This window comes from Mesocricetus auratus, unplaced genomic scaffold (genome assembly GCF_017639785.1).
Source record: "Mesocricetus auratus isolate SY011 unplaced genomic scaffold, BCM_Maur_2.0 Super-Scaffold_100027, whole genome shotgun sequence".
NCBI classification, from domain to species: domain Eukaryota; kingdom Metazoa; phylum Chordata; class Mammalia; order Rodentia; family Cricetidae; genus Mesocricetus; species Mesocricetus auratus.
In genome coordinates, this window is record NW_024429208.1 from 8382674 (window position 1) to 8506005 (window position 123332).

A 123332-nucleotide genomic window follows, 5' to 3' on the forward strand; every position below is an offset into this window, starting at 1 on the left:
CTATGAGGGTTGATTTTGATTGCCACCTTGACAGGTTAAGAAACATCTAGGGGCCGGGCGTTGGTGGCGCTCGCCTTTAATCCCAGCACTCGGGAGGCAGAGGCAGGCGGATCTCTGTGAGTTCGAGGCCAGCCTGGTCTACAGAGCTAGTTCCAGGACAGCCTCCAAAACAATACAGAGAAACCCTGTCTCGAAAAACCAAAAAAAAAAAAAAAGAAAAAGAAAAAAAGAAACATCTAGGGGCTCTCTGTTCTCCCGGAAGACTCAATCCCTCAGGCTCATCCCTAGGGCCACAACAGAACACTAGTGCAGCCTGCCCACCCCCCATTCCACCTCCTGCGGATCCCAAAGACCATCCCCCTCTTGACCTCCCTGCCCTCACTCATTGCTGCATCCTTGTCTAGTCAAACTCAGAGAGGCTTCCTCCAGCACGAGATGGGAGTGGGTGGGGACACCCACAGCCAGGCATTGTTCGAGCTTGGGGAATCCCGAGGAAGAGAGGGCAAAACGATTGTAGGAGTGGGGGGGGGATGGGGGACACCAGAAGAACATGGCCACTTTCTCTATAGGGCTGAAAAGATGGCTCAGTGGTTAAACGTTCTGGCTGGGTTTGATTTCCAGCACCCACATGGTGGTTCATGACCATCTATAACGCTAGTCTCAGGGGATCCAGTGCCCTCTTCTGGCCTCTGTGGGCACCAGGCATGTGTGTGTTGCACAGATATACATGCAGGCTAAACACCCATACACCTAAGAATAAATAGTAAAGTGAGAATATTTTTGTTACCCTGCCGTCAGCCTTTCCTCGTGTATGTTAATTTAGTTCCCTGAATTTGTTTTCTAGTTGCCTTGGTCTTTGTAAAAAGACTCTCTGGGTCACGGTGGCTGCTCTCTGTTGAAGTTGTTGGTCTTCGCGGGGCCTCACACTTCCTGCTTCTGTCTAGTCATTTCTTGGTGCACATTAGACTTACAGAGTCTCCGGGTTTTCTTACCCTTAAGTCTTGTCTTCCATTCTAGTTCACAGCTCCCTCTGTCTTTCTCCTTGTGAGCTCCTGCAGCTTTGTTTGTGTTAAAGACTATTCCAGGTCCCCCCCCCCATCCCTCTAACTGGCAGGACTCCATGTCTAGACTTGATCCGATCATGTCAAGTCCTTGCTGTAGGCTTTATTGGAGGGCAGGGACTGATAAGTTCTGGCTTTGAGGCCAGATCTGGCCACAGCCTTTAATATAGAGTCCTTGAGCTAAGAATTGAGTTTAAGGCCGGCCGGTGGGTGGTGGTAGCGCACGTCTTTAGTCCCAGCACTTGGGAGGCAGAGGCAGGTGGATCTCTGTGATTTCGAGGACCAGTCTGGTCTACAAGAGCTAGTCCCAGGACAGCTTCCAAAGTCACAGAGAAACCCTGTCTCAAAAAACAAAAACAAACAAACAAACAAAAAAAGAAAGAAAGAAAAAAGAATTGAGTTTAAGTTGTTAAAGGGCTGCTAAAAACAAAAGGCTGGGTAAAAGACAAAAACTGTGGTGGCCTGTTAAATCAGAAGTCCTTCTGTCACTTTGCAGAGGAAGCCTGTGGTCTGTGACAGGGTCTTTAGTGTCTCAGCTGAATGTCCTGCTGCTTGGCCGTGAATGTTCCCTGTCGTTTCTGACAAGCCCCACGGGATCTCCTTCCTACGAACCAGAATTCCTGGAAAGGAGCTATGTGTGAGAAGACTCATTGACTAATTACAACTACAGTGACGGAGAGAGGCTGTAACATTGCAGGTCTAGAAGCTAATTATTTTATCGGAGTCTACCTTTAGGCCCCTACATTGCCATTCATTGCCCATGCCGGAACTAGCATCCTGTGACTAGTAGATAGAAACCTTTTGGAATCTATGAACTTAGCAGACCACTACCTTCCACAAACTTTAGAGCTAAGTGTCATTTGAGGCCAACAGGAGATATTCCTCCATCTTGCTGTAACTGCCTCTGATATACTCACCAATGTATTTTAAATTGTATTCTGACTTTCTATGTTCTGCTACTATAAAACTTCTCCAAACCGCCTTCATGGGGGAACATGAAGCCTGGGGTAGCCTGCTTGGGGCGCTTCAGAGCAGTCCACAAAACCCTTGTTTCCTAGGCGGTGGTCACTCAAATCTGGATTCAAAACAAACCATCTCTTATTCCATCTGAGGCCAGCGTTGTGCTTTTGCACTTAGCTGGATAGAGGCCAAAACCTCTGGAGCATGTGCAGAGTCTTTGAACCCCCACCTTTGCTCAGCTCTACTCTCTAGGCTATGCCTGACAGCCTCCACCAACTTCAGCTGCCCTACTCGGTTGCCCCCAAGCCCACACCAACACGCACCCAACACTTAAGCAATGCTCAGACATTCTATGTGCACTCTGGATTCTATTTGCGAAAGTGTCCACAGACTCGCTTAACTTGCACACGAAACTTGCATGCAGTTCAAAGTAAGATTTGATTTTGCGGCATTCCCAGTACACAACGGCTTCAAAACAGCACCAGCTACGAATAGCCAGTACTGGCGAAGGTGACGCGCAGGGAAGAGCATAGCCTACATTTCGGGGAGAAAAGGCAAGAGTGCCTGCTGAGTGTTGACTGCAGGTGAAAACAACGTGTGTGGTCGAGACCAGTGAAAACATCCAGAAAGGACAGTGGAAAGCTGGCCTGCAAGAGGGTGCACAGAGGACTCTGAGCTGTGGGGGGTCGGTGGGAGCGCTTTCGATCTTGCATTGCTTTGAGTTAGCACACTTGGCAAATCGGTGTTAACAAGCGAGCAGGGACTCAGCTTGGCACAGCGCAGCTGAGCTTGCCCGGAGGTAAAAACCGATCCAAGGTTTTGATGGATTTTTCTGAGGCATCCTGCAGAGGCCAGAAAGGAGGGAGCTCCCTTGGGGACAGCAGGAATCCCGCAAGGAGTGGCGGTGGAGGCGCACAGGTTGGAGCGAGGATGAGGGTCAGGGAGCAGGTGCGAGGCCGAGGATCACCCAGTTTAGGCAGGTACGACGAGGTCAAGGGTCCAAGGGTCACCGAGCTTGGGCCGGCGAGAAGCGCGGGTCACGGAGCGCAGGCAGGTGCATCACCCGCTGTTCCCCGCAACCCTCGGGAGTGCCCGAGCCTCGAGGCAGAGGCGCTTCCAGGCCCGAAACAGCTACAGCAGCCTCATCTCACCCCGCCCGCCCCGCACGGGGCCTTTTCCGTAGGAGGGCAGGCGGCGGCGGGGCCCGCCCCTTTAAGTCGCGCGCCCCGGAAGTGGTCACGCGGCGGCGCCGGGGCCGGAAGTGGACGCGGCCGGCGGCGGCGGGCGGCCGGCTTAGGAGCTGCCTGGGGCCGGCGGCGCGGAGGCGCGGGCTCAGCTGGCCCCGCGCGGCCTCGGGTGCCCATGGGGGCCGGGGGGCCGGGCCGGTGACGCCGGACGCCCATGGACGCCCCTGAGGAGCCGCAGCCGCCGGTGGTCTACACCATGGAGAACAAGCCCATCGTCACCTGTAAGTGCTGCCGACAGGGTCGGGGGGCGCGGCTGGGCGGGGCAGCTCCCACTTAGGCTGACACCGTCGGTCTCCGACCTTTCCTCGGGTGACTTTGGACCCGCTGTGCAACCGGTGCCGAGCTCTGGGTCCTGCCCGCGGCGGTCCGGACCAGCTCTCTCTGTGCTGTTAGAGCTGCTGGCCCGGGACCGGCCTTCCCCCGCGGGTCGGCTTCTTCTGCGGGCTGAGCTGCGCGCTGACCGGCCGCAGTCCCGTGGGCAGGCCCCGGCCCTCGGCTGAGCGCAGGTGCTCTTCCTCTAGTAACAGACAAGCCGGAGTGGCAGGTGGCCGGCCAAGCCGCTTAAGGACTAAGCTCTGTCAGGCCGGATCTTCCTGTGCCTGTAGGCTCTTTCCTGAGACGTACGGGCTGCTCTGCCTGCGAGTTCGCGCTTGGACAGCCTTCTTCTGCACATGTTCTTTCTCCCAACACACACACACACACACACACACACACACACACACACACACACACACACACACACACGGATTATTTCTCTGCTACAAAAAAGAAAAGTAATTTTTAAAGCATAACTTAAGAATCGAGTAGTTTTGCAAACCACGAACTCTTGGGAAGTGTTGACATGTTAGTTGACGGCTTGCGGCGCTATCTCTCAAAGTACGGGTGCAGGTAGAGTCTCTCAAATGTCACAGGTGTGATATTTGGCTTTTGATAATTCAGTATATGTATGTGACCTTATGAAGTTACCTTTTCTAAACAGGAAGCACTGTTTGCAAAACCTGGTGCTGGGTGCTAGGCCCCGGGATTCCCAGGGTCTACAGCACATCCTGCCCTGTGCTCTGCTTTGAGCCCTTGGATGAATGGGCATCCTCCCAGCCCCCTCCTGTAGCCGCCTAGGCATTTCATATTTAAAGGCTTTCGTTGCTTTGTCTTTAGATGGACTTTCTCAGGGAAGTGGCTGTGTCTCTCCTTAAAGTTGGGAGACTTGCATAGTTCAGCAGTAGCTCCCCCTCCCCCATGCTTGGCAACTGAAAGAAAACCTTACCAGACTTCACCTGCAGGCAGGTGAACAGATGTGGCAGAGCTGGTCTGGAGGCTGCCCCACCCTGCCCAGGTGCTCCCTGGTCCCCTCAGGAAAGTTGCACCCAATAATCATGTTTGGATCCAGTATGTTCCAGGTACTGAGAACTTTCCCCCAAGTACTATGCACAGTAGGAATTCTGGATGAGTATTTAGTACCTGTAGGGACATCTACTTACCTGATTATATTCCCTAGACCCTTAAATTTGAGCATAGACATTTTAACTTTCACAGGCATTTTATCAGTACCCTTCCGAAGATAAAGCTCCAAGCTCTGAGGCATCAGCTGTGACTAAAGGGAAAGGATGAGTTACTCTGGTAGTTAGTGCTTGGACATGTGTGATATTCCCTTTCTTACCGTCCTGTGGGCAGGGCAGCAGCAGGGTGCAGTGTGCCTTCTTGCAGGCCTGTTGGAGTTTGGGGTGTTGGTGGGGAATTCTCATGACTTTGAGGTAGCATCATAAGAAAATGTGCTGATGGTGTCCCAGACTCGGAAAGTACATCTCTTCTCGGAGTTTCAGAAAACAAAGTAATTTCAGAGAAAGGTAAAAGCAGTCTCTTTAAAATAAAATATTTCTTTTTCTTTTTCCCTTCCTCCCTCCCTCCCTCCCTCCCTCCCTCCCTCCCTCCCTCCCTCCCTCCCTCCCTCCCTCCCTCCCTCCCTCCCTCCCTCGGGAAGTCTGACTTGACTGTGCACTTGATGCCATTTTTATGTCCCTGGGGCTGAAGCTTTGGCATGCACTCCTCCCCGTTCCACCTCATTCCTCCTTCATCTTCTTATGTTTTGAAGGAGAAGCTAGTGAAAGCAGGTCAGAAACCCAGCCAAAGGCCAGCCCACTCTTAACAACACTTCAGTACTATGCGTTATAATTCTCTCAGTGTTTGCTCCCCAAACAATGCTTCCTCTTACTTATTTAAAAACTTCTTGCTTCAGATCTCCTCGAACACTTCCCTAGCCGCCAGTCTGCTCATTTTAAGATGAAAGCAGAGCCCGTGTTTGTCATTGTGTGTGTGTATGCTCGTGTATGTGCATGTTTGCTACCGGTGGAGATGAGTCTCAGGAGTCAGTCCACCAGAGCTGCCTACCTTGGCTTATTTTCATATAGGGTCTCTCACTGGGACCTGGGGCTTACCAGTTGGACTAGTGTGTCTAGCTAGTGAGCAATGCTATACTCACCTCCCCATTGCTGCTTTTCACATGGATCCTCCTCATGCTTCTCTGGCAAGCATTTTATGAGCCGAGTTATCTTTCTAGCCTCATTTTTCTTTGGACAGTGAATAGTGCTATACTGTGGACATATAAAGAATGCAGAGTTCTCAAAGGTTTGGAGGAAACAGAAGAGATGAGAGTTTGAAAATATTGCTGAGTTGTTTTAATAACATTTTGAGGCTACAGAGCCATTTTAGTAGGTTTTAACCATAATGGGAAGATTCTTAACGCCCTGCTTTGTGGACTGTGGTGGAGAGAGACCACCTCTGCAGAGGATCTGTCAGTACTTGAAGCCCTTGTGTGGAATGTGCACCGTGCCAGCTGGGCAGCTGGGGAAGCCTGCAGCAGTGGCTTAGGTGGTGAATCACCTAGTCAGAATAATTTGATGCTCACCATAAAAATGGTTAATCATGAAAAATGCTCAGTGATACTAAATCCAGCCCATCCATTTGTTTACGTCTTAAGTTTTAGCTTAGCCCCCACCCCCAGCAGATTTCTTTGTTTCAGAGAAAAAGATGGGCTCCTGACCCAAGATGTGTTAGGAGAGACAAGTTTCTCCTACTGTGTGCTCATTCAGCAGAGACAGTTCATGTCCACTGTCTGTAGCTTTCCTCTGTGAGATAGCACATGGTCACCAGGATATGGTGAAGCATCTACCATCTAAGAAGTAATGGTCCTTTTCAGGTGGTCAGTCACCTTTCACCGGGGACAGATCTTGTGTTATAAATTTTGAAAGAAGAAAGAAGACAGTAGAGCCAGCAACTCTGCAGTACCTGGTGGGTTTGCCCTGTAGGTGAGAGTTTATAGATTTGGATTTCCTACTCAGTCTGAAAGTACAAAAACAAAGTAACTGTGAAGTGTGTTTTCTTAAAACAAATGAACTTATGTGTAGGAGGGAGCAGGTAGTAGCCAGTGACTGAACAGTTGGAAGAGCTTGAGGGGGTTTGTGGCAGGACAGGCAAGAAGAGGAAACCTGTCTTGCCTCCCCATGGTGGGAATGGAACCCCGGCCCTTACAGGAGCCCAGCAAGTGCTCAGCTGTGGAGCTGTGTATCCAGCCCTGTCTTTACTTTTTGAGACTCACTAAGATGCCCAGGCTACACTTATATTTGGAGTTGTCCTGCCCCAGCCTTTAAAGTAACTGAGATTACAGGACTGCTTTAGCAAGTCTGGCTTTGTAGGTGTGCCTGCTGTTTCTGCCCATGCTGGTTAGGAGTACTTGTGTTTTCCAGGCCATTTGGCCATTTTTATTCTTGGGGGATCTCAGCTGTGAAATGGATAGTTAGGAAGTTACTAAGAAGATCTCCCTAAACTTTTTCTGATCTCAGGGCCGTGAATGGCACAGTTTTTCAAGGCACCCAGTTACTGCATTTAGCAAGCAAGCCCTTTGGTTTGTCCTAGCCGTCACAGAAGGGCTGTTGTATTAGGAAAGTTCTTTGTTGGCAGATGGTATCTTCATGTGAGTGACATGATTTAGTGTGAGTGTGAGATTTCATGAGGCATCACAGGCTGGTCGCCAACATCTTTTCTCTTACCTGCTGAGCTCTGTGCCCCACCTGCAAAGTGGGGGCAGGGTTGAGAGACTGCAGACCGAAGGTCTCCCTGGTATCTTTTTTTTCATAGTATGTAAATGTTTTATTTTCATGTCCAGAGTGTGGAATGAAGGGCTGGTGTCCCCTCCTGGCCTGTTCCACAGGTCCTCGATGGGCTGGCAAGGCCATTACGGGTACTTCTTGTCCAGCTTGGTTCCTGGGAGGACTTCATTCAAGTCTTCAATGGTCATCTGATAACGGGGATGATGCCCTTAACCTTCTCCAGCTGCTTCTCATCTTCTGCATCCTGACCTGCATCCAGACGAACGCAGCACAGTTCCTCACATCCCCCTTCCCTCATTGTCCACCAGGGCTGTGCACCTATCCTCAGGCACTGGAATCTTCAGGGCATTATACTTCTTTTCAGAATCATCCACCAAGCCACATTTGCCACATTGGCCTTGTAATAAGCCTGGTCAATCACTGGTGGTTTCTCAGGCAGATTAGCTAACCTGGTGTGGAGGGTCTCATTCCATGACTTTAGGGAGTTTGCAATTGTCTTTTAGTTTCGGGGTGTGATCTCCACAAAAGACACACAATCAATGTCTTTTAGAGCAAGTTTTTGCCCGGCCATCTTGGGATCCTTCACCGACCCCAGTGGAGCACCGTCTCCTCCCTGGCATCTTTCTGTGTCTGTTTACTTCCTGCCTCCTCTAAGTGTTCTTCTGTGTCTCACCTTTTCTTGCCTGTCCTACCCTGGTCACACCCTGTCTATGTCTGCTCACAATACAAGTAGTCACTCTAGTCACAGAACTTGGTCTAAGAGATTATTTGTTCTTAAGTTAACAGATGGATGGCTTTTGACTCTCCGCCCCCTCCCCCTATGACTGATTCAGTCTCAGCAAAAATTATTTTATTGGGTTTGAAATAAGTCTAGGATCTATTCGCCTTTCCTACCTTTATGGTGGTCCCCACATCACAGGCCCTTTTTCTGTCTGTGGGATTCCTGCAGTGGCCTCCATGTATACACCCAACCTTCCAGAGAAGGCATAACACACAACTCTCCAGCTCAGGCCCTTCTCAGAATAACTTTCCAAGGCTGAGGTGTGACTCAATGGTGCATGCTTGCTTAGTATGTGCAAGGCCCTGGGCTCTATCCTAGCACCAGGAAAACCAAAAGAAACAGAATAACCTTCAAAGGTTTCCCTAGAGTTCCACCCCCTCCAAATTAGGCTCTGACTGCCTGGACTGTAGAGCCTCCCTTGCTCCTGGCCTGGTGGTCCCTGTGGCACTCTCTGATTCTCTGCCTCCCTCTTCTTCCGGCTTCTGAGGACATGATGGTTCCCTGCCTGCCTCCTGGTACCTGTTCAAATGTCACTGAACCTGAGGCCTGCTTTGCCTCTCACACCTCACTTGTGTTTGGAATTCCACTGATTTCACCCATTTTTCTTGGCTCAGAACTCCTACCGTAAACATTTGCTTTGTCTTTGCTTATTGTTTCTCTTTGCACTGAATCCAGGCAGAGTGTAAAGCTTCATGACTAGGGCACTTGATCTGTTTCACTGCTGTGCTCTTGGCACCTTGAATAACATTTGGCAAGTACTGGGTGCTGAGTCTGTTTGTGGAATAGATTAAGTAAGCAAGTACGCATTCTCTGAAGGAACATCCTGCTGGGCATTTCTTAATGCTTCCATGGGTAGAAGCTTCTGATGCCACAATGTTCTTTTTCTCTGTACATTAGCTGTGTAGAAAACTCCTGGAGACTACTTGGCTTGTTCTTAGGTAAACTGAAGTTGCCCGTTCTGTTTGGACTTTTAAGCAGTAAAACAACAAATCTAACCGGTATGTCAGGGTCATATTTGAAAGTTAGTGGCGGCTACGTTTAGGTGAGTTGTCTTTACTGCCAGTCAGTGCACATCACAACCAAACCAAGGCCTGTTGCTCATGGGCTGGCCTTGTGCCAGGGAGGCCTGCCTGGCATCTAGATGAGGCCTCAGAAGATGCAGTGGCAACTCCGGTTATCTACAAGATCACATCACGTGGTCTGTGTGTGGAGTCTTGGGTAGACATTGTGCATTAGGTTATTCTTCCACCGACTGCTGAACAGAGAGCCACTGTGTGTAGTCTGCGTCCCGTTTATTTGGTCACTAGCTGGTAGACATTTGGATTGGGTCTACACTTTGGCTCTTGTAGTTCTGCTGCATGTCTGCGTGGACACGCATTTTTATTTCATAGAGAATTCTAGGAGAATGGCTGTGTCACATGGTGAGCTTATGTTTAGCTTTTTAGGAAAGTGCCAACTCTTCCCAAAGTGGTTATACTATTTAACATCCTTGGCAGTGTGCAGCTTCCCACATCCTCACTGACAGCCTGTTGTCTGCCTTTTCCTGTAGTGGAAGATTCCTCTCTCTCGTTTGTTTTGAGACACTCCTACTGTGTTACTGTGCAGTCCAGGTTGGCCTGTAGCTGGAGCTCTTCCTGCCTCAGTTTCCAGATGACGAGTGCCCCACATATTCAACCCTTAGTGAAATGTTTGTTGAAGTATTCGTTTTAAATTGTAATTCAATTCTGTTTTCCAGACAATACATCTTTTTATAGGTTACATATTTGAAGGTATTTTCTCTTAACGTCTTGTGTCTTTCCTTTTGTGTGTGTACATGTGTGTGTAGGAGAGAGATTGGTGTTGATACTGGGTGTCTTTTATACCTTGTCTTTTGAGAGAACGTCTCTTGCGGAACCTTGTACTCACTAATTGGCTAGGTGGACTGACAGATGTGTTCCAAGGATCTGTTTTTTCCCTGCCAATCTCCATCTCTCAGAGTTACAGACCCCACAACCAACCACAGCCACCATTGACTGTGCCAGCACAGTAGGCACTTTATCCACTGATCATCTCCCTGGCTCCTCTTTTGTTAGAACAAATCATGCTTATTTAGCATAGTAGTTCTCAACCTTCCTCATGCTGTGATCCTTTAATACAGTTCCTCATGTTGCAGTAAAATTATTTCATTGCTACTTCATAACTTTAATTTTGCTGCTGTTATGAATTGTGATGTAAATATCTGGTGTGCAGGATATCTGATATGACCCCCGAAGGGGTTGTGACCTACAGGCGAGAACCATTGACATAGCACATGCAGAGAGCAGGGGTGGGAGTAGAAGGACAACCTGTGTAAGGTGATGGGTTGTTGAGCCCTTGTTTAGTGAGGGTGAACTACATTTTGGTTAGACTGCAGTTTCTTGACATGTAATTCCCACATGTAAATGAGGATAGTCCTGATTGGTTGGTGTTTGATTAGGATGAACCACTGGGTATGAATTTTCCCCATGCAGATGGAGCAGCTCTCTCTAATGTGTTTGGTGAACCATTCTCTTTCTCAGTTTGGGTGGAATGGAGCTTGTGGACCAGGCTTGCATCGGGCACACATTCCCCCTTTTGATCTCTCCATTCCTGTTGCTACCCTCTGCCCCAGCAGAGCCATGAACCCAATCTTGGGGGGTTGTTTGGAAGTCTCTTCTTTAGTATCTTCTTTGAACTGAGCAAGGGAGATGCATGCTTGGTGCTGTCTGTAGTTGATTACTCTGGCAGGAGTTCCTGGCAGGCCACGAAAAGAGAACAATACTTGGAGTAATTTTGTAGAAGGTTTGCACTGTCTAGTCTGGGAGGCTTATGGGAATTGGGGCTTCCAGTGCCGGGGGTAAATATTGCCAAAGTCTCACATGGGCTAGTACTGTTGAACCCTAGAAGACACAAACTTTACAAGAGGTTAAAATACCGGAGTCCTGAACACGTACAACCAGGGAGTGATGGAGGCCAAGGTGCTTGTTCCCACCTGATGGATGGGGAAGTAGAGAGAAGCTTGGGCTCTCCAAAGGTGTGTATGATCTTCAGGATCACACAGTCATTCAGTAGTAGTCACAGGTGGAGGCCATGGCTGCCCCCCAAAGGAGTTAGGGTGACCTGTACAAGCAGGGCATTTAGAAGGAAGGGATCTGAGCAGGTTTTGGAGAGAAAGTGCAGTTCATTAGTTGAGTTCCACTTGGATAGGGCTGTCTTGCATCTCCTGTGTTTTGTGGGAGGTAGGATTTTACCCTGGACAGATGAACAGAGTCCTAACACATTGGCTAATGTGGCCACCTCAATGATTCCTATGTAAATCTTTAGACGACCCAGGCCCTGGATAACCCAGGTCAGGAGGACAATCTGGGCAGTGCTGGCAAAAATTTGTGTTGGGATGTTGGTAATTGTACTACTCTATGCTATGCTCTTCTGTTGGGTATTTAAGACCATGTTGGTGGCCCTAAATTAACCTGTTTGTTATGGTCAGTCAAGACTCCTTAGGAGTTATGCAGGAACTTAGGAGGAGTCCCTTGACTCTTTTTATTTGAGATGGGCTGGGGGTCTTGCTGATAACATGCTTACCTTAAAAGCAGCAAGGACCTTTTCCTCTGGAGTGACCTTCTTTGTAGAAGGTACACAGATCTGAGTCCAGCCTTTGGTCCCCACTTCTCTCTGATCAAGATGACAGTGACTTGTCAGAGCTGAAGACTGCTCAATGGATAAGAGAGGACCCAGGACCCAAGTTGGGCAGTTCACAACTCTCTATAACTCCATCTTGAGGGGGGGTCCCACACCTTTTTCTGGATTCCACAGACACGCCCCTCACGCATGCACAAAACACACACATAGTTTTAAAATAATAGTAAATCTCCAAAGATAAAAGCTTTTAAAAGCTTAAAAAGCATTAAAAAATATGAGATAGTGAATTTTAACTCAGTGTTTCTTTTTGAAACAGATGTTTGCTCTGTGGCCCAGACTGACTTCAAACTCGTGATCCTATGTCTCCAAGTGCTGGGATAGTAACAGTTACACTATCATACATGGCCTTCTGTGTGTCTTAACTATACTAATAGTTTGAATTAGTATTCAAATAAAGGTCTTTTTTAAAAGGTTAGTTTTTTATTTTGTGTGTATGAGTATTTTGCCTGGGTGTTATGTCTGTGTACTGCATTCAAGCAGTGCAGCAGAGGCCTGGAGAGGGCATCAGATCTCTTGGAACTGGAATTCCAGAAGATTATCTAGCTTTTATGGGTGCTGAGATATGAATGAACCCAGGTCCTATGAAAGAGCAAACAGTGCTTTTAAGTGCCAAGCATCTTCCAGCCTCCTAAATGAAGATTTTAAGTAAGCTAATTCTTAGAACCTCTGCTTCCCAGGTCCTTTGTCTTCCAGTGTTTTCAGCCCGTCTCAGCTGTCCTTTAGAGTTTTCACTATCTTAGCTAGGAACTAACATTTTATTCCTTTTTGTCTTGCTTGTGCAAGACTGTCTTGTTACTGGTGGTGTGTTCCTCCGTCAGCAGGTACACAATGTCTTATTGTCTTGCACTGTGCTGTACCTGGGGTGTGGGCCCAGCCTGAGGAGCTCCACTGTGCCCATGTCTGTCTTGTTCCTGGCCATGTCGGGTACTATGTAACATTGCTGTATTTGCCAGACTCTTCTCTTTCTTCATCATGCACTTTTGAAGCTGTTGAACCCCATTGAGAAGGTTGTTTTTTAACAAAGGCTTTAGGGTGAAAGAACCTGTTACTCCAAGGCAGGGCTCTCCCTAACATGCAACATTCACCCTTGCAGCCACAACGTTCTTGCTTGCTCTGACACAAAAACCTACCAACTAGCCGGGTGGTGGTGGTACATGACTTAATCCCAGCACTTGGAAGGCAGAGGCAGGCAGAGCTCTGTGAGTTCAGGGCCAGCCTGGTCTACAGAGTGAGTTCCCGGACAGCCAGGGATGCACAAGAAGCCCTGTCTGGAAAAAGCCAAACAATGAAAAACCGACTCCCTCAAGATGGCCCCTTGGCTAAAGCACTTACTGTGCTACTACGTAAGCCCGATGACATGAGTTCAGTTTCTAGAACCTGTTCATGGGAGAAGAGGAGAAAGTTGTCCTTTGACCTCTATGTGTACATTGTGGCAAATGTGCTCACATGCACACATAACACACACACAATAACAATAACTACAGCTTATGTTAAAAATTATCATTCATTGGGGCTTTTCATGATCTTATGTTGAGATGCAGTTATCCAATCTTTTCCTTTATAGATTCTTCAGTTTCCAGATTAACCTGGGCTCTGTAAGTTGTTGAAGGTGACTGCTCCTTAGTTAAATGGTGTTGGTGGGTATAGAAAAAGACCTTGGCATTTGGTGTCTTGGGGCTGGTATTTATGTGTCAGTTGCATTTCCTTTTCTGCAAATCTTCATAGCATTAAGTTTGTGACCCTAGGGCACCATACTGTGCTCCCTCTTATCACTCCTACTGAGGGAGGTGATTGTCACAGAGTAGGAACTGGGGGAAAGCATTTGTGTCAGGATGTGCATTCTTATGCCTGTGCGTGCACATGTGCACATATGTGCTATGCCTGTGTGATTGACAATTTGGAGGTGGAAATGCAGGGACCAGAGTAGGGCCCAGAAGGAAGGCTAGAAGGAGCAGGCTTTGTGACAGCCAGTGATGAAGGCACAGGGTCACTGAAGGACCACTGGGGGCTGGTTATATGTTTGATACTGGATTTCCCTGTGACAGCTCCCAGTGTGAGGTTTTTATTAGTGACTTCCTTATTATGGTGTTGACATTGTGTGTGTTACAGCAAATCCACTAGGAGTTGTTGAGCAGGCTGAGGTAACTTCTCAGCCTGTGTCCTTGGGTGTCGTGCTGTCCATTTGAAGGTCTGTCTTAGCAAATGCTGTTGAGGAGGGATTAATGTGTGTTGGCTGTCGGGTCAAGAGCATGCATGCTTCGGCTCAAAGACTGGCCCTCCAGAGAGGTGTTCCAGCCAGCGTGGGAGCTGTCTCTTTCTGGACTGCAGCTCTTGTTGGCTCTGTGACAGAAAACAGCTATTTCTGAAGACCTATAGACAGCAAGCATTAGTACAGTGTGCATTTTTGTTTTTACTCTTTTTTCAGAAATGGAACCCTAGGGCCTTTCTTGGGGGATCCTTAGTTTAGCCTCGTTCTCGTGTGCCCTTCCTTAGTGGCCAGGCTCTTTGGTAATCTGAGTCTTAGTCCTGGCTGGATGCCTCCAGCTGTACACGTTCGTCCCTCCCCATAACTTAGCTAGAGTCTGTCCCTGCTCCCCACTGTGAGTGCTGTGGAGCACAGTGGCCCCAGAGCACATCTGACCTTCAAAGTAAGACCTGGCTGGGGAGAGCGAGGACAATCCTCTCATAAACAAGTGAGCTTGGTGCCAGGCCTTTTTTGACTCTTTCTAGCTACCTGACCGTGGCCTGCAGGGAAGTACCCTCCTACCACCACCTCAGTTCCTGTCTGTGTAATGGCCCTCCTTCACAGGCTGGCTTGAAGTTTCGGGTATGCTGGGTCAGAATCCCTACAGAGGTTATTAGTGTTCTTGTCAAACAGCCCAAGAACTTCTCCCATCTCGCACCACTGGAGGACACTGAACAAGGAGGATTGGGAGCCCTTACCTAACAGTGCCTCTGTTCTTGGGCTGTTGCCTCAGACTTGTGAGATGTGCTTTCTGCTGTCTGTGAACCCCATCCAGGGTGTCCTGCTATCGCCGGGGTGATGGGACACCTAGTTTGATGAGAAGAGATGCTGCCTGTTGTGCTTTTAGCCCTCTGGCCCACCCAAGTATGGCTAGCCCTCCTCTTCTCTGAGTGTACAGAGTTAAGTTGCATGGGCTCTTGCGGTAGCCTCAAGTGTAGCTTGTATCAGTAGATGTCTGAGCTCTGTCTCTTCCGTGATCAGTTTTCTGTTCTGAGCCTTGGGGCTCCTGGTGGTTCAAGCAGTACACTGAGACAGTGCCCACCCTTGTATAGACACAGCCATCTCATGCCACTCCTTACTCTAACTGAATGGGGGCTTTGGCACCTGCCCTTTGGTCTGGTCCCACTGTGGTTGGAGGGGCCGTAGCCATGGTGGTCAGCACATCCCTGTAGCTACCTGTGAACTGGTCTGTTCCATCAGTCAGGTTTCTGTACTCCCCGACCTCAGCCTCTTGACAGTCTTACCAGTTAGCTGTGAGCACTAGGGTCCGCAGGGAAGGAGACTTATGCTCATGTCAGTGTTTCATATGACCTTTGCACATTAATTTAGTAAGTCCTCCTAATAAATGGTCTGAGTTGGTCCTTTTCATCCTCATAGTCAGGACAGTAGAACTGAGTTTTCTGGGCAGGGTTCTTGATAACTGTGCTTCAGTAGCTGTTTTAGGAGTAGCTGGCCTGCCTGTCACAGCCTGCTGCCCTGAGGAAGTTGCTCTGAGCCAGGCCTTCATGATCCAGAGGCACTCCTTCTCTGGTGAGCTGCTTCAGGAATCTAGAAAGAAATGTTTTTTATTTAATCTCCCCTGTGAGTAGAGATTGACGTTGGAAAATTTCAACACTTTGCTTCAGGTGTTGGGGAAAGCACCTCTCATTTCTGATATAAATACATGAGACTATAGTAATTAGTAATGGCTGTGTGTTCTGAGAAACTTATGGTGGCTTGACTTCATATTCTGTGCGTGCGTGTGTATGTGCAGATGTGTGTGTGTGTGTGTGTGCGTGCGTGCGTGCAGATGTGTGTGGGTGCAGATATATATGTGGGTAAGTGTGCATCCTGGTGTGTTGAGGTCAGAGATCAGCTTCAGGCGTCATTCTTTAGGAGCCATTCCCCCTTGTTATTTGAGGCAGTCTCTTACTGACCTAGAAGACTGGTGGCCAGTGAGCCTCAGGGTCACCTGTTTCCCAGGGTGGGATTATAAGCCTGTGCCACACGACAGCCTTCACCATGGGTTCTAGGGGCAGAACTCAGGTCCTCATGCTTGCGGGCCAGGCCAACCCTTATTTCTGTTCTTGCTCATTTGTTGCAGAGCTTCAGTGGCTCAGAAGGCTCTGCTCTTCTTATCAAAGTGAGGGGCACTAGGGCTACTGGAACAAAAGACCGTTGCCCTGGTGGAGGGTAACTGTCCGGAGGCTGGGCTCTAAGCCTCCTCTCCCTGCCTTGTGAGAGCCATTTCCTCTGTGCTCACATCCCTGGGGGCTCTTTGAGCCTAATTTTTTTTCTTCTCATCAGGACACTGTTAGGTTGGATTAGGGCCTGCCCTTAAGATATAGTTCCAACTGAATCACCAATTCCAAAGGCCTGATCATTCAATGAGGCTCCATTCTAAGGTGCTGGGGTTAGGACTTGAGAGAGATTTGGATTTTGGAAGACAAAACTCATTTTCTGATAGGAGTGGAAGCCAGGTGTTATTGCAGGTTAGATCCTATGGTGTGTTGCATGATACCTTTGCACATGGCCGGTGCATGGCCCCAACACGAAATCAGGACACAGGGAAAGGCTAGTCAGCTACAGAATGAAGGAAGGGTTGTTATTGTCCAAGCTGCTCTCGCAGACCTTTCTGTGCAATGGTTTCCTGTGGAGAATAGCTTGGAGATTTTTTACTTTACTAATTTCTGAGATGACCAGCAAGTAAATACGCAGGATGAAAACCACAACTGACTTGCAATGGCTCCTGCCAAGCCTCACTTGTGTATGTATGTGTGTGTGTGTGTGTGTGTGTGTGTGTGTGTGTGTGTGTGTACTTAGCCACAGCTGGGGAGCTGTCCTGTCCCTTTCCTGTCTAGTGCACATGGCACAGGAAACACAAAATGCAGACTTATGCTGTTATGCTAGCCAGGACAGGCAGTCAGCCTTCCAGAACCTTACCAATCACCACTTCCAGGTGCCCAGATACACCATTTCTTTCCCCAGAGATTTGATACTGCAGTGTAATCTTCAGGATCTGTTTTCGGCTCTCGATGGCAAAATAGGCAACTGTGCAAATGACTCATACCAATTCCCAATCTCCTCTTTAAAATCAATAAAGGCAGTTAGGAGAAAGCTTTCTCATAAAGAGGACCCTGGGTATAACAGTTTAGTTGTCTGTAGTAAACAGTTCCTTTTTAGTTTGTTGTCATTGCAGGAGAGCCAAATGAGCTTTTCAGTTCTATTGAAGTTAGGATGCAAGCTGAGCACCAGTGTGAAGTCAGACATATATGTCTTCCCAGGCCAACTTCAACAGCGTCAGATTAAGTACCAAGTCAGAGTTAGGGTCATGTTCATTTCCTCCTCTTAGTTGGGGATGTCCGTGGGTGCCCTGTGTAATCACATGGAGCTGGTGTGTTTCAGTGCTGTTAGCTCTAAGTGACTGTTGGGACAGCTTCCCATGCTTGTATGGAGTTTTCGGCTCCTCTGTGGTATTAGAAAGCAGTGGCCACAGAGCCCCTGAGGCTGGGCCCATGGCTTCCAAGGCCAACCTCATCCTCTGTGAGAGCCATAGCAGGTTAAGTACTGGGTTCCTGAAACTAGTCACTTAAATTAGACCCAAAAAGCCTTGCTTTTCCATCCACTCTACTGAATATAAAATTGCCCAGCAGTGTCAACATTGTAAACATTTAAGGTGTATTTCTCCTGTATTTATTTTAAAATGATGTAACTGAATTTCACTTTGTTCCCTTGTAGGTGCTGGAGATCAGAACTTATTTACCTCTATTTACCCAACACTTTCCCAGCAGCTTCCAAGGGAACCGATGGAATGGAGAAGGTATGGTGTCTGTTTGGCTGGGCTCTCCGTGTAGCTCAGGTGTTTGAGTGAGCAAGTGGGCCAGTAAAGGCCTCTGTTCTGAAGTGCAGGCCAAAGGGCAGAGCAGCCTCCTGACCTTAGGGCTGGCTCTCCATGCTTGTTTTGTTTTTGTGTTTGTGGTGCTGGAGATTGGACCCAGGGCTTGATTTTCCTAACCTCATAGGGAAAAAATTTTTTTCTGAGATAGAATCTTGTTAGGTACTTCATGCTGGCCTTGAACTTGCTGTGCAACCCAGGCTGGGCTCAAACTTGTATTCCTCCTGCCACTGTGTAATGAGTCGTACACTAGGGTTACAGGCTGGACCACCACTCCTGGATCTTGATTTTCTCTTCTTGTTGTGATACTGGGTACTACTGTGCCTGCACCCAGGGACCGGCACGTACGAGGCAAGTCCTCTTCTGCTGAGCTGCAGTCCCAGCCCTCTGTTTACTTTATGTTTTGAAACAACTTCTCACTGTGTTTCCCAGGGCAACCTTGAACTTGTAGCCTAGGCAAGCCCTGTGATCCTCTTGACTTAGACATGTGAGTACTTGGCCTGACTATCCCACTTGTCCTGCATGGGAGTTGTTTTAGACATTGGATGACAGTTCTTTGAGTTAGAGATCTGTTGTATAGAAATGGTGACTGATTTCCCCCCTGGCTAATCAGTATCTAAAGTGTAGGTGTTTACAGAGGAAACAGTACTCTTAGCATCTACTTGCAGGTAGAAGATGTGAGCTACAGCTCTGCTGCCAGAGCCTCTGTCCCCCTGGGTCCCCGTGCGCCTGCCCCGTCCTTTGCTTTCTTCTCCACACTCTCTTTGTATTTTTGGCTGGCCTGGAACTCACTGTGTAGACCATGCTGGCTTTAGACTTGCGATGCTCCTCCTGCCTTTGCCTCCCAGGTGCTGAGATTACAGATGTGTTTCCCATAACTGTCCTCATATTGTTCTTAAGGAGTTACTTGGAAATTAGCATGAAGAATAGAAGAGAAGGTGAAGGTCAAAGCTAGCTAAGTAACTTACTCCTCTAGTTGCCATGGTACTCCTAACCGTGTGTGTGTGTGTGTGTGTGTGTGTGTGTGTGTGTGTGTGTGTGTGTGTGTGTGTGTGAGAGAGAGAGAGAGAGAGAGAGAGAGAGAGAGAGAGAGAGAGAGAGAGAGAGAGAGAGAGAGAGAGAGAGAGAGATGATGGGACACATAGGGGCGAGGCACTGGATGGGGGGTGTTGCCTAGTGACTTGCCCAGACAAAATCTTTGGGGAATTGTCCTAGTGAGCTAGCTATTACTTGTAGAAAATGTGTGAGTTTTGCCTGGCTAGTTCAGGTGACCTGATTTTAGTCAGAACATTTGAAGTTTCCTGTTGGTGTGCTTATTGGTGCAAGTCTGACTCTTATGGTCATCTTCTTTCAGACTGCCCACTTTGCCCGATAACATGAAAAACCAGTGTGGTATAGGGGGTGTCTCACCCTGGCTCTCTAGTGAGTGTGGCGTCTCATTTAGCCACTAATAATATAACAAATACACAGTGCTGGAGAATGCTCTTTGGAAAAAATTATCCAACATCTAAAAGGTCCTGATGCTGTTAAAGGCAGAAAACAGTTGAGCAGATTGACGTTTGGGAGGGGGTGGCTAATCCCTGAAGAGATGGTGTGATCTGTAAAAGATGTCAAATAAGTACATTACTTAGCGATCCTAAAGACAAGAAGAAATGTGTTCATTAAGCAAAGGGGAAGATTGTGGGGAAAATAAAATAGAGAAACAACATGGATTTATTTCTTCCCTTTCCTGGAATCCCCGTCAATGAGTGTAAAGGACTAATTAGCAAATATGCACAGAGACAGGGCTTTTAAAGAGCACTGTGGGCTGAGATGTTTGCGTGAGCAGAAACTTATTTGAGTTATGATTCTGGAGGCCAGGAATTCTGAGATTGTGGGATGGCTTCTGATGAGAGCCCTTGACTGCATAAGTATGAGCCTGTTCCTCAGTGGCCGCTTACTCCATTTCTAAATTGGGGCTGTTATACATGCTGCTTCACAGAAGCACTGTCTCAGCACCAGTGAAATATGGACTAGGTCTCCACACAGGAGCTTTGGAGGATTCACAAGTCAGCCACAGTCTAAAATTCGTGTTAAGTAAAGAACCTTGGAAGGCAAGGGAGAAGCCAGAGCTGGCCTCCTATGCCTCAGAGTCCTACCTCCTCCAAACAGTGGCAGTGGCTCCTGGCCACCTTTGTTGATGCCTGGAGGTTGCTTCTGTACAGAGCTCCAGGGCCTCATGTCCAGGCATGTGAACAAGAGCCACCACAGTCAGGGGTCCTGCGCTTCTGGGCCTTGGGACAGCTATGTGGAGCCTATGGAATTTGGTCACAAGCCCTGCTGGAAGCAGAAATATTTCTAGACTGTTAGGAGCTGAGAAGCAGGGGCAGCCTCTCTGGGTAAGTGAAGAAGGAATCCCAGTGAAGCTTCCACTTCTGAATAGAAAGTGCATTTAGCTCAGGTGATGTGTGAAGCTCAGGGGATTTAAGGTAAAAATGAAACCAATAGCAGAATGGAAATAGATTGTGAACTTTGAAACCAGCAGAACGAAGCAGTGCAAAAAGGAAATGTGGTTACTCTCACAGAAGACAGACTGTAAAGGGCTTGCAGATAGAAAGCCCAATGTGAATATAAGTATGATCATGGTTTGTTAAACACAGAGCATCATGGGAAAGGTATGTTACGGAAAGCAGCAGGGGCTTCTTATGTGTAGATGAGCTGCACGTGGCCTCTGGGGTCTCTCGTGCTTCCATGAGTTGAAAGGGAAGCTTGTGTCACTCTAATTTGAGCTCTGCAAACAAATATCGTTCTTTTCCACCAATAATTCAGTAGGCCACAAAAGCATTAGGGCTTTTGAGAGTGAAAATAAGTTTTCATACTTTTGACCCTTGGGACCCTGTCTTCATTTTTCAGAGTGAGCCCAGGGTTGGTTTCCCTGGAAGAGTGCTGGTCTCACAAGTGCGGGGCAGCCTTGCTCAGACTGACCCTTGAGCTGCTGTGCCTGTGTTGGATAAACAAAGGCCTTCTGGAGAGGGGGCTTTGACATGAGAGCTGTTTGTAACAATCCATGCAGGATTTCTGGCCAGTTTTATTTCATGCGTAGCATGTTTTTGAAGTCCTAGATATGAATAAATTCTGTATTGTCACAGACCTTCTCTGCCATCTGTGTTATTCAATTGTTTTCTCGGTGACTTTTAAAAACTGTTTTAGGTCCTATGGCCGAGCTCCAAAGATGATTCACCTGGAATCCAACTTTGTTCAGTTCAAGGAGGAGCTGCTGCCCAAAGAAGGGAACAAAGCCCTGCTCACCTTCCCCTTCCTCCACATCTACTGGACAGAGTGCTGTGTGAGTACTGGCTGGGGCAGAAAGCCTGTTCAGTGGAAGTGTGGCCTCATGACCCAGTGTGTGGGGCTGCGCTGTCTTGGTGTTGTGTCGTCGGTTCCTCAGACAGGTGGTGCTATCCCTGTGTTTCTGCTTCACCCAATTGTGGCTTTCCTGGGGAATCCCTGACTACAACATGGTTGTGACTGTGAGCCCTGGTAGCGTAGAGTTTAATCACCTGAACGTGCTCATCTTGTGTTGTCGCGGTCCTTTTGTCCCCACCCCAGGCCCAGCTTTACTTGGTAGGCCCCATTCTTTACTCTGCTTGGCACCGTACCTCTCGCTTGTTTTGTAATTGTGTATTCATGAGTTCAGATAGGATTCTCCTGCCCATGAACTAAGGGGAAGTTCTGAGGGTTATTTCTTCCGGTCTGAGTAATAAAATAAGCACTTAGCAGTGTGCAAGTACAGAAGCCATTTCCTCTGGGATTTCAGCCTGCACTTGAGGCTACAGCAGTGTTTGGTAGCTGGAATAAGGCAGGGCTTCGAGGCTTGCTTGTGCCTGATTGCACCTGCACTTTGCCCCATGCATTGTTCCTCAGGAAGTCACATGGGGTGGGGTGAGTGTGAGCCGTTGTCTACCAGGCAGGCTCCCTAGAGACTGGGAATTTATGTTTCTTACCGAGGATGGCCACACAGGGCCTCTATCTGGCCTGTCCCAGAGCTCGAAAAGGAAAGCAGATTTGTTCTTAACCACATACACATAGTATAGACTTGACAGAACCCTGAGAGCCCTCCTGGAGTTCAAACCCCAGATGTAGCCAGAAGCCACCTTATAGATAGGATGACTGTGCCAGACTTACCCTGTGAATGTTTCCCTCCACAACCCTTTATTCATAATGTCAGATTTATTCTTATTTTATTTATTTTTTGCACTGCTGGAAATCAAGTCCAGGTTTTGCTTGTGCTAGGCAAGTGTATAATGCTGAGATGCATCTCAGCCCAGGTACATTCCTTTTTTTTCTGGGATTGTGAGTGGGGCTTCATTACATGTGTTTTCATTTTTATGTATAGGAATCCTGTTGATTTATATTCATATTAACCTTGGTGAGCTCTTCGATTGTATGCACTAGTTTTATTGTTGACTTTCTTGGCCCCCAAGTTCAGATCTTGTGATGTTCAGAGAGAGAGAGGGAGAGGGAGGAGAGGGGAGGAGAGGAGGTGGAGATCGAACAAGCCTTTTACTTTTTCAGTTCTGACTGGTAGAATTGTTTCTCTGGTGTTGAGAGGTTGTGACCACCTCTGCCTTAGCCTAGTCTTCTTTATGGGTGTCCTAGCTTTTCTCCAGTGGGACTGGGGCCCATGCTCATATAGAGGGAACAGCATCTACTCCCATTTTTTCAAGGGTTTACACTGAAAATGTAAGTTAATTTTCCTAAAGGCCTTTTTGGACATGGTGGAAGTAACCCCACAATTTCCTCTGTGTATCTATGAGTGCATTGAGCCCTAGGCATGTTTCTCCTATCTGAATAGACCTGTAGGCCTGGGTAGGTCCCTCTTGCCCAGCCTCATTTTCTCAGTTTGATAGTGGAGAATACTCACTGGAGTCCTTAAACTCTCTGCTCTCTGTTCATACAAGGTTGGTCTGTAGCTTTTGTTTTGTGCCGTCTTTATAAGGCTTTAGTACTGATACCATTTATTTTTATTTAATGTATTTGTGTGTTTTGCCTGCATGTTTGTATGTATATATGTACTACATGTATGTTTGGTGCCCACAGAAGACAGAAGAAGGCTTTGTGTGCCTTGGAACTCAAATTAAGGATGGTTGTGAGTTGCCTTGTGGGTTCTGGGAAACTAGCCCGGGTCTTCTAGGAGAACAACAAATGCTCTTAACCTCTGAACTTTCTCGCTAGCCCCTCAATATAATTTTTTGAGTCATAAAAGGAATTGGGAGTTTCCGTTTATCTTCTTTTTCTGAAACTATTTATGTTGCATTGGAGCTGCTGGCTGTACAGTTTGTGGGTGTTCCATGTGTGAGACTGAGGCAGCTATCTTCCTGTGAGAACTTCCTTGGAAACTTTCTGGATTCCCTTCTACGAAATTGGTCTGTTTCAGCCATTTGTTTATTTTGGTAGACTATGCTTTGCTTAGAAGTTGTGCGTCTTAGTTAAGTTTTAAATTGTTTCCATTGAATTGCACCAAGTGGGCCATTCTGACTTGGGCTCCTGGTTCTCAGTTCTTACTTTGTGTGACTGTGCTTTCTTTCCTTGATTAGGTTAGTTTGTCAGACATCCACAACTTTAATTCATTAATCTGACTTACTATTAGTCTGTTTCTACCCCATTAGTATCTACTTCCATTTCATATAGTTCGTTCTTCTATGTCACAACGCCATGGGAGCTTTGCATTGTCCAACTCCCCCATCCCTGCTTAGTTTAGTTTAGTTCTTGTGGTCATTGTAAGTGACATTCACTTTTAATTAAAATTATCCAGTAAGGAGCACTGAAGCAGAAATATTAAACTACTCAAATTTAGGGATGTCCTATGATATTTATTGAAAGAGAAATCACTTACATGAAAAGCCACGAAAGGTCCGCACGCTGCTCTCCAGGTCGAAACCGAAACCCAAAGAGAGAGAGCCTCCTCCCCCTAGCTCTGTTTACCCATATGTTCTATGTACCCGTGAACACACACACACGGGAGTAAAATCACTCCCCACAGAGCATGCATTTTCCTTTTTGGTTTTTTGAGACAAGCTTTCCTTATGCAGTTCATGCTGTGTTAATATCAGACTTGCAGCCTTGCCTTAGCCTACAGAGTACAAGGGTTGCAGCATGCGCTACCACACTCGGCTTTTTATTTTTTTTCCGTGTGTGTGTGTGTGTGTGTGTGTGTGTGTGTGTGTGTGTGTGTGTGTGTGCGCGTGCGTGCGTGTGTGTGTGTGTGTGTGTGTGTGTGTGGTGGCTGTTTCATGGCACATATGTGGAGGTCAGAGGACAACTGTTGGGCATCAATTCTCTGTTCCACTATGGGTCCTAGGGATCCAGTCCAGGCTGTCAGGGTTGATATAAGCACCATTTCCATCTGAGTCTTGATTGTTTATTATGAGAGGTCCTTTGGAGCAGGTTGACAGAAGGTGGCACTGACTTCAGAGACTTCCTTTAGTCTTGGAGGGAGAACCTTAGGCTTACTGTTCTGGTACGGGTCCCTACTTCCTGAGAACCTCACAATACTTTGTTTCTCTGTATTGTTTTGGAGGCTGTTGGTCCAGCCCGGCCTCGAACTCACAGAGATCCGCCTGCCCCTGCTTCCTGAGTGCTGGTATTAAAGGTGTGTGCCACTGCCGCCTGGCCACTGTTTCAATTTTAAAAAGTCCATAGTGGTTAAAAACTGGAAGGCCTGCCCTTCCCTGTTCCCAGGTAGGGTTCCATTGGGAGCTCTTAGTAGCTGCGTCTTTGATTGTGTTCGTTCCCTCTGACTGGAGGGTTTCTTCAACTATATTTTCATACTACAAGTCCCTGTGTGGTCAGTTCTTTCTGCTCTAATGTATGAAAAAGTCCTTATTTTGCCTTCACTTTTGGAGGATATTTTCACAGAGTGTGGAATTGTAGTTTACCAGCTGTCTTTTTCTTTCCAGAGCTGCTGCAGCTTCTTTATTTTATTGTGTGTATGTGTGAGTGTATGTATGTACATCACCTATGTGCAGGAGCTTGCAGAGGTCCGAAGCATAGATCCTCTGGAACTGGCATTACAGGTGGCTGTGAGCTGCCATGTGGGTGCTGGGAATTGAACCCAGGTCTTCTACAAGAGCAGTAAGTGCTCTGAACCACTGATCTATCTCTCCAGTGTCTTCCAGAGTTTCTTGAAGATGCTGAGCCCTGCCTGGCTTTTGGTTGCTGTTGTTTCCCATGAGAAATAGTTCATCTTGTTTCCATTGCTTTGTGCACAGATCACCTTTTTTCCCTTTGGCTCTTTCAGATATTTTTTCTTGATCATTATTTTTAATGGGATAATTACAGTGTATTTGGGGATATATATATATATATATATATAGTGTTTTGGCTTTGAATTTATTATTTTTATCAAATTTGGAAAAATGTGGTCATTTCTTCAAATATTGTTAAACTGTTTCTCCCTTTCTGGGCGTGGGGATGGAGGGTGACAGGTGGCGGATGGATGCTGCAGCCCTGTGGAGCTGCACTGGGCGCAGCATTTCTCCGTTCAGTGGATTAACCACAGCTGCTGGTCTTGGTGGTCACACATCTTTCTTCGGCATTGTCAATCAGTCTGTTTGTGTGGTTTTTGTTCTAAAACTCGTTGTTGGCCTATCTCTATGAGTTGCCTGTGCAATCCTGCTTCCTGCCAGTGTGACTTCAGTCTTCCACTGTCCATACATGAGATGTGTCAGTGGTTTGTCTTCTGGCTCTATCCCCTGCCATCCTGGGCTCTCTTTCTGTTGTTTGACTTTCCTACTTATTACAGATGGTATGTTCTGACTGCTTTGCCTGCCTGTCATTTTTTCTAAGATTCTATTCTTATTTTATGTGTATGCATGTTTATTTACATGCATGTCTATGCCCCATATGCATGTTTTGTATATTGTTTTTTCATCTATTCTTAAGTAAAAGATCTTTTGGGGTTGTATTTGTTTCTCATTTAAACCAGAACATAGTTTTTGAAAACTATGAAAAAAATTGCAAGTACTGCCTTTAGAATTCCATAGTGGTTTAAGTCAAAAAGAATTGATTGGCCGGTGTGTGTGTGTGTGTGTGTGTGTGTGTGTGTGTGTGTGTGTGTGTGTGTGACTGCATGAGTAAGGAGGATAAAGGACAACTTTTTGGAGCTGGTTCTCTCTACCATGTGAATCCCAAGCATCAGACTCAGGTCACCAGACTTGGTGACAAGTACTTTTACTCGCTGAGCCATTTCCCAGGCCGGAAAACAGAAGAACTTTTTGGTGAGTCAATAAAATTAGCTCAAGTCTGTATCAGCATGAGGAGTGGCTTAAAATCCAAAGACTTCCTGGAATGAGACAGTGAAGAGGAAACTGTTTAAGCAGAGGGGATGGCCTGTACAGATGGCTCAGTGATTAAGAGCACTGGCTGCACATCCCGATCCCAGCACCGACAAGGTGGCTCATAACTATCTGTAACTTCAGTGCTTGGGGATCTAATGCTCTCTTCTGGTAATAGACACATATAATTAGTGCACAGGCAAACATGCAGGTAAAACACCCATCCATTCACATAAAATAAAACAAGTACATTGAATACATTAAAAGGGGGGTGTGTATTTACACACTAGCTGTTTCTAAAGTATTAACTCAAAATTTTGAATTGTGTTAAGTATCTTTTGTTGTCTTTGAACCTAAGGCATATGCTAGACAAGTGTTTCACAAAAGCCAGCCCCAGTCCTTGCATCCTGGTTTTAGCTTTTTCCTCAGTGTAAATGGAATTGTAAGGAAATCTGCTGCGGCTCCTTGACTTTGCTGGGGAGGGTGCCTTCTCTGACCGCTTGGGTTAGTCCTGGGAGAGAGAAGTAGAGCTGACTTTGAGTTGATCAGCTTCTGCCAGCTCCTGTGAGCTGGGACAGCTTGAAGGAGTTGAGGTGGTCCCTTGGCTCTTATGTGGAGCACTGGGGTACTGAGGTTGAATCAGGACCCTAGGGCTCCCAGAGGGCTACAGGGCAGCTCTCAGGAGGCTAGGCTCCTGGTTGACTCATGACAGTGGTGACTTTATGGTGCCTGACCAAAGCTCCTCCTGACTTATAGACAGTGTCACCCTAGGTGACCTCCTCAACTCTTCAGGCCACGGTGCTGTATCTCATGCCTCTGGGTGCCAGAATATGCGGGAGGTGCGGCTGGGGCTGGGGCAGGTGTGAAACCGAGCTTGGCACTTAGGCTCAGGCCTCTGGGCTTTTCCCCGCTCCTGTTCACTGTCTGGCTGCCCTGGTGTGTTAACATGCTGTGGCTAGTGCCTCTTTGTTATTGATACCCTGTGCACTGGGGAGCTCGCCTTCACAGTGACTTATTTATTTTTTAGGATACTGAAGTGTACAAAGCTACGGTAAAAGACGACCTCACCAAATGGCAGAATGTTCTGAAAGCTCATAGCTCTGTGGACTGGTTAATAGTGGTAGTTGAAAATGATGCCAAGAAAAAAAACAAAACCAACATCCTTCCCCGGACTTCTATTGTGGACAAAATAAGAAATGACTTTTGTAATAAGCAGAGTGACAGGTAAGTGTGTCTTGCGTTTTACTCCGTTTGGTTGTTGTCAGTGATAACCATTGACTCAGCCAGTCTAGAAAGCTACAGAGGAGTGATGGGCACCACCCACCCCATCCATCCTCTACAGTTCCTGGCCTAGCAGGTCATCTCCAAGTGTGTAGCCTAGGGGCAGAGACTTCTGGGCCAAGTGGCCCTGGGGATGATCAGTCCTTGAATAGTGTAGAATTCCCTAAACAACTTTTTAACTGTGGGACACACATTTCTCTGTTCATAGTCCACTTGTTAAAAGTTCCTGGAAGGAAGTTACAAAACACCAGCTTCATGCCTTCATTGCGATGGCTTACTGCCCATCTGTGCCTGCTCTAACTTCCTCTCCTTAGCTGTGCCCAGTTGGCCAGTTGGCCATGTGCTGACCACGTGTGGGTCTCACAGATTGGCACTGGAACCTGGACCCTACCCTGATGCTACAGGTTGTCATTTCCATGGTCACTACCCCCAGTGGAGGGTTCCCATGCGGCAAGAGCCTGTAAGAGTTTAGCCAGCCTGCTTTGGGGGCCTGAAGGAGGTGCTCTGGGGCTGGGATGGGCCAGGAAGTGCAGGCTGTATAAAGTAGGTGGGAAAGTAGCCTAGGGCAGAATGTTTCTTCCTCTGTGTGTCTTTAGAGCATTGTCCTTCCCTGTGCAACATTGATACCTACTGTTGTCACTTAGTACATTGTCGTTGTCCATGAACAGTGTATCCCTGTCCCATTATGGCTAGTCAGAACATAATAGTGTACTACATTAATAAGCCACATGTTATTTATAGAAACCTCAAGAACTATTGGGCTGTTGTTTAGTTAACTGTTATTATACTTTTGTGCACATCTTTCCAGCTCAGATACTATGAATGTCCTTAACTATTTCCTTCTGATAAACTCCTTAAAGGGAAATTGCTTGGTTACGGGTTCTGTGCATTCTTCAAACCTTTGACAAAATACTGCTGAGTCAGATGTGGGCCCGGTGATTGTTTGAGATGGTGGTAGCATCAGTGTGTGAGGCCCTCCTTGTCACTCCTCCTCCCTTGTGTCCCTTGTGCCCCTGTTAGCAGCTGCTCTGGTGTTCTGTGCCCTGGGAGGCACTGCTGGCCTCCTGATCAGTCTTCATTCCTTGCATCAGGAGCTGTGCTGGACCCTGCCTTCCTGATTAGCACAAACATCTAGAGATCTAGGTTGAAAGGCCTAGTGAGGAAGGAATAAGGAAATGATAGTGTAATGCAGCGTGGGGGCTGGTGGGTAGGCAGCGGGCTGCTGAAGGAAAGAAAGCTCTGCCTCATGAGCAGTGTTGTAGGTTTCCATCCCTGCAGGGTGGGGACCACAGGAAGCTGTGCTGCTCAGCAAGGGTGCTGGCATTTGGCGCTCCTGGAGTGAGTAGGGTAAGTGCTGAACTGACAGATATATAGCAGCTCCTGTTGGGAGGTGACCTCGGGGCTGGCCCTGGACTCTCCCTCTGGGAGGGATCAGTGTTTACTGGGTAGGTGAGGATAGTGACGGCTTTTCTCTGCTGCCTTACCTTTTTGGTGGTTGCATGGAGGCTGCTGTTCCCTGAGGGGATATGTTGGAACACAGAGTTGGTTCATCTCACTGTTTGTTAACAATTTGATAAAATTTTTCTTAAGGACCGTTGCTGCCCATTGCATCAAGATTTTAAAATCATTTGAGTTTAGGTTTGTTTGCATCATGGGTATAGTCTCCTAGCAGTTAAATTACATCACACCTGTCTGTCATTTGTATTTGTCCTGTGTCTCAGTCTTACTGAGTTGTAGTGTGGTGATAGAAGCGTATCTACGGGGAGGGCTAGGGCTCAGTGCAGGGGTCTCTCAGGACGTACTTCACTGAGCAGTGGAGTGGGTTCAGCGGGGAAGAGATGTCAGGTGCACAAAGAGTACTGGAGGAACGAGAAGGGTGTGGCACGCTCAGTGACCCAGACTGGAGCCCTGCCTGTGCTGCAGTCGGACTGTGGTCCCCCCATCCCGAGATGACACATCTCAGTTCCATTGTGTTGCCATAGGAGCTGGTGGAGTTGTGAGGCATGTGAGAACAAGGGGTGGAGCTGTGGGAGGTGTGGCTCCTGTATCACAACAGCCTTGCAGGCTCACTGCTTTTTAGTCCCATCCTGACTCTTGTCCCTTCTGTTGCAGACTTTCCTTGCGCCCTCTGCAGTGCTTCCTGCCCAAGCGGCAGTGAACTGCTTGGCCCCTCCCTGAGGGTTTTCCCTGATTGAAGAAGGAAAGCAGGAGAGGCAGTGGGGAATTGGGAAGGAGGCTCAGCTGAGCAAGTGTGGTGTACCCCAAGGTTTTCCAGACTGCCCTTCATGTCTTTGCAGGTGTGTTGTGCTGTCTGATCCCTTGAAGGACTCTTCTCGAACTCAGGAATCCTGGAATGCCTTCCTGACCAAACTCAGGACACTGCTGCTCATGTCTTTCACCAAAAACCTCGGCAAGTTTGAGGATGACATGCGGACCTTGAGGGAGAAGAGAACAGAGCCAGGCTGGAGCTTCTGTGAATACTTCATGGTTCAGGTACTGGCGCCCTCCTGACTGCAGCTCTCAGGCAGTTCCTACTGGCGTTCTGAGCCAACCATGTAGCAGAGTGGGTGTTCCCATTGTAAGTAGGTCTCCTGCTGCTTCACAGCTCAAACTGCCCCACTGTGTTCTGGTCACTGGCTCGTCTTTGTTTTGTTTGGACACAGGGACTTACTTCTAAAGTCTGCTGTGAGTTAGGCAGGGGCGCCAGCATTGGGGAATGACTGATATGGATGTGCTGGTTTACCGTTGTTCAGAGTGTGGCTGAGGAGGGTTTCTGGGAACATCCCGTGGCTCCAGTAAAGGATTCTGTTTAGCTGGCTCTTTATTGGAATTCACCAAATTATTTAGGCTTTTGAAACTGTTGTTTACAATCAGCCTTTTGTTTTTGAAGGGGAAAATTCTTGGGTACATAGAGGAAATATGGGTGTGGGCTCCATGGGATGCAGAGCTGTAGTAGTGCAGGGACTGGGGTCTTGTCTTAGGATCTCTGCTTTTCTTCACCATCTTTTGACTGGGAGCGCATAAGCGTCATGTTTTGATATCAGCTGTGTTCATTGCTGAAGAAATGACATATTTTGAATAAATAGAAGACCCATTCTCATTAGGAATTGGGTTTTATTTCTTATTCTGAAGCATCTAAGGAGATTAGGAAGGTTGACGTGTGAGGAGATTTGACTGTGCTTATCATTCTCTGTGATTGTAGACACCTTTCTGATGGCCCCATCTCCTCATTTTGAAGCTTATTAACTTAGTCTGGGAATTACAGAGAAGGAAGGGGAATGGCTAGATTAGGGTGGAAGTCAGTTTGAAGCACACACAATGGAAGGGTGAATAGATGGGTGCTTGGATGGATACGTACATGATTGGGTGGGCAGGTGGATGGATGGGTGGGAGAATGGACACAGTGGATGCATAGGTGGGTAGATTGGCAGGTGGGTAGAAGAGTGGGTGGATTGCTGAAGAGTTAGCTGGAGAGATGGCTCAGTAGTTAAGAACACTGGCTGCTCTTGCAGAGGACCTGGGTTTAATTTTCAGCATCTGCATGGCAGCTCACACCTGTCTGTAACTCCACCTCCAAGAGGAACTGACACCTTCTGGCCTCCTTGGTCACTGCATGTCCATGGTACACAGACATACATGCAAGCGAAACACCCATACACATAGAGTAAGGGTTAGGTGCATGGATGAATTTCATGAAAATTCAAGTAAGGTCTGTCTAGTTAATAGTATTGTGCAAACAGTGATTTCAGAATCTGAGACTGGTACTACAGTTATGTGAGGTGTTTATTGTGGCAGGAAGCTGACTAAGAATTCTGTACAAACCACTGTTTTCTTGGCAACATTTCTATAAGTCTAAAAGTAGGTCAGGTTGAAAGCCAAGAAAGCAGTCATGGAGTGAATGGGGAAAGAGCACAACATATGCCATGTCATGGCGTGAGGACATTGTGCTCAATGAAAGGAGCCTGCACAGGATACTGCTGCATGCCTACACAAGCTTCCTGGAGCAGCCTATTTCACACACAGCCATGAAGAGAGGTTACCAAGGCCATGGAGGGAATGGTCAAGTTGTGTAGTAACAGATCTGCAAGTTGAGGGGATGAAAAGTTATGGATGTTGCTTGAACATAAGTGTGGATGCATCTTATACTGATATGTAGTTAAGCTGGTGTAGACAAACTAGGCACGTAATCCTAGTATTAGAGAGACTGGAGACAGGAAGATTACAAGTTTGAAGCCAGCCATCTGGGCCAAATAGAGTCTATCTTGAAAGGAAAATCAAATATCACAATTGAAAAAGATTAATTTATTGCAGTGTTCAGCTTGCAAAGCACTTGACAAAAAAGAAGGGAAGGGAAGGGAAGGGAAGGGAGGGGAGGGGAGGGGAGAAGGAGAAGTCAGGAGACTCAGCAGTGTCTGTGAGACACTGTCCAGCAATGTTTTCAGAGGCAGCAAGACACAGAACTGGAGAGGGTCCTGGGCTTCGAAGGTCAGACCAGCTGTTTCCCTGCAGCTTTCCCCTGGGTTACAGGTAATGACTGAACTCAGCCTGGTTACTGTGCCGGGAGTGTGCTGCATTTGCAGGCAGGAGTTTAATCCTCATACAGAAGCCCTGCATAGGGAACTTTATTATGCAATGAGGAGCCAGATGAGGATCCCAAGGCCTGGACTTCTGGTCAACCCAGCTGCAACTGGGAGATCTGATGAGGCTAGAGTCTGGATCTGAAGTGGGCTGTGGGTTCCATCTGTGGTCCTGATCCCTTTCCAGCGAGTGCCATATGGAGCTCCAGGCCGTGAGAACAGTGATTGCAGCCACAGGAGGTGGATGATTGCATCAGTATGGATTTACTCAGATGTGTTTGACCTTCTCTCTGGCTTTTGCTCTACAGTAAAGCAAATTTAATTACAGTGATGGAAATCAGGAAAAAAGTCACTCCTGACTATCTCTGTTCATTATTTCATTCATCAAATAGTACGCAGCTGTTTGTGCTGAACTCATCAGTGCCAGGGTGATGTCTACACATCACTTCCATGAATCTACTGTGAATCCACTGGTCAGACTGGAGAAGGAAGGCATCAATAGCTATGGGGCAGGAGTGCTAGGGCCTCAAGTAGAAACCTGTCAGAACACGGGGCACAAACAGCCTGGGAGAGGCCAAAGAGGAAGCTGTGCTGTGTGGGGATCAGGAGGAAGAGTGAACATTCCTGCTCGAGAGAAGAGACAGCTGTGTGCCTGGGTGAGCGAGAGGCTGGGCTATGATGTGACACTGGGATGGGAACCACTGTGACCAGCTGTGTGCAGTGCTGCTGTGTGCAGCGCTGCTGCTGGAAGGCTAGAGCTGGGCTTGGTCTCTCCCTCTCCCATGTGTTCTCCGTCCTCCTTTTTTAATGAGCACTGCTGTGGTGTTGTGGAGGCCGGCCTTCGTGCTCATTGGCCCGACCTCCTTCACAGTACGCTCTGCTCTCCACGGCTGATGTGGCTTCAGGAGCTGACTGGTGTTTTTGATGACAGGAGGAACTTGCCTTTGTCTTTGAGATGCTGCAGCAGTTTGAAGATGCCCTGGTACAGTATGATGAGCTGGATGCCCTGTTCTCGCAGTATGTGGTCAACTTTGGGGCCGGGGGTGAGTAGATGTTTCAACCACCAAGTCATTGCTCAATGGTTTCCCTACTTTTCATTTCAGCTAGTCTGTTTGTCCTGCAGTTAATCGTTTGCTGTTGTTTATGCAAATCATAAAGGGTATTCACATACTGTTCAGATGGGCCTTGGTGCTACACTTTGGTTTGTTTTCTGCTTGCCCTCCAGATCCCCAGGCTAAGCTAGACATGTTTTTAAGACCCTTGTCATTGTGTATGAAGGAAGCAGTGATGTCCCGGGGAGGTGTCATCTGCTCAGAGTCCTGAGTAGAGCAAGGCAATGACCATAGAACACCCAATCAGACAATGGGAACTGCCTGTGTAGTGTCACCCAGACTCGATGCAGCAGCTCCACTTAGAAGATCACAGTGGTTGTGGTCAGGGAGGGTAGAAGCTATGGTTGACATGTCAGCTGTTGAATGATGTCAGTCACTAGGTTGAGCATGGAGTGGCTGTGAGGTTAAATCATACAGATGAAATAACTCGTCATTATAGATTCTCTTTTTATATAGTTTTTATTTGTATTTTATGAACAGTTGTGTTTTGCCTGCATGTATGTGAAGGTGTCAGATCATCTAGAACTGGAGTTACAGACAGCTATGAGCTGCCCTGTGGGTGCTGGGATTTGAACCTGGGTCCTCTGAAAGAATAACAATTGCTCTTAACCACTGAGCCATCTCTCCAGCCCCATAGATTCTTATTTAGAATCAAGGCTGTAACTGAGACTTGGGGACTTGTTGGGACACTGACGGAAGTGCCTTTCCTCTGGTTGTTTGCACCCTCTTCCCTGTTCCTTCATCCTGTCCTCTAGTACCTCTGTGCAGGGAGCTGGGAGGAGGAGTTACGGAGTGAATAAGGCAAGTAAGGCAGCCCAGTGCTTTTCACTGCGGTTACTGATGCTCTACAGCTTGTGAGCATCAGGGTGGCTGCCTTACTCATTGTATGCCTACCCAGGACCTCTTGGGTGTGGTAGGATGCTATGTACTGTGTTTGGCCACCAATGCCATGACCCAAATGGGTGTGTTTATGGGAGCCACCCCATCTCAAAGCACCAGATGATTGGTGGGGCAGGGGTCCAGGGATAGCTGGTTAGAAGCTGCCTGCTCCTGCATGAGACCTGGAGGTCCTGGGGCTGGGCAGGAGTGTTAGTTAGGTGAAGTGCCTGCAGTCAGCATCTTTCATGATGTGTGTTTGTTTAGATGGTGCCAACTGGCTGACTTTTTTCTGCCAGCCAGTGAAGAGCTGGAATGGACTGGTGCTCCGCAAGCCCATAGACATGGAGAAGCGGGAGCTGATACAGAGGCAAGAAGCCACACTGCTGGACCTGCGAAGCTACCTGTTCTCCCGCCAGTGTACCTTGCTCCTCTTCCTGCAGCGGCCATGGGAGGTGGCTCAGCGAGCCCTGGAGCTGCTGCACAGCTGTGTGCAGGAGCTGAAGCTCTTAGAAGTGAGTCGCTCTTCTCCCCACTTACCCTGTGGGTGTGTGAGGAAGCCAGTGAGTGGCAGGGAGGGGTGATTGTATCCTGCAGTGATAGAAATGCCTTAATCCCTTTGAGGATAATTCACCTTGGGCTACTGATCTCTTCCCTTCCTGGAGTCATGCACACTTTAGTAAGATGGTTCAGAGACCTCTTCACCCAGAAAATTCACATGTGCACACATACTAGGTTAGATTCACAGCACCATTTCTCAGTTGAGACCTCCAAGGTGTCTTGCCTAGGGCCATAGGATACTGTTACATAACCTTCATCACCAGGGCCTGTCACCTCATGAGCTGCTGCAGGCTCCCCAGGGGAGAGTCCTTGTGAGGCCCTGATAACACGAGGAGAGGCACACCAGTCACATTGCCCTTGCTGTGAAGAACTGCCTCAGTCAGCTTAGAGCAAATTCTTTTGGCTCATCCATCGTGACAGTGAGAGAGCCTGCTGGAGGTTCCTCACATCTCAGAGTCAGGAAACAGAACAAGCCAGAGCTGGGGGCCAGTCTCTGACCTTTGAGAGATTGCCCCTAGTGACCTACTCTCCAGCTGGACCCCAGGTAGTGCTGCCAGCTGGAGGACACTGCAAAACATGAGCCATGGGAGACGCTTATTCCGGACATAGGTGTGAGTTTGCTCCATCAGCTACAGTGTTGATAAGGCAGTATTTCATAATATGTAGCAATACTAAATGACAGGCCCGAGCTGTCTTTGAAACAATCTTAAAAGCTTTATGCATTTTGTGGACATGTGTGTGAGAAAAGTGCATGTTTGTGTGCCTATTGCTCTCTACCGTATTTCTTTAAGACAGAGTCTCTTGGGACTGGAGAGATGATGGCTCCACAGTTAAAAGTGCTGGCTGTTCTTCCAGAAGACACAGGTTTGATTCTCAGAACCACATGGCTGCTCTTAACCATCTATAACTCTAGTCCCAAGAGGTCCAGTGCCCTCTTCTGGCCTCAGTGGGTACCAGGCACACATATGATATATACATACAGACAAAACAAAACACTCTTTTGCATAAAATACAATAATAATATTATTAATGAATAATGATGATGATGATGATGATGATGATGATAATAATAATAATAATAATAATAATAATAATAATAATAATAATAATAATAATAATAATACAAGGCCTCTCACCGAACTGGAAGCTCACCATTTTGAATTCAGGGCCTTATGCTTTGAGTGGAAGCATTCTTACCCATTAAGCCATCTCCATGGTACCCCCTCCTTTTTACCCAATTATTATTATTATTTTTTGGTTTTACGAGACAGGGTTTCTCTGTATTGTTTTGGAGGCTGTCAGTCCAGCCTGGTCTCGAACTCACAGAGATCCGCCTGCCTCTGCCTCCCGAGTGCTGGGATTAAAGGCGTGCACCACCACCACCCGGCACCCAATTATTTTTTTACCCAATTATTTTTCTTATATATAAGTAGGAGAAATAATTCTCCACGGTGAAACATGATTCTCCTGGACACCCATGATGACACTGGTGGAGGGACTCTGCTGTAGTGGTTCCCTGTGCTGTCCTGCTCCAGTGAGTGCAGGGGAGAGGGCATGTTCACTTAGGCTTACAGACTTGCAGCCTGTAGTGATGATGCCTCTTAGTGAAGACCCCCCCTGTTCATCGTAGCGTGAGAAGTGGAGATGCTGCCCTCCTGAGGGCATGCTCCTATGGGGTCTTAGTGCTGAGCCCTGAGTGTGGCCTGCATGGGATGAAAACCATGCAACTGTGCTAGGATGCAAGTGAGTAATCCCACCCTTCAGAAAATGGCCATGCTGTCACCTACAGCAACACCGATGTCACTCCTAGTTCTCGAGTCTCTTCCAGATTCTTCACTGTCTAGGCTCTGGGGTTCTGAAAGGAGGCTGTTGGGAGTCTGTCTCAAGCCACCAGTGCAGAATTCACTTATGGTCACTTTAAGTAGATCCAAGTAGCATGTTCACCAAAACTAAGTTATCAGCTACAAGATAAACCATGTCAGTCATCAATGGTGGGCATATTTCTGTTTCACAAATTGGGGGAAGGTGAAACTTAGAGTTGATTGTAAAAGGTATGTGCTTTTGTAGTCCAGAGGCCTTCTTGGGGTTGTCAACATTATGATGATGCTCCAGGCGAACTCGGGATGTTGTATGGAGTCTGTCATGCGTGTTCCAGTGTGCATCTGCCTAAGCTATAGGAATTCCTTAATTCTAACACCACTTGATCTGTTGAGTGCCATGTATGTCCCTTCTGCTTTGTTGAACAGTCTGTTGTTACTGTGACCATAAAGTCACCTGAGGTTCTGGTGTTCCCCTCCATTATCAGTCCTCATGCTAAGCCAGGTGACAGCTGTTCATAGGCATTTGTCTGTTTTTTTATATTCTATGTATGAATGTTTGCCTGCATGTATGTCTGTGCACCACATGTGTATTTGGTGCCCTTGGAGGCCAGAAGAGAGCATTGGATACTGGGACTAGAGTTGTGGGGGTCATGAACTACTATGTGAGTTCTGGGAACTGAATCTGGATCCTCTGAAAAAGTAGTAAGTGCTCTTAACTTCTGAGCCAACTCTCAAGTTCCCATAGACTTTTCTTAATAAGGTTTTAAAATTAAGTAACTGAAAATTATATACAAGCTAGGCTCAAAAATATGTTTGTACACAGCTCTCTCCTGTCTCTGGCTTGTGATAGGCTATCCTTCTGTACTTTGTGGGTCATGGCCATATGACACTGTCTGAGGGCTGAAAGCTCTGAGTACATAGGTTTGTGCTCATCGTACCCTCATCTACCCTACTTGTGCCTCACAGGTCTCTGTCCCTCCCGGTGCTCTGGATTGCTGGGTGTTTCTGAGCTGTCTGGAGGTGTTGCAGAGGATAGAAGGTTGCTGTGACCGGGCCCAGATAGACTCCAACATTGCCCACATGGTGGGGCTGTGGAGCTATGCAATGGAAAAGGTACCTGCTGCTGTGTGCCAAGTGTTTGCATTGTTTCCAGGGGGCCTGTGTGGCAGATAGTATGGGCTGTTTGGAGAGATCTAGCTTATTTAGACTAGTTTAGATGCGCTCAGGTCCTTACAGTGTGTCTGGACACAGCCATGGGGTCATAGTTTCTTTAGCAGATGACAAGTGAGAAAGTGTCAGTGTCAGGGATACTCAGATAAGAAGATGCAGTGGGCATGTAGAAATGCATGTGTGGGCCAGTGTGTGCTGTGGATGGACTTAGGGGCAGGGACTGTGGGGGGGGGGCTACACATAGAGTAGTAGTTTAAAAAGTGGGGCATAGTTAGCTGAATGACAGAGACAGGGTTAAGAGCCTCAGCTCTGTTGTGGAACTAACCTGGAAAAGGTGTGAGCCTACCGCAATCCCGAAAGATGTGCTGTAAAATTCAGGTGGGAGTCATTTAGATAAGAAAACTAAGTTTGGGATTGACATGTTAAACAAGCTATTTAAAATTAAAATAATAAAAAAGAAAGAAAGCTAAGTTTCTTCCACAAAGAGCAGGAGTCTGGTTTACATATTTACTACATTTGTGGATTGCCTGCTGATTTCCAAACTGAAATTATGGGTTTCCCTCAACAGCTGAAGTCCTTAGGGTACCTATGTGGACTTGTGTCAGAAAAAGGACCCAACTCAGAAGATCTCAACAGGACAGTTGATCTTTTGGCGGGATTAGGAGCTGAGAGACCAGAAACAGGTATGGAGAATACCTGAAGTGAGAGAGCTCACGGGACTCAGGGCAAGTGTGTGGGTCTCTGTTGCTCCACTCGGAAGTCACTTCCCCATCTGAGTGTTTCTGAGAAGCCGCATCTCAGAGAGCAGTTTTATGGGAAGGTCCTGGGCTGTCTCATAAATTGGAAAGGAATAGTCATCATAAGGTGGGTCACAATAAAGCTAGTGATTTCGTGATTCCTGTAAGAGTTGGGTGAGGCCACTCTGAGGACTGAAAGTGAGTGTGACACATAATACCACTCATGCTCCTGCTGAGTAAGGACACTTAGTACCTTTGTGTTTCAGCCAACACAGCTCAGAGTCCTTATAAGAAACTCCAGGAAGCCCTGTCATCAGTGGAAGCCTTTGAAAAGCACTACTTGGTAAGTATGGCAAGAGTCCCGCTCTGCCCACAGAGCCACTCTGTCCTAGCTGGCTTTGTTCTTCAGCATGGCCTTCTGAATTGGATGACCCCTTAATGCTGGCCCTGATAGTTTGTGTGGAACACTGGGGAACTCTGTATAAAAGCTGGGTAACTGCTCACGTTCTTCAGTGCCCCGATACCATAATTGGGCACAAATACAACATTGAAATACTTAAAATTTTGCTCAACATAGGCTTTCCCCTTTAGTGAACAGAAGCTGTAAGAACAGATAATGAATACCTTTCTTTGTTAAAAGTGCCCATTTGTGCTTGGGCAGAGCTATCATGCTTGGTTTTAGAGGTTCAATTTGAGAGATTCCAGGAAGTAATGAAGGTAGAGCGTGAACTGGGAAGCATCTGCCAGTCTGTTGTGATGGTGTTCCCAAGAGTGTACAGACAGAAGCAGGGAGGAAGCTAAGTGGGCTGGGCTGTGTGAGTGCATGGCTGTCTTTTGTCACGTGCTTCATGACACACGCACAAATTACTGACTTTGTATGGAAAGGACGGCATGTCACGTGACGTTCGAAGGTAGAGACCAGGTGAGAACTGTTAATCACAGTGTCTTGCTGCAGCACTGGGTAAAGTAAGTGTAAGGTATGCCCTAAAAGTTCAGGCACAGGTCTACAGGGGGGTTCCAGTGGTTAAGAACATGCAGTGTTTGTGCAGAGGACCCAAGTTCTTTTCTTAGGACCCATAGTGAATGAATGACCTGTAACACTATCTCCAGGGGGATCCGCCGCTTCTAACTTCCTCGGGCACCTGCACACAGGCGCATACCCTCACCCACATACTTGTAATAAAAAAAAACCTTAAAAAATAAACTTGTGGCCGGACGGTGGTGGCGCACGCCTTTAATCCCAGCACTCGGGAGGCAGAGGCAGGCGGATCTCTGTGAGTTCGAGGCCAGGCTGGACCGACAGCCTCCAAAACAATACAGAGAAACCCTGTCTCGTAAAAACAAACAAACAAACAAAAACCAAAATAAATAAATAAATAAATAAACTTGTACATAATTGTGTGTTTTTTTTTTTCTTTTTTACTTTTCCACAGGATTTGTCCCATGCTACCATTGAGATGTATACAAGTATTGGGAGGATTCGATCTGCTAAGCTCGTTGGAAAAGATCTGGCAGAATTTTACATGTAACTGATGGTGACCTCTTTGATTTTAAGCATTTTACACACATATGAGAAGATTTATATACAATTAGTGTAAAGTTCGCATCACTTGGTAGATGGGAGCAGGTAGAATCCATTAGCCAGTCATCGTTTTGTCTTTGAGTTTCTTCCAGAACCACATAGGGTGGTTTTTGGATTATGACCTTAAGGGTTATTACTGATCTTTGACCTGCTATATTTAATTAACTTTAATGGATAATGAGAAATATTTGGGAGCCTGCTTGCAGGTCGGTGAACAGTACTTGGTCATGCAGTCTTTCTCTAGAGTGTATGTATCTCAAACCACTGGATGCAGGTGGGAGGGATGAGCTGGGAGTGAGCACAGAAACCTGCCGTAGCATTAGAGTTTGCATGTGATAAAAATGGTCTGCTGAAGAAAAGCAAGCTTAGCCTAGCACAGTGGGATTCGGTTTCAAAGCTGTGCAAAGAAACAGCAATTACAAAGGGGAAGGGGAGCTGTGTGCTTGAAACAACGTTTTGAAATCTGTGCTTTAGTAGATGAAACAAAAAGAACTGGTGGGGATTGCTAGGTAGGAGCTTGTAGATGCCTAAGTGACTCCATGTTTTCCGGAGTAGCCATCCCTCACCAGCTCATTCATGGGGGGCTGCAGCTGTGAGCAAGTTCAAGGAGTCATGTTCCACTCCTGCATTTGGGGGAAAGCTATGTCTTTGGGTGCTGTTCTTTTAATGCACTTGACCCCTGCAGAATCCAGAGGCACAGAATCCCAATGCTAGGCACCAGCCTGCTGGTTAGGACCTGGAGACCCAGTTGAGCTTGGCCACATACTAGCTGAATGGCAGTTGGCCCCCCTCTTCTTGTTAAGATTCCAAGATTTAGAGTGCTTTCTAGCACTAGAGGTTATAAATGAAGAGGTATAGAAAATTCTGGATCTTTACAAAAGCAAAAACTGGGATTTGCAGAACCAAAAGAATCCAGAAAAATATGTATGTTTTGGTGTTGAGTTTAAATTTTACTTAATTTGAGAAACATTAATTTGGGACTTATGAATTCTGATTATGTCTGGAGTAGTGGAAATAGAGGTTCCTCCCCAAGGATGCCCTGTAGACCTTGGCAATATTGACTCCTGGCTAGCCCAGCGTCCTAGCCTCTGGGGAAGGAATGAGAGCCCCAAGCTCCCAGAAGTATAACAGGTCCTGGCGAATTTGCACTGTAAACTTAATTTGGTTTTATTCTGAGCATTGTTGTGGTTTCCTTGAACCTAGTAAGCCTTTCTCCTGGTATTTCTTGTCTTATCTTTGGTGTTCTCAGACTCAAAAACTAGCTTGTTTCTGGCCAGCCATAGCTGACCTATGCTAGTGTCAAGATGTCAGAGCAACAGCATGTTATCATCATGAATCCACTGCTTGCACGGTGCCCTGGCAGTCCTTTATGGCTTCCTCACGGGGTGGAGGGAGTGGGGGGGTGAGGGGGGACTGTGGACATGCGAGTGTCATGTGGAGGTCTGCGATGCTGGCCCTTGTGATGCCTAACAAGCTTCTGTTTGCTAACTTTGCAAGGAGGAAAAGGTCGCCACAGAAGGCAGAAATGTATCTTCAGGGAGCTTTGAAAAATTACCTGGCTGAGGGCTGGGCCCTGCCTGTCACACACACAAGGAAGCAGCTAGCCGAGTGCCAAAAACGCCTTGGGCAAATGGAAAAGTATCCTTTGAGTCCAATATTGTCATAAAACAAGAAGACTAATTGTATGGTGGCATTCCTCACAGCAGAGTGTGCTGGCGGCTCTTAATCATAGGGGAAAGAGAGGCTCTGCCTCACTGGGTGTCCTGTAGGGCATAGACCAAGTGCCCACTCTTTTATAATCTGAGTTTCTAATAATATAAAAAAAAAAGACAGCTCTCCTTTGGGCCGTACTTTGAAGGCAAGAAAGGACATTTGAAGCCCCTTTGGCCAGGCATCCTCCTTGGGAGGTCCTCCCTGCTGTTCTTAACTCTTCCACTTCAGCTACTTGCAGACCAGCAGCCTTCTAGCCAGTGACCAGCACTTGCCGGAGGAGGAACGGAAGTACTTCTGCCAGGAGGTCCTCAGCTATGCCAGCCAGCAAGAAGACAACCCAGGTGAGACTGGTGGCCAACCCTGAGTCACAGGGTTTTCCATGCCTGTGCGACAGCCATGGGTCTTTCTTCGTCTTCTTTTCATCTCTTTTTCTTTGCTGAACTTGAGTGAAGCTTTGGACTTCATCGTCTGTGAAACAGAGGCGTGCTCCAAACTCCCTATCACACAAAAGCATTCACAGGCCCACAGGGCTCTGATACCTATCTGGAGGGCCAGACTCAGGGGATTATCTCAAAAATGCTTCCATGAATTGCTGTAATTTTTATGTTTTATTTTTTGAGACATGTTCTCACTATGTGGTTCTAGCTAGTCTGAAACTCATTATATAGACCCAGCTGACCTTGAACTAGAAACAATCTTCCTGTGTCTGCCTCTCAAGTGCTAAGCATGCATCGCTCAGGGGTGTGTGTGTGTGTGTGTGTGTGTGTGTGTGTGTGTGTGTGTGTGTGTGTGTCTGTGTGTGTCTGTGTGTGTCTGTGTGTGTCTGTGTGTGTCTGTGTGTGTGTGTGTGTGTCTTTCTTAGCACTTCTCCACTTGTGTTTGGAGACACAGTCTCCCACTGAACTAGAGCTTGTTGTGTCTGGGCTGGCGGTCCAGAGAGCTGCGGGACTCTGCCTGTTTCCGCTGCCAGTGCTGCAGTAGCAGGTGCGTACCTCCATGCTTGCCTTTTATGTGGGTGCTGAGGTTCCAAACTGAGACGGTTGTGTACTCACACCAAGCACTTATCCCACTGAGCCATCTCTCCAGACCCATATCAGTTGTTTTTACTACTGTCCAATGAAGAACCACACATCACGTAATTCTTGGCATATATATGAAGTTTGGTTATATGTCTCAGTTCTCTTTGGATTTAGAACATTTATTCTCATGTCTTTCTTTGTAAGACACTGTTTCCTTTTAAATATAACAGCTTTATTGAGCTAGAATTTACATGTTGTGAATTCCTATTTGAAGCATACAATTCAGCGGCTTTCAGTGTATGCATAGATGGGCATATCCACCACCACAGTCCATTCTGTCACCTAGAACAGAGCCTACATCACCCTGACACCTCCTGCAGCCACCTCTCTGCTCTCTGTAGACTCCCATTACATGGAGTCTCCTGTCACTGGCTTCTTTGACTCAGTATTTAAGACTCATGGGGTGTGGCATGTGTTATTACACTATCTCTTTTTATTTCTGAAACATTGAGGCAGCTGTTATGCAGAGCAGGCTCACCTTCTGGAATCTAGTCCACCTGGGAGCCTCTGAGTTCCAGAGTCTGGAAGGTTTCTCTGGAGGAAAGCACTGCTGATTTTATGTAGCCAGATGAAACTTGCCAAGTTCTGCTCCTTGAGTTTAGTTGACCAAGAGCCCTTTTAAGAGAGACCCTGTGTTACTCTCTCTTTTTTTTTTTTTTTTTTTTTTTTTTGGTTTTTTTCGAGACAGGGTTTCTCTGTGGCTTTGGAGGCTGTCCTGGTACTCACTCTGTAGACCAGGCTGGCCTCGAACTCACAGAGATCCACCTGCCTCTGCCTCCCGAGTGCTGGGATTAAAGGCGTGCGCCACCAACACCCAGCCTGTGTTACTCTCTTTAGGCTGCCATTTTAAAATGCCACGGCACTGGGACTTAACATCAGGCATTTGTTTCTGAGTTCCAGAGACAGGCAAAGTAGTGCCTTGTTCTGGTGAGGACTTCTTACCATGTCCTTACATACAATGCAGAAGAAGATGGCAGGCACTTGGGGATGTCTTCCTGTAAATGCCACTTGACCTCATTTAGTCTAATTACCATCCAAACACCCATATCCAAGCACCAGTGTTCTGGGGGCTAGGGCTTGCATTATTTACCACAAGATGTGCATGGGTTGGGTTGCATAGATCACTCAGAATGTAGCAGTTGCTGAGTATGACAGCGAGTTCTCCACAAGGTTCTGGCTCCTGGTTGTGTGATCACCAGCTGCAGAGGTGGATTGCCCCTTGTAGAGAGAAGCCTTTTCCTTGCCAGCCGTTTGGTTTTTCCCCACCAGTCGCTTGGGCTCTGCCGCGTTGTAGTCCCCAAATAACACACAAGACGCTGTATTAATTATGAAGCTGTTGGCCTTGCTTGTTTCTTACTGGCTAGCTCTGACTTTACCCCATATTTACCCCATAATTGTTAATCTAAGTATGTCTCTTACCAGAGAAAAGGGTCCGGGCTTCTTACCCCTGTGGAGATTACATCTTGACTCCCTGTGTTTCCCCTTTCCAGAGTCCTGGACTCCTAGTCCCACCTATCTTGCTTCCCTATTGGCCAACAGTGCTTTATTGACATATACACAGGACTTCCCCATCAGCCCCTTCCATTAATAGAGTCGCCTGCCTGACGTTTTGAGCAACATTGGGATGGTGGCAGACCCTAGTGTGCCTTCTCTGATTGCTGCTGCGTGGGGAATGATGGGGATGAGGCTATTCTTCTGCTCTTTAGTCCCTTTGTGTGAATAGTTCCAAAAGCGTTTGCCTGTTCTTGGGTCAGCTGTGGCAAGTTGGCTTCTGGGCAGACTTTGGAGGTTGGTTGGTTGGTTGGTTTGTTGGTTGGTTGTTGGTTGTTGGTTGGTTGGTCGGTTGGTTGGTTGTTGGTTGTTGGTTGGTTGGTTGGTTGTTGGTTGGGTGGTTGTCATGGGGCAACCCAGAGCCACAATCACATCCTTGACTTTGCACCTGCCAAGTATGCTTCCATCAAAGCCATCCCCAGACTCCTTTAGTTTATCAGTCCTGTTCAGTGGTTCTGCAGCATTGTTCTCTATGGAGAAGAAAACAGAAGAGGGTGCAGAGAACACTATGGGTTCTCGCCCATCTTCAGTATATGCTGAATTCCCCCCTCTGTAGGCAGCTGTCCCTCTTCTGTCTCCAAAGACTAGCAGATGCTGGAACTAACTCTCGGGGCGCAGTGGAGCACTCGGCTTCTTTCCTGGAGAGTTTCCAAGAGTTGCTTGGGAGGGTATTTGAGTCCTTGTGGGTGACTAGGAGGCAGACTGCTGACCAGCTTCGTTTTGGAATTGAGGGAGCAGTTCTTTGTTCCTCCTAAATTTGCCTAAACAGCTGTGGAAATCTTCACTGCTGTTAGTTTGCTCATTCCCAGTTTCCAGAAGTGTTTGTTTAGTCTGCCTTTGTGATGTAAGAATGCTGGAGGTCGGGAAGCTTGCAACCCTGCACTCTCCTGAGCTGGTATTGCACCGCCTCCCAGCGCCAGCAGGAGGTGTGGCTCCAGTTGTGGACTGGGAGTGTGTGTTTGCAGGTCACAAGGTGGTGCTACCCATGCACTCCTTTGCACGGCTGAAGGATCTCCGTTTTGACCCTCCCAACGCTGTGGTCCATGCCGGTGGTGTCCTGACTGTGGAGATAACAGTGTGCAGCCAGATGCCTGTCCCTGTCCATGTGGACCAGATCTCTGTCAATGTCCACTTCAGCATTGAAAAAAACAACTACCGGAAGACAGCTGAGTGGCTGACCAAGCACAAGACTTCCAATGGGATCATCACCTTCCCAGCTGAGGCTTCCCTGTTCCCTGCATCTCAGAACAGCCTGCCCGCCTTGGACTTGACGGAGATGTTGGAAAGAAGTCCCTCTGATAATTCCTTGAACACCACAGGCATCATCTGTAGGAATGTCCACATGCTCCTAAGGAGGCAGGAGAGTGGCTCCTCTCTAGAGACACCCTCAGGATTAGCCCTGGAGGATGGGGCCCACGTGCTGAGGTGCAACAGTGTGACTCTACAGCCAGGAGTCAACAAGATAGCATTCAGGACCCAGGTATGGGTTGGGCTGGGCTCAGGACATGGCTCTCCAGTTGGTGGAGATGGGGAGGGAGCCTGAAAGCACTATGAGGCCCTCTGTGGTTTCAGGTTTTTTCTCTTTCTTTTTTTCTTAAGATTTATTTATTATGTATAGTGTTCTGTCTGCATGTATGTCTGCAGGCCAGAAGAGGGCACCAGATCTCATTATAGATGGTTGGGAGCCACCATGTGGTTTCTGGGAACTGAACTCAGGACCTCTGGAAGACTGGGCAATGCTCTTAACCCCTCAGTCATCTCTCCAGCCCCCTTCAGTTTTGTTTTTTGTTTTTTGTTTTTTCTTTATCCTAGGGAAGATTCAACTTTTATATTTATACAGTAGTTTGGCTGTTGATAAATTTTTGAATGAAGTTTGTTCTTTATTTTATTTTTGTTTTGAGACAGGCTCTTATACTGTAGCCCATGCTGGCCTGAAAGTCACTTTGTAACCTAGAGTGGTCCCAAGTTCATGGCAGTTTCTCTGCCTCAGTCCCTTGACAGACGCGAGCCACCATCCCTAGCTACTCAGTGATGTTTTTGTGAAGGTCTTTGTTTGGGCTTTAATTGGATGGGTTATGGGGTTCTGTTTGCTAGTTCCTGTGTGTGTGGAGATGCCCCCTCCCTTGGTAAGGAGCTTTTGAAGGTGACCTGCTGTGTAAGCTATTCCCTTCTGTGGCTGCATGGGTGTCAGGACTGTACACTTGCTCTGCTGGAGCATGCCCTTTTGTTTTACCTCATTTGAGGACAGGGTCTGAGGAAGATGTTTTTCCTCTCATAGATATGGTCTTGCCCTGGTGGGACTGGCACCTGCTGAATGTCTCACTCAGTACCTTCCCAGAAGTGTGCCATGAGCAGGTGTCAACCTCCTTAGAGGCTAACGCTGAGCCAGAAGCATCAGTTGCTCAGAAAGGGCTTGAGAGAACTGGAACTTTCTTGGAGCAGCGTAGGTGCAGATGTGATTGATGCACAGGACGGGTTGCAGGGAAGGCAGAAAGTGTCATCTTTCCAAGTGCCTTGTTTTGCCCCTAGGCCAAGGACCCTGGCACTTACACGCTGCGGCAGCTACGGGCCTCCTTGGGCCCGGTGTGGTTCGTCCTTGCGCACATCCACCCTGTTGTACAGTACGACGTGTACTCTCAGGAGCCTCAGCTGCATGTGGAGCCACTGGCTGGTGAGTGGGAACTGCGGCCATACAGGAAGCCACAGAGGGTGGCTCTCAGATGCCACCTTCCACAGCTCTGGCTCCTCGCTGTCTACCCAGAGGGGACTCCAAGAAAGGGCAGTGGAAACGGCCTGGAAGCCACTGGCGGCTCTGTTCAGTCACTGTCTGTGATGCAGACAGTGCATGCTAGCCGTCATGCACAGTAACCATGACGTGTCTGAAAGTAAGGGGCTGAATGAAGTACTGAGGGGAGCTTGGACAGCTGGCTCCCTTTGGGTGCAGCACCCAGAGTGTAGATCACACTCTCATCAGGTTTCCTCTTTGAAGCTCTAAGTGGGCTTGACTCCACAGCATGGCCCTGAGAAACCCAGAGGCTTTCAGGGTAGAGGGTGCACATTCACAAATAAGTGCTGCCACGTGGCATGTTCTGGAACACCAGAGAGGCAAGATCTTAGGCTTGCCATTTTTTTCCCACTCATAAACAGTATCAAGGACTGCAGTTTTCTGATACACATTCAGATACACACACAAGTGCACATGTGAACCACACACTCCTTGTCTTTTCTTGCAAGGCCCTGGCTGCCTCAGGAGGCCATCACCCGATGCAGATGCAGGTCCTTGGCTTTAGCCCTTAGCGGAATGATAAACCTCTTTTATTTAAAACAAAAGGAGAAACACAGAAAGAAAACCTTTTTCCTTTTCCTTTTCTTTTTCCTTTCTCCTTTTTTGTTTCTGTTAAATCTCCTCAGTTCTCTCTATGTCTTTGTGTCCTGACTTCTGCCTGAGCCCCCAGAAGATGCTCCTGGCTGTCTTGCACAGCAGTCTCTAGGGGCTCTTCCATGGGAACGTACTGGCCACGCTGAACTCTGCTCCTAGGAAGCCCTGGCCTGTTCCCCTTCCCTCCGTGGCCTTCCCCCCTCTCCTGCCTTTCCTTCTTGTTTCTGCCTCTCACCCCTCCTCTGCCCAACCCAATCCCTGCTCCTCTGCTCCATTCTCCTGAGCAGCTCCAGTAGCTGCTTCCTTGCTGTGTCTTGGAGCCACCTGTCTGACTTGACAACTTAGTGGCCACCATCGTCTCTCACTCTGCAGCCCAGGAGCCCTTCTCCCTCAGGTTCCCAGTGTCCTGTGCTCTCAGGGAAGTCCTGAGCTTTGTCCTGTGGCGGACACTGAGGAAAGGTGAGGCAGGAGGGACAGGTGCCCAGGGCTAACAGTGCGGTAAAAGAAAGAAAAGCTCTCTCCCTCTCCGCGGGCTCCTGTGGCTGCTCTCTGGGGGAAAGGATACTGATTGCTGTCTTGTTTCATTTAGATAGCCTTTTGGCTGGCATTCCTCAGAAAGTCAAGTTTACTGTCACTACTGGCCATTACACAGTAAAGAACGGAGACAGCCTGCAGCTCAGCAATGTTGAAGCCATGCTCATCTTGTGTGAGGCGGAGAACAGGGCCGTGGTCTACTCTAACTCAAGAGGTAAGGCAGACAGGTGCCGGCATCGCTGCCCTGACACCTTTGGGGCACCTTGTCTTTCCCACCGAGGTCAGCATTTGTAGGTGGTCTGAGCTAGCACCTGAGTGGGGCATACATCCAGGGACATTCATGAGCATGGTGTGTTCATTAGGTGCCAAATGCTGCCAGCCTTGCTAGGTACTTTCAGTTCAGCTTCACAGCTGGACCCTGTTCCACGGGGTGCTTCCCCAGGCCCGTCCACCCCACCCACCACTAAAGAGCAATAGCAGGCCACCCTTTTAGGTACCAGTCGCTAGCCATCAAATCTTCTTTTTCTTTGGGGCAGGTGTTAGTCTGCGGTGAGACGGAGCATGCAGCCATGTGGGAGCTGCCCCTGCCTGTCTGTACTTTGAGCAGAGCCTGGCCTGCCAGCCTCCTCCCCTGGCACTCTCCTCATTCATGTACACAGGACAGCGGGAGCCCGGCAGTGCCTCCTGTGCCTATTCCCTACTTGATGGGAGTGAAACAAAGCCGTGTCTGAGGTGACTTTCTGTCTCCCACAGAAGAGAGCTCCACGGCCTCGCTCCGGATCCAGGCCTCCGACAAGGTCACGAGCATCGGTCTTCCCAGTGCACCGGCATACCATGTGATTGAGTTTGAGCTGGAGGTTCTGTCTTTACCTTCAGCTCCAGCAGCTGGCGGGGATACCAGGATTCTGGGGACACCAGAGCCCCACAGGAAGCAGAAAGGCATGCAGCAAACTGACCATTGCATGGTCACCACAGATCACAAGGTAGAGAGGGTCTTGGATTATGTGGCTAGGCAGTAGCCCCTTCTTGTCTGGGTAGGAGGAGCATGGAATCTATTTCCTGTGTTCCCCTGTGCACTCATCTGGGCTGTGGCTGCCATGGAAGACCTCGAGACTTCACTGCCACCAAAATGGAGTCACCATGACACTGGGAGGAAGGGTGGATCCATGTATCCTGGGTCAGCCAGGGACAGCTCTATTGGGATAGGCTCTGGGCTGCCGTTTGTTGACAGCTACTCAAGAGAGATGGTTGCTCTGGCCAAAGGTGCACGTGAGAGCAGCTCCTGGAGTGTCCTCCAGGTGTGTCCTCCTCCTGTGACACGGGTTCCCATTCTGTGGCCCCTGCGAGCCTCCCACATTGTGCAGTGTGGGGACAGGGACAGTAGGACAGGCCTCAGACAGCAGTCACTTTAAATGCCCTGTGGTTTTTCCTGCCAGGGTGCCTGTGCTGTGAGCCGAGCTGGTGTTCTGGGACATTTCCAATTCTGTCTCTGCTTCTGATTGATTCTGTAGTCCTTGTTTTCCTTTCACTTGTTCATGTGAAAGATGTCCAATAGAATTTCCTCCTGGGACAGTGATGGTGAACCACAGTAAAGCCACTGTGCAGCTGGGTGGATGGTGACAGGGTTGTGCTGTTGGACAGCGGGTAAAGGTGGCCTCTGTTTCTTCACAGGTGTCCATCGATTGCCCGTGGTCTATCTACTCCACTGTCATTGCACTGACATTCAGTGTGCCCTTCAGGACCACGCACTCTCTGCTCTCTGCTGGAACCCGGTAAGGGTGGACTGGAGGCCGGATCTGCTTCTTCCCCCAAAACGGACAGGGTGCATAGCTTGTCCTTGTGTGTCACTGGGGTTTTTGTGCATTACCAGAGTAGCTATGTCTGGGCATGTTCCCAGCTTCCCCTCTGCCTCACAGCTGACAATATCAGTGTAAAGTTTTAGGTGAAATCCAAACCAGATCTTGTTGGGGGATATTCGATCACATTGTGAATCGTGAGTTTGCATTTGCATTTATTAGATAAAATTAACCTTGGATCAGGAGGCTGAATTAGCAGTTAGTTGACAGAAAGTAAGCATGGAGCATCAGAGGGCATCCAAGAGAGATAGAGAGACACAGGAGATAGTAGGGATGGATTTGGAGCGGCACGGCCTCTTCTGTTTAGACAGAGTGGAAGAAAGGGCCTTTCAAAGATGTCAGCAAGGAGAGAAGATTAGCCTTTTGCTACTCAGCCTCTCTGAGCTCACAGGTTTTCACCCCAGCCTTTGAATATCGAGTTTTACACACACCTCCCCACTGCACACACCTCACCACTCCCCACCTCACCACTGCACACACCTCACCTCACCACTCACCACTGCACACACCTCACCTCACCACTCACCACTGCACACCACCTCACCACTGCACACACCTCACCTCACCACTCACCACTGCACACCACCTCACCACTGCACACACCTCACCTCACCACTGCACACACCTCACCACTGCACACACCTCACCACTGCACACACCTCACCACTGCACACCACCTCACCACTGCACACACCTCACCACCTCACCACTGCACACACCTCACCACTGCACACACCTCCCCACCTCCCCACTGCACACTCCTCACCACTGCACACACCTCACCACTGCACACACCTCACCACCTCCCCACTGCACACTCCTCACCACTGCACACACCTCACCACTGCACACACCTCACCACTGCACACACCTCACCACTGCACACACCTCACCACTGCACACACCTCACCTCACCACTCACCACTGCACACCACCTCACCACTGCACACCACCTCACCACTGCACACACCTCACCACTGCACACACCTCACCACTGCACACACCTCACCACTGCACACACCTCACCACTGCACACACCTCACCACTGCACACACCTCACCACTGCACACACCTCACCTCACCACTCACCACTGCATACCACCTCACCACTGCACACACCTCACCACTGCACACCACCTCACCACTGCACACACCTCACCGCTGCACACACCTCACCGCTGCACACACCTCACCGCTGCACACACCTCACCGCTGCACACACCTCATCACTGCACACCACCTCACCACTGCACACCACCTCACCACTGCACACACCTCACCGCTGCACACACCTCACCGCTGCACACCACCACACCTCCCCACCTCACCACTGCACACACCTCACCACTGCACACACCTCACCACTGCACACACCTCACCACTGCACACACCTCACCACTGCAGCACCACCTCCCCACCGTACTGAGGGTGGGTCTTCACCTCAGTTAACCTGATCTAGAGAGCCATCTTGGACATACACAGAGATTTGCTTCCATGGTGATTCTATGTCGTTATTAAAGACTTGCTTTTCCAGGTTCTCCAGATAACAAGTGGGGAAGGGTAGTCAGGCTTCTCCCCAAGAAACTCACTGGCTTTTAGTCACTATACACAGTACAGCAGATCAAATCAACTTCCTCGGGTCCATTTCCTCACAGACTGCCTGGGTAAAAGATTAGTTATTTATTCTGACACCACTCACTTCCTTTGTCTCTTTCATGATTCCTTGGGCGGGGTCTCCCTTTCACATAGTTGAGATGCAGGGAATAAGAGTCCTGAGTGACCCACTTTGTTTCTGTGCTTTAGGAAATATGTCCAAGTCTGTGTCCAGAACCTATCAGAACTGGACTTTGAGCTGTCAGACAGTCATCTGGAAGACATGGGTCCGGCTGCTGACCTGAGGCTGGCACCCCTGAACACACAGTCCCAGCAGGTAACTGCCCTGGTCTGAGCACCGGATTTTCAGCAGGCCAGGGAAGGAGACCAGAGGGACTGGCTGCAGCTGAGCAGAGCCTGCAGCTGATTTGGAGAAGCCTGTGGCCAGCAAGGAGGCCTGGGTCAGCTGCACCTGTGCCTGCATAGTTCATCTGTGGAACAGGTGGGCTGAGGAGGCTGAGGGCCAGCAGACGGCACAGGAATGCCTTTGTCTTTTTAGACCTAACCCTTGCCCCGCCCCATGTAGATTAAGTAAACACAAGCTAGTGTGTGATCTGGTAATTGTGTGTGTGCTGTCACCCTGAGACAGTGTGGTCCTGCACTGCTGTAAGTAAAGGCCTTCCATACCATGTTGCTATGAGAAGCTCACATCTGGGCCCTCGCTCCCTGGAACTTTCCTCTGTACTTTTGGACAGTCAGTGTTGCTGGCTGTTGATCAGAGTTCCTGGTGGTGACTGTAGCTTCAGGCTTTCCCACTAATATTTATTTGCCCATTGATACATCTCTGCTGAACCTGTCCCTGAGCCTGTAGGTACGGACCCTGGTGTTTAGGCCATGTGTCTGCTAGACTTGTTCCTAAGTTATTTTATGTTAACAGGAAATGATTAAGATGGATGTCAGCTGGGTGATGTTGTGTTAACCTCCTGTCACTGTGATACAGTGCCTGAAAGAAATCACCTGAAAGGAAAGAAGTTCTTTGACTCCTGGCTCCATAGGTTTTAGTTCGGGGTCTCTTTGCCTGGTTGCTTTTGGTCCTGCACAGAGGGGAGAGAATGGTAGAGCAGAGCCACTGTTGCCATTACCTTCTGGGAACTGGGGGAGAGGGGAGAGAGGAAGGGAGGTGGGGCCCCGATAGCTTTGTCACATCCTTCCCCAATTACTAACCCACCTCCTGAAGCCTTGCCACCTCCAGGCAGTGTCATCAGTCTGCTTCGACAGAGGCATGAATGCTCCCTTGTGGAGCCATGTGGGGAGCTTGCCATGTACTAATAACCCTGAAGTTCCTTTTCATGATCTCCGATGTTGGGAATCTAATGCAGTCGTAAAGCAGGCTCCTTTGACTAGCTGGCCAGGCTGTCAGGGCTCAACCGCAGAAACCCACGGGCTCCCAGCAGACAGTGGAAGGCCTGTGTCCTCCCTGAGGCTCCCAGCACTGTGACCAAAGTTGTGTTTCTTGTTACAGCTTATCCACAGCAAGCAGACTGTGTTCTTTGTCTGGGAGTTGACGTGGACACAGGAGCCTCCCCCTCCTCTGCACTGCCAGTTCTCTGTGGGGTTTTCGCCAGCTTCTGAAGAGCAGCTGACCGTCTCCTTGAAGCCCTACACTTACGAATTTCAAGTGGAGAACTTTTTTGTATGTGATATCTTGTTGGGCAGTGGAGTGTGGGAAGCACGGGGCACTTTATGTTCTTGATACTCTGGGGGTTTGGGTGGATTCTTTGGATACTCTGGAGCCACAGCTCATGCTGTGGACAGTCCATGCCTGTCCAGTTTGTGGTGCTGTGTCCTTCCTGGGGTCCACCTGCTCCTGACAGTGTTGGTGATCTGTGACTAGACCCCTGCCCTCCTCATGCAGTTGTAACAGTCTGGGGGTACATCTTAGAGCCATCCATTCCATCTCTGTCCTGAGCTCCTGCTCCCAGGCACTGCTTTCAAACTCAAAACAGGAATTGTTACAGGAGAAAATTACTACTTTCTCATAATCCTGATCTTGTTTGTGTGTGCTGCTCTGAATGGCTGTGGGCTGGGCACACAGGCCTGGTTTGTTGCTAGAGTTTCTTTCTAACCAGGTCTTGCCACCCTCTTTTCAGTCCCAAATGAACACACAGAGATGCTATATTAATTACAAAATGTTGGATGATGGCTAGGACTTCTTATTGGGTAGCTCTGTCTTAATTATTAACCCATTTCTATTTTAATTTAATTTAATTAATTAATTAATTTATTAGGAGCAGGGTTTCTCTGTATTGTTTTGGAGGCTGCCCTGGAACTCACTCATGTAGACCAGGCTGGCCTCGGACTCACATTTCTATAAATCTATAAATTCCCACATGGTTTTATCTTACCAGAGAATGCCTGGTGCATCCTATTCTCTCGGTCTCTGCATGGTGTCTCTCCCTTTCCAGAATTCTCCTAGTCTCCTAGGTTCACCTGTCTTCCTGCCTCTATTGGCTATGGCCAAACAGTGTTTTATTCATCAACCAATAAGAGAAGCATATATACAGAAGGACATCCCCCATCACTGGTTGGGTGTGGATCAGTCAGCACTGTCCCTTGACTTGTGCTGGGCAGATAGAAAGACATTTGTGTTTATGGTTCTTGATACTATCCATTTTCTTTTTTCTACCTCCCTCTAACCAAATCAATCTAATTACTTTGAAGTCCATGTTTTCAACTCTGTATGCTAGCCATAGAGTTAAATGTAACCAGTGTTGACGTGTTTTCACGTAGTGCCCACGTGTGGCTGTGATATGTGAAGATGGGCAGTCAGGAATCACTGCTGTGGAGGAGGTCTGGTGTAGTCACTGTCCATGTGGCCTGTGTCACACTGTGTCGTCTGCCTTCCTCTCCTACCCAGTGAGCAGAGCCTCGCTCACCTGCAGGGGTCGTGCAAGCTGGGAACAGGTCCTCTGGATCAGTTGTAGTCACAGGCCTTTGTGAAATGTCTTCTTGAGACCAAGAATCAGGACCCTTGTGTGGAAAGCTGTTGAGGTGTCCCTGTGCGACAGTGCTCACCTTTTTAAGGTGTATGTTTCAACATGTCCTTATACTCAGCTATGTGACTTTTTCACACCTTGTTTGGGGAGCACTTTGTGTCCCAAAAAAACCTCTACCTATCCATGGCTACTCTTCATTTCCTCCTTACCCAGGTGAGTCTGTAAGCTACAGGCAGGTCTGTCTGTGAATCCACACTTTCTTAGAGTTTCCCACCACGATATCATGTGACATGCGGCTTAGCATCCTTTATTTAGCAGTGTGCTCAAGGCTCGTCCATTTGGAAGCACGTGTCAGGACTTTATTCCTTTAGCTGTATGCTGTTTCACTGCAGGTGGACCACATGTCCATCCATTATCAGTGACCAGAATCGTCCATGTTGATAATGTCCTGTTGCTGATGATGCTAGGGAAATGTACTTCTGAGTTCTTCTCGGACACATGACTGGTAGAGTTGTGTCACAGCGTGGCTCTGGGTAGGCTTCTGAGAAGCTGTTGGACTCCAGTAGTCTCCAGGAGTCCAGGGTCTACACACTCACAGCACCGCAGCTGCTGGTTCCTTAGTCATAAAGTGGTTGTAGAGTGTGTGTCACGGTCTTGGGAGGGGGAATTTCCAAGAGGCCAGGTGGTATGTGGCTTTGTAGTTACAGGTCATCTGGAGAGATCTTACATGGAGTGGTGTGGCTTTTTGTTATTAGATTGGAAGTTCTTGATTGGGTGTCTGTCCCTTATAGTGTATAGCTTGTAAGCATGTTCCCTTCTGTAGTTAGCTTTTTACTCTTGATGATACCCACGGAAGCACAGACGTTTTCCTTTGATGCAATCTAACTTCTCTCCCTTCATCACTGAATCTCTGGTTCCAGACTTCAGAATCGATCACCAAAGTCAAGATCAGAAAGGTTGCAAAGGGCTTGATAGTTTTGGTGCTTGTGTTTACATTTTATGTGTGCCACTCTGTTCTGTGACTCACCAGTTGTCCCTATGTTGCTTGTTGAAAAGACTGTGTCACAGAATGGTTTGACATCACTGGCTGTGACTGGTAGTTTCTTCCTGAAAAAAGTGGGTTCTGGTCACAGACTGGCAGTGTCAGCAGTCCAGTGAGAGGCACTAATACTGAAGCCTCTTGGGGCAAGCTTTTCCTGCAGTCATTGGCTTTTCCGAGAAAGCTTTTCCTACAGTCATTGGCTTTTCTCCAGAAAGCTTTTCCTGCAGCCATTGGTGTTCCTCCAGAAAGCTTTTCCTGCAGCCATTGGCTTTTCTCCAGAAATCAGTGGAGAAGATAACTTGAGATTAACTCCCCTGCCATCATCAATGGCACCTTTGAACCCTTAGGAAATGTGTCTGTAGAGTGTAGCCTTCCCGCCATCTGCCTGGGCCCTGCCACAATTGCAGTCCCCAAATAACACACAGGACGCTATATTAATTATGAAGCTGTTGGCCATTTGCTTGTTTCTTACTGGCTAGCTCTGAACCCTTAATTGTTAATCTAAGTATTTCTCTTACCGGGAAAAGCATCCGGACTTCTTATCCCTATGGCGGGCTACATTGTTGTCTTCCTCTGCCTCTCTTTCCCAGAATCCTCCTCGACTCCTAGTCCCACCTATCTTGCTTCCCTATTGGCCAACAGTGCTTTATTCAAACCAATCAGACACATTTTTACAGAATGACATCACCCAACATGTGTCTTTTGCTAGGCTCAAAATAAATGCACCTAGTGTGTCCCACTAATGCTTGGTGAAGGATGTGTGAATGGGCAACTTTGTGTTTCTGTTGAACACCCCAAAGTTGGCCTGTGTGAATGGGCTACTCAGCATTCTGCAGCACCCTTGTCCCCCACCTCACCCCAATTAGAGGGCTGGGTATGTGTTCTCATATATACATGTGTCAGCTCCTTGTGCCCCATAATGGAAAAGCATTAGTAGACCAGTCCATCAGATTGGTGGACATTTGCCTTTCTCTGAACAGACTTAATTGAGTGTTTGATAAGAAAGTCACTACCAACGCTGTCTGAGAACTGATTTGGATTCATGAATCCCCAGATAAGTTGTCATCTTTCCATGAATCTTTAGAAGAACACGATTCTCGATCTCAGATGCCTCCTTTGAATGGCAATGCATTGTTTTCTATTGAGATATGCTGTATTGCTCCACACATACTTGGTGAAGATTGCCTGGCATCTGAGCTGCAACTGCCCGTGTGTAGTGTACGCCTCTCACCTGGGCCACCAGCCGCAGGCAGGTTGGGAATCTTGGTTTGATCTGGGTGGTGATAAAATACTTGTTTGTATGAAAAGCCATTGAGAATAACCCCTTAGGAAAAAGCAGTTATAGACTGAATTCGATGGTACCCAGAGTGTTGTGGTAATTTTACTAGTTTTGGTAATGTGTTTTGACAAGAAAACATCTATTTTTTAAATTAATATTCAGTGTTAACATAAGAGGTGAAATGGCACATTGTCTGGAATTTGCTTCAGAATATCTTAGGCAAACTTAGAAACCTTGATGGAGTTAGATCAAACAGAGGAAGCAAATACTAATATCCTTAATATGAGAGAGACTCATGGAGGACTACTCCACTGCCCTTGCTCTCATGTTAGAAAATGCCTGCAATTTAAAGGGTACCCAAGAGGCTGCTGAGATGGCGTAGGGAAAGGTGCTACTGGCAAAAGCCTGACAACTTGAATTTGATCCCTAGAAGCTATGGAAAGTCGGAAGGAGAGAACCAACTCCACAGGGCTGCCTTCTGATTTCCTCACATATATCATGGCATGTTCACAATCACATTGTCCTCTCAGCAACAATAATACATGTAAAAAGAAAAGAATCAGAGGATAAGGCCATGGGGTTGGGGTTGTGTCTGTAAGTACTAGTTGCCACTGTTGCTCTTTGTCCGTGTAGTAGGCAGTGACCTTCCTTGTGCTGAAAAGTGAGTGGGCACCTCTGCCCTGGCCCTCAGCAGCCTTTCCTCTGGCCCCTTGAGTAAGCCGTGCCTTATCTTCTCTGTCCCTTCTTTCCAGACACTGTACAATGTGAGAGCTGAGATCCTCCCTGCTTCGGGGGCTGAGTACTGTAGGACAGGCTCGCTCTGCTCCTTGGAGGTATCTATCACACGGCTCGCTGACCTCCTGGATGTGGACAAGGATGAAGCCCTCGTGGAGTCTGAGGAATATTTTTCCACCAAGCTTATGTACGAAGGTAGGCCTGAAGCTCTTTCTGATTGTGTGATGCTCCATGGCTTTCAGTGATGTGCAGTGTCCTAGTAGAGTGTTCTAGAATCACAGCATCTGTCTGGTAGATTGATGAGACAGCACAGTCCTGGGCTCACTGAACACAGCTGTTATTACAGTACATTCTAGCAAGCACTGTGCAGCAGTTTGGGGAGTCAGGACCACGGATACATCTGCCCTTCCGTGTAGGGTTCACAGTTCCAGCAGTGCCCTAAAGTTGTGTCAGCATGCTCCCAACAGCTGAAGCCCCGACCACACACTGTCCTCTCTTACTCTTCCCAAGCCCTGCAGTTCTCAGAATCACTCTAAACGTGATTGAGGAAGTTCTCTTGCCCTGGCCTCTGAAGTTCTGGGATTGACAAGTATGAACCACCATGCCTTGCTCTAAGCTGTTTTCTTTGACATAGCATGGCAGCCTCATGCAGTTCTTTTTCAAGAAAATATCTGCTGGATACTAGCACTGATTCCCACAGTTAGCCCGTCAGTATCTCATGTACTAAGCTGTTGTGGAGACATCCCAGTTCAGCACACAGTGGGGAACCCTTTCCACACTTCTGCTTTTCCACACTTCTGCTCCCGGCTGCCCTCCTACAGCTGAGAGTGTGAAAAGCTTGCAGCACCAGGCTGAAGTAGCTCAGCTACTGACTGATGGGGAAAAACAGTGGACTGTGGCTACAATGGGGTTTTGGCTGGGCACCTTTACCCCTCTTCTGAAGAGGTCACACATTCAGACAGGGACAGTCTCAAGTGACAGCATTACAGGAAGGGGAATAGATCAGAGGTTGGCAAGGGTCAGGGTGAGGGCAGGCAACCAGTGTCTGTGATTCTGTGGAATTAAACCAAAAGAGATGCCTGGCCCAAGTCCCTTTGAAGGTGGTAAGGCCTTTGAAGGCTGCAGTCTGGTGGCCATGCGGTACCAGTGCAAGTTCCCATCTTATGTGACCTCTGTGGCTGTCCAGACACATCACAATGCTTCTAGCTCAGTGAGTCAAGGTGTTTGCCACCAAGCCTAAGCAGCCGAGACTCACATGGCGGAAGGAGAGAACCGACTCCTGCAGCGTGTTCTCTGATGTCCACATGCGTTCCATCTAACACACACACACACACACACACACACACACACTCACACACTCACACACTCACACACTCACACACACTCACACTCACTCACACCCACTCACACACTCACACACACACTCACACACACTCACACACACTCTCACACTCACTCACACCCACTCACACACTCACACACACACACACACACTCACACACTCACACACTCACACACACTCACACTCACTCACACTCACTCACACACTCACACACTCACACACTCACACACACACACACAGGGAAAGAGGAGCAGGAGGAGGAGGAGGAAGAAGAAAGCTTCTTTGGGGGATGAACTGAGCAGTTGGTGGCTGACTGCTTTGTGGAGGGAATTCTTAAGTCCAGTTGTCAATTCCCGGCAAGTCCATGCATGCTGGAGAAGAAATGTGAGGAATATGATGGTGAATGTGGCCTGTGCCTTCATCAGGACCAGCATGAGTGTGGCATGGAGGCAGCAGCCAGGAGCTCGCTTGGAGATCAGGGAACACTGCAGCCCTACTCTGAGGCCTGCCTCCCTGCCTGCTCTGCAGCACCGGCTGACCTCATGGCCACCCCACCTGCCTCTGCTGCCCTGGCCTTCAAGTCACTTATGTGACCTCCTTGCTGCTTGTCTGCTTCTTGTGGGAAGGGTCTTTTCTTGCTCAACATCCTGGCCCCAGGCTGGCTTCACTTGTTGTCTTGACCTCAGGCTAGGGGTTAGGATCACCCTAGATCAGTTGGGGGGGTGGCGTTAAGAGGCAATCATGTTGATCAGCTGGGCATGGTGGCACATACCTTTAATCCCAACATTTCAGAGCCAGAGCCAGAGCCAGGCATATTCTGTGAGTTTGAGGTTAGCCTGGTCCCCACAGTGAGTTCCAGACCAGCCAGACCATGTTTCCAAACAACAACAAAAAATGTGCTGATAACAACTGCCACATACTGAGTCCCTGCTGTGTCCAGGATGTGCCTCAATGGTGCAGTGTGTACCATCTCCTGCATCCTTGGGAAGCATCTGATGGTGGACAACGTTATTCTCTCTCCATGAATGGTCATACCCAGAGGCTGGACGGACTGGGCAGGGGCAGGATCCAGGCAGTGCTGGCCAGCTTTCTATCACTATGACAGATGCCTGTGAAACCCTGAAGGACAGATTTTCATTGAGGTTTCAGAGGGCTCTGGTCACTGCCAGCTGGCTCCATTGCTGTAGAGCTGAGGCAAGGCAGAAACATGGTGGTTGGGGACTATGATGGAGTCGGCTCACTTCATGGCATAGGGGAAGCCGAGAAGAAAACAGATCTGTGGACAAGATATGCCCTTCAAAGGCCCCTCTCCAGTGACCTTCCTCCAGCCAGGCCCCACCTCCTAGCAGCCATTTGCATGAGCTCGTCACTGGACCCACTGACGAAGTTGGCACCCTTGTGATGGGATCCTGCAGTAGCACCACCAGCTGAGGACCAAGCCTTCAACATGGGAGCCTTTGGAAGTCTGAGATCCAAAGCACAGCACAGATCATTGGTCTTGGTGCAACTACTCACAGACAGAACTGCCTCCCGCCTCCAAACAGCCTGGTTTAATGCTTCACTTATCTGATAGAAAGGGTGACTTTCTGTCTGTATCTGATGTGACCCAGTCTAAAGTAGATCTGAGCGTTGAACTAAAACAGTGTTGTGTCTTGATTATTGGCGCACATGTTCACTGTGAGGAGGACTTCGATGAGACATGTGTGTCCTCTGGTGAGACCGTGACTGAGGATTAGAAAAGGGTGGGTATCACTTTGCTGTCTATACAAATGCTGTGTCCTCCTCATTTCAGTTGTGGATAACAGCAGCAACTGGGCTGTATGCGGGAAGAGCTGTGGTGTCATCTCCATGCCCGTGGCTGCCCAGGCCACTCACAGAGTCCATATGGAAGTGATGCCTCTGTTTGCTGGTTACCTCCCGTTGCCTGATGTCCGACTGTTTAAGTACCTTCCCCATCACTCTGCTCATGCCTCTCAACTGGATGCCGGTAAGGAGTTTACAGAAGGACAGATGCTCCCCTCCCCTGGTCTCCTCTCCCCTCCCCTCCCCTCCCCTCCCCTCACGTCTATACCTAAGTAAGTCACGTACTGATAACCCATTCAAGTCAGCTCACTGACTGCCCAGATCCACTGAGCCTCTGAGCATAGCCTCCCCCGCTCCCCCCACTGTGCAGAACCGTTCGAACAGAGCTTGTTTAAAAGTACAGATGTAGCCAGGTGTGGTCACCCACGCCTTTAATCCCAGCACTTGGCAGATCTCTGTGAGTTTGAGGCCAGCTTGGTCTACAAAATGAGTTTCAGAACAGCCAGGGTTACACAGAGAAACTCTGTCTTGAAGAACGTGGGTGGGTGGGTGGGTGGGTGGGTGGGTGGGTGGGTGGGTGGATGGATGGATGGATGGATGGATGGATGGATGGATGGATGGATAGAAATAAAAAGTACAGATGTAGATGAGATGGGATTTAAAGCAAAGCACAGAACCCCCAAATGGTGGGCTACACAGTGTTCTTAGTGCTAGCCTGATGTTTCCCCTGCCGTGAGGTGGGGGGCTGACTGGGGACTGTAGTTTCTGCCACTAGCATCGCAGGGGGACAAAACCACACTGCCAGTTCATAGTCGGAACCTGAAGTGTGGTTCCTACTGAACAGTAGTGTGAAAGCTGTAGGCAGAGTCCTTGTGAGTTAATGATGAGTTCTGTATTTAAATAGCTGTAGCTTCATGTGGGAGGCTGAAAAGTTAAAACGTATTTCCATGGCTAGTAGAAAATAATACCCACACCCCAGTCTGTTGCACTAGGTTTCAATACCACAGTGTAACGATGTGACACTCAGGTGACTCCTGTATCCACACAGCAACCCAGGTTGGCTCCCGTTTCCCAGGCTCATGCTACAGTGGCTTGGTCTGACTTCCTGTGTCTTCCACAGATAGCTGGATAGAAAATGACAGCCTGTCAGTGGACAAGCACCTAGATGACCAGCTGGACTGCAGCAGCGTTAGGAGTCGAGGCAGCACACACTCAGTTTCCAGCAGCGAGCACAAAGGCTTGCCCATGCCCCGCCTCCAGGCACTGCCTGCTGGCCAGGTCTTCAACTCCAGCACTGGCATGCAGATCCTGGTCATTCCCAGTCAAGATGACCACGTCCTAGAAGTCAGTGTTACCTGACAATGCCATGGGCCAGTGAAGCCACAGTGGCCGTGAGTGCACTTTAGGGATTGTGACTGGATTGTGGTCTGTGGTAACACACTAGCTCTAACCAGACTTTGGCAGACCTGCCTAGCTACAGACACAGCAGAGAACAGTGTCTTTCAGCTACTCAGTGGAGTAGAGAGTCACCTCATGTTGTCTGTGACACAGGATTCATTTTCATTTTTTCATCCCTGTCCCTGTCCCCGTGCTGGTATCCCCAACTCATTATTCCCTCCCCACAAGACTGGTCTCCTCCATTCTCTGGGTGGCTCCCCATCCGCTTCCGTTTCTTTCAGGTGGACCTTCAGCAGACTCTGCAGGCTTCTAATGGCACTGTGTGCCCTTCTGCTCACACAGCCCAGCCCCTGGGCGACCTGTGGGCCTCCTGAGGGATGAAACACTGTCCTACACTCCAGATTCCCTAGTTATGGTTTTATAGTAACACCGTTTGGGGCCAGGGGCTGGGGAGGGAGGGAACATAACCCCTTCTGTGCCTTGGGATGCCCGGCAGATCACAAGGTCCATCTGTAGAAGCCACGTGAAAGGTACTGGAGAGAGACGACCAGAACACAGGCAAGTGTGATGTGGAGATGGCTTAGGCTAAACATTCTGGATCCCTGATTCTCCTAATGTTGATTGAATATCATATGCACTTGGAATTAAATCTATATTTATTATAACTGTTGGACGTGGGGGTTAAATGTTTCCTCTCACTTTAAAGTCTGCTCATGTATTGTAGCTGTATAGTCGACATCTTTTGCACCTTAAGTCTTGGAACTGAAGATGCTCCATCTGGAGTGAAGATGAGAGAGGTCTCTCTTGTGCTCTCGTCAGTCATAAAGAAGGACTCAGGGCCTGGAGGAGCCTCTGCTGGTCCACTGGGTTGCAGTCATACCGCACCAACGGGTTCATTTACTTTTGGTTGTAAATTTGATTGTACATATTGTTGATTTATTATTTTTAAGAGTACAGACTAACTGATGTAATGTTTGTGTATAAGTTGCACCAAAAATCAAGGACAAAATAAATGTGTGTTTGTTTTTACTGGTGTTGAAGTCATAGCCTGTAAATACATGCTGTATGTATTAAACATTTTCATTCCTCTGAAGTGATGCATTTTTGTACCTATGAGGTAGAGTGCTCTGGCTTACATGTGTGGAACCCGAGGTGCAGAGCTTGAAGAGGAAGGAGCCTTCTTCAGCAGTGGCTGTCCCCCTGGGACCAAGTGTGGGCATGGGGAATCGGGAGCACAGGCAGAAACCAGGAGAACCAAGCCAACATTTTCAGTGTTTGGTGTATTTCCTTTCTCAGTCAGTAAATAAAGGATGGTGTTAACTGTCCCCCAGCCCCATCTCTCTCATTTGCAGGCATTGGAAGGATGCATAAGGAAAACATTTAGTGAAATTTATTTATTTATTTTTGGTTTTTCGAGACAGGGTTTCTCTGTATTGTTTTGGAGGCTGTCCTGGAACTCGCTCTGTAGACCAGGCTGGCCTCGAACTCACAGAGATCTGCCTGCCTCTGCCTCCCAAGTGCTGGGATTACAGGCGTGCGCCACCAACGCCCGGCTTATTGAAATTTATTTTATGTGCAGTTTAATAAATGTGGGCAAGCAAGTTACGCAGCGTGGAACTTCATACTTACTGTTTACAGTCCTCTGAGATGTGTTTCCTGAGAACTTGACAGTTGCCTGCAGATGTCAAGTCCATGAGTGAGGAGGTCTCTGAGACCCAGGAAAGCTTCTGCCTGGCATTCACTGTCAGCCTCCCTGCTCCACGTGTGGTGGGTGGACTGCTCACCTCTAGACAGTGGTGTCTAACCCCGAGTTTACCACTCCTTGAGTCTCACATTTCTGAGGTCTCCCAAGATTTTCAGTTGCATAGATTTAGAATAAAACAATGGGAAATCTAAAGCGTTGGTGGCAGCTCTGTCAGTCCGAAGTAGGATGAAATCAAGTCTGTCAAGGGATCTTTCCCCTGCCCTCTAGCTACCCAGAAACTACATGTGTGTTTGTTTTCAGCATGGGAGATGTCACCCAAAGTCATCCTTGTTTCTTCTATTTGTAGAGGAGCTAGGAGACTGTCACTGAATTCTGTTGTAAGGGTATGTGTAAGGTAGGCTAATTTGGTGAAGATATCACAGGTGTTAGACGTTGGGAAGCCGGAAGCAAGCCCACCAGTGTTTACAGACACTGGTACGGTGTGTAGCTACAAGCAGGAAAGAAAGTCAGCTATAATTGTGAATTGCCTGGGGTCTCCTGTGATTGGAAGAATAACTTAAAATTGCAATGTGGGGCCGGGCGTTGGTGGCGCACGCCTTTAATCCCAGCACTCGGGAGGCAGAGGCAGGTGGATCTCTGTGAGTTCAAGGCCAGCCTGGTCTACAAAGTGAGTTCCAGGACAGCCTCCAAAGCCACAGAGAAACCCTGTCTCGAAAAAAAAAAAAAAATTTGCAATGTGGGAATTGTATTTTAAGGTTTCCTGCCTAAAGCCCCTTTGTGCAGCATGGAGTGGGTGCCTGTAAGTTTCAGACAAGAATAAATCTATGAAGAGAAGGAGATACCTTGGTTTTTTCTTCGGGTTTTAAAACAAGCTTAAGTTTTAAAATGAGATTAAACATGCCAGGTTTTATCTAAAAATGCAAAGTTATACCACTTTTTATGAATGGACTGGGCACATCAACAGTGATGCTCTTAAAATAAGCCCTACATGACTTTAAATTTTATTTCTCATGAAGACTTCCTTTCTGTGTAAGATAGCTGGCATCTGTTCTCTGGGCTAGGAAAGATGAAGGCTGACCTTGACAGTGAAGGAGTTTGTTCCATTTTCACAATATTCTGGGGTGTTTTTTGTTTGTTTGTTTGTTTTTGTTTTTTTGTTTTTTCGAGACAGGGTTTCTCTGTATTGTTTTGGAGCCTGTCCTGGAGCTTGCTCTGTAGACCAGGCTGGCCTCGAACTCACAGATATCCGCCTGCCTCTGCCTCCCGAGTGCTGGGATTAAAGGCGTACACCACCAACGCCCGGTTCCATTTTCACAATATTCTGTAATGTCAGAGAAACGCCACTGTACTAAGATTGTTCAAAGTGTAAGCATTAACATTCTAAAAATACACATTTTTAAGAGGAAACTCCGTTTGAACTTGGTTCTTTTCCGATGACTGGGTCACAGTCGCGTGTGCGGTGATCTGCTCGCTCTCACACCTCCTACCAGCTGCACACCGCGACCCAGAGGTTAGTTAGCTCAGCTCTCCATGGTCCTAGTGGTCTCATGGTCGTGGCCGCGCGGCGCCTGCGTAGTGCCGGCTGGCGGCGAGGAGGGGGCGTGGCCTCTGGACGCTGTGGTCGTGATCCCGTGCCCGGAAGTGCGTGTTCTGCGCGCCGGAGGTAGTTCGGATTCCGGAAGTGGCTCAGGACAGCCATTGCACGTGTGGCTGCAGGATGAAGTTCGCTTACCGGGTGAGCGGCCAACTGGGCGGGGGCAGCGGGATGGGAGAGTGAAGGCTCGGAGACCGCGGGAGGGACCGCGGTCCTCGGCACCTCGGCTGCCTGTGGAAGCATTAGCGGGTCGCCCCATCGCAAGCTGTTGCTCCTTTTCCTTTCCCATCACACTGAAGCCCCGGCTCCCTCCAGAGTGGGTCTCTAGGGCTGTAGCCAGCCTTGTCCTCACTCATCCTGTCAGACAATACAGCAGTGGCTACTGAAAGGCACTTAGTACCAAACCTCAAGCCGCACCAGCTCCCTACGGGGCCGCCAGCCCTAGGAGCAGTCTCGACAGCACGCCTCGAGCTCGTCACACCTCTTAGGAGCCGAGCTCTGCCTGGTGTTAAATCGTTGCATGGCTGTCCACCACAACCCAGGCCCTGCCTTAGGTTCCAGCCCAGGCAATCCCTCTAAGCAGCTGCCTGGCTGCACTCCTGGGCTTTGCTGTGTTTGGACATCAGCCCGATTGCCTATGTGCCGTTTCATATTGGACGTAGAACACGGGGTCCAGGTGTCTGCTGGAGGGCAATGCTTGCACTTCATAATTGAATGTGTAGACTGCGGGGCGCTGATGCCTCAGCACTGTTTGGTGTGGCGAGCACCTCCTGGAGCCCTGTTCACTGATGCAGCTTCTCTTGGAGGGGGAATCTTACGCCCTTCTGTGCCTGGAAGATGCTCTTGCCTGGGGGGGGGTTTCTTACCCTTATCGGGAGCCCTGGGGCCCTGAGAATTAGGTTGGGTTCCTATCCTGCCTAGGGGTCAGGCGCTTTGCCACCTCTGCCCAGATGTCACCATTTCAGAGAGTTGACACTGTTTTCTTTGTGTTAAGACGGCTTCATTTTCTTTACAGTTCTCGAATTTGTTGGGTACAGTTTATCGGTGTGGAAACTTAAATTTCACACGCGATGGAAATTCTGTCATCAGCCCTGTGGGAAATAGAGTCACTGTGTTTGACCTCAAGAAGTAAGTATAGAGAAACAATGCTAACAGTGACAACTATAGCTTGTACATGAAGGCTAGCTCTCCTCTTAGTCTTCCTCTTTGTGGCTTGCAGGGCTACTAGCTTTAGGAGGCCACTGGTCATATCTCTTGGGGTACCCATTTTTCATTTTAGTGTCTAGGATACTGACATTACCCTTAAAGGGAAAGGAAAAGTCTTGTGCAATTCAGCTATTGCTTAGCAAGAGATATTAACTCTTCTGTGGAGGTGGTGGTGGTAGGAGGGTTATCTCAAAGGTGAGGACGTTCTATCTGGAAGCCTCTGGGGACCCCAGGCCAAGTGCTTTGGCAAGTTCAGACTGGCCTGGACCCTTGCTCAGTGCTCCTGATGGTTCCTGGCTTCCCTGCTGAGATGACCAGGTCTAGAATGAGCAGCTTGGCAGCTCGAGGTCAAGTTTAGCTTTGTGAGTCCCAGCAAATGTGCTGCCCCCTTCCTGGCTGGCTGGGGATGACTCAGCTCCACCCTGGATTGTCTGAGAGGCTGTGGGCTGACCCTGTGTAGGCTGGGCAATTGTTCAGGCCACTGTTCTTCTGTTCAACTGCATCAGTTAGTTGGCTAGCTCTGGGGATGGGGCAGCAGTGGAACCTGCTTTGACAGGGGTGGCGTTATAGAGTCTAGTCAGGTCTTTATGTTGCTGTTTCTTTAAATAGCATCTTCTCGGGGACTTTGGAGAAAGAGAACCTGTTTTTGTTTTTTGTTTGTTTGTGTTTTGTTTGTTTGTTTGTTTGTTTTGTTTGTTTGTTTTTTGTTTTTTCGAGACAGGGTTTCTCTGTATTGTTTTTTGGACCATGTCCTGGAACTCGCTCTGTAGACCAGGCTGGTCTCGAACTCACAGAGATCTGCCTGCCTCTGCCTCCTGAGTGCTGGGATTAAAGGCGTGCGCCACCACCACCCGGCTGAGAACCTGTTTGTTAAAGAAGACTCAGACAAAATAATGAAATTAGGACCTAGTTTTGACTTACAGACGTGCCCCACCCCCAGCCCAGTCAGAGCCCGCCTCCTTTCCTTCTGTGTACTCCCTTTCCCCATTTCTTTAAGAACATAGAGGTTCAATGCCATGTCCTACCTGGGAGGGCGAGGAATAAACTCTAGCATAAGGGGTCCTCTGGCAGGAGCGTCAGCTGTTAGTATAGCCGTCTCCCTTGTCTGAGTGCAGGAGACCAGCTGTGCACTGGGGTTTCTGTTTCTCAGCAACAGATCAGATACATTGCCTCTCGCCACCAAGTACAACATCAAGTGTGTGGGGCTGTCTCCCGATGGTCGCCTTGCAATCATCGTTGATGAAGGTAATCGATCTTGGTGTGGGTAGGCTCTGGGGTGGTCCTGTGTCCCTTGTGCTGTATGACAAGGGTATCACCACTGCCAAGCTCAGCTTAAGAACACAGGTCCAGGCAGCCCATGTCCCGTGCACAGTACCTTCCTGCATTTCATGGCAGATGTGCTCCATCTGGGCTCAGGTGGCCACAGCCTCACTCTGGCCTCTTGCAGGGGGCGAGGCTCTGCTAGTCAGCTTGGTCTGCAGGTCGGTGCTACACCACTTCCACTTCAAAGGTTCCGTGCACAGCATCTCCTTCTCCCCTGACGGCAGGTGAGGGCGTCACTCTCCTGGCTGGGCGTTGCTGTGGGTGCCGCTCTGTAAAGAGCAGGCTACAGGGCACTGGTCTTGGGCCAGCTGTTGTTGGTCCCTCATATCACCTGTGACCCTGTTTCCTCTGCAGAAAGTTTGTTGTTACCAAGGGCAACATTGCTCAGATGTACCATGCCCCTGGAAAGAAACGGGAATTCAACGCCTTTGTTCTGGACAAAACCTATTTCGGGCCCTATGATGAGACCACATGCATCGACTGGACAGATGACTCCAAGTGAGGCTGGGGGGCACCTTGGGCCATCTGTCCCTGGAGAGTGCAGTTTCCTTCCTATAAGCCATGGCTGTGTTTTACAATGTGCATGTGCCTCCTCTGGTTAGGTGTTACCACCAACAGCGAGACTGGGCTATTCTTCCTTCTCTGATTTGTCATTGGAAATCTCCTAATAGAATGCAGATCTTTAGAAATATAAGTTCCCATGCAGTTTGTCAAGAACACCCATGCCAGCTATGCTGTCTGGGAGCTGTATTGCTGCTGAGGCCTGGGTCCCTGCCTGATTGTCCTTACCCTGAAGGCATCTGTGGGTTTCTGGCTTGTCTTGGGTACTGAGGAGAGGTTGGTGGTGGTCACAGGACCTCCCTTGTTCCTGCACACTGGCCAGGCCTCCAGCAAGCCCAGGGCCGAGACTGGGTTGTCAGCGCCCTGCCCCAGCATGCTGCCTCTGTACAGCAGCAAGTCCATCTGTGCGTCTGACTGTGATTAATAGAATGCACTTGAGTTGGAGTCTCAGTTGGCATCTAGGGTGGAAGGCAGCAGCTCCCATCCACAGAAAGACACACAGCCATAGGCTGAGTTGTCCCTTAAGCCCCTGACAGGGCATCAGTGGTCTCAGAGTTCCTTCAGAGAGAGGCAGGGGCTTATGACCATGAATGACCACAAGGGTAGCAGCACTGTGTGGGCTCTGAGCAAGTATCTCTGTTCCAGATGCTTTGTGGTTGGAAGCAAAGACATGTCCACCTGGGTGTTTGGAGCTGAGCGCTGGGACAACCTCATCTACTACGCCTTGGGTGGACACAAGGATGCCATTGTGGCCTGCTTTTTTGAGTCCAACAGTCTGGATGTACGTACATCCCTTGCCTGAAGTTCCTAGCCTGGCACTCCGAGCCTCCACGAGGCTGCCTATAGGTTGCTTGGGGATCTTTCAGGATCAGCCCCGGCCACTGCCCAGGTTGGGGTCGCCCCTTGGTGGAGCCGAAATCCTAAAGCCAAACTAGAGGGGGCACCGGATACAAGGGCCTGGGCACCGATGAGTGGCCTGATTCCAGCCCAAGTGTTTCTCTTGCAGCTGTACTCGCTCAGCCAAGATGGAGCCCTGTGTGTGTGGCAATGTGACACACCCCCTGAGGGCCTGAAGCTGAAAGCCCCTAGGGGCTGGAGGGCAGACCTGCTTCAGAGGGAGAAGGAAGAGGAGGAGGAAGAGGAAGATGAGGAGGAGGGAGACCGAGAAACCACCATCCGAGGGAAGACCATGCCAGCCGAACAGGAGAAGGCTGGGAAAGTGAAGTACTCACGGTTGGCCAAGTAGGTCTCCAAGGCCGAGTATCCCGGGTCTATACACCTGACGTGGGGCTGTACTGGGGAGGACCTAGCCCGAGGTCCAGAGAACAAGCCCCTGTGTCTGTGAGCCTGGACTGAGGTCCTTAAGTATTAGGTGTAAGACCTGTCCCAAAGACGAGAGGACCTGCGGCCTCATAGTCTCACAGGAGGGGAGGCAGGCCTGAGGAGACTGACGCTGACTGGCCGTGGTCACCTGAGAGCAGAGTTAATAGATGTGGGTGACCACGGCCTGGCCTGTTGTGGCTGTTCCAGCCTTTACCGTTCTCTTCATTTTTTTTGGCCCTCACTGTGTGCTGGGCTCTGGCCTTAGCCCTGGGAACATCTCTCCAGGTTTCCATTTGAGAGGCGTGGATGGCTGGTATGGCCATGTGGGGTGACAGTGGCGGTGTGGTGAGGCTGCGGGCAAAGAAACAGTGCCCACGGTCAGCTCTGTGTTGAAGACACCTAGCACCAGAAGGGAGCCCCTGTCCAGGGTAGAGAAGGACAGGACCATCTTGACATCTGAGCTGGAAGATGAGATGGGGATGGGAAAGAGCAGCTCTACCATGTGAGGCTCGGGTGGCAGCGAGGGCTAGACGGGCTGAAGGGGAGAGAGAGAGAGGGAGGGAGGGAGGGAGAGGAGAGCCCCCACGGTGCTTATGCCCAGGTGCCAGTGTGGAAGGCAGGAGTCTGCCGAAAGAGGCTGTGGTGGAGCCTGTGGAGATGACTCAGGAAACAGGCCGCCTCCCTCACGCTGGTGGAGTGGTGCTTCCAGGGTCACCCTCACACGCAGCTGGGACTCTGTAGAGAAGGCAGGCATGCTAGAAGGAAGGAAGCAGTGGGCTTCTGCCTCACAGGGCGCGCCCTGCTCCCCATGTGCCTCTAGCCCAGGTTTCTGGGTGACGCGGAGGCCCAGACCCCCACCCTGAGCTTGGGGACAGAGCCCGTGCCCCTGTCTGTTAATCCAGGTACTTCTTGAATAAAGAAGGAGACTTTAACAACCTAACAGCCGCCGCTTATCATAAGAAGGTTCATCTCTTGGTCACGGGTTTTGCTTCTGGAATCTTCCATCTGCATGAGCTCCCAGAGTTCAACCTCATCCACTCCCTGAGGTGAGTCTGGCTCACTGGGGTGCTTGTGTACGTGCCGGGTGAGGCCCAGGGTGAGTGTGTGTGCAGGACGGCTTCCCACCAGCCTTTGAGCCTGTGCCCCAGTCTCGGGTGTGGGTGTGGGTGTCCATTTTCTGTCCTTGGCCTTTCCATCCCGTTCTCACCTCAGGAACATAGTGTGTGTTAAAGTGCTGGTTCCTCAAGTGACTGCAGGCACATGCCACCGTGCAGGAACCTGAGCTCCAGCAGCGGGGGACAGGATGACCCCTCTGCTCACCCTGCCCTCCCCATGCTCTTGTCTGCTCAGTATCTCCGACCAGAGGGTTGCTTCGGTTGCCATCAACAGCTCTGGGGACTGGATCGCCTTTGGCTGCTCAGGTTGGTTTCCCTGCTCTGTGGTAGAAGGGAAACTTCCACCCTAAAGCTGGCCTAAAGTCGAGTCTTGGGGCGTAGAGCCCGGCGGTGCAACCAGGCTGGACCTTGTGAGGCCCCAGAGTGCCACGCTGTGCCTTCTGTGGTAGAAGCCAGCGCCCCGGGAAGAGTGGCTTCCCATAGCCTGTTGAGCAGAACCACAGCAGTCCTAGATGGCGTGCCGCGGGAGAGCCACTGACGGCTGCAGATTGTTGATCTGCGGCCCAGGCCCGTGCCTGAGTGTCAGTCCTTCAGCGGCCCTCGGTCTTGGCCTGCAGCAGGTGCTCATATCCCTGCCCAGCAGCCCTGGACCTGGCCTCTGCTCCAGTCCAGCCACCCGCCAGGCTGCAGATGGCGGGGCCATTCCCCACGCCCTGGGCTGCCTTAGTCCTACACTCTTAGTGGGTGTTCAGGGTGAGCCCAGACCCCGATGACTGCATTGCACGAGTAGTTGGGAAATCCCTGTCCCGTGCTGTGTGCAGGGGCTAGGAGTAGGTGTCCAGACAGTACCTCAGCTTTCCTGTACCCACAGGCCTGGGCCAGCTGCTGGTGTGGGAATGGCAGAGCGAATCCTATGTGCTCAAGCAACAGGGCCACTTCAACAGCATGGTGTCGCTGGCCTACTCTCCCGATGGGCAGTATATCGTCACTGGTGGGGACGATGGCAAGGTGGGCACCGGGCGTCATTGGGCTGAGCTGTGGGTGGGGGTTTCACAGCCCCCATGGGCCCCTAAAAGGCGTTAACCATTTAGTGGACTTTGAATGGAGACAGTCCAAGTGTCCCGGTTTCTGACTCTGTGAGGGTGACGTGCCAGCTCGCAGCGTGTGAAGTGGGAGGCGCTTGCAGGGCTGCCTCAGGCTAGAACTCCCATCACCAGCCTCACGCGCTCTCAGTCTCCACTTAGAGGTGATGGGAGCTGTGGGGGGCAGGCGGCCTCTCTAGACATCACCTGGGGTGGCCACTATGCCTGTGTGAGGCTACATGGACAGGGTCTGGCGTGGCTGTAACCATGGCTCCCGTATGCCCCCACTGTAGGTCAAGGTGTGGAACACCCTCAGTGGCTTCTGCTTTGTCACTTTTACGGAGCACTCCAGCGGGGTCACTGGTGTCACGTTCACCGCCACTGGCCATGTCATTGTCACCTCCTCCTTGGATGGAACTGTGAGAGCCTTTGACCTTCACAGGTGAGTTCCCTCCTCCAAGCCCTGGGACTCCACTTCCTGTGTGGACAAGCATTCAGCAGGTGCAGGTGAGTGTTGGAGTCTACCTTGACCTTATTTTTGTTTAGGTACCGGAATTTCCGCACCTTCACGTCTCCACGCCCCATGCAGTTCTCCTGTGTGGCTGTTGACTCAAGTGGGGAAATCGTCTCTGCAGGGGCCCAGGACTCCTTCGAGATCTTTGTGTGGTCCATGCAGACAGGCAGGCTTCTTGATGTAAGAGCAGTCTGGTCCCCTGGACCATGGACTTACGGTGCTGGGCGGCAGGCGGGATGGGCCCGTGAGGTGGCTGGGGCTCAGGGTGCAGAGCTAGGCACACAACTCCATGTAGCAAGCAGCAGCAGCTGATGGAGGGTTCGGCCTGGCCTTCCCATGATCCCTCGTTACAGCCTGCATCAGTGCTGCAGTCCTTCCCACATCCGCCCCTGATTCTCTGTCCCTTGTAGGTTCTGTCTGGCCATGAGGGGCCCATCAGTGGTCTTTGCTTTAACCCAATGAAGTCCATCCTGGCCAGTGCCTCTTGGGACAAGACAGTGCGCCTGTGGGACATGTTTGACAGTTGGAGAACCAAAGAGACCTTGTCTTTAACCTCTGACGGTGAGCTGTGGCTGGGGACTGCAGACTGTGCTGTTGGGAGACCTGTGTGCTTCCTGCCCCAAATCTGGCCTTAGGAACTGTCATCTGCAGGGTCAGCACGCTGTGGCCCTGAGGCTGTTACTCTGCTGCTTCAAGCTAATCTTGGTTGTGACTCATTTCCAGCCTGGCTGCCCTCTGTCAAGCTTACGTGTCTTGGCACCAAGCCCCCTCAGCATCCTCACTGAGTAGCCAGTGGTGCTGGTTTATTCCCAGCCGGACTGTCCTACCTTCCGGGCTTGGTGCTCTTTTTTTTTTTTTTTTTTTTTGGTTTTTCGAGACAGGGTTTCTCTGTAGCTTTCGAGGCTGTACTGGAACTAGCTCTTGTAGACCAGGCTGGCCTTGAACTCATAGAGATCCACCTGCCTCTGCCTCCTGAGTGCTGGGATTAAAGGCGTGCGCCACCAACGCCCGGCTTTGGTGCTGCTCTTAAGGAATATCCTCACACCTTGTGGTTCTCTGGTCTCCCGGGTCTAATGTTAGTCTCTCTCTAGCCCTGGCTGTGTCTTTTCGGCCTGATGGTGCAGAGCTGGCTGTGGCCACACTGAACTCACAGATCACCTTCTGGGACCCTGAGAATGCTGTACAGATGGGCTCCATCGAGGGCAGGCATGACCTCAAGACAGGCAGGAAGGAGCTGGACAAGATCACGGCCAAACATTCAGCCAAGGGCAAGTGAGTGCCAGCTCTTCTGGAATGGGACACAGAGGCCCCTTGCCAGCTTGTTTGCTGTTCTGAGACTGCCTACTCCCTAGATGAGGCAGCGGCGGGGGAGGGGGGGAGGGCAGGCTGAGCCTCTATAGCAAAGCAGCTGCTTCTGAGAGCCAAGCAAGTCCACATCTTGCCCATCAAGGAGGCGGTGGATTAGCTGGTTGTTTCACGTGCAGGAGAACAGTGCTGCACTAGGCAGGCCATTGCCACCAGCCTGGTGTGGGAGGGCCACAGAGAGCCCAGGAGGGCTGACAGTCAGCATGTGTGCTGCTTTTCGTGCCAGCTTGGACCCACTGGCACCATGTAGATTCTGGGCAGTCTTGGGTGGGCCCCTGGGTGTGTGTTGTTTGGGGGGGGTAGTCATAGGTGTATTTGTTTTTCTGAGGATGACCAGGGAACCTTGAGCAACAATAGTGTGAGAACTGTTTGCCTCCTGGGGTATCACTGTGGGGTCCCTACCTGCTCCAGGCGGCTTTTGAGCCCACATGTCAAAGTGCTTGGTGCCTGAGAAGCTGTCTTCCACTCAGGGCCTTCACCACCCTGTGTTACTCTGCGGATGGGCAGAACATTCTGGCAGGAGGCATGTCCAAGTTCGTGTGCCTTTATCATGTCCGGGAGCAGATCCTGGTGAAGAGGTTTGAGCTTTCCTGCAACCTCTCTCTGGACGCCATGGAGGTAGGCAGTGGTGCGGGCCATTTAGCAGGTGTTTTGGCTCCATGTGTCTTGAGTGGGCTAAGATGTTGGCACATGGGCCATGGCTGTGGCAAAGCAGGAAGGCTACACTGGCCCAACTGCCCAGAAGAGCCTGAACCCCCAGGGCCTGGCATCTTCCCCGTGTCTGGGATTGATGCCACTTGGTTGGGTGGGGCCATGTGTCAGTTAAGGCACAGTTAGTGATATGGGCAAGAGCTAGATGAGGGTGACTTGTATTCTAGGAATTTCTGAACCGAAGAAAGATGACAGAGTTTGGCAATTTGGCACTCATTGATCAAGATGCTGGGGAGGAGAACGGGGTCGCAGTTCCATTGCCGGGTGTAAGAAAAGGTGAGCAGAAGTCCCCTTCCCTGCCCACCACCCGCCTTTCTCGACGACACTGCCGGTCCCTCCATGGGGCTGCAATGAGAAGTTGGCTGTTTCTGCATTGTGACATTTTGCTGGAGCCTGGATTGCCTGGGATGCTTCATATGGGAGAAGGTCCCATCTGTTTGCTCCAGAGACTCCGTGCTAGCAGTGACCCAGGTCCCAGGTAGACTGTCCCAGTAAACGTGAGTCAGAAGGCTGGAGTACCATTATGGAGGCTTTCCCTGGGCCAGCCAGACCCACCTGAGCTGGGCGGAAACCTGAGCCAGGAGAACTGTGCCGGCCAGCGGATGCCCTCAGGAGCTCATGCCCTCAGACCTGTGCACTGATGTCCAGTTCCATGAGGCCACAGCATTTGTGACACGGTTCTCGGGCTGCTGGCAGGTGGTTGGAAGGGCTGCTTCCCACATGAATTCTGGGAGAGCTGTTCTTTGTAGTCCCTGTGACTGCCATTGGGCCGCACAGTGGACCTGAAGGCTGGCCTCAGTACACAGTCAAGTAAGTGCAATTGTTCTTCTTTCCAGGTGACATGAGTTCTAGACACTTCAAACCTGAAATCAGGGTAACTTCTCTGCGCTTCTCTCCCACTGGTGAGCCTGGGTAACCCTCATTGGCAGATGCCAATTCTGATAGGCGTCAGGGCCTTTGTTCCTGGGGCAGAAGCAGTGTTGAGCTGCTGCTGGCAGGCTCTGGACATTGCTGTCCTGTGAGTAGGAAGTGACTGGCCACGTTTACCCTGGTTCTTGACACAGACAGCTGTGAAATTCCGTCCACACCGTGTTGAGCTATAGTGGGATCCTGACCATCCAGGTGTCCTTCCTAGGAGACAGGTTCTCAGCACCTCAGCTATAGATAGTGCCTTCCCTTCCCACCCTGCCTCTATCCCCCAGTGTGTGCGAGGGTCTGCGTGGCCTGCGGCCTGCTAGGTTTGTGTGTTCCGATATGGCGGCCAAGGTCCTGAGCCAGTGCTCTGCACACTGCTGGTGGGGACAGGGTGAGGTATGGTGTATTGTCCTTCTTTGTCGGACACATTCAGAGATGATCACCCCATATCCCACTTCCCGTTGTGGGAGGTAGATCTACTGTCCATAAACCATAGCCTGAGGCCCAGATCTGTCCCATCTGCCCTGTCACACAATTTTGTAGCTTTGATGTTTCTGAGATAGAGCCGCCATTGATTATACACAGTGTGTGGACGCACCCCGGGTGTGGGCAGCTTGAGAAACTGAGCACAGACTTTATGGCCTTCAAGGCTGCAGGGCCGCCCTGCTCTGGGAAGCCTGCTGACTGCTGGAGCAGCCTGAGGAAATGGGCATCTGCTCTGGTGGGGCAGCCGCAGCCCTGGGAGGACATCTGCCAGCAGCCTGTAGATACCTGGTCTGAGTAGGGCATAAATGGGCTTTCAGGTTTCGAGCAAGTCCCTCTGCTGCTTGTTCCATAGGGCGCTGCTGGGCGGCCACCAGCACAGAAGGACTCCTCATCTTCTCTCTGGATGCCCAGATGCTCTTTGACCCATTTGAGCTGGACACCAGTGTGACCCCTGGGCGGATCCGTGAGGCACTGCGGCAGAGGGAGTTTACCCGGGCCATCCTCATGGCCTTCCGGCTCAATGAGAAGAAGCTGGCACAGGAGGTCCTGGAGGCTGTGCCACAGGATGAAAGTAAGCCAGGACCAGCAGCCCTGCTGTGCTAATACAGGGGGTGGGGCGGGGGGCCTCCAGAGGGCTCCATTCTTCCTGGCGACGTCTTTGCACACTGAGCATGGCTTTTCTTCTTTTTTGCAGTTGACGTGGTCAGCACGTCCCTTCCTGAGCTGTATGTAGAGAAGGTGCTTGAGTTCTTAGCTGCCTCCTTTGAAGTGTCCAGGCACCTTGAGTTCTACCTTATATGGACCCAGAAGTTACTTATGTCACATGGACAGCGGCTGAAGTCCAGGTATAGAATGGGTTCTCACTTGCTGTTTGTCTGTGGCTCAAGTCACCTGGCTATTTGGTCATGACCGCAGGGAAGCTTCCCTGTACACACACTGACAGCATCTTCTTTCCAGGGCGGGGCAGTTGCTGCCTGTGGTCCAGTTCCTCCAGAAGGGGCTCCAGCGGCATCTGGATGACGTTTCCAAGCTGTATGTCATTGGGGTTGGGGTGCAGGGCAGGGCAGGGCTCATGCGACTGGTTCTGTTAGCTTTGCTCCCTATGGTGTCTAGTTTGGGGACAGAATATCCTGGTGTAGGAGATGCATGTCCTGCTCACTGCTGGGTGAACTGAGTCCATTTGCCACTCACAGTGGGATATGAGTGTGACAATCACCTCTGGGTGTGTCTGACATTAAAGTTGCCACAGTTGGACAGGTGGAGGTGGGGACATGCCTGAGGTGTAGTGAGAGCCCTTCACCCTGGGGATGGACACTTCACAGTTGCAGGACCAGGCAGCCTGACTGGAGTTTACATGTCACATCTGGGCAGTAAGAGGTAGCCATGCATCTTGTTGTCAGGTATCCTGGATTCCTGGGATCTGATCAGTGTGCAGGTTTCTCTGATGTGGTGGTGATGGCTGAGTGTAATTACAGTACTTGGTGCTCGCCAGAATGATCCCATGTCCATCCTTCCTGTCCTTAGCCCCCTCCTCCGGGTGCTTTTTGGTGGTCTGAGCCATTGCCACAAGTCCTGGCCAGGCTTATAATATCCCTGTTTACTAGTCTCTCCATACGGGGTCCCTGAGAGAGGCTGCCACCTGTGCCCTGTGGTCCCCCTAGTCTTCCTGATTATTTTTACTGCTTCTGAATCTAGAGAAAGCCCTTCCTCCTTGTGCCCTTTCTTCCTGCCTGGTGTTGGAGGTGGTTGTGCTAGGGTGTGGTGGTATGCTTAGCCAAGTGCATGGTGCTTAGCTAGCCTTTCCCTGGCCGGTGCATCCCTGACTCCACGGCTCTGCAAGAGAGTACTCTTGCATCTCTGCCTCCTCCTAGCCTTGTTCCTGGTCTGGTTTTACTGCCAAGGCATGGGCATCATTGCCTTTGTATAGATCCGTGAGGCAACCCTGTATAGATGGTCATGGCACCCACAAGTGCAAGGTGCAGCCTTCCTTCTTACTGGGCTCTGCCCTCAACCCTGGCTCTAGGAGATGAGGTCTGAGTCCGGTGACTGTGGAGAGTCAGCCCCTGGCTCTGTCAATGGCTATAATGGAAGGGCCAGCAAGGAGAGCAGGCCAGATGCTGCCCTACACTGCGTGCAGCAGGAACTGAATCAGGCTGAGAGAGGAGGAGATGATTTGGGGGAATAGTTGCATCCAATCCTGCTGGTGGTGGCAGGGAGGGATGTTTGTGCTAACCCGATGTCCTGTGTCCCCAGCTGTGACTGGAACCGCTACAACATCCAATACGCTCTGGCAGTTTCCAAGCAGCGGGGCGTAAAGCGCACCCTGGAACCTTTAGACACAGAAGAGGACACAGATGCGTCTGATGATGACAGTCTGCAGCTACTCAGGAGACCCTCAGATGACGAGGAAGAAGAGGGGATGCTGGTGTAGAACCCCCACCTCACAGCCTGATAACTGATTGGAGATGGAACCACAGTGCCTCTGAGCCCAGGAAGTGAGAGACACCAGAGGCCTCAAGACCCTACAGCTGGGGCTCCTCCTGTGAGACAGCACCTGCTGCCATGCGGCAGCAAGCCAGCCTTCCAGGTCCAGGATGAGGATGGATACAGTGGGCACGTATATGCCGTCGGCCCAGAATGCTGACGTTGTGGGAGATCCTGCACATAGACTCCTAAGAAGTGGGCAGTTTTAGAAGTGTGGACTTGTAAACTTCCTGTCAGAGTTATTTATATTTTTAATACGAACTTCTGAAAGCTTTTTTAAAAATATGAGGACTTCACTTCTCAACTTTGAGTTTCTGATGTTTGTAATGTATCCTGCTCAGGCCTGTGGCAAGACAGAGTGAGGCAGAAAGTGTGCTGGACTGACCCAGGAGGGTGGATGTGACGGCTCAAAGCTGGCCAGGGAGGCCTGTACAGATCTGTGCCCGTGTGGACAGGTCATGTGGGAGAGGGGACAGTCCCTTCATGCCACTGTGGTGCTTTCCTGATACTCCCTGTTCATTACGGTTGACCAAGTCCAGCCTGTCAGTTCCCCAGTGAGGTGACCCAAGAGTCACTCATGCTGGAAACTGCCCATTGGCCTCTGTGTCTGTCCAGGCCACAGCAATGGATCTGTGTGACACCTGATGCACTCAGAACCATTGCTGTCACACCCAGGGTATGCCATGATCTGACTGTCCTGGTCACCTGGAATCCACTCAGGCTTGAACACAAGTATGGAGAGAAACCAGAGCTCAGCCTGGTATCAGCAGGTTTCCTGCTGCGCACAGTTTCCTGGGTGTAGCTTGGACTGGGGGGGGGGCAGGAACCTGGCTGCCCAGACAGGGCCTTCCGTTTGCAGTAGTAAAGACAGTTTTATGAAGCCTTGCCAGTTTTGTCTGTGTATGTGGTGCTGAACACGGAGCAGGGCTTGGGGTGAGACAGGTAAGTACTGCTGAGCCATACTCCCCCCGCACCCATCTCTAACAAGTTTAATTACTGTACCAGAAACAGCTCAGTCACCCTGTGGAGTATCTTACAGGCCATGCTCATCTCCACCCCTGTGGACATCCAGATGCAAATTGCCTGACACTCCATTGAGTACCTGTGCCCTGGTTCCCAATAAGTGTTGGACCACCAAACCTGCTCCTTATGCCACCTGGCTTCTACATATGCTATACACCCCAGGCCTATTTCCATCATGCGTCTCCTAAACGTGAAAGGGCTGCCATCTTGACATAGAAACACCCAGCAGCTGATTTCCAAACGCTATGCTAAGGATCAACCCCAGGAGCTGAGAGAAGCCTTTGACAGCTTTCAGTGGCAAGGGAAAGGCAGTGAAACTTTGGGAGCTGTTTGGTTAAGCAAGCCTTCCATCAACTGCAGCCACCATGGCTTTAATCCTTTAGTCAGACGCAGGCAGATCTCTGTGAGTTCGAGGCCAGCCTGGTCTACAGAGCGAGTTCAGGACAGCCAGGGCTGTCACACAGAGAAACCCTGTCTACAGAAACAAAACAACAATGTCAAAAGGAAAGCGCAGGTGCTCAGCGCCTCTTCTGAAACAGCTGGTGCCTCGTTATCCCATTATCTGCAGAAGCTTGGAGGAGAAGCTAGGGTTGTGCCGCGAGAACGGACTCAGTGCTTGCTGTGAACCCATAATTTGGGAAACTACACTTAAAAATCAGTTTATGGGCATTTTTAGTGATTTCATACAATTGAGCTGCAGTAGGCAGTCGGGGTGAGTGCCCTTCAAGTACTAGTCAGGCAGGGCACCGCCACCAGCACACACTGGAAAATCCTAACCTAAGCTGGCAACTGCCCAGACTTGCCCTTGCCCTCTCAAAACCAGAAGAGGCGTGTCCCACATTCGGCCAGGCATTGGACAGGTGCAACCCCGCCTGCTGGTCCCTTACTGCGGGGGGGGGGCGCGGGGTGAGGAGGGGGAGAGTTCTGAACTCTGCTGCCCGGCTCGCCCGCCAGTCCTAACCAGCACAGGATACCGCGTCTCTTAAGTTCCTCCGTCGATCACTGCGCAGGCGCGGCCCCGCCCACCAGCCCTCGGGAGAGGGCGTGCAGCGCGCTCCGCCATTGGCCAGGAGCGACTCCGCCCTACCGCGCGCACAGTAACGCTGCTCTGTTGGCGCCGCTGTGTGTCCTTCGCTATGGCCGCCTTCAGGGTTCTGGTGGCGCGGAGGTTGGTTTCTGCGCTCGCACCGCTCTCAGGAGGCCACCATGCTCCCTCCCAGCGCGCAGCCCTTCACAGCTCCGCACCGCGGCCCGGGGCCAGGGTGGCGTTGGTGAGTGCACGGCCAGACAGACTCCCAGGCCAACTCCCTCCCCATGCTCGCTCCCCGCAGCCTGGGGTCGGCCAGCTGACTTCCCAAGGTCGGCCCCTGCAGGGGTTCAGCCTTCCTCTCCCTCGGTAATTTTATGTTGGGCCCTTCGTCCTCGTCAGCGCCTCTCCTCCTGCAGGTGCTGTCAGGCTGCGGTGTCTATGACGGAACCGAGATCCACGAGGCCTCTGCGTAAGTCCTCAAAGTTTGTAATGCCAACGCTCTCTTGGTTTAAGAAGCGTAACCAAATGCAGTGGGCTCACTTCGTGATAAGTTCAAACCTACAGTTAGCACGGGCAAGCCATAAAAGCTGCCACCCCAGACTGGGTGAAGGCAGAGTGTCGTGGGGCCCCGGAACATGCCCAAAATGCAACATCTGCTGTGTCACCAGCCACCGCTGCTCACCAGTTGGTAAAAGGGTTGTAGAGACCACTTGACACACCTACCTCCATGCCCCGGTTCTACCCTCACCTCGCAGAGATCTCTAAGTGGTAGGTACTGGATGGAAGGCAGCCATGGCCTCATGAAAGCAACAAGGTGTCCTATAAAGTAGGAATTTCCCCCACACTGGGTGAAAGTTCATTTGCAAAATCATCTTGGCACGGGCCTAGAAGACAGATTTGGAAGTGACATCTTCGTGGGTTTTCTCCACGTAGGGTCCTGGTGCACCTGAGCCGAGGCGGGGCTGAGGTCGAGATCTTTGCTCCTGATGTCCCTCAGATGCATGTGATTGACCACACCAAGGGACAGCCTTCCGAGAGTGAAAGCAGGTGCGGAGACGGGAAGGACCATGCAGGACCCCTAGTCCCGTGTGCAGCATCTGCCATGTAGCATTCATGCTTATATAGTGGAGGGCATGCCCCTCAAAGCAGCTGCCCCACAGCTAGTTTGGTTATGCACCGCCATGGGCACGATGACTCTGCCGTCCCAGGGAGGGTTACAGCAATGGCAGCAGCCACCGTTGTCCTCCCTGGATGTAAGGTGGTCATGTCTGTTGTTGCTAGTCGCTGCATGGCTCTGTGTTCCCTTTAGCCAATACACAGCTACATTTCTTTCTTTTTTTTTTAAGATTTATTTATTACATATACAGTGTTCTGCCTGCATGCCAGAAAAGGACACCAGATTGAATTGTAGATGGTTGTGAGCCACCATGTGGTTGCTGGGAATTGAACTCAGGACTCCTGGAAGAGCAGTCAGTGCACTTAACCTCTGAGCCATCTCTCTAGCCCCTACATTTCTTTATTTATTTATTTATTTATTTTTATAGTTTTGGTCTTGATTTTTTGAGACAAATCTGTTTGGTCCTAACAGGCCTGGAACTCACTATGTAGACCACTTTGACCTTGAACTCATAGAGATTTGCCTGCCTTTTCCTCCCGAGTACTGAGATCAACTGCATGCACAACTACATTTCTTTTTTTTTTTTAACGAGACAGGGTTTCTCTGTATTGTTTTGAAGGCTATCAGTCCAGCTCTGCCTCGAACTCACAGAGATCCACCTGCCTCTGCCTCCCGAGTGCTGGGATTAAAGGTGTGGGCCACCACCGCCCGGCTAACTACATTTCTTTTTATTTTTAAAGATTTATTATGTATGCAGTGTTCTCCCTGCATGTATACCTGCACTCCAGAGCAGGACACCAGATCTCATTACAGATGGCTGTGAGCTACCACGTGGTTACTGGGAACTGAACTCAGGACCTCTGGGAGAACAGCCAATGCTCTTAACCTCTGAACCATCTCTCCAGCCCCACAACTACATTTCTTTTGTTTTTTGGTTTTTTGTTGTTGTTGTTTTTTCGAGACAGGGTTTCTTTGTATTGTTTTGGAGGCTCGCTCTGTAGACCAGGATGGCCTCGAACTCACAGAGATCCACCTGCCTCCTTCTCCTGAGTGCTGAATTAAAGGCGTGCCCCACCAACGCCCAGCTACAACTACATTTTTATCTAAGGCCTGGTTGCTGGGTGTCCTAAGGGCTGAGATTGAAAGGGAAGGGAGGGGAGCTTTAACTGCCAAGGCTGTCTATTGGGATCCCTGCCATTTCCTTCTCTGTCCAGGACCCTGGCTCCTGAATTTGCCCCTACTTCTCTGTTATACAAGCCTAGATGAGGTAGCAGTAACTTCCTGCTGTGTTTCATATTCAGATGGTTTCAGGTATCCTTAAAGTAGTTTCCTAAACAACCCCTCCCTAGTAAGGAACACTGGATTCTGCCTGCTGTGCATACTTGGGGGGCCTCCAGTCCTACTGATCCCTAATTCAGGGTAACCTGGTGACCATCCTGAGGCAACCTGCAAGGCTTGTTTCTGTAGGTCACTAGCATCCTGCCCCTGTCTCCAGATGTTGCCTGAATGTGCTAGTTGGGAAGCGTTGGGTCTCCATGTGTGAGCATGCTTGTTTCAGACTGTGGGCCACGTTCAAGATGGGTCCCTAGTGGGGCCTGTGTCTTGGCCCTGTTTACACACTGGCCCTTTGTCTCGTCTCCGCTCTTTCCAGGAATGTTTTGGCAGAATCAGCAAGGATTGCCCGAGGCAAGATCACCAACCTGGCCCAGCTCAATGTTGCCAGTCATGATGCTGCCATTTTCCCTGGAGGCTTTGGAGCTGCCAAAAACCTGTGCGTGTCCAAGTATAAGGGTCTAGACCACACTTGTGCCTGCTCTTTTCCAGGGGGTGGGCTGGGGACACTTTAGCAAGACCAGTGGGGTGTTCTCTGCTTCTTCCTCAGAGCCTTCCAGTGCCTGGAAGCTGCCCGGGTGGGTTGGGCAGTCTTAGTGACCTCCACACTTCCGGTCAGGTCTCAGCAAACTCTGCTTGCTTGTCCTTGGAAGTGTCAGTTCTCACACAGAGCTGTCCTCCTCTCCTGTGGTGGTTTGAATGACAGTGAATGAGCTCATATGTTTGGATCCTTGGTCCCCATTTGGTGGAGCAGTTTTGGAAGGATTAGGAGGTGTGGTGTTGTTGGAGGAGCTGTATCCCTAGAGGTAGGCCTTGAGGTTTCAGAAGTCTCCCTTCCCCTCTCGCAGATCAGATCTAAGCTCTTAACTACTGCTCCGATGCCCTCCAGCCTGCTGCCATGCTTCATGCCGTGGTTGTCATGGGCTAACCTGAAAGTATACGAATTCCTTCTTGTCTAAGTAGCTTAGCTCGTGGCATAGCACCACCGACTCCGTCCTGAAACCAGCGATTCTGGCTGGGCCGGCCCTAACCGAGGAGCTGTGTGCCCCATCCTCACAACAGCATGGCAGGGCATGGGTATCACTGCATTTTCCCCCCTTCCGCCCAGACTACTCTTTCTTGGAAAGCTGGCCTGTCAACTCCTGCCTAGTGGAAGATTGTCTAGAAGCCATGTCTGCCAGCACAGCTGCTCTGTCATGTTAAGTAGGAGCATGGGCTCTGGAGCATGTGACGTTCTTGGTGTTGAGCCTCCATGGCATCTGAGGAGTCTGAGCCTCGGTACCTGCGTCTGCGTCCACCAGCTCCTGTGAGGCAGCTGCCATCTTCTTTGGCCTTTGCAGAAGAATGGCACGTCCTCGTGGACGCTGCTGTTGAACCCATGAGACCGCCATGCTAGTTGTGTGGCAGCAGGTGGCTAAGTCTTAGTGTGCACAAGGAATGAAAGTTGACTGGGACTCAGCATGTATGAGGTAGCGGGTGGCTGGCTCATAGCCCTCGACATGACCCGTGATGGGCCCTGTGTGTGCGCATGTGTCAGGGTCAGGTGAGTAGTGCCGGGCTTACGAAGGGAATCCAGTTGCTGCAGGCACTGCTGCCATCTCTGTGTGTCTTCTAGAGAAGCCCCTAGCATATGGGTGTGTTCATCGCGGCCAACAGCGTGTTAAGTTAAAGCTCTTGCTTTGCCTGATGAGTTTTCCTGAGGTTTGCAGCTGAGCTGAGAACCATTCAACAGTGGAGTAGACTCCCCACGGCGGGATGGCCAAGGTGCCGTGAGTCCTGTGCCTTGTCACCCTGGTGGCTCAGATGACTTCCTGTAGCCTTGCTTGTTTTTGACAGCATCCTAAGAGGGGGTGGGGAGGTGAGTGTGCATGTCAGAGTTCAGAGTTTAAAGGGTGGGAAGATTTGGTGAGTTTGGCTGACAAAAGTATCCCTGATGGTGAGCCTGGTCCCTCAGCCGGCTCTCCAGGCCGCAGCACAGGAGGGCCCGGAACCTTCGTTCTGGCAGAAAGAAAGGTGCACGCACATGCCAATGCTGGGCTCTGCCAGGTGGCGCTCTCTAAGGGTATGGTAGTAACTCCTGAACTGTTCAGCGGCCTCGGCCTTTACACTTCCGGGAAGAAAAGACGGGCGCTTGTTCGTGTCATCCACGGTCAGTGTGCTAATGGCTGCTACTCTTCAGCTGATGGTGTCTCTTTACCCAGGACTCTTTCTGAGGTTTTGTTTTTGGTTTGCTGCCTTTGTCACAGACTGGCTGTCCATCTCTTGCTTTCCACCCTGCTGGTGAATGAGAAGCTAGGTACACCGTTCTGCATTCAGTGTGATAGCGGGCCGTCCACCTGGCTGGTGGCCACACTGTGGGCAGCTCCTCTGGTGTCCAGTGGGGACACCATTTAGCTCAGCCCCCCCCCCTCTCGTGGCAGGAGCACGTTTGCCGTGGACGGGAAGGATTGCACGGTGAACAAGGAAGTAGAGCGTGTCCTGAAGGAGTTCCATGGGGCTGGGAAGCCCATCGGGTAGGTGGTGCACTGACGGCCCAGAGCATGGCAGGGGTTCCTGGGAGACTGCCAGCTCGCAGTGTGGCAGCTTCACCAGCACCGGAGCCCTGTAAGACAGGCATGGGGATGCGGTGGGTACAGCGGAGGTGGGATTAGCCCTAGGTGGGGCAGCCATGTGAGCCCAGCACGTGTTCACTAGGCACAGCTGCCCACCTGTGCGTCAGGGCAGAGCTCACCTTTTTTGTTTGTTTTTGAGACTTACTATGTAGCTTTGTCCGGCCTGGAGCTCCCTATACAGACCAAGCTGGCCTTGAACTCACAGAGATCCATCTGCCTCGTGAGTGATGAAATTATCACTCGTGGCACTGTGCCCAGCCAGGGCATCTCACCGCTAAGGGTTATGGGTCAGAGGTCATGCAGGGCTGTTAGCTGTGCTAGGCACTCTGGCCCAGTGGTTCTCAACCTTTCTAATGCCGTGACCCCTTTAATACAGTTGTGGTGACCCCAACCATAAAACTGTTTCATTGCTGCTTCATAACTGTAATTTTGCTACTGTTATGAATCGTAACGTAAATATCAGATGTCTGATATGTGACCCCTGTGAAAGCGTCGTCCCACTTCCAACCCCCGCCCCCGCCCACCACCCCCGCCCACCCCTGACTGGATACCGCTGCTGTAGACGGTGGACAGCCAGATGGCAGTGTAGAGTTTTCTTCCCCTCCGCTTCTCCTTCGCCATCTCTGCCCCGCGCTGCGCAAGACCTGCTGCCTGACTGCCCAAGGCCCCAGGCCGCCCTGTCTGGGACCACGCTGTCCTCGGTCCCCTCTCAGTTCACACCCTTTAACCTTTCAGCTTATGCTGCATCGCACCTGTCCTGGCAGCCAAAGTGATCAAAGGTGTTGAGGTCACCGTGGGCCATGAGCAAGAGGAGGGTGGCAAGTGGCCTCATGCTGGAACTGCAGAAGCCATCAAAGCCCTGGGCGCCAAGCACTGTGTGAAGGGTGTGACCATATCCTTTCTGGCAGCTGGTCAGTGTGAGGTCAGGTAGTTCATTGGGTATCGTCCATTTGGTCGTTTAGGGTATCCGTGGCAGACAGCCTTCTCTGCGGGAATTATATTTGCTGGTGGTACTTCAAGGGAACCCGTGGGCAAGAGGACAGGACCAGCCAGTGTCGTGGGGTGGAGCTAGCTTGGTATGCCCCAGGCAGGCTGGTAGAACACCGGCCCCACACTTGCCCAGGGAGGATCCATGTTTCTGCACTTACCGAGACTGCTCATCCTTACACCCTCAGCCTGGGGCACACAGCTGGGCTGTCTGGTCCCCACAAGGAGTGCAGGCCAGGGCAGGAGCTGTCGCTGGTGACCACAGAAGGAAACAAGACCAGTGTGGAGGAAGTGGGGAGGCTCCTGGCTTGCTCTACTGGCAGGGGCCTGGGCAGGGCGAGTTTTACCCCCTATATGGGGCCAGCATTGCAGGCTGTTATCAGGGATTGCTCCCCCCACCCCCGCGCCGGGATGTCATATTTTCTTCCTCTGAGTACCTGTGAGCGGGAAGCTAGTTCCTCTTGTCTAATTGGGTGATAGCAGTGCAGCCAGTGCAGACATTAGTGCGATGTCATGAGCAGCAAAGAAGCTGCCGGCTGAGCACGGGTAGCCCCGCCCCGCCCCCAAACTCCCTGTGGTCCTGCCCAGTGCAGTGCTGAGCACGGGTAGCCCCCCCAAACTCCCTGTGGTCCTGCCCAGTGCAAGGACCTGTTCCCCGTGGTCCTTCCTGCCCAGTGCTGATTTTCCCTAACATCTACCACGAAGCTCATGTAGACCAGAAGAACAAGGTGGTCACCACCCCGGCCTTCATGTGTGACACCGCACTCCATCACATCCACGACGGGATTGGGGCTATGGTGAAGAAGGTGCTGGAACTCATAGGAAAGTAGCGCTGCCTGGGCCACACTTGGCCTCCAGTGCTGTGGAGCAGTCAGCCTGCCTGGCTCCCATTCAGCAAGGACACAGGAGTTGCCTTTCTGTTAGAAGCATAGTCGCTTTCTGCTGAAGAAGAAGCTTTGCCTGTGTCCATGCTAGTCTTGACCCAGCTCCTGCCAGCAGGAAGCTCACAGCCCCTCCGTGGACCCCAAGGAGCAGCAGGAGCTTCAGCGGTGGGGGCCTGCCTCACTGTGTGTCCCCCACCGTTTCCAGAGGATCTGGTGAAGCACTTACATTCTACAATCCTAGGTCAGATGGACCAGGAACTTCAGTTTTAAAAGAAGAGAACAGTGTAGGTTTTCATTATCAGACCACTGTGATAATCAGAGATACATTGTTTATGAGTAAAGAAGGGTAAACACAAGCTGACTAGAGCCAGGGAAATTCTGTAGCTGGCAGTCCCTGTGGCCACAGAATAAACTCCTTTCCACACTGGAAACTGCTTTCAGCCGTGTCTCAGGCCTTCTGAAGCCAGTGAATGGGGCCTCTTAATGTGAGGTTTCCATGAGTCTTGGTTTTCAGGAACGGGGTGGGGGTGGGGGATAACCAGGAGTGGGCTTCCCTGTGCCGGCCCGCTGGCTGGGACTGTGACGTTGCCCCGGGCTGTGAGATTGTTTGACCTGGGTAAAGAAGGAAAAGTAATGGACGGTGTTACCTTCTGCACTTGTCCACTTACAGAAAGGTGTTGGAGTGGTCTGATAGAGGTCTGAGCACACTTCATCTGTTCTAGAACATTCTCTTCTGAAGAGCCAGGCAGCCTGAGGGTTCCTGCAGCACTGGACTGTAAGCCAACTACTCCTTTAGCTTGGCAGAACGGGGGGTGGGCTAGGCAGGAAGCCTCCATAGCAGGCTGTCGGCCATCTCCCAGTACCCTCCCTTACAAACACACACACACACACACACACATATGCACACACGCACCTCTGCCGCAGGAGAGACACTCTGGCCTACTGCCCTGGAGAGAGTGGCCCTTGCTACTTCTCAGACTGTGTCACCTGAAGAGCCTCCCCCTGGCTCTGCCCTCCCCAGTCCTCAGAAGTGAACCTCCTGAGCCTCCTTAAGTGAGTTTCTGCGGTGGAGCTGCAGAACCAGCACAGTCCCTCCAAAGCCCCTGCTCCCTGCCTGCTCCAGTACACCCAGGGCCACGCAGTGACGGCTCCTGCCCTGTGGCTGACAGCACAGCCTTCCCCATCCACCTCCCAGACGCTTTAGCTTCAGGCTCCTGTTCGCCTGCGGGGCCACCTGGCTGTACTGAGTTGGCTGCTGTGAGGGATCCTCATGGGTCTCCTGTGCTCCAGCACCGCATCTGCCCGTAGGCTGCCCAGCTGGTTTTTTCAGCAGACAATCTCCAGCAGTGCCCTGAGTGTGCTCCGTATTTCTCCCGGTACAGTTGGTGGATGCACCATGTAACATTCACCGGCACTAGAGCTGTCAGGATCTCAGCTGGTAGGGGTGCGTGGGAGGGGGTGTCTCCTGAGGCGTTTGCTGACATTGGTCGCCTCCGTCCCCTCTTGGCCTTCTGGGCATCCATCCCCTGGGCAGAGAGCCTGTTGCTGTCACTGCCCCACTCCAGCTAGAGATATGTAATCTGCTAACAAGTCCTTTGTTTGGTAAGCGGTGTCCGGGGTTTTCTGTCCTCCACTGCTCTCCTTGGGTGTCTGGTGGGCAGGCATGCATGGGTTTGCTTCTGCAGAGGCAGTGTCTACCCCCATCACGTTCAGGCTGCTTGTTCCCTTGCTGTGCTGTGCCAGCTGAGCAGGGAAGGGTACAGTGGCCTCCGAGCACCCCGCAGGGGGATGGAACCCCCAGAACCTGTGCCCACCTCAGACCCTACTGTGTGGCCTGGGTGTCATTAGTCCTTAGATGTATCGGGAATGTAATGTGCCCACAAGTGGAACACAGGCTTAGGCGTGACCTGCTGCCCGGATTTTGTTCTTTGTCATGTCTGCCACATGCCACAGGTAACTGAGAGACGTGAACTCGAGAGACCCCCAAGGGAAGGCTCAGTGCTGTTAGGCACTTGCACTGGGGTCCTGTGGGCACAGTTTCTGCACAGATGTGCCGTTGGGTTCAGACTAGTCCCACACACATCTTCCTGGCTCACACAGAAGTGGCCGAGTATGACCAGCCCACTATGCTTCCCCAGCACAGCCAGCATAAACCAGATCCCTGCGATGTTGGCCTGGGCCATCCCAGTGTCACAGGTGACCACAGGTGTGCTTAGTGGAGGCCAGGTGGAACCTTGTTGAACAGTACTTTGGGGTGGTGAGAAAGCCTTCAGTGGAGCCTGAAGTGAGAAGTTAGCTGTTGGCTCCTGGAAATGATGGAGTCCCCACTGCCTGCCAGGCATGTCCCATGTGATAGGAGACCACAATTCTTGTTGGCAGATAGCATGAAGGGTGGGCACGTTATCAAGGGATATCAGGGAACGGGTCGGGGCCCACCAGGAAAGGAAGCAGCCAGGGTGAGTGAGAGGGTATGCTCCTGAGGACCCATTCTTGCAACAAGTCCTGGACCTAGAGACCCAAGTCCACACAGCTCGTTAGCAAGGCTATAATTTTAGGTTCCACCAGCAGGGGGCACAGTGGACCAGCCTTGGGACCTCCTGCAGGTTCCCAGACTTGATCAAGGCCAAGGGCCTGCTAAGCTGCCGCCCCTGCCACCCCCCAACACACACCTACATCCTATACCTTATCATCTTCAGAAGCCTCCTGGGAACCCTAGAGCCTCTGCCCCCTAGGTCTACTTCACAGGCACGTCCATCTAAGCCAGCAGGTCTCAAGATGAGGGCGTGTTGAGTTCCCAGGGGTTCCCACTGCTGCACCTGCTCCAGGTGTCCCTCGTGTATTTACCCCCACTGCCCCAGCCACCCTGAGCACCTGCCTCATCCTCTGTCTACCCATTTCAAGCTCCTTGAAGCTTGGGCCCTGGGACCCTGACCGGGGATGGCAAGGGAAGGAAGAAAGGGCAGACACACGGGAAAGCTGGGGTCCACTGTGGGTGTGCACACAGATAGACATCTGCCACAGCCAGCAGGAATCTCGTGTTTATTATGTACGGCACGGTGAAGGAGTAGCCAGTCCGCAGAACTCGGTGGGCAGTCAGACTCAGGCTGTAAACACCTGGGAGGAGGAAGCTGCATTTGCTGGTTTTTGTACATTGTGATCGATCATTCATCAACACTCAACGTTTGGACTCCAAGGAGAACTTTGCCAACCCTCTTGGTCCTCACCCTAAGTAAGGCTCTGCCACGCCTGCCGGCGTCCTTGACATGGCCATGCCCCTGCCAACAATACACATGCTCTCAGGGCCTCTGAGGGCTTCTCCCTACACTGCCTTTTCCCACTGATTCGTCTATGGCTAGCCTTTCCTGATCCCATCACTGACTCCCCCCCCGCCCCCACATCACACTTGTAGCATCATACACACCAGGTGTGGCTGCACGTGCCTGAAATCCCAGCACTTGGGGGAATCGGGAGAATCAGGAATTCCAGGTCATCCTCCGCTTCACAGTGAATTAGAGGCCAGCCTTGACTAAAATAATAAAATCTAGCTCTCCTCTTCTTCATCAACTGGGGCTTTTCAGGCTCTGCCTTGTGCATTTTGGCTTGTGGTCCAATTTGAACTAATGTGAAGGTTAAAGGTCTCTGTTTATATTCTTGGCTTTTTGTTTGCTTTTGCAGTATGTGGTGGGTTTTGTTGTTGTTTTAATTTGGTTTTATTTCATGTGCATTGGTGTTTTGTCTGTATGCATGTCTGGGTGAGGGTGCCAGATACCCTGGAACTGGAGTTACACATAGTTGTGAGCTGCCGTGTTTGTACTGGGAATTGAACCCCGGTCCTCGGGAAGAGCAGCCAGTGCTCTTAACCACTGAGCCATCTCTCCAGGCCTGTGTGTGATGGCTTGAATGAGAAACATTCCCCACAGCCTCAGGTGTTTGAATGCTTGGTCCCTAGTTGTTGGTGGTGTTTGGGGAGACTACAGGACCTTTAGGAGGTGCAGCCTTGCTTGGGGAAGTGCATCGCCGGGGACAGACTGTGAGGGTTCATAGCCTCACCCCACTTCCTGTTCTCTCTGTCCCATGCGTGTGGATGCAAAGTGATCAGCCAGTCTGCTGCTCTGGCTGCCATGCCATGCCATGCCTTCCCCCTGGACTGATGAGCCAAAGTAAACTCACAGGAAGCTTTGGTTATGGTGTTATGTCCAGAAACAAACGAAAAAGGAACTAATGAAGTGTGGATATCCACAAGCACCACCTTTTGGAAAGACTGTATTTGCCTCCCTGGATCGCATCCGCCCCGTGGCTTTATTTACAAGGGTCTGCTGTGGACGCACAGTGCTTTGCCATGGCTCTCTGTGCACTTGTCACCACACCATGGTTTCCACTAGACGTCACTGCACTAAGTGTTTAATTCTGTAGATATTGGGGTTACTGTATTTTAAATTTCAAATTCTAGCTGTTTGCTGTTGGCCTGTATGGAAACGATTAGCTTTGAATTCTGCAAGCCTTGAGTTGAGGATTGCCCCCTCTACCACTCACATTGATGTCATTTTCTTCTTTAACCTCTGATGTGGATGACGTGCCCCATATCCCTGGCGTCGAAGCAGCTTTTTACATGTGGGCAGTCTCACTTGGTCGTGGTGTGTGATTCCTTTCATACACTGTTGGCTTGTGTCTGCTAACACTGCTGAGGATCTTTGCCATCTGGTGTCGTGAGAGATGATGATATACAGTTTCTTCTTCCGTAATGCCTGTCTGGTTTGGGTTTTAGGGAAACGTGGGCCTCCCAGATGAGGCACATTCCTTCTGCTTTTGTCTTCCAAAAGAGATAGTTAAACATTGCATCATGTCCTCCCATAAGTGTAGAACTGACCAGTGAGCCTCTGGCCTGTGGGCCTGGGTCTGTCAGCTTGGAAGGTTGGTTGTAACTTCAGTTTCTTAGACAGATATATAGATAAACACCTAGATATATCCACAGCCAGCTGGATGGAACCTCTATAGACTGTGGTCTCTTCTGTGAGTTTTGGCAGGTTGTGTCTTTGAGGAGGTTGGTCCGTTTCACCTATTTTATGCTATTGTAGGCACAATGTTCACAGTACATCATGACCCCACTCCTGTTCCTGATATTGTCAATATTGTCACTCGTTTGGCCAGAAACTGAATGGGTGCATTGACCTTTTCAGAGAGCCCGCTCTAGGTTTCATTGATTCCAGTTTGGTCTCTTCCTTCTCTCGATTTAGATTTAATTTATTCCTCTGTATTTGGTGTCCTGAGGCATCAGCTTGGGTTCTGTCTTGGATACTCACATCCCAGGGCAGACAATTTCCCCCAGCCACGGTTGCCCTGAATCCCACAATTGTCATTAAGTTCTGTTTTCATTTTCATTTACTTCAAAATGTTTTTAAAATTCTCTCCAGATTCTTTGACCTATGTGTTATTTATAAGTGTGTTGTTTAATCTGCAAGTGTCTGGGGGTTTTCCAGCTATGGGATTTAATTGTGATCATCAGAGGATGTACCATGTGTGATTTCTCTTCCTTTTAGTTGGGGATGTTCATGGCCCAGAATGTGGTCTGTACTGATAGATGCTCCTTGAAAGCTAGAGAAAAATGCATTTCTGCTCCTGCTGGCAGCAGTCCCCAGAGCTGTCCATTGTGGTCCATGGTGTTGCTGACCTCAACCCTGTCCTTCCTTTCTTCCTGCTGGAGAGGCGCTGAAGTCTCGACTAACCGTGGGTGTATCTGCTTCTCCATGTGGTTCTGCCAGCTCTGCCTCATGGCCCGACACAGTTGGGCACACGTCCATCCTAGCATGCCACAGGCTGCTGTATCTTTGTGGAACTGGCTTAACCCTAACCCTTTATTACTGTGGAGGGTCACTTTATTACCGAAACGTCCTCACTCCCATGTTGGCCCTCTCTGAAGTAATTACTACCACTACAGGGGGAGGAGACACATGTTTGGCGGCAAGCATATGAAGCTCTCTGTCCTTGGTTGTCCGACGATGCCTCTTCCTGGCAGTGAGAGCTGATTCTGCTGCCTGCGGTTGTATAGGCTAGTGCTGTCCCCCCCCCCCCACCTTGACATGTCCCCTGTCACTTGTGCCCCTCGCAGGCAGGATATTGAGGGCCACACAGCCGATTTTCACCTGGAGCCTGGCCTGGTGGGAAGAGCTGTTTTTGTGGCTTCAGCACCCGCTAATGCCATGCGCCTCACTGTGGGCCTTCTGTCCTGAGACTGCTCTCAACCTGAGCTCAGGTCAGGCCAGCACTCAGTTCTCAGATGGGGCCCTGGCCTTTGCTGCCTGGAGTTACTGAGGGATACAGAATAAAGGCCCCCTTTGGGTCTGTGACATCTCCCAGGGCTCCCTCCTGGGCCTGAGCTGCTCTCTCAGGGACACCAGCCCTAGGTGAGAAGAGGGGAAGGGGGTCAAGGGATGGTCTGTAGGGTGGGGCAGAGCCTGAATCTTTCTTGGACAGTCCCAGCCATGTCCTCAATCTCCTTCATTCTCACTCTGATCCTGTGACCTTCTGGCTACTTAACAGACAAGGCACTGGGACCTCGAGACCACACTGTGACCATAGGCTGGAATGCACCATTGCTAAAGACCAAGTGACTACAGAGCCTTGGTTGCTGGGGAAAGTTAGCACCTCGCTGACCTGTAGCATCTTGAGCAGGGGTGCAGCACATTATATGCCAGGAGGTAACCTAGACAGGAAACCCAGGGTCTCCTCCACTCTGCTGACCTAGGTCTGTGTATCTGTCTGTCCCCATGAGATGTGGCTCCCCAGGAGCCATTCCTGCTCAGCCTCGGGTCCCAGCACAGCATGTGACAGCACATGCAGCCTGCACTGAAGCTGCATCTGTGGGATGAGCGAGCAGCTCCTGCAGCTGACCAGGCAGCTCTGGGTGCTTGCTTGTTCCGAATGCCCCATGCCAAGTGTCAGCTGGTCCCCAGACACCTGCTCCCAACCAGGATGGTAGGGGGAGGAAAAGGAATGGTATGGTGGGATGGAGGGATGGAGAGCAGAGGCCTCAGGCTGAGCAGAACTCTGGGTGCTTGAGGTACCCGGGTGAGCCAGGGCATAATGTCAGCAGCTGCCCACTGGGTACATCACACTCATCCGTGGTTGCCGAGGATCAGAGGAGGGGTCAAGGGAAGGGAGTTCCAGAGGAGACAGCAAGGGGCTCCTAGCTAGAGTGGATCAGGGTGATGGCTAATCTTGGCTGTCACACACCTGGGAAGAGGGGGCCTCATTTGAGGCACAGTCTCCATCAGCTTGACCTGTGGGCATGTCTGTGGGGCATTTTCTTGATTGCTAAGTGATGTAGGAGGACCCAGCCCCCTGTGGGTAGTGCCATGACCAGGCAGGTGGTTCTGGGATGTGTAAGAGAGGTAGCTGAGCTTGAGCCTAGGAACAGTCCAGTAAGCAGCGCTCCTCCATGGTCTCTCCTTCAGTTCATGCCCTGGCTTCCTTCAGTGATGAACTGTTATTTTAAGTGTTAGATAAGACTAGTTATTTTTGGTCATAATGTTTACCACAGAAACAGAAAGCAAACTAAGACACAGGAGTCAGGCAGTGGTGGTGCACACCTTTAATCCCAGTGCTTGGGAGGCAAAGGCGGGTGGATCTCTGAGAGTTCGAGGCCAGCCTGGTCTACAGAGTGAGTTCCAGGTCAACCAGGGATACACAGAGAAACCCTGTCTCAAAACACACACAGGCACACATGCACGCATGCACACACACACAAGAAAGACATCCTACTATCCAAGGCCAGCAGGCATGGTTCCTAGTATCATATCACAGACATGGAAACATGGGTGACCGGCTTGCGATGTAAGTAAAAATGTGTGTACGATTTTAGGTGGGCCATAGGATAGGGTATGGCAGACAATGGCCAGGCTGTCCCCTGTCCCAGAAACCATTTGTCTGTTGTTCATCCGTGAGAACTGTCTGCTTAGAACAAAGTGCAGCTATGTGAAAGCCAGGGTTACCAGGCTGCACACTTAAAGAGGTTGTTCAGCCCCGGTGAGGAGTAGCAGAGGGTGAGTGCGGACAGGAGCGAAGAGAGCATCACCTCTGAGCTAAGCATGTATTGGTGCTGTCCTGGTCACAAGAGCAGCAGGGCTCTAATGGGCTTCTCACTGCTGTGCAGGGAGAAGGCAGGAGAGCAGAAACTGACAGGGAGTTAGTGGCTGCTATTTGTGGTGACTGGGGACCTGCTGTTCTGTGCCCTGGGAGGCAGGGGTGAGGCTTCTGCTCCTGAGACCCCTCCTGGCCTGAGCTGAAGCACGTGGGTATGGCAGCGTGATGACACATCTCTAACCTGGGTGCTGTTTGTCTCTGGTGTGTGCCCGCAGAGAGCTGTCACATAGCAGCGGCTCTTTTCACACTTGTTTTGTTTTCTGGGTAATCACTTGGAAGGTGTGGTGTCTGACTCATATGGGCTGATTGTCTGGACACGTACGAGGTACTTGGGGAAAGTGGAGTCCAGGGCATATGTGTCAACCACAGAACCCACTTCTAGATGTCTGAGGGTCAAGCGAGATTACACATAAGCAGTACTCTAGAAATGACGCACCCTCCCTGTCTGTCCCTAACTTGCTGGCTTTAAAGTCCAGTGTTGGCTCCTGATCCAAGTGATGTGGGCATATTACAGGAAGATATGGGGGACTGAGTGAATGTGGGTCCCCCATCTGGGACCTTCTGGGCTAGCTTCTAGCTCCTCCACCCCAGCTGCCAGGTCTGTCCTCGGTTCCTTGGCTACTCTCAAGGTTTAGCTCACATTCTCGTCTCATTCTTTTTTTTTTAATATTTTATTTATTTATTATGTATACAGTCTTCTGCCTGCATGCCAGCAGAGGGTATCAGAGCTCATTCAAGGTGGTTGTGAGCCACCATGTGGTTGCTGGGAATTGAACTCAGGACCTTTGGAAGAACAGTCAGTGCTCTTAACAGCTGAGCCATCTCTCCAGCCCCTCGTCTCATTCTTTAGGCTCTCTCGAGCCTGCCAGTTCCATGTTGCTTGCAGGCAAGAGACATATTTTAAATCATTTAGTCACTGTGTCCCTACAAAATGAGCATGTTGACATCATAGGGTCCTAAAATATTATGGATTGATTCTCCTAAATAAAATATCAGAGGGCTAGTTCCTTCCAAGGCTCTGTGGAGGACCCATCCTAGGCCGTCTCAGTGATTTCAGGTTATCGTAGGTATCCATTAGTGTGGAGCCGCACTGTCAGGACTATGGCCTCCATTTCCTCATGGTCTCTGTCTCCTCATGACCTCCCTCCTCTCCTCTCGACCTGCATTTTCTCATGGCCTCTGTTTCCTTGTAACATCTAATCTCTATCTCCTCACCATTACTATATCCTCATCATCTCCATCCCTCATCATCTCCATTCCTCATCATCTCCATCCCTCATCATCTCCATCCCTCATCATCTCCATTCCTCATCATCTCCATCCCTCATCATCTCCAGCCCTCACCATCTCCATCCCTCATCATCTCCATTCCTCATCATCTCCATCCCTTATCATCATCTCCATCCCTCATCATCATCTCCATTCCTCATCATCTCCATCCCTCATCATCATCTCCATCCCTCATCATCATCTCCATCCCTCATCATCATCTCCATCCCTCACCATCATCTCCATTCCTCATCATCTCCATCCCTCATCATCTCCATCCCTCATCATCATCTCCATTCCTCATCATCTCCATCCCTCATCATCATCTCCATCCCTCATCATCATCTCATCTCCATCCTCACTCATCATCTCCATTCCTCATCATCATCTCCATCCTCATCATCATCTCATCCCTCATCATCTCCATCCCTCATCATCTCCATCCTCATCATCTCCATCCTCATCATCTCCATCCTCATCATCATCCATTCCTCATCACTCATCTCATCATCTCCATCCATCATCATCTCATCCTCATCATCATCTCACTCACTCATCTCCATCCTCACCATCATCTCCATTCCTCATCATCTCCATCCCTCATCATCTCCATCCCTCATCATCTCCATCCTCATCATCATCTCCATTCCTCATCATCTCCATCCCTCATCATCTCCATCCCTCATCATCATCTCCATTCCTCATCATCTCCATCCTCATCATCTCCATCCTCATCATCTCCATCCTCATCATCATCTCCATCCTCATCATCATCTCCATCTCATCATCTCATCCCCATCATTCCATCCTCATCATTCCATCCTCATCATCTCCCATCCCTCATCATCATCTCCATTCCTCATCATCTCCATCCCTCATCATCATCTCCATCCCTCATCATCATCTCTATCCCTCACCATCATCTCCATTCCTCATCATCTCCATCCCTCATCATCTCCATCCCTCATCATCATCTCCATTCCTCATCATCATCTCCATTCCTCATCATCTCCATCCCTCATCATCTCCGTCCCTCATCATCTCCATCCCTCATCATCTCCATCCCTCATCACCATCTCCATCCCTCATCATCTCCATTCCTTATCATCATCTCCATCCCTCATCGTCTCCCATTTCCTCATCATCTCCGTTTCCTCATCATCTTTCCTCATCATCTTTAGTTCCTCATCTTTTCTTTTCTTTTCTTTCTTTTTTGAGACAGGGTTTCTCTGTATAACAGCTCTGACTGTCTTGGAACTAGCTCTTGAACTCACAGAACTCCACCTCCTGAGTTCTGGGATTAAAGGTGTGCACCACCACACCTGGCTCTCCTCATCATTTCTGTCTCCTCATGGCCTCCATTTCCTCATGGCTCCCACATTTGTGGCCTCCTGCATACCCACATTTCCCCCTCTTAGAGGATCCTAGTCCTAAATAATCTAATGAGAGTCACATCAGCCTTCAGAGAAGGTCACATTCACTGAGATTGACATGCCACCTCTAATAAGAATTCTGTGAGGACACAGATGAACCCATTCACAGAAGGGAACTGAGGCATGAATGGGGGTGTGTCAAAGACACAGTGGTTTACAGAAGGGGCCTCAGTGGAATCCTTGTCTGTACCTAATGCCCATGCCTGGATTCTCACAGGCACGACTGTGTCCCGTCTGCTGCCTGGTACTCCTTATTCCTGGACTCTGGCCACAGGACGATGGTTCAGGATGCTTCACAGGACAGACACTGCCAACAACACCCTTGGTGCAGAGCAATGTCTTTAGTGTTAGTTTCCCAGGAGCCATTGGAGCCCCTAGATTGTGTGGACCTATCTGTGGACAGTTTCACCAGATGACATAGCAACACTCCACAGCTGACGTGGGCCAAGGCCTAGCTCTGTGACAGGGCCAGCACTTCCTGAAGGAAACCACCACACAGCAGGGCTGTTGGCCCACTCACTCTTCACTCTGCTTGCAGCTTCCTTCAAGACCCATGACACATAAGCCCTTGGCTCCTGGCTCTGAAAGGGTGTCCGTGCCCCAGACAAGGAAGGGAGTTCATGGGATTGTCTTCACATTGTAGCATCTGTTCAGCACTTTTTAAAAGTTCTTTTAATGTTTTCTGTCTTGTGTCATGCATCCTTGAACTTCCTGGTCTGAGCCAAATAGCAGAAGTACTAAAATATTTCACATTAAGCATCTTTTGGTGTTTCTGACATGGCCCCAAACAGGAAGTTCTGGGGGTCTATCACAGAAAGGCTGTGTTCTGGCCTCCGGGGGTACCCCAGGACTCCAGACAGTGTCTGGGAGATACCATTGAGCCCGTTTGGACTGAAAAATGACATGGAAAACTCTTGATTTGTCTGGATTAAGGCTCTGAATTAATTTGCTATGCTATCATAGCAAAGCACACACACACACTGGGGCTTCAGCCACATTCTGCCCTGCCCATCAGGGTCCCCAGGCCTCATGCCCAGCTCTGCATATGTTCTTATAGCTGGACCTGCTTCAGTTTGCTCTCCTGAGGTACTCATGTGAGGAAACCAGGGATACAGGCATGTTCAGAAGAGACCTGGTACTTCTGAAGGGCATCACTGTCCCTGAGCATAAGTCACCTCTGTGAGGTTCCCAGGTAGCCATGGGGATTCCTCATAGGAGCTTGACCCCAGGCAGGGTGGTGGGTCTGCCAACTGCTCTGCACCCATTCTTCAGAAGTCAAGCGAGGTGATTCCCAGTGCACATGATAGGTTTATAGTGCACATGATAGGTTTATAGAGGAAAGATGGGCAGTGCAGAAGGAAAGAAGGGAACAGGTAAGCTTGGCCAGGACTGAGCCCATGGGGGATCTGAGTTAAGCTAGCAAGGTGGGCAGGGCCCCCATCTTCATCCCACCCACAGTCCTGGAGAAAGGAAGACTATCTAGGGAAGTCTTGGAGCCTCAGCATTTCTTGCTGGATGCTGGTGACAGTCATGGGTAATGGATCAGGGGCAGGAAAACAAAGAGCTCCTGGGAAGGGATTCTCGTAGTAGCCTCTGCAGTGGGGTAGCAGGGTGGTCACCTATGGGAAGGCCGGTGTGTGTGTGGCTTTGTGTGGACACTTGGATTGTGGTGTGCACAATCCTATACTTCAGGAGGCTCCAATGGTTCCTGACCCCTTCACCTGACCAATAAGTTCCTATGCAGGGTCAGGCCAGGGCAGGTGCTGCCTGACCACAGAGCAGGTGACAGAAAGACAGACATAGTCACCATGCTGTCTGGAGAGGAAGTTGATATTTTCAGGGGATTCCCAGCCAGAGATTCTTCTTTTGGGGACAAGAGTGAAAGACTAGGTTTTTTTTCTGTTTTGTTTTGTTTTTGTTTTATGTTTTTTTTTAAAATGAGTCACCAGAGACAGAATTAAAAGTGAGGGAACAGAGCACATGAAACAGATCCCCAGAAATATTGAAGGACACATCCATGTCTTTGCACAACATCAGGATTTATCAAAAACAACAACAGCAACAGCAAACCAGTGTGTGCAAGCTAGGTTGGCTTTATTAGCTGCAGTTTGCCAAGTAGGCCTGATTTCCTTTGATGCCTGTTGGCAAGCAGATTCTTTCATTCCAGTGTCAATCTCTTCTATTGGATTTTGGATCACACTTGCACATCACACGGTGATTCAGTCTGCATACAAATACGCGGATCACAGACTGGCCACAAAGGGTTGAAGCAGCGGCAGCCAACTTCAAGGTGTTTCCAGAGGCTTCATAGAGACAGGCAGATAGAGAGAAGAATCATGGCAGTTAGACACCACATTTACAACTTGTGTGGAGGTCGTAGGGTTGAACTGAGCCTGGGAGGCAAGGTATAGGAACCGGTCTGATGGCCAAACAGATGGACAGAGGGCTGGAGAGGCGGCTCAGTGCTTAAGAGCACTGGCTGCTCTTCCACAGGATCTGGGTTCAATTCCCAGCGCCTGCGTGCCTGCTGACAACCATCGGTGACTCCAGCCCCAGGGGATCCGATGCACGCGGTGACCAGAAAATACATGAAGGCAAGAAAACCAAGAAATAAAATGAAAAGACTGAAACAGGCGGAGAGAGACAGTTGGAGTAAGTAGTGATGAACAGTGAGGGCCAGGCTGAGCTGAAGCCCCAGGAACGGTCAGGAATATTTTGCTTACCAGTTCTTTGATACTCCATCTACTTCAGAGCGTAAAGTGTCTTCCTTCTGGGATCCAGGGGAAGGTGTTGGCACCCTTCCTTCTGATGGATTTCTAAGACAGTCATGTGCTTCCTTATTGCCGACCTGCAAGTATGAGTTTATATATAGATGGTACTTGTGTATGTGCAGATGTGGATGTGTGCATGCTTATACGTGTTGATGTATGGATGAGTGTGGAGGTAACAGGTCAATATCATGTCGCTCTCAACAGCTGCTCTCTGAACCAGGCTCTCACCAGTAGGCCTAGACTGGCTAACTAGCCAGCCCCAGGAGGTCTCTACCTCTCCCAGGCTCTGAGTTTATGGGTGCATGCTGCCACAGCCAGCTTGTACATGGGCACTGGGGCTCTGAACTCAGATCTTGTTGTTTGCACAACAGGTATCTTGCTGACTCACCAACCTCAGTGGCACCATTTTGCTTCTGCCTCACAGGCGGTGCTAAATAGGCAGCGTCTCTGTGTCCAGCAAACGCACTCGTCCCTCCTCTGCGGTTGCAGTCACATGGGATCTCCCAGGGAGGGACAGCCCAAAAGCCACTGTGCCACTCGTCATGTAGGGGCTTTGAGCAGGACACAGCCTGGTCTCCATGCACTGCTCTGCTGCAGCTGCAGCCAGGGCCTGCGTGGTTCCTGGAGAAGGCAGAGGATGAGACATCCTCCCTGGTCCAGGGCTCCCAGATCATCTGACTCAGGAGGGGAGGAGTCGGAACACCTGTGTGACTCCTGCCCTAAGCCTGGCCGTATCTGCAGGACAGACACCTGCTTTCTCTTAAGGGGCCTCTGCCCCGTGACCTACCAAAAACAAACAACACCAAACTGAAAGCAAGGCCAGAAACTCCAACTCCCAAACTCCTAGGACCTTCCCTGGGCATCTGAGCCAATTAGAACCCACATGAGAAGCTGCTCGTCACACCCATCGGCACCCATATCCCTCTTCTCTCTCACAGCCCATCTGTGGCAGGTCCTAGGCTCCTGGACATACATTAATTAAAGGGGTCCCTTCTCCCCTCTTCTCCCTTCATCCTTCCCCAAAGTTCAGGACCCTCCCTTGCTGTTTGGTGAGACTCAGACACCTGACTCCAAACATATCCTACTTATCAGTCATTTGGTACATAACCTCCCCTTTCTCTGGAACCTCTAAGAAGAAACTGCTCCCAAACGCTTCAGAGCTCCTGCTATGTTGTCTTACAGTGACATTAATAACTCATAATAAATCTCTTAACCAAAGGACACCCCATCTCAGTGTCCACCTGGGGCACCAAACCCAAAACTTCAGTCTGCCCTGCCCTGCGGCCCATCGCCTCCAGTGAGGGTGACCTTACAGACCTCTCCCTGCGTTCTTTGTGGAATCTCAATCCAAATGCCCCTCTCTGAGAGGGGTTCCTGGCCCCCTCTAGGTCTTCCCAGGAAGCTGAGATGTCTTGGATGACAGCAGGATGTGCTGTATTCTGGAGCTGGGAGGTGGGAGATGCTTCAGTTCAGTGGGCAGGGAGTGGATGTCTCCTAACCACTGGAGGCCCCAGATACCTCAGAGGACGGAAAGAATGCCTGCCCCATCCCTGGTCAACGTTAAGTAGTTAAGTGGAGATAACATAACCATGTTACTGGAAATGGCAAGAGGAAGAAAACTTATGGTGTTCATCCTAGTGTGCGTGTCCGCTGCGTAGGATGCACTGTGGCTTCTAGCCTGGTCTTGGTGATGTGTGTGACCCAGTGACCCCTCAAAGGGCCATGAGGCCACAGCCATTCCTGCCACCTCCCTCAAGGCTCCTGTTGTCACAGCTGATGTTGGAGCAGTGAAGACAGAGCTGAGGAGGGTGTTTTGGTTTTGAGGACTTTCTCTTCAGGGTATTTTTGGAGAAGTGAAGAAGTTGTAATCAAGGACATAAAGTCCTACAGCAATTGTACTGGAGGATGGAACCACCTACACTTGGGCGTCATGGGCACGAGGAGTCATTAGCGTGGGAGCCTCCTTGTGGGCCTCCAGAGAGTCTGGCTGACCAGGACCAAGGCAAGAATGCCCACAGTCTCCCCAGGGGTCCACAGGGCTCATTGCAGTGAGTCCCCACTGCTCTGTGACTTCTCCCCTTATGGCCAAGGCAGAGTCCATCACGCAGTATAAGTCATCTGGTTCTAACAGAGGCCTCTCCCCTTTTCTTTGTTGTCAGGGAAGTGGGAACACTTCCTAAATAAATGGGTCAGTTGGACTCTAGATCCGCAGGCGCCGGGGCCTCAGGGGGCTTGGGCTGGCCTCTTTCTGGATAGGCGTGCACGGGTAGGGCCAGGCCCAGGCTCTCTACACTCTGCTGCCAACCACCTGCTCTTCATTCTGGGCTTCAGTGTGGTGCCGTTCTCTTGGGGTGTTTGCTCAGAGCTTCAGGTTACCCTTGTGACTGTCCTCTGAGACATAGGTGGTGGCTGCCTCCTTACCTCCTCTTATTTACTTATTTTGGTTTTTCAAGAAGAAACACGGGGTTTCTCCATATAACAGCCCTAGCTGTCCTGGAACTCACTTTGTAAACCAAGCTGGCCTCAAACTCACAGAGATCCACCTGCCCCTGCCTCCTGAGTGCTAGGATAAAATCCACCATTGCCTGGCTTTTGTCTTTTTATTTTAATTAAAATAGAATTACATTATTTCTCCCCTTTCCTGCCTCCAACGTCTTCCATGTTCATGGCCTCAAATTCACAGCCTTATGTTCTTTCATTGTTATTAATTGCACAAATGTATAAATATAACCCACTGAGTCCATTGTTGCATATATATGCATATATATATATATACATACATATATACCTGTGTATGTGTGAGTGCATGCGTGCGTGCGTGCGTGTGTGTGTGTGTGTGTGTGTGTGTGTGTGTGTGTGTGTGTGTGTGTTCAGGGCTGACCAGTTGGGAGTAGATAGCCACTTAGGGAATAGCCTCTGGGGAAGGTAACCCTCCCGCTCTCGGCATTTGTTAGTGCCTGTGGTTCTTTGAGTAGGGGCAGGGCCTACTGTGTTTGCATGTCTGTAGATGTTTCCTTTGTTCAGATCTTATTTAGGTGGCCATATTGTTGCTGCATCATGAGTGAAGTTTCCCTGTCATTTCTAGGAGACACAATCTCACAACAGACTTCCTGGTCCTCTGCCTCTTACAATCCTTCAGCCTCTCTTCCAGCCTTAGATGCAAGCGTTGTGCTGCAGATGTATCCCTTGGGAATGGGCGCCTCAGGGTCAGTTAATCTCTGCATTTTGATCAGTTGTGGGGTTTTGTAATGACCTTCATCTCCTGCAAAGAGAAGCATATTTGATGAGTGGTGAGAGCTGCACTTATCTGTGGTTGTAAGTACTCAGAATACAGTTAGGAATTACGCTGTGTTACGGACTTCCCGCCCAGTTCCACAACCGCCTTGCCCCAAATGAACATGCAGACACTGTATTAATTATTAGACTGTGGGCTGGTAGCTTGGGTTTCTTATTGGCCAGCTCTGTCTTAATTATTAACCCATAACTACTAATCTATGTATTTCTACATGATCTTATCTTACCAGAGGACGCCTGACTCGTGTCCTCTCTTCCCAGGCTCACATGTCGACTCCTCTCTGCCTACACTTCCCTGAATTCTCCTTGTCTCCTAGCCCTACCTATCTTCCTGCCTGGCCAATCAGTGTTTTATTCATCAACCAATAAGAGAAACATATACAGAATAACATCTCCCATCAACGCTGATTTAGTAAAGTGGCAATAGTAGGTTCTCTCCTATGATCCATGACCTCCCCCGCCCCAGGTAGTTGGCTAGATTTCTAGTACCAGGCATGGTTTCTTGCTAGTTGAGTGAGCCTCAAGTCTTAACTAGAAAGCTGTTGGTACCCCAAGATATGAGTGGCACTGTTGTGGATATCTTTATGGATATCTTACCATGCTGGCCATTGTTGTGGTTTATAGGTGTCATAGATGAGTAGGACGGTTGGTTGCTTCCTTCCTTGGCTACTGTATAGCACATTCTGGTACTAGTCCTCAGAGAGAAGGAATTTAGGTTAGATTCATCTTGGATCCTCCAAGTCCTGTGTCCCAAATGTATGGTGTTTTCAGAATAGAGTTGTACCTTCAACCTCCTGGAGGCAACCAAGGGCAACAGCAGTAGCCTGTATTGTTTTTGGAAATATCTTAGACTCTCCTGACCAACAAATCAAAATGAGGTCTCTCATGCCTGGTTCTGAGTTTTTGTTTTGTTTTGTTTTTTGACAATCTATGTTCTTGGTGCGGGTGGGGGAGAGACACAACACCTTTTTGTGACAGGGTCTCACTTACATGGCAAAGGCTCCCAGGTATACCCCCACCATGACAACTTGCAAACGTTTCTCTTTGGAGAGCCTCGGCAGACATTGGTACCTAGCCCCCTCTCCCTTTCTAGTGTCTCTGTTCTGCTCCTGCATGCCTCCTACTTCGCAGCAGGGGCAGGTCTCCACGGTGTTGAATGGCTTTACACTGTAACTAAGTGACTTGGCTTGACAATGGTGCTGCAGTGCAGGCTCTCAGCCATCTTCCTAAGCCTGGACCCAGGGCTTCTGCATGTGGCCTCGTACACAGAGTCACAAGACCGCTGCTGGGTCAGTTTAGAGACCCTCAAGAGATGATCAGCCTCCCCTGCACACCTTGGGTATCTGAGTCCATGACCTGCCTTTGGCACAGATCCTCACCCCGGTGTCTCCACTGTTGACATTCACTTCAGCAGCCCACCAGCTCCCTGTTGTCATCCCCCTTGTCCTTGCTATGTTGAAGTTGCTCTGTCTTTGTCCTGCAAGCCATCCTGAATAAGGACTCCTGTACAATGGAGACCCAGAGCCCAAGCAAGGAGAAGTCCCAGGTTGTCAACTCTGTTATAGCTGTGGTGGTCACGCCAAAATCCCTTCTGTTGGCAGCCAGGCCTAAGAACATCTGTCTGCAGCTCACAGCAGCAGGCAGGAATCTTTGTCCCTGAGTGTTGAACTTGGACCACACACTTGCTTTTCTGTTATGAAACACGGACCACAGCTGCCTAAGCCTGCCCAGAAATTCCAGCCCCATTTTGGGGGACTCACTCACGGGAACTTCTGGAAGTTACTCTAGCTATTCTCCAAAAAGTGCCTTTGAATATGGGACTCTAGAATGCCTACAGTACTGCCACAAGGTTCATCTCAGAGGGAAATCAGCCCCCGCCTCCCTGTCCACCAGAGGCTGCCCAGCACCCCGTCTGTCTGGTATTCAGGGCCAGAGAGCTTGAGTAAGAGACCTCTGGGCAGCTATTAGGGCAAGCTGTGGGTGCCTTAGTTTCTCTGTCTCTGAGCAATAAGAATTCCACCTAGAGGGAAGCCAGATGGCAGATACAAGAACATGTCCCGTCTCTGAAGTCCTGAAAGGCCAAGCCAACGTCTGTGTTGACACTGAAGGCCATCCCCAAGTCCTGTGGTCACTCACCAGAGAGCAGGTGGCAGAATGGCTACACCGTACTGTCACTGTTTCCCCTGCTCCCATGTGGCCGACCCAAAGCAAGGATCCCCAAAAGGCCAGGCAAGAGGACACCTTAGCCTGCTTGTTCCCAAGGCATACTCGCCCGTCCCCTTCTACTGCTGTACCTCCAAAGGCGGGCATGTGGGGTCTGTGCCATCCAGCTGACTTGACCATGCCCTCCTAACGACAGTTCATTGCTCAGTCTTAGTCATGTGTGCCTGCTAACCTGCTATTGGACACCTGCTGGAGGGACAGGCTAGGCCAGGCTTGCAGTGACAGAGCCAATCTGGGCAGGAGTGAACCAGTGTCACCCAACACCCAAACTCAGCTGCAGGCTGCTCCACAGCGCCCTTATGGTGGTCTTGAGACTGCAGGAGGGACCCTCCTTCCCCACTATCAGAGTTTGAGTAGGGGACAGATTTGGAGAGAGGCTCTGGGGAAGAGCTCCATTCTGCCCAGAGACCATCTTCCGGGGAGCTGTGTTGAGGTGGGGGGTCCCATTTGTGAAGGTGGACAGAGATGTCAGTGACTATGTTCCCTGACTAGCCATGCTCCACGGTTTGCACAGACAGAACCTGTAAAAATACAAGTAGATGAAGCAGCTGCCCCAGGAAAGCAGTGGAGAGAAAACCCCGGAACACCCAGATGCTGGGCTGTGGCTCTTGTGTTCTTGTCGTCACTGGAAGTCTGTTCCCTGGTCTCAGAACTATTTAGGAAGTGTTAAGTGCTAAGTGTAGGCGTGAATTTTGGGATGACTGGGTAGCAGTAAAAGCTGCCTGGCCCATGACCCAAGACAAAGGTAGTTCCTGTTTCCTAGGAGGCCCCAACAGCTTGCCAGATGTCCACATTAGCAAAGTCTGCAGGCTGGATGCTCACCCCATATTTTACTGAAAAAAATTTTTGTTCTTCAAACCAGTATTATTTTAAGTTGCGATGAAAAATATATAACGTGACAATAAGTGTGTCTATCATAACTGCTTGGGGATGTACAGAATGATGACACTGAGCCACAACTAGCATGACTGTGTAACCATTCCAGAACTTTCTAATCTTCTCAAAGGGAAGCCCTGAGTTCCTACCCCTGCACTACGCTCTATTCCCTGTGTCAAAAGTTGCCTCTGGGGACCACAGCAAGTGCAGTCTTGAGGGGAGCTAGACAAGACAGCCTCTGGTCTGGAATTCTTCCCCTCTTTAGCGGTGTTAGGAAGGGCCCGAGCCTGTCAGGGACTCCTATGCTGTCTCAGCCTCAATGAACACACTTCTTTCTACAGCAGTCTACAGAGAGGAACACACTCAGATCCATAGTGAAAACGGCCAAGAGAGGCCTCCCTTGCACCCCTACCTCGCCTTAGGCACACTCAAATTCCAGCTCACACCCCCCCAGACACAGCTTCTCCCTTCAGCCCCCCAGTGCAGACATGGTTCCCACAGCTTCAAGAGTGGCTAGTCAGGGGTGGGGGTGGGAGGGGAGCATCCTGAGTTGTGTATGGTCTCTGGCTCCTGATGTCTGTCATGCTGAGCCCAAGACATGGTAAAGGTATTCACTAGACCAGAATAGATGTAAACATTTTAGATAGACATGGCAAAAAAAAAAAAAACCACAGACAACCGTCTGGTGTGTGTGTGTGTGTGTGTGTGTGTGTGTGTATGTGTGTGTGTGTGCATTCGAGAGAGACAGAGAGAAAAGAAATAATGTATGAGAGAAAAGAAAGAAAGGAAGGTAGGTAGAAAGAAAAATAGATAGATAGATAGATAGATAGATAGATAGATAGATAGATAGATAGATAGATAGAAAGGTAAGTAGATAGACAGACTCAGCCACTCCAAATAGATAGGTAGATAGACAGACAGACAGACTAAGCCACTCCATATAGATAAATAGATAGACAGACAAGACTCAGCCACTCCAGATAGATAGATAGATAGATAGATAGATAGATAGATAGATAGATAGATATAGATAGAAAGGTAGGTAGGTAGGTAGGTAGGTAGGTAGGTAGGTAGGTAGGTAGGTAGGTAGGTAGGTATTGCCTCCCCTCCCTGAGAGGGGATGGGATCCTTTTTAAGCTGCTTCCTATTCTCACTTCCTGGGCCATATTTGTGGCATGACAGGGTAGAGGTCAAGAGGGCATCTCCATCCTGAGGTAGTAAGTCTTTGCCCTTTGGGGTCAGATGCCAGGGCCGTTGGGGGCTAGGTTTAATTTTTTGTATGAGGCATTGAAGTTACTAAGCTAGGCTCTAAGCAGTCAGGGCCTGAGCGTTAGAGAGTGGGGGGTTTCCGTCTTATTTTTAGCCCTTTTGTTTTTGACTTTTTAATCTGCCTGTCTTGACAGCCTGGGTGACTGGCCTTATATCCCGCTCTCTGCCCTCAGTCACCGTCATGTGGTCCTCTTAACCTTGGCCACACCTGGCTCAACCCTGTGTACTTCCACTCGTTAGGACAACAGGGTGCCCCAGAGATGGGGGAGTAGCAGCGTCTGCCGCGTGGGAATTCCAGAGAGGTCACAGTCGCTGTGAAACGGGCTGGAGGCTGCCATCAGGCAGTCCTAGCTGAGATCACGGGGAAGAGCCTTCCTGTGGGGCAGGGGACCTCACATCCTCTTCTGCCTCGTGGACTCTAACTGAGGCTCCTGGCTTCAGGCTTTCTGTTCCGATCCACTGAGGCGCCTTCTGACCCCGCCCAGAGGCAAGAGCACGTGTCCTGCAGACCCAGCCAGTGCTGGCCTCTGATCTGTGCGCAGATGCTGCATGCACCCCTGCCCTGCCTCTTCAGCTGCCCGGCACCACCCTCCTCAGCTTCTGAAAGACAGTCAGGGCACATCCCACTCTGGCGTGTTTGCCTCCCTCCTCTTTGCATCAGCTGGAGGAGAGGCCCTTGGAAGGGCCTCTGAGTCCCGTGAGGGGGAGGGGGAGGGGATGTTATCCCATGTCCCCAGGAAGAAGCGTAGCATCTGGCAACCGCAGACCATCCTACTGCACCCAGGCAGGACCAGCAACTAGCTCCGGCCTAGCTCTACACAGTCTAACTGACCACAGCCTAGCCTGAACTTTCCTTCTTGGCTCTTGGCTCCAGGGACTTTCCTAGACACACTCCTTGCCACAGGTCACCTCTGGGGAAACCCCGAGTGTGAAAGTGGAGTCTCCAGGTCAGCTGGGAGGCACGGGACAGTACTGGCTGGCAGGACCGGTGCCCCGAAGGGAAACCTGGCCGTGTAGAAGCTTTGTCTGCACGGGGTGGCACATGACACTCAGATCAGGTCGTAAAAGAGTATGCCATCCCCAGGTCCACCTTGGCCCTCGAGTTCTGACCTAAGCCGCTCCAAGTCTGAACACCTTTGCCCCAGGACCTTCATACTAGCGTTTCCTCTGTCTCAAAAGCTATCTCTGAGGGGTGGTGCAGGCAACTCCCTCTCCTCCCATCCCTCCTCTGGCGTTAAGCACCCTACTTGGTGTCTCTCCCACTACCCCTCCCTCCTTCTTCACACTTGATTTATTAGAGTACCCACAGTTATGGCTCCATGGGGTCTCTCTTGTCTGTCCCTGATGCCTCAGGACTGTTGAATAGGAGCCAGGACTCTTGGGACAGAACAGAAACGGAGGGACAAAGGCAGGTGTGGTGACACATGGCGTTAATTCCAGCACACAGGAGGCAGATCTCTGTGAGTTTGAGGCCAACCTAGTCTCCAAAGCGAGTGCCAGGACAGTTAGGGCAACTGTCTTAAAAATCAAAATCAAGACAGAACCTTCAGGGCAGCAGAGGGTACCATGTGAAGGATGCCAGATCCAGGAAGGGAGAAGCAGGCTTCCTCTTGGATGTCTTCCATTGGTCTTGATGGTTAATGCCAAGCCCCAGGAGACATTGTGACTTTCAAGATCCTCCATTGCTGCTATCTGCGATCAGGGGCCCCTGTTATAGCCAGGAGCCCAGGATACCTCGTGTTATATGTTATCTCCCCAGATTGCTTCTGGTCTTCCCTTCCTGTCATAGGTGCTTGTGGCTGAAAGGGTGCAGGCCCTGCTCCAGGAGGCAGCACTGCTCTGGTATCCTCAGACAGCTCATGTGACAACCAGTGGGGTGGAGGCTCAGTGGCAAGCTTCCCGGAGATAAGCGGGGTTCATGGTCCATGAGCGTATGACCTCAGCCTCTTGAGTGCTGGGATTACAGGTGTAAGCTACCATTCTCCCTACCGGAAGTGTTTGTGTGCTGTGCAATCATGGAGTGCTAGCCTAGGTATGTCCAGTTGCTTCCACACGGCATCACAGGCATTTGTGGAGTCTCTGCTAAGCCTTCCCGCTGCCTGGAAGCGTGGCTGCAGAGCCTGCGGAGGACATGTGCTGGACATAGTGTGCCCTGCCGGTTTCTCAGGGTAAAGAAAGCCCCTTTCCCACTTGGGCTAAAATTACCCATACTACCCACATTGGGCAGGAATGGGGACTTTGCTGGGACTTCCCTGGGAAGCAGCAGGGACTTGCCTGACTTTTTATTTCTCCAGATTGGAGGCTGAGCCATCGGGGCAAGGCAGGTGGTGGGAGGAAGTGAACTTGATAGAGTTCCTTAGCACCCCAGTCTGGAGTGGGAGAGTGCCCCGCCCAGCAAAGCAAACTGGGCACTGACCTCAGCCACAATGGCCCGGGGTGGGGGGCAGTAGAGAACAACTGCCCCACTGACAATAGTCCCTATGTGTGGGGCCGGGGGAAGCCCCTGCAGAGCTCAGTAGAGGACACAGGCCACTCTCCTAGGCTTCCTACCGCGAGGCTGGGTGTAGTGACTACTTTTTACTCTTCGATCTTTGGCTGTTTGGGGGCCTGCCACCCGTATCTCCCAAATAAATACACAGAGTCTTATTCTTACTTATTAATGCCCAGCCTTAGCTTGGTTTGTTTCTAGCCAGCTTTTCTTAAATTAGCCCATCTACCTTTTGCCTCTGGGCCTTTACCTTTCTGTGTTTCTTTACTTCTGACTCAGTGTCTGGCTGGGTGGCTGGGTGGCTGGCCCCCAGCATCCTCTTCTCCTTCTTTTCTCAAGCCTCCATCTTTTTCTCCTTCTATTTATTCTCTCTCCCTGGCATCTCTGCCTATCCCTCTCCTGCCTAGCTATTGGACGTTCAGGTCTTTATTAGACCAATCAGGTGTTTTAGACAGGCAGAGTAACACAGCTTCACAGAGTTAAACAAATGCAACATAAAAGAATGCAACACATCGTTGTATCATTAAACAAATGTTCCACAGCATAAACAAAATGTAACACATTTTCAACTAGTGTTTCAGTACAGCTGAGAGGTGGGGCTGGCACCAGGGCCCAGAGCTCAACCTGAACTCTATCTCCAATCATGCTTCTGGCTGCTGGACCAGGAATGGCTCTCCTACCTGACTGGCCTTAGCTTCCTTAGCTTCTCACTGAGAATGTTAGCAGAGTCTCCATCCCAGAATCGCTGTGGTAACGTCGAGCTCAGCTGGATGAAGGGTGCCACGCTGGCCACTATCACTGCTGCCCACAGGCTGGGGGATCCCTCATTCCCAGTCACACCCCCATGTCCCCAAGCACCAGAGGCGCACAATATCCTCCTGCCTCAGAAAGGAGGAAGTTAGAAGAGAGGCAGACACCTCTGGGGGGCATCTCAGACAGGAAGGCATCCCCGACTAGGGTTCCTGTGTTTCTCTAGGGGGAAGTGGAGTCAACTAGCCTCCTCGGCATCACTCTTACAGGGATAGAACGGTTTGTTTCTCTGGGTTTTGTTTTTTTTCGAGACAGGGTATCCTGGAACTCACTCTGTAGACTAGGCTGGCCTCGAACTCAAGAGATCTGCCTGCCTTCTGCATGTGTCACCACTGCCTGGCTGTGTTTGATTTTCTGTGGCATCCATCACATGTGGGGAGGTGACACACCTAAACATCTGGAGCAACCTGAGTGGTTCTGTAAGCTCCTGGGGTGGCTCAGGGTGAGATAGACCTCACTAGGGTTTCACCTGCCCAGCCCTGGCTCTCCACAGTGCCTTGGCCAGCCATACCCAGGTTTCTCCTGTCATACTCATAAAACATTTGTAATAATTTGTAGTCCTAACAATTTATTGTCGTGTTGCTCTTACAGTTTTCCTTTAAGTTCCCGAAGAATCGTGGCATGATGCTGGTTTACATCAGTTGGCACAGATACAAGGGTCCCTGTAAGCCAGTTCTGCCTGCTTATGCCCTAGATAAACGGTGCATCACATGTCTAATCTGACTGAGGTCAGAGCATGCGCAGAGTCGGTGTGGCACCCTTGCTAGGCATCATTTGTCATGACGGATCCTGGCAAATGGAACTGCCTTTTAAACCTGGAAAGGTTGGTGAGTTTGGCACCTTCCGGATGAAGTTCTTCGCAGTTTCTGAGACAGTTGCGTGTGTTTAGTGTGACAGCAGTGAGGGTGTGCGCAGGACCACTGTTATCTTCAGGACAAGACCTCAGGGCAGCATACAGGGCTGCTCATGAAGGCATCCTTATCCTAATTCTCAAAGTCCCCCTTCCTGGGTATGACGGAGACAGAGGAGGTTCCCAGAGTCCTTACTGATGGCCGCCATACGTTCTCGGAGCCACCTCCAATGCTCATGAAACAGTGACACTTTGACACAATACAGAACTTGGGTGAGGCCGGGAGTGTGGGCCTACTGTGTGCAGCACTGTCAGATGGGGAAGAAGTGGGAGCCCAGTGACTCTGTTGGGTTGAGAGAAGGTTCCAGACAAGACAAAAAGGTCAGAAGGAATTGAGACCTCACCCATTCTGATGTGGTATACCACAAACTAGAGCCTGCCTTCTGGACCCGTCACCTCCATGCTGGGTTTGCAAAGTCAGACAGGAGGCTGTGCCACATCCCCATGTCAGAAGGGCACATACGTGACTCCCAGGTCACAGGTGTCATGTGACAGAGCTGGGGTGGTCCAGAAAGTGCAGCCCCCTTGTGCAGTTTCTATCTGGGCTCATGTCAGCACTTGTCCCGGATCCAGGGACAGGTCAGGAACAAATTGTAGCCTTGGCTGCTCCCTGTCCTCATTCTAGAGAAGTCCCAGAGTGGATACCAGCTATGAACTCCCACAGTCCCACCCCAGTTCTGAGTCAGGAGTGGGGAAGATGCCATCTTGTCAGATGCTAGACCCAGGACCAGTGAGCACAGCGAGGGGTCACCTTTTCTCTGTGGCAGCCAGGCGTATGGTGCAATGTATTCCCCGCAAGGTGTTCCCAGGCCGGTGCCGGTGTTTCCCTGGGTGGGGAGAAAGTCAGTCCACAGTTGCCAAGAGGAAGCAGTAGTGGAGGAGAGGCTCTGGAGCTGGCAGGGACACCTGGGGGCCCACACCCCTTTCTCCAAGGAGTCCAGGAGTCCCTGCTCACCAGCTCCTCTTTGCAGAATGACACCCCCACACACACATACCCCCCATCCACTGCTCAGATCATGTCCTAGTCCATCCTCTAGGCAGTGGACAGGGCTCTCTGCAGTAGCAGTCTCGATCACCATGTGGGTGGGACCTGATGACTCTCCTTCCTTCTTAATTCCTCCAGTTCCCTCAGCCCTATGGTCAGCCATTTTCTTATGCTCTGAGCCTCCTTATCTTGTAGAGCCTAAGTGTAGACATGGGGTCCCAGCCTCTCCGGGGGAACTTCATGGTGACTCTTATCTGTTCCCATTGAAATTTCTGTTTCTAAACACAGTCACCTTCCCAGCTCTGAGGACTGCCCAGGAGCACCTCCCAGCAGCCTCCAGGGCCAGAGCCTGGGTGACGCTGCACCCTCCAGCTAGCTTTCACCTGGCCAGGCCCCGCCTTCTTCCATACCTGTGTGACAAGAGGTGTGTCTGCTGGATGGGAGCCTGGAGCCTGAGTTACCTAGGTAAAGGGATCCTCTGGCTACCTGACTCACCAGATCCCTGGCCAGCTCTCAGGTTCCTGCAAATTTTTCATGCTTCAAACAGCCCCGCTCCCTCCCTAATATCCCTAATGCACAGTGGTACCGGTGCAGGTGCCTGGTGTCATAGAATCAGTCTTCCAGAGCAATTAGGTCACCTGTGACTGCATGCAAGCCCTGTCCTCAGTAGGGCCCATTGACAGCTGATGTTTCGTCATAGGAGGGGGGTGGGAGGGTCTTTAGACAGGCACCTGACATTCCAGCTACTCAGCTCCAGCCATTTGTGTGTCATTTTGCCCTAATTGCACATGACTCTGGGAGGTTCTAGAGTATACAGGCCAGGGAGTTTATTGGAAGGGAGCTGTCTATGAAGCTACGGGGAAGGCAGCATCCATGACAGGTATAGACTTTCCAGTGTTTCTGCTTTGGGGCCACCTATGTTCTGTAAGTAATCCCCCCCAAAAAATTCATTGATTTCTCTGGGATGACTTTGGTGGAATTGTACTTTATTTGGTGCTGGAGCCTTATAAGGAAGGGGTAACTATGTTTTGTTTTGTTTGAGACAGGGTAGCTCTATGTAGCCCTGGCTATCCTAAAATTCAGCGTGTAGACCAGGTTAGGTTGGATTTCTTTGCCAATTTCTTAACCAGGCCACAGAGGAAACCACTCAAGGGTTGGTGGTCTGGAAACCCCAGAGCCAGAACCAGGAGGAAAGCCCCAGACCAGGTGGCCAGGGGAGGGAGGTGGGGAAGGAGGGACACCACCAGGCTGTGGGGGGAAGGGCTTCTCAGCCGGCAAAGTAGGGGGAGGCTGTGGAGAGGTGGGGGTGGGGAGGGGGCTCCTGGCAGTCCCACAGATGCAAGGCTGGTTATTTGGTCTTGCAACCAATTTCTTTTGAAAAGAATTTCTTCTTTCCTTCCTCCCTCCCTCTGTCCTTCCTTCCCTCCTCCCTCTTTCCTTCCTTCCTCCTCCCTCCCTTTCCTCCCCCTCCCTCTGTTTCATCACCTTGCTACATCTGGTTTAATTTTGTGTGTGTGTAAGTACGCCTAGATGCATGCACACGTGCACATATACATGTGGAGGCAGGACAACCTCATGTGTTATTCTTCAGATGACGTCTTTTTTCTTCCTTCCTTTCTTTTCCTTCCTTTCTTTCTTTCCTTCTTTTCTTTCCTTGACAGTGTCATGGGTCTGAACTTTCCAGGGACACTAAGTTGACTAGCTGGCTTTTGAGCCCCAGAGAGCTGCATGGGTCTACTTGTCTCCACTTGTCCGGCACAGATTACAAGCCTGCACCACCATGCCTGGGTTCAGGCTCCCATAAGCCTGCACCACCATGCCTGGGTTCAGGCTCCCATAAGCCTGCACCACCATGCCTGGGTTCAGGCTCCCATAAGCCTGCACCACCATGCCTGGGTTCAGGCTCCCATAAGCCTGCACCACCATGCCTGGGTTCAGGCTCCCATAAGCCTGCACCACCATGCCTGGGTTCAGGCTCCCATAAGCCTGCACCACCATGCCTGGGTTCAGGCTCCCATAAGCCTGCACCACCATGCCTGGGTTCAGGTTCATGCTTGCCAGGTGCTCTCTCCTCCCACCACCGACCCAGGGTACCAACCGTGAATGGATAGCAGAGCCCTGACACTGTCACCAGCTTAGCCCCGATGTGAAGAGTCCACAGAATGCCATTCCCAGCAAGTCAGAGAATGCCCTATTGACCATCCCTCTGCCAAGTTAGTCCCACAAGTTCCATTCAGACTGTGTGCTCCCCAGCCCCAGCAGACCCGCCTACCCTTCCTGTCCCTGGCCTCGCTCTGAGTCACCTCCAGCCTGAAGTAATCAATTCTGAGTTAGCCTCCCAAGGAAGGAAGAGTTCATAGTACAGAGTCTGCGAGGTCACAAAGCCAAGTGTATTTTTTCTGTTGCCTTAACAACCGTAACACAGTGGCCTTCCAGAACCATAAGTTTGGCTTTTGTGGGACCTCTGACCATCCTCGTGGCAGCTGCCACAGTTCAGCCCCAGAAACGGGAGTCTCACTGGCTTAGTCTCACTCGTTAGTTGCTTTTTTCACGACCCAGCTGTAACAGTTACCTAACAAAAGCAACTTCCGGAGGGACAGGTTCGGCTTTCCAAAGCGCTGGCTCCTTCTGAGGGTGTAGTCTACCATGGGGAAGACTTGGTGGCAGGAGAGGGAGGTGGCTGTCCATGTTTCCTTGAGTCAGGAAGCAGAAAAGGAAATGCTGGTGTTCAGCTCTCTTTCTCCTTTTGATCCAGTCCAGGAACCCAGCCAGCGGAATGGTTTCACTCATATTCAGGGCACGTCTTCCCACCTCTTTACGTTTTTCTGGAAAAGCTTTCACCGACAGAGGGGTGTTTTCATGGTCATCCTAAATCTCATTAAGTCAACAATGAGATCTGATCTCAACAACTTCACCTTTTGTTAGTATCAGACACCAAAACACATCACTTTGATTTTTATTTTGTTTTATTTCATGTGTATGAATGTTTTGTCTGTGTACCTTGTGTGTGCTGTGCTTGTGGAAGCCAAGGGCTTGGGTTCCTTAGAACTGGACTACAGACGGTTGTGAGCCCCTACGTGGGTGCTGGGAACTGAACCCAGGTCCTCTGTAAGAACAGCCAGTGCTCTTAGCCACTGAGCCATCCTACCAGTCCATAGTCTTTAACAATCCCAACAATAATCAAAAGTCCAAAGTCTCTTCTGTGAGCACCTATTAAAAATATGTTTTAAAAGTTACTGCTTGCTGGGCGGGGGTGGCACACGTCTTTAATCCCAACACTCAGGAGGCAAAAGCAGGTGGATCTCTGTGAGTTCAGAGACTATCCTGGTCTACAAGAGCTAGTTCCAGGACAGCCTCCAAAGCCACAGAGAAATCCTGCCTCGAAACCCCTTCCCTGCAAAAAAAAGTTACAGATTTCCATATTTGACGTCACAGAATAAATATTCCCATTGCCAAGTCTAGACCTGTACTTGGCAGGGGAACTCCTCAGCTTCACAGGTGGCTGCTCTGCTTCTGATAGGATCTTGAGTGTGTGTGTGTGTGTGTGTGTGTGTGTGTGTGTGTGTGTGTGTGTGTGTGTGTGTGTTTTCAAAAGATGTTCCGGGCTGGGCATTGGTAGCACACACCTTTAATCCAAGCACTCGGGAGGCAGAGGCAGAGGCAGGCGGATCTCAGTGAGTTTGAGGACAGCCTGTTCTACAATGCAAATTCCAGGACAGCCAGGACTGTTATACAAACTCTGTCTCTGTGGTTGGGGGAGGGTGGTGGAAGCCGGAGGGGGTGTTGAAAAGGCACTGCACCCTTCCCTTCAGAGACAAAGATCCCAAGAAATGGAATTTCCCTAGGAATCTCATGCTGGGGAAGGAAAAGGCTGAATCCTGGTGCCACCCAGAAGGGAATTTGTCTGCCAGGAAGAGATTTCACACCATGTTGACAACTTCTCAGGCCACCTTACTGGAAGGGCTGGAGCCCAGACAATGAAGATGACTACAGTAATGGGCTGGGCGGGACCACACCTCCGACCAAGACTGCTTAGCTGTCTTACCTTCTATTTAAACCTCATGTCAGGATCCCAAAGATGGACTGGAGGAAGGGGGAGGGTGGGTCACTGGACCTCTTTGTTCCTCTTCTTGATGTGACCACACTGATCAGATCTCTTTTTCTGCTTTCCACTGTGACTTTGTCTCTTTAATTGACCTGTTGAAGTTGAGTGCCCAGTGCTGGTATTTAGGGACTGTGACCTTAACAAGTCTGATGACAACTGGGCAAGTCGTGGCTGGGAGAAAAGACTCATTTTGTCAGCAGGTTGACCCCAGGTGGAGAGGAAAGATTGAAGAGTCCCACACGGTTGCTGGAGTCACTTTATCCCAAGGACTTCTCCCATCTTCCCACACTCCAATTTGTGAAGGAGATGAGAAACTGGATTATGTTTTGGATTCTTGGTGAGCCAGCCAGCTCCACCCCTCACCCCCCCACCAGCCATGCCCTTCCACCGCCCCCCCCCAAACCTCCCAGTTTGCCTTCCCTTCAGCTTGGGGCTTCTCACAATTAATTCAGGTCTTTGAATCTGTTTATCTAGGATGGTGGCAGAGCATGGCTTGTAGGGATTGCCTGAGTCCCGTAACACTTTGTGAGTCGTTGTTACCGATTGCCGTTTGGTTCCTGGCTTTGTCTTTCAGAGTCCTGCCCAGACATTTGTGGTTCCGTGGGGCCGACTGGGCTATTAGGCTATGATGTGACAGGCCTTGTCAGTTTGGATGGCTTTGCAGCCCTTTGAGCCCTTGGGTGCTGCTGAGCAATGAGAGTGTGGAGGAGACATCTGCTGTGACACACGGAACCCTGAGGAGCACTGTGTTACTCTCTTGGTGCCTTTGGTGCCCCAGGAGAAAATCCTATCTGGCCAGCCTTTTGTAAACTCAGAATAGCATCTGAGGCAGTGCAGGGTAGTGTGGTTCTCAATCTCGTGAGAACAAACATGTGGCCCTCTTAATTTTGCATTCATTTTTTAAAACATTGCTCATTATTTTTGGTATGTCTCGTTAAAAATATGTGTGTGCGATATGAGTGTTTGGAGGGTGATTTGTTTGTTTGTTTTGTTTCTTTTAAGACAGGGTTTCTCTGTGTAGCCCTGGCTATCCTAGAACTTGCTCTGTAGACCAGGCTGGCCTCAAACTCAGAGATCCTCCTTTCTCTTCGTGTGCCACCATTGCCCTGCTGGAGGGTGGCTTTTTTTTTTTTTTGACCACATTAAATATAGTAGCCTTTGCCTCTGTCTTCACTTGTCCTCATCTGAAAAAGTAAATAGATAAAACATAGTAAATTAAGGAATTAATTATGAGACTGAAAAGAAAACGAATCTAACAAGACTTCACTAAAGACCTAAGTGTATAAGCTGACAACGTGACTGCTCCATGGTATGGTAAGGGGTCAGTTTTTATTGTAGATATTTGGGGAAGACTGACTGAGCATGGCAGTGGACTGGACAAGGGTAAGAGTATCTTCACGAGAAGGGAGAGAGTAACAGGAGACAGAGAACAGAGGCAGCGTAGTGAGAACAGCACTATTTTAAAAGTCGGTGTTGGAGAGAAAGACACCAGCTTGGGTGGAGGGGTTTTTTATTGAGGGAAAGTGAATGGGAAAGGGGGGGAGGAGGACTGGCCTCTGGGGACAGGAGCAGCTGAAGAGAAAGTGGGGGAGGGACAGAGTCAGAGAGAAGAGAAGAGGAAAGGAGAGGAGGAATGGGGGAGGAAGGGATGGAGGGAGAGGGAGAGAGGGGAGATGGGAGGTGGGCAGGGCCCTTTGAAAAGGGAAAGTCATGAATGTGCACAGTGGTGCTCTCAGTGGCCGCAGCTGGGGGCGAATCCTGTCAGAACCCCAAGGCCAGGCCAGTACAGATGCCTGAACACTAACAGCAGGAGCCTAGATTCCTGAGGGTGAGTAGCTGGGTGGGGGCTTTGAAATGTGTAACGATTACTTGTGAGCAGGAACTGAGAGAGCCTTGATACATATAGTATAGGTTAATTGGAGACGCATAGGTCACTGTTGTTGGAGGTAAGGGAAATGACTCTGAAGAATGCTGGATTTTATCTAGCCACCAGAAACCCTCCTGTAGTCCAGGCTGAGCTGTGCAGCAGGCTTTCTTAGTCCACCAGCCCCCAAATTATGACGTGGAGACTTATTAGTCATGAATACTCAGCCTTATCTTACGCTTGTCCATCTAGCTCTTATAGCAGTTGAACCTGTTTCTTTCCATCTACATTTTGCCCTGGGGCTTTTCACCTTCCCTTCCTCCTTTCCTCCCTCCCTCCCTCCATCTTTCTTTTTCTTTCTTACATCCTGCTTTTCTTGCTTCCTCCTTGTCTGACTGGTGGTTGCCTGGTTGGCTGGCCCAGGCCAGGGCATCTCTCTTTCTCCCTCGTTCTCTCTTCCTCTCTCTCAAGTCGAGATTCCTCCTCCTATTTACTCTATCTGCCAACCCTGTCTGTCCCTCTGCTGCCTAGTTATTAGACCAAGCAGGTGCCTTAGGCAGGCAAAGCAACACATCTTTACAGAGCTGGGTCTAGATTCAATTTTCGATGAGTCAGGGAGCTGCCCCAAATGTGTGTGTGTGGGGGGGGGGGAGTGGTACCCTTTGGATCTGACACTAACTAAAATATGAACTAAGGAAATTCACTTGGGAGACTCCCTTCCTGCTTCAGGGAGCTGTTACTGTTCCTCTTAATAAAACTTTGATTTCTTAAAAATAAAATCAATAGCCAGATATGGTGTCACACTTTATCCAAGCACACAGGAGGTAGAGGTAGGAGGATCTCTGTGAGTTTGAGGATAGCCTGGTGTACGTAGTGAATTCCAGGACAGTCTAGACCACACAGAGAAGCGTTGTCTCAAAGAAAAAGGAAGGAACGGGTTTAGGGGCTGGCAAAGTGGCTCAGCAGATCCAGGCGCTTGACACCAAGCCTGTCGTAGCGACTAGATTCTCAGAACTCACGTGGCAAATGGGAAAACCAACTCCCACGAGTTGTCCTGTGACGTCCAGATGCACACTGTGATACACACACACACACATGTGATCAGAAATTCACAAGTGAAGACATTTTATTTATTATTTATTTATTTAGAGACAGGGTTTCTCTGTGTAACAGTCCTGGCTGTCCTGGAACTCACTCTGTAGACCAAGCTGGCCTTGAACTCAAGAGATCTGCCTGCTTCTACCTCCTGAGTGCTGAGATTAAAAGCCTGTGTCACCACTACTGCCCGGCCATAAAATTTACTTTTTAAAACATAACCAGCAGTATTCGCAAACCGGCAGTTATTAGACTCCGATTCTCTGTTGTGTGACTAAAGTTGACATTCTTGTATTGTGGTGGAAGGACAGTGCAGGGCTTCCTCCATCTTGTATTCTTGCTGAGGTCTTGTTCAACTGTAGTGGGCTACTGAACCATAGTTATGCTGTCTCTGAAACTATTCCTGAGAAACTTTAATTGCCAAAGCTGTCTTGGGTACACTGGTCTCTGGTCCTGTAGACCAGCCACAGCCTCACTGGTCACATAGAACAGCCATAAATCCCTATACAATGTGACCCTGACCTAAAGGTTAACTGCCTGACCACTACCCCTGCTGTATGTTTCTGTAAATGCTTGCTTGCTGCAGATGTCCAGAGCTGCATGCATACATACATACATACATACATACACATACATACATACATCACAATTGTTATTTTTGCCTTTAAAAACTCAAACCAATTGGGGGTTGTGGCTGCTTCCTGACGTTCTGCCTAGGACAGTCCCATCAGCAGGGAATAAAACTTGGTATAATTGGACTTATTCAGCCCTCAGGCAGTTTCATAATTGGATGCCCCAGTACCTTGCCTTAGCTTCTGTAAACCTCCCCTGCAGCTGTAGAGTGGTATTTCAAGACATGGATTTTGCCTTTAAAAGCCTTGGGGCTACACTTGGGTCCCCCAACACTTGGGACTTATTGTAGTTACAGCTGGCTGGAATAAAGACTTTCAGTTGGCTAGAATCTAAGAGTGGTCATCTCTAGTGGGCAGCCCCTAACAGTTTGTAACAAAATGTCCCATGACCCACGAGTAACCATCAGACACCATTAGCGGTATCACCTCCTTTTATTTTCCAGGTATGTTCTTGATGAGCATGCAGTGATTACATCTATAAGTGCCCTCCATGATATAAGCAAGGATGCAGAGAAGCCACTGAACCGTCCAATCCATTGGGTGGGAAACAAGGTTTTTATTATAGATAAGCCTCTTGGGTTATAAAGAAAAACCAGTAGCTTCAGAGTGGGGGAAGGGGATCCTGTGAACTAGAACAACCTGGAAGTTTAAGGTCATGGGGAATGGGCTTGGGGGTGAGGGCTGGAGGGGCAGGCAGTGGCTTTGGTATGCCCCATTGGTATCAACAGGCACCAGAGGAATCTGGAGCTTAGGCTTGGCTTTGGTATGCACCACAGGTTCACCTCAATAGTGAAACCCATTTCACAGATTCCTGGGGAATGATGAGAATGAGTGCCACCAGCAATCATATAGTCCAGCTTGTGCTGAGCCAAGACTGTCATTTTAGACCAAGTCAGTGGGCCTGCTGTTTTTTTTGCGAGTGTTTGGTGTTTTTTCTTTGAACCTAACAAATGACTGGGCTATAGTGTATAAGGTATAAATGTATAAGACTTATTGAAAAATAGGTCTCATAAGAAAAGATTTTGTGTTGTTGTGTCCAAATTCTGAAACCCCAAAACCACCAAGAAGCCCATTTCGATGCAAAAGCAAAGAGTCTTTTATTGTTGTTTAACAAGCTATCCCCTTTAGCTAGGGCCTTTTACCCATTCACAGTGGTGGATGGCTAGAGAAAGACCCCAACAAACCACAAGGCAGGGACCTTATAGGGCATCGTAAGGGGTACGCAACAGTCTCAGGATTGGCGCACTTCTGGGCTTGGGCAACCTGTCCTGTGTTGATTGGCCAACTGGTTGTTATGGCCCATAGGCCCTCCCAGGGCAGTTGCTATGCTCTGCACCCCACCAGCTAACTTCTGATTGGTTCCTTGCCAGGGCATCTGACCTCTTAGTCACTGGGGCCGACCCAGCAAGGTCAGACATGTGCTGCAGAGGCCTACATGTCTTTTCTGCAGCCTGTCATGGGCTGGTCCCTTCAGTGAAATGCACCTGACCATAACTAAAATA

The 123332-nt window shown here is 50.1% G+C and overlaps 3 protein-coding genes and 1 long non-coding RNA gene across 7 annotated transcripts in view; all 4 read left to right on the forward strand.

The window, feature by feature from the left end:
* The first annotated feature begins 3304 nt into the window (after positions 1 to 3304).
* Trappc10 (trafficking protein particle complex subunit 10) lies at positions 3305 to 63391 on the forward strand. 2 transcript variants are annotated; one of them, XM_040732049.1, is made up of 23 exons: positions 3305 to 3489; positions 17811 to 17892; positions 21157 to 21292; positions 27310 to 27506; positions 29861 to 30056; positions 33072 to 33183; positions 34396 to 34643; positions 37476 to 37622; positions 38248 to 38362; positions 38683 to 38759; positions 39850 to 39941; positions 41496 to 41636; positions 41940 to 42052; positions 45256 to 45821; positions 46871 to 47012; positions 48310 to 48468; positions 49008 to 49237; positions 49926 to 50026; positions 51914 to 52040; positions 53226 to 53396; positions 57773 to 57950; positions 60890 to 61084; positions 62021 to 63391. In XM_040732049.1, the coding sequence occupies exons 1-23, from the start codon at positions 3423 to 3425 to the stop codon at positions 62257 to 62259; spliced, it is 3831 nt and encodes a 1276-aa protein (XP_040587983.1). In that variant the 5' UTR covers positions 3305 to 3422; the 3' UTR covers positions 62260 to 63391. The 2 variants fall into 2 exon arrangements, with proteins under 2 accessions (XP_040587983.1, XP_040587984.1); XM_040732050.1 differs by having other exon boundaries at positions 3306 to 3489; positions 45307 to 45821.
* A 2275-nt stretch (positions 63392 to 65666) lies between these two features.
* Pwp2 (PWP2 small subunit processome component) lies at positions 65667 to 78986 on the forward strand. The gene is made up of 21 exons (XM_040732280.1): positions 65667 to 65738; positions 66613 to 66725; positions 67954 to 68048; positions 68251 to 68350; positions 68481 to 68624; positions 69333 to 69468; positions 69694 to 69929; positions 70913 to 71056; positions 71361 to 71431; positions 71997 to 72133; positions 72501 to 72649; positions 72754 to 72901; positions 73132 to 73282; positions 73813 to 73993; positions 74557 to 74704; positions 74965 to 75073; positions 75634 to 75699; positions 76551 to 76769; positions 76893 to 77043; positions 77156 to 77230; positions 78452 to 78986. Exons 1-21 carry the CDS (start codon positions 65721 to 65723, stop codon positions 78627 to 78629), a joined length of 2769 nt encoding a protein of 922 aa, XP_040588214.1. The 5' UTR covers positions 65667 to 65720; the 3' UTR covers positions 78630 to 78986.
* A 1787-nt stretch (positions 78987 to 80773) lies between these two features.
* Positions 80774 to 88098, forward strand: Gatd3a (glutamine amidotransferase class 1 domain containing 3A). Its single transcript, XM_040732161.1, has 7 exons — positions 80774 to 80976; positions 81152 to 81204; positions 81669 to 81782; positions 83504 to 83623; positions 85605 to 85697; positions 86532 to 86688; positions 87485 to 88098. Exons 1-7 carry the CDS (start codon positions 80842 to 80844, stop codon positions 87611 to 87613), a joined length of 801 nt encoding a protein of 266 aa, XP_040588095.1. The 5' UTR covers positions 80774 to 80841; the 3' UTR covers positions 87614 to 88098.
* A 28020-nt stretch (positions 88099 to 116118) lies between these two features.
* The window catches only part of LOC121134243, a 9208-nt gene continuing 1994 nt past the window's right edge, over positions 116119 to 123332 (forward strand). For 2 of the 3 annotated variants that reach the window (XR_005871300.1, XR_005871301.1), the window contains exons 1-2: positions 116119 to 116734; positions 122274 to 122382. This is a non-coding gene — a long non-coding RNA (uncharacterized LOC121134243). The remainder of the gene's footprint in view (positions 116735 to 122273; positions 122383 to 123332) is intronic. The other variant, XR_005871303.1, reaches the window with a different exon arrangement.

Excerpts from the sequence above, each read along its gene's own strand:
- Trappc10 (XM_040732049.1), top strand. The coding sequence starts at position 3,423 with ATGGACGCCCCTGAGGAGCCGCAGCCGCCGGTGGTCTACACCATGGAG. Across the intron at positions 47,013-48,309 it reads GCATGTGGAGCCACTGGCTG|ATAGCCTTTTGGCTGGCATT; the intron begins GTGAGTGGGAAC and ends TGTTTCATTTAG. Across the intron at positions 61,085-62,020 it reads TGCCTCTCAACTGGATGCCG|ATAGCTGGATAGAAAATGAC; the intron begins GTAAGGAGTTTA and ends TGTCTTCCACAG.
- Pwp2 (XM_040732280.1), top strand. Across the intron at positions 69,469-69,693 it reads TTGAGTCCAACAGTCTGGAT|CTGTACTCGCTCAGCCAAGA; the intron begins GTACGTACATCC and ends TTTCTCTTGCAG. Across the intron at positions 75,700-76,550 it reads TCTGCGCTTCTCTCCCACTG|GGCGCTGCTGGGCGGCCACC; the intron begins GTGAGCCTGGGT and ends CTTGTTCCATAG.
- Gatd3a (XM_040732161.1), top strand. The coding sequence starts at position 80,842 with ATGGCCGCCTTCAGGGTTCTGGTGGCGCGGAGGTTGGTTTCTGCGCTC. Across the intron at positions 80,977-81,151 it reads CCGGGGCCAGGGTGGCGTTG|GTGCTGTCAGGCTGCGGTGT; the intron begins GTGAGTGCACGG and ends CTCCTCCTGCAG. Across the intron at positions 85,698-86,531 it reads GGGGCTGGGAAGCCCATCGG|CTTATGCTGCATCGCACCTG; the intron begins GTAGGTGGTGCA and ends TTAACCTTTCAG.